The sequence below is a fragment of the Alnus glutinosa genome, chromosome 2 (genome assembly GCF_958979055.1).
Source record: "Alnus glutinosa chromosome 2, dhAlnGlut1.1, whole genome shotgun sequence".
NCBI classification, from domain to species: Eukaryota; Viridiplantae; Streptophyta; class Magnoliopsida; order Fagales; family Betulaceae; genus Alnus; species Alnus glutinosa.
The window spans coordinates 32,727,776-32,871,954 of record NC_084887.1 but is presented as its reverse complement, the minus strand read 5'-3'; the positions used below and the strand labels follow the sequence as shown (position 1 = coordinate 32,871,954).

General features: G+C 38.8%; 6 protein-coding genes and 1 long non-coding RNA gene across 11 annotated transcripts; 6 read left to right on the top strand and 1 right to left on the bottom strand.

The window, feature by feature from the left end:
- The first annotated feature begins 36,644 nt into the window (after positions 1 to 36,644).
- LOC133860526 (uncharacterized) lies at positions 36,645 to 39,281 on the top strand. Its single transcript, XM_062296113.1, has 4 exons — positions 36,645 to 36,705; positions 36,800 to 37,280; positions 37,389 to 37,507; positions 39,270 to 39,281. The coding sequence occupies exons 2-4, from the start codon at positions 36,806 to 36,808 to the stop codon at positions 39,279 to 39,281; spliced, it is 606 nt and encodes a 201-aa protein (XP_062152097.1). The 5' UTR covers positions 36,645 to 36,705; positions 36,800 to 36,805.
- A 5,099-nt stretch (positions 39,282 to 44,380) lies between these two features.
- LOC133860525 (receptor-like protein kinase FERONIA) lies at positions 44,381 to 55,466 on the top strand. Its single transcript, XM_062296112.1, has 3 exons — positions 44,381 to 46,055; positions 51,127 to 51,252; positions 52,593 to 55,466. Exons 1-3 carry the CDS (start codon positions 44,429 to 44,431, stop codon positions 55,322 to 55,324), a joined length of 4,485 nt encoding a protein of 1,494 aa, XP_062152096.1. The 5' UTR covers positions 44,381 to 44,428; the 3' UTR covers positions 55,325 to 55,466.
- Positions 55,467 to 97,851: 42,385 nt separating this feature from the next.
- On the top strand, positions 97,852 to 100,772 carry LOC133859599 (uncharacterized). The gene is made up of 2 exons (XR_009898778.1): positions 97,852 to 98,346; positions 100,588 to 100,772. It is a non-coding gene; the product is annotated as an uncharacterized LOC133859599 (long non-coding RNA).
- Positions 100,773 to 102,369: 1,597 nt separating this feature from the next.
- On the top strand, positions 102,370 to 105,371 carry LOC133859560 (receptor-like protein kinase FERONIA). Its single transcript, XM_062294992.1, has one exon. The coding sequence runs from the start codon at positions 102,521 to 102,523 to the stop codon at positions 105,128 to 105,130; it is 2,610 nt and encodes an 869-aa protein (XP_062150976.1). The 5' UTR covers positions 102,370 to 102,520; the 3' UTR covers positions 105,131 to 105,371.
- A 7,218-nt stretch (positions 105,372 to 112,589) lies between these two features.
- On the top strand, positions 112,590 to 117,599 carry LOC133859559 (putative disease resistance protein At1g50180). 2 transcript variants are annotated; one of them, XM_062294991.1, is made up of 3 exons: positions 112,590 to 113,924; positions 115,044 to 116,822; positions 117,141 to 117,599. In XM_062294991.1, the coding sequence occupies exons 1-2, from the start codon at positions 112,886 to 112,888 to the stop codon at positions 116,786 to 116,788; spliced, it is 2,784 nt and encodes a 927-aa protein (XP_062150975.1). In that variant the 5' UTR covers positions 112,590 to 112,885; the 3' UTR covers positions 116,789 to 116,822; positions 117,141 to 117,599. The 2 variants fall into 2 exon arrangements, 1 of the variants encoding a protein (XP_062150975.1); XR_009898772.1 differs by having other exon boundaries at positions 112,591 to 113,924; positions 115,044 to 116,838.
- Positions 117,600 to 118,882: 1,283 nt separating this feature from the next.
- Positions 118,883 to 121,575, top strand: LOC133860833 (uncharacterized). The gene is made up of 7 exons (XM_062296458.1): positions 118,883 to 119,041; positions 119,144 to 119,265; positions 119,388 to 119,440; positions 119,624 to 119,687; positions 119,764 to 119,806; positions 119,914 to 119,961; positions 121,219 to 121,575. Exons 1-7 carry the CDS (start codon positions 118,961 to 118,963, stop codon positions 121,399 to 121,401), a joined length of 594 nt encoding a protein of 197 aa, XP_062152442.1. The 5' UTR covers positions 118,883 to 118,960; the 3' UTR covers positions 121,402 to 121,575.
- A 1,236-nt stretch (positions 121,576 to 122,811) lies between these two features.
- On the bottom strand, positions 122,812 to 134,296 carry LOC133859557 (uncharacterized). 4 transcript variants are annotated; one of them, XM_062294988.1, is made up of 6 exons: positions 133,886 to 134,296; positions 132,772 to 133,153; positions 132,333 to 132,529; positions 127,121 to 127,265; positions 124,740 to 124,953; positions 122,812 to 123,152 (listed from the first exon to the last, which is right to left on the bottom strand). In XM_062294988.1, the coding sequence occupies exons 1-5, from the start codon at positions 133,942 to 133,944 to the stop codon at positions 124,756 to 124,758; spliced, it is 981 nt and encodes a 326-aa protein (XP_062150972.1). In that variant the 5' UTR covers positions 133,945 to 134,296; the 3' UTR covers positions 122,812 to 123,152; positions 124,740 to 124,755. The 4 variants fall into 4 exon arrangements, with proteins under 4 accessions (XP_062150972.1, XP_062150974.1, XP_062150971.1 ...); XM_062294990.1 differs by having other exon boundaries at positions 124,800 to 124,953; positions 133,886 to 134,292; XM_062294987.1 differs by having other exon boundaries at positions 127,121 to 127,268; positions 133,886 to 134,291.
- Between the last annotated feature and the right edge of the window lie 9,883 nt (positions 134,297 to 144,179).

Below are 144,179 nucleotides of genomic sequence, written 5' to 3'. Positions count from 1 at the left end.
GAGGACTGCTTTTTGGCTTCTGATTGGGCGTTTTGGCGCGCTCTGCAAAAGCAGTTTCTGGGAAATTTCGATCGATCGACTTTTATTTCGATCGATCGACTTCGGGCAAAGTTTCGATCGATCGAATTTTAAGTTCGATTGATCGACTTTTCAGGCTCTCCGAATTTCCAGTCATTTCCTTATGAAATTTGCCATTCTTCTCTTATTGTCCTACAGAAACAGAAAACACAAAAACTAACCAAAACATTAGAAAATAACAAGGCTAAAGGTCTAACTAGTGTAAATCAAGGGGTCCAAATATACAATATTTGGCACTCATCAACATCCGCTTCATGAGATGTGGTCGCAGCCGATTGAGCTACCCCTTAAGGACATTCAATGTCCATTTAAATATATCGTCATAGCAACTTATTTTCATATACTAGTGCAGAGAATGATGGAAGAGGATATCAAGTATAGGTGTACAAGCGATGTGGTTATTAACTGGAAATAACCGACTACAATGGCTAACCGGAAAATTGAAAAATCAAAAAATTGAAAATAACCACAACCGGATAACTGGGTGTCTGATTGCGGTTATCGGTTATTGTATTCTAAAAAACCAGTTAATAACTGGGTAACCGGTTTTTATTATTATATATAATTATAATTTTATATATGTATTGCAAAAAGTGGAACTTCTATGTAACCCGTAGTGTTTTTTAAGATTATAAAGGAGGATGGCATCATGTCAATTTCCCATAAGATGACTGGTATTTTATATTTTGAAAACAGGCTTACGGCTTATCCAACTAACTTTACCTGTTTTGGTACATTGATTAGGTCTCTTGTGATAAGCAGGCTTACGGTTATTGAAATAGGAATAACCGGAGATCCCAATTGTGGTTGCGGTTATGAGCAAATAACTACAACCGTAACTAGTTGTCCGAAGATCCCAATTGTGGTTGCGGTTATAAGCAAATAACTACAACCGTAATCAGTTGTACACCTCTAATATCAAGAGATAGCACCAACAATAGATAATGATGAAACAACCAAGTCAGCAACATTCTTCAACTCAAAGCCTTGCAAACAGCGGCTAAGGGTGGACAAATTATCCGCTTACTGCCTACCGACCACTTACCGAACCGAACCGCCTACCAACTAATTTTGGTTCGGTAGTCGGTATAAAATTTTGTTCCAAAAGCCGGAACGACAACCAAACCGAACTGCATTTTAAGCGGCAACTGAATCGAACCAACATAAAATGAAACGATGTCGTTTTAATAAGAACGAAACGTTTGATCCTTTTTCTTTTTTTTTTTTCTTTTCTTTTCTTTTCTTTTTCTTTTCCTTTAAAAAATTCAAAACGACGTCGTTTCATTACCCATTTTTACCGAATGTTAATCGATTTAACCGACCGCCTATTAACCGCTTTACCGACTAAACTGATCGCCTATTACCGCTTAGCCGACTTAATCGAAATAAATTCACCGATTGCATTCTGACAAAAGTCGGTTAACCGACTACTGAACTAACGCCCACCCCTAACAGAGGTGAGGCCAGGATTTCAGTTCAGGAGGGTCAAGATTAAAAAAAAAAAAAAAATTGAATAAAAATTGATTTTTTTTTTTTTTTTTTTTTTTTTTTAAAAAAAAAAAAAAAAGAAGGAATGAAATAAATAAACAATTCAATAAAATTTAATTATTTTTTAAAATATATAAATGTAACTTAATTTTTTTTTGTCATGCTTAGCGTTAATTTATTCAGTTGTTCTCGACTAATTTTCATATTTTGAAATTGCTGTAAAATTTATTTATTCTTGATAGTCTTGAATATATAATTCACAATGTACGTAATCATACAATCATTCATCTATTGATTTTTATTTTTTGGATGAATTCTATTGATTTTTCATTCGGTTAAGTAAACAATTTTTAACAATTTTCATTGCTAAAATCAATCCATTTTCATCTTTATCATCTTTTCAGTACCCTATTCAATCCCTTTGAGTGTTGTGAATTATTTGAATATTGAATTAGCGATAATGTAAAAAAAAATTATTTATAAATCCATTTACTTCAATCGTTTATTCACTTGATATTTTTTCAATCTATCTATCATATATGAATTTATCTCACTAAAATAAAAATAAAGTTAATTTTGTCTTTATAAATGACTAAATGAGAACATTTTATGGCATTAATAACAGATGTTATGGTAATAATAACAAATTGAGTAGGAATAAAGCAAAAGATGAAGAGTTGTATAAAAAAACTTCTACAAAGAATTCTTTCAGCAGAAATGTGAATCTTGGTTGTCCGTTATTATATATGTTGCGAATTTTCAAAATTTTAACTACAGATATATATGCTGGTTTGGATTCTTTCAAGCTTTTCCAAATTGATTCACTTTTCGATATTAAAAATATACTGATTAATATGTGGATCAATAGTCAAATTGTCAAACAAAAAGTCCTGTTTTCTTCTCTCTTTGTCTATAGGTGCACTTCACACATGACGCTCACGCACTTACGAAGCATTTTGTCTTAAAAAAAAACGTAACTGACGAGTTTAATTGAAACGGGGAGTTTTGTATGTATCATAAAGACTAATGTTCAAACGACACCGTTTTCAACTATGTATTGTCTTCTAGGGTTGGCAATTTTTGACACGATCTGGGAACCCGACACGAACACGACACGGGAAAATAGGGTTAGGGTTTACTGTAATCGGGTTCGGGTCATAATCGGGTCAACCCGATTATGACCCGATTATAATCGTGTCTGGCGGGTCAACCCGCGGGTTGACCCGCCAGACACGAATGTGACCCGATTAGGTTTATAAAAATTAAAAAAAAAATAGTCTAACGGTAAGTTGTATAACCCGGCTAACCCGACTAACCCGAAAGAGCAAAAAGTGAGAAAATCTCAAAATCAGATGATATTCTGATTTCTGAAATGAGTGAAATCTGAAGTCAGTGAAGTGAGAATCAGAAACTAGAAAGTTCGAAACCGACGAAACGGTGGAACTGGAACCCTAGCCGGCCCGCACTCCGCACGCCCGACCGGCGCGACTGCCAAGTGCCAACCATCCGGCCTTTTCCGTTTTCCCCCTGTTTGGCTCTTTCTAGTTTCTACGCCAAACTTTTCACTGTTTTCAGTTCCAGAGTTCCTCAACTTCCTCCTCAAGGTATGGCCGTATGGGTGTTAGTTTGGTTTCGCTTAATTTATCCTGTGGATCTGATTTGTTCTTATTCTCTTTAACTTGAATTTCGTGGCATACTACACTGTAATGGATTCAAAAAATTTCACAGATACTTTTTGGATCTGGCAGCTGCTTATATGTTATTTATTGTTGCCGGAAATGCATAGTGTAATCTGGCCAAGACACCTGCTTTAGTACATTCATTGTAAATTTGTAATATTAAAAATAACCCCAACTTTTTTAGAGTAGCAGTGCTAAAAACTTTCAGAATTTGATGGAGCATGTGACTTGATTGTTAAAATGATATTATGTGTCTATCTGTCTGAGACTCTGAGTACACAGTACACACACATCTAGATCATTGCCATAGTTCTTCTTTATGTAGGGAAAGAAGCTCATGTATGTAGCTGCATGCAGCTCCTGCAAGTTTGAAAACAAAAAATAACATAAATTTATCTGGTTTTTTCTATAATGCAAAATTTAGCCTCAGAAACCCCCCAACACATACATAACTCAACAATGGAAACTGGAAAGAGAATTAAAATATATATATATGGAGAAAAAAAAATGTACGTTTAGGAGCCACTGCACAATGATTAGCCTTTTAAGTGTACGTTATTAGGGCAGCTTTCCTAACTCACTCCTTCTTTGTTAGGATTTTGACAAATTTTTATAAGATTTACAAATTTAATATGAAATAAATAAATAAAAAATAAAAAATATCAGGTAGACTAGATGGTATGCACTCTTCACATAGATATATGAGTCTGTGGCGCACTAACTATGACCTTGGTATTTGATGAAATTTTTGGCAGGTTTCAAGTCTCTTTGTACTTCTTTCGATCGCTAGCTTATAGACGGTCATCTATTGTATGACTTGTGTCCAATCATGAATCAAGATCAAGAGCAGCCTGAGCAGGTAAAATTATTAGCCTTTTAAGTTTCAAGTTGTCTTTGTGAGCTAGATTTTATATACTATCTAATTTGGATTGAAGAACTAATTTACTAATAATGATATTTGCAGATGAGTAATGAAGTACTTGGTGATGATGATATTGTTGGAGACTTTGAAGATGATGTGATTGAATTGACTACGAGAGAAAAAGAAAACGACTCTGTTTGTGTGGAGAAGGAGAAAGGGAAAAATTTGAAAAAAGGCCAGAAGCGTAGAAAGACTTCAGCCGTTTGGGATCATTTTGATGCCATTCATGGTAAGGAGGGTGAGAAGTTAAAGGCAAAATGCAAGTTGTGTGGTGCTGTGTACTTGGCTCCAAGTACTTATGGAACTGGAAATTTGAAGCGCCACATAGAAAATTGTCCGAGGAGAAGCACTCGTGATGTTGGGCAGATGCTCTTATCTAAAAGTCAGGGATCTCTGTCTGTAAGTAACTCTAAATTTTGTCCCAAAAAATTTAGAGAACTGTTGGTTGCTTTGGTTATTAAGCATGATTTTCCTTTTCGATTTGTTGAGTATGATGGTTGGAGAGAGATGATAAAATACTTGCATCCTGATGCACCTCTTATCTCTAGGAATACCCTTAAGGCTGATTTGAAAAATTTGCATATGAGGGAGAAGCAAAAAGTTAAAGTTATGTTGAATGGTTGTCCTGGTAGGATTTGTTTAACATCTGATTTGTGGACTTCTTTGACTACTGATGGATATATGTGTCTCACAGCACATTTTATTGACAAGAATTGGGTTTTAACTAAAAGGGTGTTAAACTTTTCATTCATGCCCCCACCACATAATGGTATATCTTTGTGTGAAAAGACGTATAATTTGTTAGAAGAGTGGGGGATTGAGACCAAGGTTTTCAGTATAACATTGGATAATGCTTCTTCTAATGATGTTTGTGTTGGTTTATTAAGAAATCAATTGAACATAAAAAAAGCCCTTGTTTGTGAAGGCGGGTTTTTTCACATTCGTTGTTGTGCACACATTCTTAATTGATAGTTCAAGATGGTTTGAAAGAGATTAATAGTGCACTTTAAAAGATCCGTGACAGTGTGAAGTATGTTAGAGGATCACAAATGAGAAAACAAAATTTCCTTTTGGATGTGAATAAAATGTCATTGGATAGTAGAAAGGGGCTAAAACAAGATGTGCCAACCAGATGGAATTCTACATATCTTATGCTTGAGACTGCTATTCATTATCGGAGTGCTTTTAGTTATTTAGAGATGATTTATTCAAACTATCAGCATTGCCCTACTGCACCTGAGTGGGAACAAGCTACTCATATATGTTGTTTTTTGGCTCATTTTTACCATGCTACATGTGAGTTTTCTGGTACCAAGTATCCCACAGCCAACCTCTACTTTTCTGTGATCTTTGACATTTATGTAACCTTGAAGGAAGAAGTTGAGAGCGAAGATGAATATAAGAGATTAATGTCAGCACAAATGCTCTCTAAATTTGAGAAATATTGGTCAGAATTTAGTGTAGTATTGGCTATTGCAGTTGCGTTGGATCCTCGTTACAAGCTTGAACTTGTAAATTTCTGTTATACGAGGCTTTATGGAGTTAATAATTGTAGAGAGTATTGTCATGTTCGTGACAAAATGATCTATCTTTTTTTGGAGTACGGTGGTTCCTCATCTACATCTTCAAGCGCCATATCTCTTGATACAAGAAATGTTAATTCCCAAGCATCCCAACCACAAGTCAAGGCTGTCAAGCGGACTTCCGCAACGATGAAGGTAAAATTATATGTTTATGTTGTGATTTATGTGTTATTGTTAGTAACTTAGAATATAATATATATACTTTTAACTACTTAGTAAATTATATTCACGTTATCTTTTTAATTGTAGGCGTTTTTTAATTCTGGCGGGAATAATGCTCATGCAAATAAGAGTCAATTAGAAATTTATTTCGATGAACCCAGACTGATAATTGCTGAGGATGGAGATTTTGACATTCTTTCCTATTGGAAAGGAAATGAATGTCGTTATCCTATTGTAGCTGCAATGGCTCGTGATATTTTGAGCATTCCTATTTCCATGGTTGCTTCAGAATCTACATTTAGTGTTGGTGGACGTGTAATTGATCAATATAGGAGTTTGCTCAAACCTGATATTGTTGAGGCACTAATATGCACTCGGGATTGGTTATTTGAAGAGGAAGGTAATATTTGTTATTTGTATATTTATTGTTTTCATTAACTTATATTATTATTTTTTATTACACTAATTCCTCTTATCTTTTGATGTAGAATTGACACAAATGAATGTTGAAGAGCTTGAAGAAGATATTTTGACTTTGAATCTCAATTCCAATGATGTTTCGGTTCCAAGTTCATCAGGAACAGCTTCTATTAATATTCCTTGACATGGGTTTTGTTTTGCCCTTACGAACTGAAACTGAATTATGTAACTTATGTCTTGCCCTTAGTAGTTAGTAGTTGTAAAAATTTTAGTTATGTTTAGTTAACTTAAGTTTAACTTGAGAGGAATAGCTTAACATTTTTCTTTTTGTATTCCTCTTAAATTTTAACAGAATATAGATAATTAAATATTAAATATTTGATAAAGAAGCTTAAATATGGTTGATGAACTTGATGGGGATATAACCGATTATTAACTCAGAATTGGCCCCCCTAGTTGGTAGATTCACTACCTAATATTAGTAAAAGAAAATGCAATTAAGTAGAGTAGGTTTCAAATTTTTTTCATTTTTTGGTAGTTGGTCACTTTCACAAGGCATGCAGAAATTTGGTAAGATAAATAAATATGACAACTTATGCGTTATAACTTATATTTTGTGTAAACCATATACTACAATTCTCGTAATACTCTAACACTATGGGTTGCTTGAAAAAAATTAATTAATTTGTTGGACAATTGAAGTAATGGAAATAATGTTGATTTAATTTGCACTTACCAAGAGCCAATGTAATTGTCAAAAATTACTGCAATTTAACCAACAAGATGAATTTACAAAAAAAAAAAAAAGAAAAAAAAAGAAGAAGAAATAAGATGGGACCAGTACGCCAATAAGTTGGTAACAAAGATGAGGAAAAGGTAAGAAGACTATTAAATCAATTAGAAAGATATGAAGAGGCGCCATATCAATTTCCAAATCTGATTATAATAGACTATTAATTAAAAAGTTTTGTTTTACACTTTTACTAGTTCTAAATTCTAATACCTTAAGAGTTGTGTTATTATTAATTAACCAACAGTTTTGCGATTTGCCGAATTTAATTGTTTAGCACTTTAGCTACCTCGGTTTTTATTTTTTATTTTTTATTTTTTGTTTTGTACCTTTTTGCTAACCAAATTTCAATTTAGGAAATTTTTAATCGGGTCGTGTCGGGTAAACGGGTGACACGTTTATTAGTCGTGTTTGTCGGGTCGTGTTTGGGTCGCGTGTCACAACCCGATTAATAATCGGGTCGGGTTCGGGTTGACACGTTTATATAATCGGGTCAGTCGGGTCGACCCGAACCCGACCCGTGAACCCGAATTGCCAACCCTATTGTCTTCTTCGTGATTGACCTAATTTCAAAAACTCTAAAACAGGAAAACTGAAATTTTTAGAGTTTGAGGATCGTTTGCTGCTTGCCATTGCCGGTAATGTCGATGCCCTCATGCCTCTGATGATGAGTGGTTGAGGGTGGGCATTTAGGATATCCAAATAAATATTGTTGGGAGTAAGGAAAGTATTTGGGGGTTGAGAGGGGTCACCCACTCTCTTTGAAATTTCAGGAAGGTGGGGATGAAGGTGGGCGCGCACGTTTTTCTATCAATATTCCCAATACTTTTAACATTGTTTTGTTCCAAACGTTGGTAAATTTCAAAATTATACCGGCGTTTTCTCAACAAATATTAAGAAAGCTCACAATGATATCTGTTGCAGCGTTTTGGGTTGGCCACTGCTAACAAAAACGCCGAAAAATCCTGTATTTTTTGTAGTGTAATGAAACCTGACGCATAACCTTATAATAAAATCATGTAACACTTTTAACCAGCATAAGCCAATTTTTTTAATAATTAGGAACTAATTAGTAACTAATTATACAAACAATATAATAAATTGGCATCCTTTCATAGTTCCATATGCTTAATTAATACAAGATTTTGTTGAAAAAAAAAATGTAATACTATTTTATAAAATCTCTTTTTTCAAAATAAGTGAAGTCACTAGTTTCCTCATTTTTATAAAAAATAAAAAATAACTAAAGTCACGACTAATTTTAAAAGTTTCTTGTGTGATTTTTTCGTGGCTCTCCAAATTAAAATGAAATAACTTTTAAAATTATTACTTGATCAAAATTTAATAATAATCGACCATAAATTTAATAAGAGAAATGGTAAAAAACATCCATTCATCCCCCTTTCATGCCCCCATTTTCATTAAAATCAATTTGTTTAATGAAAAGGGAGGAAGAGAGGGGGATGAAGGGTGCATGTGTAGCACCCCTCATTTAATAATAATTTTAAAATTCACGTATTTTTAAAGAATAAAAGAAAAACTTAATAGTCGCATCTAGCATTAATCCCAAAGCTGCATTAGAAAATGACTACAACCATTTAATGATTACAAAAAAGAAGTGCCATCAGGCTCTCCACGTACAGGAAAACAAAGTGAAGGCCCTTTACTTTTTGAGTCATCGATATGGGACCGAAATTGGCAATCTGTGAGTCCCGCATCACTAGATCATGGCCCCGTTAAAAATTTCTCTTCCCCTCCCTATCTTTTATTTTCACTTTTTTTTTTTTTTTTTAAAAAAAAAAAAAAAAAAAAAAAAATCAAATTAAAAACATTTCTATTTTTTTTTTTTTTTTTTTATATTATATCAACACTTTTTTCTTTTTTTTTTTTTTAATTTTTTTTTATTTCAATCACATATTTCAATCATTCAAAAAAAAAAATTTAAAAGGAGAGGAGGAAGATTTTCAAACGGGGCCATATATCTCCGGGGAGAGATCGAGATGGGTCCCAAATTGGCGATCCCAAAAAATGATTAGTTAGCCATGCTTTTGTTATGTAAAAGATACATGATCAAACTTTAATCATATAGTGGTATTAATTGGCTTTGTGTGTTGTGTATAGTTTTCATGTTTAATGTTTAGTAATTTTTGTAGCTATATATTTGATTAATCTCTAATGAGTTATACTCATATTGTGAATTGCCCAATATTAATGTTTGGTTCATGACATGTTGTCATGCACTGCGATGATCCATTATATATATATATATATAAAATTTGGAACGTCACACCTTGCACTCCAAACTAAAACATCATACTCTCTTGCGGCTTCTCCGCGCGCAACTCGATCGATCTATTCCATCACCAGATAGTCGAATTTGGATTGGAGACATCAAACAATTACAGAACAACGCATCAGTGACCTCCACAACCGCTCAACCACCACCCTCCATCACTGTAACCTTACCTCACAGCACGCCTCTCTTGCTCCGAGTTCACCTAATTATATGTATCCCCACGGGTCACTACTGGTAAAAAATTCATCTGGCTATACTTCTATGGTTCTACCTAGCTACATACCAAAACTTTGGGCGCTCTAAAGCCCTCTTCTCAAACCTGGAAATTTTATAAGAAATGTATTCATGCCGTATACACCGGGCATCACAACCTTGTGATTTTCAAACCTTGAAATTATTTTTGTTGTGCAATTAATTTGAATGTTGAAACTCTTAACATGGATTATTAAAGAGGGTGTTCATAAACAATGTGTGGAAATCAAATTTCAACAACATTAAAGTTTGGGTTTTGTTTTTTACTATATTGATGCTGATGAGTGATGGGCAACTGAATGATTGGTTCTCCCTTTCTGTCTCTCCTCTATCTGTGCGTGTGTGCATGCATGTCTCAGATGTTTGTGTTACTGCCTATACATAATCGTTCTTTTCCTTTACTGTTCTTCCCATTCTGTTTTCTTATTTGGTATAACAGATATGACTACTAGCTTTGAAGACTTCTATTCCACTTAGTCCTAGTAAGCAATTGGTTGGCCTGTAACAGACTGTTATTGGTTTGTTCAAGTTGAAAATCTGCAATGTCAGGCTTTTGAGTTCTATATCTAGTGTCAATGGAATTTGTCTTGGAAGTATTGGTACTAGTAATCTGTTTATGGCCTTCTATTCCCATTTTTTTTTTTTTTTTTTTTTTTTTTTTTTTTTTTTTTTAAATCAACATATATGGAAGTATTTCGTGGAACTTATCAATTATTTGATTACTGCAAGAATAGATGAAGTTTCGCACAAATTTGTTGAGAATGCTCCACTTTTCCGCAAACCGGGCCAATTATTGGCCCGTTTATTCGCAACCTCTGCCGTCAACTTTGGGTATAATAATATGCTTTTCTTCCATTATTATTTTTTAGTAGATTTGTGCATCTCTTATACACAAGGAGATGGGTAAAAGAATAAAAAATAAATATTTATCTTACTATTTTTATCCTCATATCATGAAGAAGATATTAGGAGTAGATCCAATTAATCTTTGGGTATAATAACAGACCAAAGCCAATCTTACACGTGCGCCATATAGTCTTGTCAGTTTTACCACATATTAAGGGTGAAGCATACCCACTTGATCTATCGATCCATCTTATGGATGACTACGAAAAAATTAAAGGGATAACTTCACAAAAGGGTATCGAATTATACCGCGTTTTGATAGAAGGGTATTGAATTATTATTTCTCTCGAACTCGAGGTTTTAACTATCAAAATGAGTTTCAGAAGGGCATTCCGTCTGGTTTCGGCGTTAAATCCTCATGGAAGTGGAGTCACATGACTTAATGTCATTGTTCCATTTTGCCCCTCACTTTCATGCATGTAAACTTGCCATGTGATATCTCCACCCGGTGCCAATGATCCCCTTTCTTCTCCTCTTCCCTCTCCACTTACTCTCGGTACCCTGTTCTCCACTTCAATCTTTAGCTCCTCCTCTTTCAACCTCGACACGTCCAGCATGATAACGTGACCTTCTGGTGTCTCCTTCCAGTCAAACTTGTTGCCCCTGTGGAGCCAAAATGGGATATTTTCCAACACTCGGAACAGGTCTGCCCAGAATTTAGCCAACATACTCCCTACACAATCTATGAGTGGCAGCAAAGACCTGTTTGAGAACCCAATATTAAGAAAGAGTAGGAGAAACAAAGTGAGGACAGCTTCTTGTGCTTGTTCTCTCATTTCTCTCTCTTTTTTGTATTAGAGGTTTCGGTAAGTGGAAGAAAGCTGATATTGCGGTGTTGAGCTTGAGCGTTGTAGGCTTGTAGCGTGCTCTGTGATTCTCACTTGTGAAGAGCGAGGGGGTGCTACGCTAGCTGTTTATATAGGGAAAGGGAAAAGTAAAAGTCGTGGTGGAATTTGGAGAGCTCCAACCAAAAAGGCTTCTTGGGGTACAAAACCATGTCAAATTGGAAACTCAGAATTTGGAAGCCACATCTGGTGAGGATTACCAGTAATATCACATTGATTGCTCAACATTGAATGACTTTTTAATTAGCTTTGATCTGAAATTTGAAGTTCATGTATTCTTACAGGAAACTGTTTGAGTGGGTCACATGCAAAGTGGAAGTCACGTGACTCATGAAACAATTTCCTATGTTTTAGCTTCACAAAACAGAGTGTTTAAGCCAATGGGGTTCTGCTCATGAAAAAGCCACTTAATCAGAGGCATGGGCTTCGCATTCGGGGAAGAAGAAGATTTACAATGCTTCTTGCAAGAGATATTTTGGATTTGGCCGTGAGATTGACTAGGAAACCTCTAACAAGCTTAGGCTTGTCCTATCAAGCTTGAAGGCCTGTCTTCACATTCTCTATCCCACAGCACTCCTCCAGGCTCGCCTTCCATGTGTCGGCTATTTCCTTGGCTCACTCCTTCACGCTCGGCGTCACCAGCAGCCTCGACTTCCCGATCATCAAATCCACCACCACCGGTATCAGCGACTTCAACACCAGAACGCAGGCCCAGCCCAAATCATTCACTCTATCACTCTTCTCCACCCTCTTGTCCACCGGAAACACCTCCAATATCGATTCAAGCACGAACCTTCATGGATCCACGCACTCGGCCAGAGCCAGAGGCATCTAAGCCGTCAATACGTCTAACTCTTTCTTCTTCCCAATGATGAACCTCTAAAACCCAAGAGCGTCCATTTTCAAGCAAAACGAATTCAGACTCAGCAGTAAGCCCTCGCCGTTGTCGACCTCTCCGTTCTCATCCTCTTGGGATGCCCTACGGAGAGCCGTGAGTGCAGCCTCCGTTTTTGCCTCCACTTTCTCCAGTACGATCTCGACGCTGCATTGGATGGTGACCTCGCACTTCTCTAGATCGTTGAGGAAGGCCTTGGTCTGGTGGTCTAGGGTTTGGATTTTGTTCCTGAGGGCCTCGGACTTCTTCAGGATGTTTTGCTGCAAAGACAAGAAGTGGTCCGAGAGCTCCCTCCAGAGGAGCGAGCATGTAGCTTGTCATCGGCACCACGCGGCATTGTCCCTTCACAAAACCAGTTTCATCTGCCGGTCTCCTCCTAGCTGGTTCGTCTCTCTTCCACTCCTCAAAGGACTGTTCAGAGCTTCTCTCCGAGTTGATGATGACGACTACAATCTGCATGTGTGAGTGGGAGTGGTCCAGCTTGAGGAGTTGTGTTTACATGCATGAAAGTGAGGGGAAAAACGGACAAATGACATTAAAAAAGTCATGTGACTCCACTTCTGTGAGGATTTAACGCTGAAACCAGACGGAATGCCCTTCTGGGACTCATTTTGATAGTTAAAACCCAGAGTTCAAGAGAAATGATAATTTAGTACGCTTATGTCAAAATGCGGTATAGTTTAATATCTTTTTGTGAAGTTATTTCAAAATTAAAATTATGTTGCTATCGGACAAGAAGTACGTATGGCATGGCATTGGTAAACTGTGTTTTTTATTTCCATTGACTGATGGGACAGGAGAGTACATGCCAGCAATTTATCTGTATCTTAATTACCCCAATGACCATCTGTCCATGGGATTAATTCTCTACCTCGAGTGGCTTAAGATTATGGGAATTATGGGAATTCAGCAATTAGAAGCTAGGTGCATATATATTGTTAGGGAAATATTTGTCCCCACTTTGGAGTGGGCCAGGTTGGCCTCATTCATGGGATTTCAAACCCCGGAAATGTTTAGTCCCCGGACAGTAACCTTGGTCGCAGGAAGCCTTCAATATTTATGAGACCAGTCAAATCAAGTCAGAGAAGATATCAGACGTCTCCATTGGGCCTTGTGCTTGACAGGGGCAAAATGGACATATAGCACGTAGGGATATAAAAGGGAGTACAAAAAATCATTTGGGCAGAATATATTATTCTCTCGAGCCCTCACTCCCTCTCTTTCTCTCTTCTCCTTACAAACACTTGACTGACTTGATCGTTGGAGGAGGCTCCGCCGGCCAACCCCCGACGGGTCTTTCCTGTTTTGCAGGTCAAGGTGCGGTTGAAAGGACGTCTCTGATGATGCCACGTCACCGAACCAAAAATGTCATCAACAATTATTGGCGCCGTCTGTGGGAACGACGTGGTCATTTATACAAAGACAAAAACTCAGAATGGTGACTGATGGTAAGAGACCTCCTTCATTAAGAGAGGGCGAGTGGAGCAGATCTGGATTCACATGTGATAGATCTGAACTCAAGAGCAACGTATCTGTACTTGCATGTTGTGGTTTTATGAAAATCTAAGCTAGTGTGGCCTCCTGTTAGCAACCATACCCAAAGCAAAGTCGACTTTCGCCAAGTATAAGTATGTGTAGCCACGGGCTTGAAAACCTAGATTTTTTAGCATCAGCTGACGATCGACCACATATGATGAAAGATGAGTCTTCTATTTTTCATTATGGTTTGGATGTAGAAATTTATATTTGAATTTTTGATAACCTTTGTAGAAAGAAACAACTTCTGGGAAAGGGATGAGAAACTCTCTTTAATTCACATGAATTTTGTACCGGGTGCCATTGATGTTTAGCTCCGCATGTGTAAAAGGAAAAACACTTTGTATTTTATTTATTTGTCTTAAAACTGACCTGGTCAGGAAACATAAGGTTGAGAAATTGAAAGAAAGTCGTGAGAAGCATGTAGGCTTGACTTTATTGGCTTTTCTGACATTACAATTAATTGTGATTAGAAACTAATGAGGATGAAATTCCTGTATTACCCTTGTTGTTACTTGATTTCATGGGTTTTGCTGTTCAGTATTACTGAGAAAGGAAAAATCGTGGAGAAGAGTGGGTCTTGCTTTATTGGTTTTTATGGGAGATGATGTTTTTTTGACAAACATCATTTATTGCGACTGAAAGGAGATGGGCTATGAGGCAACGTTTCACTCCGGACATTTCAAATAGGACTGAGCACTTTCCACAGTAGCAAGGAGCGGGCTGTCAGAAATTGTACGTTTCCTTTGACCAAAGAGCTTGTTGCATCATACTAGAAAACAGTTTATGCCTCCCGATGGCTTAGATTAATCGGGGAACCAAGGGCCATCCATCAAGCGGTCTAGAAAGGTTGAGGAGAGACCGTGTTTCGGAGAAAGAAGTGTCCCTCATGTCAAGATCGAACAAGCAGTCTCTGCCCAAACTCACACGAGCGAAAATAACGACCTCCTCGGTGAAGTTGGGGAAGAGAAAGATCTTTGAGACCCCGGACTCCAAAGATAGTTACGTATGAGCAGCTGTTAAAGGCTTGGGGTTGAGTATCCAAAAGGAATTAGCCAAAGCTGTGCACTCTGCTGCCTTTGGCCGAGGAGGTCACTGAACGAGCCAAGCACCGATACAGCGTATGCGGATTGGTAGGTACTGTTGGCGGTGAAAGTCGTGTGTTTGGGCAAACATGGTAGAGGTAAGTTGCAGCAGCTTTGGTTTGGGTTCAGCCAAGCAAGGTGGGTCGATCTGGATTGAGATTAAGGCCAACCACCTCTAGAATGAACAAGTTGCATGAACATGCAGAGGTCAAGATAATATGTGGTTCATGAAAGAAAAACAAAGCACAAAGTGAGTGTTAGATAGTCCGAGATCGTGTCCGAGATCGTGTCCGGGGTCCGAAGGCCATAATTATTATAATACTCTCCGAACCTGTATCAGATTGATGATTTTGTATGAGCCTGTCTAGATGTGGCTTTCATGAAAATTATTAAAGAAGAATAAAAGGCTGAGAAGTGGCCGTGTTTTAGATTAAGAGAAAAATATTTCCTCTTTAGAACTACCGATGACGGAAGTACGATGATAGAAAGGTGGGACCTTGATGACCTTGACGAGAATAAAGAGCAAGAATTGGAGAGCCGAGGCCTCCTTCCCCGACGTTATCCAGAAAGGTTTTCAAGTATGGAGAGATTAGCTCAGCTCGATGTACTCCATGACAGTAGAGCCTGAAGTTTGGATTTCTATCCCTCAAGCTTTGGGATCTTCAGATAGAGACGTCACCTCCATGCACAATCGGAATTGCCGAAGATTTGAGTCGTGGTGTACAGTCAAAGTATGCCCCCGGCATGGGTTGGAAGACGACGACCTGAGGGAGTTTTCGGGAACGTTTCCGAGATTACGTCTGGGGTTCGAGGCCACAGTTATTATAAAATTTTCAGGATTTGTATCAGGTTGAGGTCGAGATTATCCTAGGTTGTGGCAACTCACCATAGAGTGATACAGAGTAACGCTGAACGTGGACAGCCTAGTCGGAGGCAGCCTGGACTTAAAGACAACACTGGGCCCACTCCCGTGAACAAGGATTTACCTAGGGGCTTCAGTCGAGTGGACTCTTGTTCAGTCCGAAGACGTTAATAGCTGTGACAGATCTGGTTAGGGTAAGTCCGAAAATGAGAGATTATCATGAGGAGGTCGGATTACAGGATGCTATTTGTGGGTCTATGTTAAGGGCATTGCCCAAGGAAGGGAGAGTACAAAGCTCTTTGTAAGGAAGATCAGTCCGAGGGGGGTTGTGAATTGACGAGGGATGTCATAAGAAGGGGAAGCAGTCCATGCACATCAGAATTGTCTGAGTTCACAGTATCACAGTGCGGGAAAGGTAGATGGAGAGATGAGCTACGAAGCAATATTTCCCCCGAACACGTTCCGGGGATCAGTAGAGCAGCAGATGGCTGACCTGCGAAGGTTCGAGTGATAGAGCTCCGATACAGGTCCCATGCACGAGAGAAAAGATTAAATTTCAGAAGAAAGGAGGGTGCATCGGCACTTCAATCTCATATACAAAGAAGGTGAACTGGCTAGAGTCCCCGGACTTGTGGAGGTATCGTCAGATTCCGGTGAAGGGCTTGCATGCAGAAGTTCGGGCCATGCAGAAACGAGCCATGCAGTGGAAACTCGTGTCTACAACAGATTGTGCACGTTCTTCATCTGCTGCATGATGAGAGTTAGGAAGGAAAGGCAGAACAGTAGCCATGCTAGTGGTCCCCGAACAGGTTAGACCGCAAAATGGAAGGAGACTAAAGTTTGCGAGGACGCAATAGCATACGTGCGCAACTGGTTTCAGAGGATCGGCGGTTTCGGGCACAAAGAGGCTAGGTCTGGGGAGAACGGACCTGTCAGGCATTTTTGGGCCTTGGCAAGGTTGACGACAGAGCTCAACTGTTTGTTCCGAGGTCTAGGATCCCCTACAAAGTTTAGAGGTAATTATGGGGCAAGCCGGGAGTCCCATCTGAGCTCACTTTCGAATTTCATTGAAAAGGAGAAATAGTTATGGAGCTATTTTCCATCCCGAACACATACAGTAGCAGGATGGCAACCTATCAGAGTTCGGGCTCAAAGATCCAAATGGATGGGAGGCTAAGTGCGCTCTTCAGAGGCCGGAAAGGCCGAGATAAGTCCACTTTTCTCCTCTCATTTCATTTTATTAAATATTTAAAATCGAAATGGTTTCTCTGACGGTTAACAATGGCCAATGAATAATTGTGCCCTTTTACCTAGTGCTTCAAAGCACAAATGTGGAGAATTTTAATAATTTTGTAATTCCAGTAAAAAGGGTTAGATATGCTCCTTTACAAATAACCTAGAATTTATTTGCAAAAAATAAAGAGCTATGGTAGCTCCAAACTTTGAGCAACAGAGGCTACTTCCCTGGAACCGAATGTAAGGAGCAGGTCTTTGAGCTCATGCTATTTTGTCTCCTGCTTGGATTTATTAATCTTTTTCTATAGCCTTTTTGCAGAAGCTTTGTTTTTATTGTACAAACAAATAAAGTGAAAATGAAAGCTCTCGATGTTACATTCCGAGAGCATTGTTTGAGGGCAAGAGCTGGATTAATTTCTGATGACATTCCCGGAGTATAATAAATGAAGAATCATAAGAGGAGTAAGAACCTCGTTAAAAATCAGGAGCCCGCCCTTAATAGGGGACTAACGGGAGAACGTCCGACCTCGGACTTGGCCCCCTCCTGGTTTTGGACAGGAGGGTGGAAATGAGCCCGCCCTTAATAGGGGACTAACGGGAGAACGTCCGACCTCGGACTTGGCCCCCTCCTGGTTTTGGACAGGTGGGTGGAAAGGAGCCCGCCCTTAATAGGGGACTAACGGGAGAACGTCCGACCTCGGACTTGGCCCCCTCCTGGTTTTGGACAGGAGGGTGGAAAGGAGCCCGCCTTTAATAGGGGACTAACGGGAGAACGTCCGACCTCGGACTTGGCCCCTTCTTGGTTTTGGACAGGAGGGTGGAAAGGAGCCCGCCCTTAATAGGGGACTAACGGGAGAACGTCCGACTTCTGACTTGGCCCCCTCCTGGTTTTGGACAGGAGGGTGGAAAGGAGCCCGCCCTTAATAGGGGACTAACGGGAGAATGTCCGACCTCGGACTTGGCCCCCTTCTGGTTTCGGACAGGGGGTGACTTGGAGACCGCCCTTAAGAACGGATTCACGGGAGAATCTCTGACCCCGGTGCATCCTTGAGGCCCTAGCAACATCGGCATTTGGTTTTTTTGGCATTCATTCATTTTCACAGGCTTTATGCTCCCAGGACAAATCACTCCGACTAGCTTTACTCAGACCGGAGTGCTTTGAGGGGGTAAGCTCGGGAGATTGGTTATCGAATATTTGATATGTAAAATCCCATTAACATTTCTGATGACATTAACTTCCGAGAACATCACCGGATTAATTTAAGGGGTGAGGAGAAACAACCTCAGTAAAAAATCTGGCAAGGTGAAGTAACCTCGGTAAAAATCTGGCGAGGAGGAATAATCTCGGAATGTCGGTAAAAATCTGGATTAATTCGAGGGGATAGGGATGGACCCCTCCCCTCAGATTTTGACAGGGGAATGGGATGAACCCCTCCTCTCGGATTTGGACAGAGGGAAAAACATCCGATCTCGGACAAGGAAAGAAATTCTGGGGCAGACCGAAAATTGAGAAAGAAATTCTGACAGATAGAAATTTTCTCTAAAATTGCAATTGCAAGAAGATTATATCACGGATTATATCACAGGGAATACAACCTCCTCAAAAAATCAAGATAAGGAATATAACCCCTATGGCAAATCATCAAGGGAAGACAGCTCATCTCCGCTAGCGGGACTCCCTCAGATTTATTAATCTCGGGAAATTTCAATGGGCTAATGGAAGAGATAGCTTAGTCCCGATGATGGCCTGCGTTGCCGGGTCTATACGCATATATGCATAAAAGGAGGATGCCGGGATGAGGACATTTTTTATTGGATGAGGCCGGAATGCCTACATCCCGGCCTTCGGATGGCTCTAACGGGACCGGGAACTTAGACAGAAGCAAATCGGTCCACGGATGACACCAGAATGATTGTTTCTCCATTTTCCCTTGTGAAATCCCACTCATCACCGAAGCACATCGGAATGATTGTTGGGAATGCCGGAAAAGCTGATCTACTGAGTGCCGTAGATTGACAATAACAGATTCGGCGTGGGAAATTATGATTTCCCATCTTCAAGACCATTTGTTGCTCGGAAACCCTCGAGGACGGGGAGTGAACCCCTTTAACAAATCGAGCTAGGGAAACGTCCCCTACAGCAGACTTTGCTCCCAGGATGCCATTGATATTCGAACTCCTATGGTAGGATAACACGAAAAGGGAATGGGATGTTTCGTGGACTGTTCCTCCTTGGATAAGGGGGTCCTCCTCGGATGAGGAAACTAAAAAACCCTTCTCAGACAAAACGTCCCCTGTTGGATAAAGGGATAAACCGAACATCGGCTCCTTGGAGACTGGATCCATTAAGTTGGAGACGAAGTAGCGAGTAAACCTCATCTTTGGTTGGAGTGGAGACTCACCTCGGACAAGGAGACCGGTGTAATCCCCGGAAAACATATGATGAAATAAGAATAATTATGATGGCTGACCTCATTCAGGCGAAAAGCTATGTTTTCGGACTTGGACGATCACCCTCTCTCGGATAGAGGAGCAACTCAGGGACTATTTTTCTTGATAGATGAGGGTGGCTCGGGGACAACCTCGGGCACCATTCCTCTCCGGATACGGAGTAGAAGGAAAACCTGCAAAATCCGCATAGACTTTGTCGATTTGAGCGGGCAGACTCCAAATTGTGAATCGAGGTACCCTTCTTGGGTCTCGATTACCCTACCTACCAGAAACGGACTCCTCGAGCACCTCTGACATAGAGATCACGACTGCACAATTGACCAGGCTCCGGTGGGCTCGGCGGTGTGGACATGCTTGCATGTTTGTAGCATGAATTTGGGAAAAGTAGAGAACCCGAGCCGAGAGTAATAAAAATATTTGCAGCATCTATAGGGCCGAGAAACGGCTATGGGTCTGACCAACCTTCCGAACGTAGAGGGCACTCACTAAGGGAGGTCGTTCCCGGAGTCTCGACCTTTTATCTCACTGTTATCTCTCGTCGCAGTACCAGGGAAATGCTTGAAAGAAAGGAGGGTGGAGACCCCGGAACTGCCGTCTGTGTTCGAAATATATCTCAGACAAGCAGAAGGATTGATGGGCTAAGCCCATGATTTAGGTAGAGAAACCCCGCACAACGCTCAAGATCTATGATAGCGTTCCAACTCTTCAGTGGCTGATTACCCCTATGCTAGACCATCGTGGTCGGGGACTGTGCCACTCAGTCACACGGCTTAGCCGGCACCGGATAAAAACGGGACGAGAATGTCCGAGATGTCTCAGACAGTGACACCCTCCTGGTTGAGGACAGGGGGGTGATGAGGAACATGAGGCCTTAGCAAAGTCGACCTCGGGTAAGGAAGTCAAAGGAGACCGTCCTGAAAGTAAAGCTGCCGGCGTCAGGCCGAAATCGACTTCCCAGAAATTATTTGAGTTGGGGGTTATGCCAAAGATATGGGATTTTTGGTCTAACAATCTAGAAGTCGAGTAAAGAAATCGGAGTGATTGCCTCTTCTTTGAAGAAACAGAAAGGGACACAGTGCCCCCAGTAGTCCCGGACTTCAGAAATGCCGGCCAGCGGACATCCATCTACCGGAGGAAGTTGACGGTCCGGCGATGGATTTATGACTATTGAGAGCGATGGATATGTTAAAAGTGCTATCAGAATTACTGTCTGGGGTAGCACGATGCAAATACTCGACACAATGTTGTGCAGACATAATTTTATGATTTATGAGACGTCCATTTCGGTGGTAGTCCGAAGAGATTATTGAAGATTGATTTGAAATTCATGTTGCCAAGAAGATTTTATTAGATTTACTCATAGTACACACATCCATGAAGACAAGAAGAACGAACAACCCCGAAGGAACACTGTGAAGGGTAGTCATCTGGCTGCAAAGATGAATTGTCTGAAAATTTTGAAGGGTTCACCCGCGCAAAGTTCAAGTACAGCTTGAATGGTTGAGCTCTCGTGAGCAGTCAGGGCGAAATTGGGGTGTTACACAATTCCTGCAAGCTGGACAGGAACAGGTTGGCGTGAGGCCGGAGGTCACACACCCTTGTGTGTCTAAAGCCGGAGATCGCACATTCAGTGAAACCGTCGTGAAGAGTGAATACTCCAGGGCCATCCATGACGAATTGGTGAATATGCTCAGTCGTGAGGACCGCACCAGGAACGAGGAGTATTGTGAGAAGATCTGGAGAATTCAAAAAGAATGAAAGGGAAAATCCGATCTCAGGGAAAGGAATAAAAAGAAAGGAAGATCTATTCAAATGGGCAATATGAAGACCAATGGCATTCTAGCGAAGGAAAGTGCGAATATATAGAAAAACAATAATGATCACTGCATGCACGATTTACGGGGTGTTAGGTGCGCCTAACTGATGGTGAATTTATGTCGGAAATAAATTCTTGATTGCCTGCCATAAATGGCTTGGAGCCGCGTAATGTGGCAATAGAAGAAACACTTGAGTTTTCCCGAGATCCGAGGAGAGCACTACGTGAATTGGATGAAGAATGGCCGGCGGGATTGTTCGGATTATAGAGGGTCCATTGGGTAAATTCTCTCTACCTTTATAATAAAGATAGGAGAATTGGAGGGTAATTGTTACTAAAATGTTAGGGAAATATTTGTCCCCACTTTGGAGTGGGCCAGGTTGGCCTCATTCATGGGATTTCAGACCCCGGAAATGTTTAGTCCCCGGACAGTAACCTTGGTCGCAGGAAGCCTTCAATATTTATGAGACCAGTCAAATCAAGTCAGAGAAGATATCAGACGTCTCCATTGGGCCTTGTGCTTGACAGGGGCAAAATGGACATATAGCACGTAGGGATATAAAAGGGAGTACAAAAAATCATTTGGGCAGAATCTATTATTCTCTTGAGCCCTCACTCCCTCTCTTTCTGTCTTCTCCTTACAAACACTTGACTAACTTGATCGTCGTCGGAGGCTCCGCCGGCCAACCCCCGACGGGTCTTTCCTGTTTTGTAAGTCAGGGTGCGGTTGAAAGGACGTCTCTGATGATGCCACGTCACCGAACCAAAAATGTCATCAACATATATATATATATATATATCCGAGCATAGAAGCCCAGAATATTCAATGCTCCTCTCTGATTGGAAAAAAACTAAGAAAAGAGACGGGGACTTCGACCTAAAAAACAAATTTGGAAAATATGGCTTTGGAACAGTCTACAAGGGATTGTTGACAAATGACAAATAATATCGCTTTTGAACTGTCTACAGGAACTTAACACAAAGCATCTTCAACGTAATGGTTATTTTGACTACTCAAAATAAACTTTTTTTTTTTTAATTTCTTATTTTAGTCATAATTTTTTTAATACATATTTCAACTAATTATCTATTCCATCCTCTACTTTTTTAAAAATATGATTTTTCAAAATATTTTTACTGTGGGACGTGAGGGAGAGGGGAAAAAAAACGAGAGAGAACTAAAAAAAATTAAAAAGGACTAAAATGTACTATAGTAGAAATTGATAATAAAACAAACCTATATCTACACGTTACATCCTTATAGGTTATATCTTTTCTTTATATTTGATTTGAGTATAAGGCTCTATTTATAAAGCTTTACATGTGATTTGAATAATTTTAAATACAAATATATTTCATGGATTAAGGTTAACAAATTCCTTAATCTATGATGGTCAAATTATCAAAATCTACTGATTTATGTGATACAAATCAACATTTATCTTAAATGATTTCTATCCTTTAACAAGCCCAAATGGCTAATTTTTGCTCTTATTTCTTGGATGATATTTATAAAAAATATGTGTTTTGTGTCATTATCTTACCAATCTCATGCACACCTCCTTCACAAATTTATGAAACTCACGTGTACAAATTCTTTCGTGGATTTACACATCTCTTGTACGGTAATGAAAATAAATGTAAAATAAAATAAAATCAAACAATTTTTTTTTACAATATTACATTTTCCTATTATAGGAAAAATAAAATAGATGAAAAAAAAAATGCAAATAAACTTTAACTACGTACAACTTGGTATAGCACTCTTAAACTGTATGTAGATATGTACGTGATGGTCACTTCAACTATAACTAGTTGAAGATTTTCTTTATAGCTTTGATCCTTCAACTCCATAATATATATATATTCTCTGTCAATACGAAGTCAATTAAATACTCTCCCTTTAGCCTTCCCATGATCGAAATATCCTAAAAACTTTGTTACAGCCACAAAAGAGATAACAAGCTTTTTCTCTTTCTTTTTCTTCTGTCATTTTCCATCAATTTCTTTTCCCCACCACTGATTGACCACGGGCTGCCTTCACTTGCTTGGAAATGGTTGTGATGATCTCTTTCTCTCCTGCATTATTGGTCTGAGTATGTCTCGTTGGAGAGATCGAGATGGGATCGAAATTGACGAGACGAAATGGCCCAACATTCTGAGTTCTGACTGACATGGACAAGTGGGTTAATTATAAATAATAAAAACTTTTTTTTTTTTTTTTTTTTTTTTTTTATTTTTTATTTTTTTTTTTTTATTTAGGTTGATGTATCTTGATCGTACTGGGTGTTACAGTAACGTTATTGATGATTAGCTTTCAATGACGAATTTTTTTTTTTTTTTTTTAACAAATAGCATGTACTATTATAACATCTAAAAGCTCAAAGACTACATTGTGAGAAATGAGGGACATACCCCCCACACTCTTAAGTTAGAAAAATCTGATTTAAAAAACAATTACATATGTAGAATCTCAAATTTTACTAAAATTACAATCAGCCCCCTAACAAAGAAAATTCTAGTAAAACTTGAGCTACACATAAGCAACTGTACATAGAAACAAGAGAATACATAAACACATCTAGCAGAAAATTCAATCCAAGTCGTCGGAGGAGAACACTGTCTTGGCCAGAGACCGGCGGGTGTACAACACGTGCCTCCCCCGAAACCGCCAGCCATCATATCAGCCACCCAATGCCCGGCCACCGCCTTTGCACAGCAAAAAAACGTCGGAGCGAGACCTCTACGCGTTGGTCGAAGAGAAAACTTCACTGGCGCGTGACGATCACGCGTTGGTCACCGATGATCCCGATGGCTAGAACAAACAGCGGCGGAACAAGAAGACGCCGGTGAACCCATCTGAGCGGTGCATGTCTCTAGAAAGCCGGTGGATAAGCAATGACGATCTTATTAGATAATTGAATATAGTAGAAAATAATATGAGATTGTACAGTTTAATTGTAATTTGATTACAATCAAATCAAACTGAATATATTTAATTTTGATTTAATCTTTTTTTTTTTTTTTTTTATATATATTTTTGTATTTTTTTTTTTTACCTCTTTAGAGCATTCCTAATAGCCTCATCAAAATAACTTTTTTGATGAAAACACTAAAAAACCACTCCTAGCAGTCTTACCATTTTAACCAAAAAGTTTTGATGAGTAAAATTACTCACAAATTCTGATGAGTAATATCCACTCACCAACCCACTTATCAATTTTGTTTCACCTTTCTCTCTCACATGATCAACACATTTTTTTTTTTTTTTTAATTTTTCTCTTATTTTCTTCTCCCATCTTCCATCTCACACACACGATAATGTCCTTATTTCATGTACATTGAGGATTATTTGTAAAAAGATTAAAAATATTAAATAGAAAAGGAATAAAGAAATGTGAAATTTTTTTTTTATTTAAATAGAATAGTGATAGCAAATAGTTAAAATGTTGAGGCTGCTGGGAGAATTTTAAAAAAGTGGCTCACCATAATAGAAAGAAATAATTTTTAACTATTTTGATAAGTAAAATTTGATGAGGCTATTAGAAATACTCTTACAAATATCATAATTTGTATTGTAAATTCGTTAGAAAAATAAAAATATAATATAACTTCTTTAAACTTTCTCTTTTCGTATTGTAAATTCGTTAGAAAAATAAAAATATAATATAACTTCTTTAAACTTTCTCTTTTCTAGCGAGATGAACAGAGAGAGAGAGAGTCTCCGTTGAATTTTTTTTTTTTTTTTTTTAAACTTTTGCTGCCCATTTCGTTTAAATGCATTGTTGGTTTGTTTTTTTAACAAACAAAATAAGAGAACAAATGCTATCTGGTTTGTTTTTGTTAACAGATAAAATAAGAGAAAAAAATGCTGTAAACGTAGGACCGGTAGAATAGGACAGCGATAGAAGTTTACAGCATAGCGTTCACAGTAGCCAAGAAACATACATTTGTACCAGAGAAATGAGAAAATTACACCCTTCCGACTCATAGGATAGACTCACATATTAATGAGATAATTAGTCTCATATTTATGGGATAATTATGCAATATAGGTTGTGTATCAATCACTTTTTTTTTTTTGGACTAATAACACAATAATAGGAAATAAGAGAGAGAAAAAAAGAAGTAACAACGCCACCAAAAAAAAAAAAACGCATATAACCAGACTTTATTTAAGCAGAACTGGACATAGACCTTACATGGTAGATATAAATATTTATTTATGTATAGTAATTGCGTTTGCAGGGATCACAGTTCATTTGGGTACACTGTTTTTCTGGGGAAGGAAGCTGTAATACCGTGGATTAAGAAAACGTACATTTGAACTAATGATACAATAAAAAGAAACATGAGAGAGACGCAAAGTAAAAATGAAAAAAAAAAAAAAAACGCATATTTAGACATTATTTGAGCAGAGCTGGACATAAATCTTACGTAGTAGATAAAAATATTTATGTCTTGCAGTTGCGTTTGTAGGTGGCGCAAGGATCTGGTGGGGGGTTTTTTGTTTGCCTGGTCAAGGTAGCTTGCATACTTGCAGGGGCGGAGCCGGAGGAGTTGAGAGGGGGCACTTGTCCCCTCTCAACCCTCAAAATTTTTGAAAGGGATTCTCTCCATTTCTAATGGAGAGGATTCTCTCTAGTTAGTGTATTTTTGGGGCATAGTTGTCATCATAAAATCTGAAGATAACAACTATGCCCCAAAAATACACTAACGGGAGAGAATCCTTTCCATTTCGGATTCAAATTCTAAAATTTTCTCTTACCTCTAGCAATTTTTTTCCTAATACCTTAGTTGCCCACCCTCAACCACTAGCTAGGGACATCTATATTATGTGGGCAAAGCATTTCCAAAATTAGGAGGACTGAAATTCGGTCTTCAAGCTTTTACCATTTTAGATTTTTAAGTTTTTGAAACCTTTAGGTTAATATTTGACTCTTCCAAGAATGAAGATGAACAAAACGCACGGTTTCATTAACTTTTTTTAACAAAACGTGTTGGGTCGTTGGCGTATTGTTGCTTTGGGACCTGTTGCGTTTTAAGTTTTTTACTTTTAAAAGTGATGTTGTGTTGGCGACGTGGCGTGATTAAAAGCCGGCGTGTTTAAATGACATACTTGGGAATTGGGAACCTATCTAAACTCTAGTATCTAGAACTTGTAAGTAAACAAAAAAAAATGAGAAATGATTTTTGCACTCTTTTAACACAACACCCGCACAACAGGCTGACGTGGAAATTGTGTTTTTAAATTTTAAATTTTTTATTTTTTTATTTTTCTCTTTTTTGGTTGAAAACCAGTTGGAGGGGCAAATGAAATTTCATTTCCCCTCCAACCCAGCCCCCTCTCTCTCTCTCTCTCTCTCTCTCTCTCTCTCTGTGCATCGTCCGTATAATGCTGCCTCCTCAGTCTTCCTGTCGTCTCCTTGCCAGCGCCGCTTCATCGGAGTTCTCCTCCTCCGTCGAAACCGCTGCCCCCCCTCTCTCTCTCCCGCTCGCTCACTCATCAGTAGTCCCCGTCCCTCTCGGCGGCTTCTCTGTCGGCGGTCAACCACCCTCCACAGGGCCATCCTTCACCGGCGTTCCGTCTCCGGCAGATTTGGCGGCCGAATCTGTCTCCGGCAACGCTAAAAAAAAGGTTCTCTCTCTCTCTATCTCTCTCTCTCTCTCTGTGTGTGGCCGGATCTGCTGTAATCCACCCTCATATTATTTATTTTGTGGAGTTTAGCTGGATTACAAAGTCACTTAGACTTTCGGTATAAGGTTCTGCATCTTTGGTTATTTGCTTCATGAAAAGATTTTGTTGTTTAGTTATAATTGGTACACGGTATAGGATTTTGTTAAAATTGGTATTGATTTATGGGGAGTACGTTATTAATGTTTTTTGCTTCCATGCATTCACAAACTTGGTATTGATTTAGGGGGTTTAGGTATGCATTAAACATTTTCATTTAGACATCATAATTTTGCCGTTGTGCTTGTTTTATGACTTTCTCTTTATCATTTAGGGACAAGAAAGGGAGGAGAAGTGAAATAGGGGGAGTGCAGCTATTTTTATTGTGTTTTTTTTAGTCATGTTTGAGTTTATTTTGATAGTCATATAGTTATGTTGATTATTTCCTTATCTTAATTATTCATAGTCTATATTTATTTTTTACTGTTTTCTATACATTTAATGTGTGTATGCATGTTTAAAGAAGACGAGTGTTTAAATTCTGAATTCAACCTAGTCCTAGTTTAGGATTAGTTTGTAATTCTATGGGTTTTTGCTTTGAGTTGTATGTAATGATGAGTTTTGTTACATAATTGCCAAATGTGGAGTTTGTTAGGTTTTATATTGGCAAATTTAGCGTCGAAACTACGTTGGTTCAAAGTCTAGGTTTAGTGGTTAAGTTGGTTCTTGATTTGGTGTTCAAAAACTTGGTTCATAATGAAGGTAAGAATAGCTGGTTTGCAAACTCGGTCAAAGAGAATTTGAACGAGACAGTTTTACAAAGGATCAACATTTCAAGGAAGAATGTTTGGGTCGCAAGCCCATTTGAAAGGCATTCAAAAGAAATCCTTTGCTCTAGTTTAATTCCTTACTTTAATTAAAATCTTTTGCTCCAGTTAATAGGTGGAATTTGCAGCCTTTGTTGCAGTACATTTTCGTTGAAGATGGGATTGATAGTAGATTTCTATCAAATGGACTCTTGTTTTATAATATGTATATGTTTTCTTGCAGAGGTAAAATGGATATTTTGTGTGGGAGTTGTAATAGAGCTGATTTTCAAATGGACTCCTGAATGTATTGGAAAAGATTGAATGAGCAGGGATGCAACTTTAGTTAACTCAATTCTTTTTTTCTTTTTCGTTTGTGGTTCTTATATAAGAGTGATATTTTGGATGGTATTCTGATCTCCCTTCACATGTAGAGTGTATTTTGAGGTTGTATATATTCAGATGTCCATATATATATATAAGCTTGTAATGTATGATCATCTCTTTTTAAGGGAACATCAAATGTAATTTTGGATCACATAATAGGTGAAATAATGAGTTTCAATGGAAATAGTCAAGTTCCAATGGACATGTCCCCAAGCCACATTCTGAATGGACAGGCTCGGGGAAGCTTATGGAAGCCTTGTAAAGGTCAGTTGCTGACCTACCAAGTCAGAAAGGTGTTATTATTTTGTTTTGATAGATTGTTTCCTTGTTTGTTTTCTTTTGTAGAGAGAGTTGGCATTACAATTGTGCTTGGCGTTGGGTCTAAATGTGTGAAAACCTTTCATATAGGTATAAATTAGAATAACCTTTGCTCTTTGCTTTTCTATGTTGGCTACTTGTTACTGACTATGCCTCCTTTGTTCCCTCTGGAAGTCTTCCAGGTCTAAGGCAGAAGCCAAAACATGGATTCGGGATGAAAGTTTTCAAAAGGGTTATGCATGTGATTTATTCACTTAATATACCATGACCTTCCTTCTCAGTACATGTTAAATTCAGTGCTATCAATTCCATAGAATGTGTTTTGTTAGATAAATGTGCCATAGAAGCATCAAGTTTTTTTTTTTAATGAGATAAATAGCTTTCTTTATCTTGTGCATTGACCGTGGGTAATTTTTTGAAAACACACATACACTCTCTCTCTCTCTCTCTCTCTCTCTCTCTCTCTCTCTCTCTCTCTCTCTCTCTCTCTCTCTCTCTCTCCCTGTTGAGCTAACATTTTTATTTTATGGGTATAATGTTTCTCTATGTTCATAGATTTCACTGTCGTTAGCTGTCTCTCACTACAAAAAACAGTGTAAATCGCCGCGTGTCTACAGTAACCGTTACTGTAGACACGCGGCCATTTGGCAGCGTGTGTGGAAGGCCACGTGGCAAGATGGGGCGTAGAAACAATTGGCCGCGTGTAATTTATACACGCTGCCATCTGGCCGCATGTATAAATTACACGTGTCAAACAGAATGCCACGTGTATAAAAATACACGTGGCTAACTGGTGTATTCCAGAAAATTATTTTTAGAATTCCTTTTTTTTTAAAAAAAAAAAAAAAACAATCAAATAGTATGTACATGATAATATTACTATGTACCCTATACCAACTTAGAGTTTATAAACTAATTAGTTTTGTACAGTACTTGTAGTTAAATATTTTTGAATTTATTTATATAAAAAATTCTTATTATATACCCCAACAATAAATTTGTGCTATATTTAGTATGTATTGTACTTATAGTTATGTTTTAGGGTTTACATGCAGGTTGAGTTTCTTGAATATGGTTTATGCGTTAGGACTTAATTTATTGTATGTGTAGTACATACTCTCAGGGTTAGGGTTCGTAGAACATCCATTTGAATGTGTTCGCCTTGTGGTCCCGATCATTATAGCATACCTTACACAAGTATAAAATTGCATGCCTCTATCATTTGATCTAGTTCAATGTTCAAAACTTGGTCGAACTATCATTTGATCCTAGAGTTAGGGTTTATCACTATATATATAGTATATATATTTAGGGTTAGGGTTAGGGTTAGGGTTTATGGCTTATACATATAGTACATACACTTAATATTAGGATTAAGGTTAGGGTTTATGGCTTACATATAGTACATACACTTAATATTAGGGTTAAGGTTAGGCTTTATGGCTTACATATATATGGTACATACACTTAAGATTAGGGTTAAGATTATGGGTTTTAGGGTTCAATTTTATGGTCAGGGTTTAGTATAGTATATATATATATATATATATATACTTAGGGTTAGGATTTAGTTTTAATTTATAGTTTACGGTTTAGTTTTATGGCTTAGGGTTTAGCAATTTCTACAGTTCATACACTTAGGGTTTAACAATTTGTACAGTACATACACTTAGGGTTGCATGTGTTTGTGTTTGTATTTGTATTTGTATTTCAAATCTATCTTGTCATATTATGTATATACATATATATAATATATGCATGCATGTAAACGGCGTGCCGAAACTATATACCTTTATAGTTACTTGTATATACCATAACATTGGTGTTTATGGCTATATATATATATATATATATATATATATATATATATATATATAGTATACTTATATAGCTATATACAGTATAGCTATATATAGTATATATATACACTTAGGGTTAGGGTTCGAGATCTCTCTATTTTTTTTTTTCTTTTTACTATTTTATTTTAGTTAAACCCTAAACCCTAAAACCCTACACCCTAAAAAACCCAAAACCCTACAAATATTTTTACCTAAACCCTAAACCCTAACCCTAAAAACTAAACCCTTAAAAACCTAAACCCTAACCTTAAAATCTAAAAAGAAAAAACCCTAACCCCTAAAAAAAGTATGAAAAAATGATACTTTGAGTTAACTGTTTAAAACAAACATTAAACAAACAAGCACTTTATTTGCTGTAATCAAATAACATATTTCGTTTCAGACTGTTAACTCTCGTACAGAGGAATATGGACAAGTCGTGGATGTCAGCACCTAGAGGTACGACACAGTATAACGACGGGTGTAGAGCGTTCGTGGCATTCGCCGTTCGTAACTATAGGTCTGTTGATGGCAAAATTTACTGCCCATGTAAGTACTGCCGGAATAACCAGCGGCACCCCCCAGATTACATTCTTGCCCACCTGACAGGGGGGAGGGGAATGTGCACGGGATACGGTTTCTGGTATATGCACGGTGAGACAACCCTAAACCCTGCTGTTCCTGTTCGGGGTCACGACCATCCCAGTGTCACAGATATGGCTGCATGTGGCATTGAACATGTAGAAGTCACAGAACAAGGCAGAGACCTGGAACAAGGTGGTGACATGCACGCCATGTTGCATGACGCCTTCGGCGTGCACGATGCATCAGATACCGATCATGTTGGGCAGCCCGGAGAAGTAAATGAAGGAACCTCTGCAAGGGACACATTGAAGTACCTTGAGTTGTTGAAGACTGCCGACAAGCCACTTCACCCCGGGACAAAGCACAGTAAATTGAGTGCTACTGTACATTTCTACAACTTGAAGTGCATTGGAGGTATTAGTAACAAGATTTTTTCTGATATTCTTGAGCTTGTCAGTCAGTTATTGCCTAATTGCGATGAGGCATTGCCGGTGAATACGTACGAGGTGAAGAAATTCCTCAGTTCCATGGGTCTCGGGTATGAGAAGATTCCGGCGTGCCGTAATGACTGTATGCTATTCTGGAAAGACAATAAAGATCTAGATACCTGCACAGTATGTGGAGAATCTAAGTGGATGGCTGATATACATTTCGATCAGGATGGTGAGGTAATATCGTCGAGGAAAAAACGTCCAGTGAAGGTGTTGAGATGGTTTCCACTCATCCCACGGTTACAGAGGTTATTCATGTCGGAGCACACGGCGCACAATATGAGATGGCATGCAGATGGCCGCACTAGGGACGGCGTATTGAGGCACCCCGCGGACGGTGAGGCATGGAGATCGTTCGACTCTCTACATCCGGATTTTATGGCTGACAGTAGGAACGTGCGGCTTGGACTGACAGCAGATGGATTCAATCCATTTGGGAACATGAGTACATCCCACAGCACATGGCCCGTATTGCTTGTACCGTACAATTTGCCTCCTTGGATGTGCATGAAACAGACGTCGTTCATCCTGTCACTGGTTATCCCCGGACCGAGCTCACTTGGTATGGATATCGACGTCTACCTTCAGCCACTGATTGATGAGCTGTTGGAGCTGTGGGATGTAGGGGTACGAACACTAGATGCTGCGAAGATGGAGAATTTCAATATGCGTGCTCAGTTGATGTGGACAATAAACGACTTCCCGGCGTATGCAGATTTATCCGGTTGGCCTAACAAAGGTGTGAAGGCATGTCCTTGTTGCATGCATTCGACACGTTCTAAACATCTGAAGAACGGTTGTAAATTTTGTTACATGGGACACAGGAGGTACTTGCCAACCGAACATCTGTGGCGGCTGAACAGAAGAACGTTTGATGGGACTGAGGAGTTAGAATGTGCTCCTGATGTGCCTTGCGGGGTCGAGATCCTCCAACAGTTGGACGGAGTTGCGTTTGGGGATGAGACCGCGGGTAAGACAAGACGGAAGAAGCGGAAGACGGGTGCACGGGGTGCTGATGATGTTGTGTGGAAGAAGAAAAGTATTTTCTTCAGATTGCCGTACTGGAAGGACAATTTGCTTAGACACAATCTTGATGTCATGCACATAGAGAAAAATGTCATGGACAATATACCTGGCACTATTTTGGACATCAAAGGGAAAACGAAGGACAACTTGGCAGCTCGGCTGGATTTGCAGGAGATGGGGTTGAGACCTAAATTGCATCCGTTCACCGCCGCAAATGGTAAAACATTTATACCCGCGGCTTGTCACACGATGTCCAGGGAGGATAAAGAAAGCTTTTTAAAGGTGCTTCGAAATGTGAGAGTTCCAGACGGATATGCGTCTAACATTTCACGGTGTGTTCGGATGAAGGACCGTACAATTTCAGGGTTAAAAAGTCATGACAGCCACATACTGATGCAGCAGCTTCTACCAATTGCATTGCGTCAGTCATTGCCAGACAAAGTGGTCAGACCTATAGTTGAGATGTCAGCATTTTTCAGAGGCATATGCTCAACCAAGCTAACCCAAGCTGAGATGGACCGACTACAGGGTGACGTCTGTATCACACTGTGCAAGCTGGAACAGGTTTTTCCTCCTGGGTTTTTTACTAGCATGGTCCACTTGGTCGTGCATCTTGTGCGCGAGTGTAGACTCGGCGGACCCGTGCAATATAGGTGGATGTACCCGGCAGAGAGGTAAAATACAGCAGAATATATATATATATATATATATATATATATATATATATATATATATATATATATATATATATATATATATATATATATATATATATATATATATATATATATATATATATATATATATATATATTTTATTTTTTTTTTTATTTTTTTTTCATGTCACTCGTGGCATTAAACGGGGACAAGCCATTAATGTTTGTGTGTGCACCAGGAGTCTTGGAGGTTTCAAGTCGAATGTGCGCAACAAAGCGGCTCCTGAGGGGTGCATTGCGGAAGGTTACATAGCGACCGAACTAGTAACGTTCTGTTCGAGATATCTAGAAAATGCACCAACCTTCCACAACAGACCTTTGAGAAACCCTGATGGTTCCAAGGGGGCGGGAACACGAGTTAGTTTGAACCGGTTGACGATGCATCAGATTCATCGTTATATTGTGTTCAACTCTGAAGAGTTTCTCAATTTGCGGATGTAAGTAGTGTTTACATATTGAACCGGATTCAAATGATATAATTGATAATAACTAGTTTTTTAATTATATCCGCTGAATGTAGGATGCACAAAGACGCTATTAGGCGATCATGTGTTAGGGGTCGCATCACAGACGCTCTGATTGAAGCCCAACATCACGAGCAGTTCTGCGAGTGGTACCGCGCATATGTAAGGAAATAATGGTATTTTCGTATATAGTATTTACCTATTTTCAATGTCAATTTAAGATAGGGTTCGACAATATGCCGGTATTAACCGATGTATTCTTGTAATATATGAAATGATAAAATAGGTTGATGGCCTTGACGATCAAGGTAGGGAGGAATTGGGGCTGCAATTGGTTATGCGCAGTAGAGGGTTGAAGGAGACAGCAGTGAAGTATAACAGGTACGTGGTAAACAGGAAACTGTTCCGCACGCTAGCCCATGATGTGGGAAGGAGGACTCAGAACAGCGGCGTATGTGTGCCAACCGTTGAAGGCGAAACCTACTACGGGCAGTTAACCGATGTGGTTGAGGTCGAGTACTACGATAGGACTACGTACGTCCTATTTAAGTGCAATTGGGCGGACCCCACGATGGACAGAGGATTTAGAGTCGACCAGTATGGTCTAGCGTTTGTCAACTTCACTCACCTCGTCCACAGGGGAGAACTGCTAACTGACGAGCCTTACGTGCTTACATCTCAGGTAGACCAAGTGTTTTATGTCGAGGATGAAAGGAACCCAAACTGGGTTTGTACCGTGAGGACTAAACCGCGCAACGTGTACGATGTTGGTCAGGGGGAAGGGAGTAGTGATGCAGATAATGCATATCACGAGTGTGTACCGATCATATTACCCACTGATGACCTGCATGATATGAATGATGAATTCGATCACGACAGGCCCGACATTGATCCGATTGAAGCTCCTGTTATACAATGATTGCTATATTTATTATTGGTACAATTTCCTTAAACTCAAAGTACTTTCTTAGTTTGCATAGAGCTCATTGTATATTATGCATATTCTTTTGTAATATTAAAATTAAAACGAATTTCAAATATTTTGTCTCACATTTGTTCGCAGGTTTCGATGGACCAGAGACCCCCTACTTGCGCACATCGTGCACCACGCCTACCCGCACCTTGCACGACTACATCCACACCGGCGATGTCAGCGGCACTACATACCACACCGTGGCCACACGGCCCTGATGCCTTTTACAAACCATTGCTCCCGGGTACGGCGGGGATGAGCAGGTCAGATCCCGGGCAGACGAGCACAGCTAGATATTCTCCTTCTCTATACCCGCTTACGTCCACACCGGCGATGTCAGCGGCACTACATACCACACCGTGGCCACACGGCCCGGATGCCTTTTACAGACCATTGCCCCCGAGTACGGCGGGGATGAGCAGGTCAGATCCCGGCCAGACGAGCTCAGGTGGATATTCTCCTTCTCCATACACGACGTTCTCGCAGTTGGGGCTGACCTCACCGGGTCATATTGATCGATGGTGGGCGCCAGAGTTTCATGATCTGAGCAGATTTCCGTTGTACTATCCACACCCCCTTACACCACCTATGCCAGTCAACCCTGATAGTGAGAATCAGGATGACAGATTTCCGTTGCCACAGCGGGGGGGGATGCCTATGCCGGGTATGCGGTCGGGACAGCTGTCGGCACCGGCGGGGGGCCAGGGCCCGGCACCTGGGGAGAGCCAGATGCCTGTTTATGGACAGAGCCAGTTGCCGCTTCCTGGGGAGAGTCAGGACCCAGATGTGGGGGAGAGCCAGCTGCCCCGCGAGGGGGACGATGTGATGTTGGGTCTTGATTAGTTAGCCCATGATGTCCCTCAGGATATGCCTTCGGATGACGATCATGATGATGAGCATCACCCAGAGGATGAGTTAGGCGAGGAGCATGCTGGTGACCCAGCGACCGAGCACATAGCATTCGACCATATTCGGCTGATGGGTAAGTACATTTTTATACATCATTATATCTTAATTTAGTAAGTTCGTATAATATTTAAATTGAATTCTTAATTTATTAATATAATTAAGTTATTTAGTGTTACTATATTAATGTTTTATATTTATTGACTAGGGTATAACCCAGACGGGAGCATCTATTTTGAGGTAATTAAGGACCCGGAGAGAAATTGGGTGCTCCCGAGGGGTAAGAAAGTTGTGTTGCAGTACAATGCTGCAACACAACCCGTGGGACGAGCATGCAATCGTTATAGACGGGCTGCGGGCAAGATGTTACGGAGCGGGTCCCACATTCACTTGCGGGACAAATGGGCGAAGGTAGATAAACAGATTAAGCAGGCGATGTGGGATGCCATAATGGTATGTGTATGAAACTAATATATGTATTTTGTGAAATTAAAGTTAAGATGATTTTTTTATTGAACGGCTAAAATTAATTATTAGATTGAATGTGCAGCAAGAATTTTATGTACCCGTATCCGTCGACCAGCGCCTGGCACAGAATGAATTATGGGGTGATATGGGCCGTAAGCACCGTTCGTGGAAGTGGAAGTCGAAGTTGAGGACCCAGCTAAATATTCGAGACGGTGACACGCCATTGACAATACGTGCGAGAATGCCAGATACGTTTTTTGATAAGTATGATCGAACGGATGTGGAGGACGTACTGCACGAGTGGTGCACAAAAATAAATGTGGTATGTAGGTCTTTCAATGTATTACTAAAATGTTGTGTTTTTTTAATAAACAGTTCATTCAATCATAGCACATAAGTAATTAAGTGTATCAATTCTTAAATTTTTTTGCAAATGTTCAATGTAAAGGAGAGGTCTGAACGAATGAAGCAGCTGCGGGAGCAGAATGACATCCCCCATAGTCTGGGGTCCAAAAGTTATGCCAGATTTAATCACGATGAGGTATGGAACAATATGTAAAAACCCTAATTCTTATTTGGACATAATTGTTCTTTCTTAACATTAAATGAATATCCAATGTTTGTTATATATTTATACTGTATGGCGACAGGCATCTATATCTGGCACGCCCCCCACTCGCGTCGAGTCGTTTGTGAAGACGCACACAAGGAAAGACGGCACTTACCTGAACGAGCGGACACGGGACCTATGCGTATGCTATTGTTAAATGTTATCGATTATTATTAGTTATGCGTGTGATAAAGTATTTATTAATTACCAGTGTTTTGTATGTTGACGACGTACAGGAGCGGATGACACAGAGTTTGTCCACTGATCCTGCTGCCTCGGACCCCGTCTCATCAGATACGGTGCGTTGGGCACCTGGCGACGCGTACGAGCAAGCGGTTGGGCGACCCGAGTATGCGGGTAGGGTTCGGCAGGTTGGGCCGAACGTTACTCCTGTTCGCGGGACTTGTTTCTCGTATAGGGACCGCACACGGGGGGGACCGGCCGAGGGCACGTCTCAGGATTGGGCTGCTCATAAAATTGCGGAGTTGGAGGGCATAGTGCAGGCCGAGAGAGAGCGGGCTGACAGCATGGAGCAGCGCATACGACAGTTTGATGCTATGGAGCAGCGCATGCGACATTTTGATGCTATGGAGCAGCGCATGCGACATTTTGAGGCCTTCATGTCCTCTACAGGATTATCGTTCGTATGCCCTGGTGCTCAGCAGTCTTCACCCGCACACGTAGGTAGTACGTCATCTGTTAGTAGTGCGCCTGCAGGTATGGTTCATATTATGTATACATTTGGGTTTATTTTTAATTTGTTCTCATTATTTGTTTAAATTTGCATATAATATTATGTAGGTTAATTATTTTTATTACTTGCAGGTAATGCGACAACGGTTGGTTCGTTGTCGCCTTCTGGACAATTGCTGAGCCAACAATCCCCTCTCGGGACTCCATCGCCCGTTACACCATCTCTTGCGGGACAATCGACAATTGGCGAGGTCACGCCCGGGACTGCACCTCGTGATCCACAGCGACGTCCTCCAGATTTGTAGATATTTTGTATATATTTTTTTTTTGTTAGTCACGAATAACTTTATTAAATCAAGATTTAAAAATTTGTTGATATTGTTGTGTAAGTAGTTATTGTTAGTAATGAATATGTTTATTAGTACATGGTATTCGAAATTTTAAATATTGTTGTTTTGATTAATTAGTGCAATTTGATTTTGTGATATTTTTGGATGAAATAAATTTGGAGAATTTTAGTAAAATATATATATATATATATATATATATATATATATATATATATATATATATATATATATATATATATATATTTTATAATGCGGCCAGTTGGCCGCGTGTACAATAATACACGCGGCCAACTGTTGGCCGCGTGTTCATTAATACGCGCGGCCAACTGGCCGCGTGTATTATTGTACACGCGGCCAGATGGCCGCGTGTATTAATGTACACGCGGCCAATTGTGCATTTAGCGCTACCAAGTCCACCGCGTGTATGTACGCGGCTACTTACACGCGGCTAACAGTTCGCCACGTGTACAGTGACCGTACACGCGGCGAACTGCAAGTGGCGAAAAGTAATTTTTTTTTTTGTAGTGTCTCTTCGCCATCGTTCTTCTCCACTGGTGCCGTCTCCACCGCTAGTGACTCTCTTTTTGGTGATTGGCCGTTTTGCTTTCTGGGTGTTTGATATTTTTGGTATTCTTTGTTTGGTTGCTGATAAAGAGCGAACGAAGATTATGTTTATGTTGTTTGGATTCGAAAAGATGATAGTCTTTATATTTGAGTGGTGGTTTAATGATTTTTGTTTCCTTGGGTTTCAATTATGGGGAATTTTATCTTCCAAAAATTTGAATTCCCTTATCTTTTCCACGTTTTCTTTACAACCAAACAGAGGCGTACGGGTTGTGAGTGCTATGTTGGACATGCCTTTAGAATCGTTATTCCTATGCTCTTGGGCTACTGTTTTATTAGCATTTGATTTCAACTCTTAACCTTAATTTATGGGTAGCAAATAATTTTGATAGCTTTTTGTGTTTTGGTTTGAATGAAACCCTTTTATTAATGTCTAAGCATTGACATATTATTTTGGCTGATGCCATGATTTCGTGTATAACCGACTTAAATTCAGGTAATTTGGTGTTTCTGCCATTGCAAATTTTGTGCACGACTTCTATTTGTTCGTTGGTTTGAGAGTCAATTTTATGTATATTTATTTACCTATTCTCTTGGTTTCTAGCTACGGTTGGTATTTCACCTTCGTGCAAGGATTTGTCTACTTGATATTCATGTAGAACAACCGAGCCACACCACAATCAATCTACAGAGGTAAGGTTTTCTCTTTTTTTTTTCTTCTTTTCCTCTTTGGTTTCCTTTTGATTTGATTGTTTTTTGGGTTTATGCATTCTTAACTTTGTCTTATATTCTCTCGTTTTTCCCTACAACTTGTAACGGCTTCATATTTTCCTTTTTTTGTTATACTTCATGGATTGTTTGTCTGATTTGTGTGCTTTGGAGATTGTTATTGTGGGTTGTTTTTGGGTTTGCTTTTCTAGTGTACCTTTTGGTTACCAAGAAAATAGAAGGAAACCATAAGCTTTAAAATTTTGCTTTTTGAGTTTTTTTTTTTTGTTTTTTTGTTGAAGATTTAAAATTGTTCTCTATGCGTGTTTGTTTTGGTGTTCTATAGACTGTTTTGTTGTCTAATAGATTGTTATTGATTTTCTATTGCCAGGGTGTAGAATAAACAAGCATTAAGGCTAGCTACCAATGCAGGTTGCGATTCACGTTTGTAGTGGGAGAACCTGGCGAGATGCAAGACTAGGCACCAGAAGACGTCTTTCTATTTGCATATCATTCTCATCAAATACCTGATATATTTGAATTTTAGCTAATGTATACAACTTGTTTTATTACTAATATTCTCTGGTGAATACGTGGTGCTATTGATCATTTGGCACATAGTATAAAAATCAATTAATCATTTGTCACACTGTCCAATCCATTATGCACCTATATTCTCTCCATGTTGAGGGATATACGTGGTGCTATTGGTTATTTGATACTTTTTTTTTTCCCTAAGCAAACAAAAGGGGAAAAGGGAAAGAGGAGATCATTTTGTGCACATTGTAACATGAACGACAATAGCTTGAAGCAGAGTTTTCATTGAGGAGTAGGTTTATACGTCTATTATTCAACTACTACTTTAAGGTTTGACTAGACGTTAAACCATTCTATTTGGGGTTAGTGCAGTCATGTAAAATAGGACAAAGTGTAATCTCCTACCTCTTAAGTAACAAAATATGTTATGAGATAGTATTACACTAGATATAACTGAAAAACATTTGATAATAATATTGATATCAACAAATTTTTGGTATCCTAGTAGTTTTGACATGTACCCAATAAAGAACTGCTTTCAAATGTTAATGAAACTCCAAATCATGGAGGAGAATTTAACATTACAACATGTACCCCAATAGCAACATTCTGCTATTAGCATAATCATAAGTGATGTGAAAATAAAAATAACTGAAAAACAACAAAGCCTTCCAAGCAACTTGGGAAAAAATTCTACCTTCAATTCATACACCAGAGCTCAAAAAATGTAAAGATATCAAAATGCCCATCAAATATACATTCCGCAATTCCGCACCTTAACTGTACAAATATATATACATTCAGCATCAAATACACATTCACATCAAATATATATCAAAATGCCCATCAAAATGTACATCAAATATACATCAATATACACCAATCTTCAATAACAACAAAAATGTACATCAAATACTATTAACTATTATATTGGTCTCAACGTGGAAGTAATGACTTCATCGGAAGACGGATAATTGACCGCACAACACAGTAATTGGTTTCTTTGTTCTTGGGGCTAGGTTTTTTCACTGCGCGCTGCTCAGAGACTGAAAACCTGAAAAATGAAATTGGTTTAGTACTACCTCTTTCAAAGCTAATTTGAGCAGGAATTAAAACAGGGCGGTAGAAATAAAGACACTAACCCTCCTAATGTATCGGGCTCTTTAGGGAAGATGTCAATTCCATTTGGCCAAACGCCCATCTAAAAACAAATTCAAACTCATATTAAATAATATTACACGAAATTTACGTAAATGAAAGATTAACTTGTGTTCCTAAAAAGTGTATACATTTTGGAAGGGAAGTAAGAAAGGTGGAGCCCAAAGATCAATAAGGTGGCACAACAGGTCATATACACCCTTTCTAGAGATTAATGCTTATACCAAAATTACTTACAATCCCTTGCAAATGGCATTTCTTAGATTGTACAAAATTTCTCTTTCACTACATCACACAATTCAATTTGAGGTTTAAATCATATCTACAATAAATAGAGTGAACTGTGAACAACCATGTCCTTACTTTAAAGTTAACACTATGTATCTTTAAAGATAAAGGAAAATGTTGTCATGAATGCACACATAAAATGATAATGGATGCACACCATTTTGGCTTCTAACAAGTTCCAAAAACCGACCATTTGCTTTGCGGAAACACTTGTACAATAACATGTATGTCGTTTCCCTCAATAAAACCCTATTCAATTTGACAGTCATTTCCATACATATTCACAACGGAAATGTTGGCTGGTTTAAGGAAAAAAAAAAAGATAACAAGTAGCAAATCCTCTCTACTAGTCTATACTCCCCACATGATGAGGATGGTTAGCCTAATAAATGCAGCTAGATCAGAAATATGTATGGTAAGAGAATGTTGTTAGATAACACTAAGAATAAGGATTATTAGCTTTGTACATGTACACAAGAATCATTCTTTCACACATATGACATCCCCCTGCAAGGAGAATAGGATGGAATAGAACATATCACAGTGTGAAAAAGGAGGAGCAGTCACAAAATTGAGTCTGAGAAATTGGAAATCAATCATGAATTAAACAATGATTTTTTGCCTAACCTATGCTGAGGCTGAAACCAAGTTACTCCCTGTGTTCCACTTAGAGCTAAAAACCAAGTTATCAAACCACATAAATGAAAAATAAATACAGTAGCATAAGATCACCTATCAAGAGGTAAACCAAATGGGTGTAAACACCTATGCCAGCCAATTATAATATTTAAACATTAAATTAAATCATACATATGTTTAAGGTTTGAAATTAATTGACAACATCAAGGCTAATGCCCGAACCACAGCTACAAAATTGAAGTTGATTTACTCATATCAGTTCTCATTTGAACCCAATGAGACCAAAAAAAAAAAAAAAAAAAAAATATTGAGATTCAAGGACGAATTTTTTCTTATTCTCCAAGTCCCACTAAAAGTCTCAGACAATAATTCTTAAGAAACTTGCAAGCAACAATTTCAACACAACGTTCAAATACAAAAGGACAATTTCCTATTATACAAACACTCCCTGTCCTGAAAAACAAAATGCAACATGACCAATCTCTTAGCTTTGGATAACAATTAACAGGTATAATTCACAATAAAAATCCCATCTTTCTTACAATCAAATAATTATAGCGAGAGAAAGAGAGTCACCAGCGGTGGAGACAACACCGGTAGATAAGAACGATAGCAGAGAGAGACAGAGAACGGCAGTGAGATCTGTAAACATGGAGAAACATTATACCCATAAAATAAAAATGTTAGCTCAATGCGGAGAGAGAGAGAGAGAGAGAGAGAGAGAGAGAGCGTCATCGAAGACAGATCCGGCCGCCAAATCTGTCGGAGAAGGATGGCTGAGTGGAGGGTGGCTGACCGCCGAGAGGGACAGGGACTATCGGCGAGTGAGCGAGCGAGAGAGTGAGAGAGGGGGGCGGCGATTTTGACGAAGGAGGAGAACTCCAGTGAAGCGGCGCCAACAAGGAGACGACCGGACGACAAACTGTACGAAGATGAAATTTCAGAGAGAGAAAGAGGGGGGGGGGGGGCTGGGTTGGAGGAGAAATGAAATTTCATTTGCCCCTGCAACTGGTTTTCAACCAAAATGAAAAAAATTAAATTAAAAGCGCCCTTTCCACGTCAGCCTATTGTGCGGGTATTGTGTTAAAAGAGTGCAAGAATCATTTCTCATTTACTGAGTTGATTTAATGAAATTACAGATCCACTTCAAAAAAAAAAAAAATGAGTCACAACACATGGAGATTCGAAATAAATATCAACTAATTCTGCTATGTAACATATATTATACAAATTCCCCAACAGAAGAATACTATGCATTTACAAGTAATTAGTAATATGGGAAACAAAGATGTTATAGATGAGGCTGCCAAAAACCCACTAGCCAACGTGCCCAACACCTATAGCTTTTGCTTAAAGCTATAGTACCCGAAAAATGTCTGGTTTATCGAGTCTAGTTGTACCTAAGCTTGAGGACTCATTGAGCCTCCGGATGATAAATTTTTGTAACTACTAACACCAGCCTATTAAACCAAGGCTTGTTTGATTTTATGGGATTTATTTTTATTTTAATATGGAGGTTTATTTTATCATGTGATTATTTATTTTAAAAAATTGTAATAGTGTAATAATTTATGGCTAAAAAAATGTGTTTTGTTTTGTTTTTTTTTTTTTGTTTTTTTTTTTGTTTTTTTTTTTTTAAAAAAAAGCCACTGGTTAATAACATGCCTTCAGTAATCGCATAACTACCAATTGCAGTTGTAGTTATGTAAAAATAAATAACCTCTTAAGTCGGTTGAGGTTGCAGTTGCTCCTAACTCCAATTGGTTGTATACCCCTAGTGGTGGGATGAGAGTATACTATATCGGTTAATTATTTATTTAAAAATAACTGAAATAGGTAGCAATTTATGGCTAAAACAATGTGTTTTCAATTTTTATGAAAAGAGGTTACCCATTGATAACAGGCCTTCAATAATCGTATAGCCGTCAGTTGTGGTTAAATCGCCTAACGATTGCAGTTGTAGTTATTTAGAAATGAATAATTGTCTAAATTGATTGCGATTGCTCCTAATCGCAACCAGCTGTTCACTCATAAGTTGGATAGAAGTATGCTACATAGCATTACTCTTGATTCAAACAAAGATAAATTTTATTTTAATATTTTATATAGGATACTTTCATCCCACCACCATCTTATACGTTAACATGTCATTGTTAATCAACTCTTAGATCAATCTTAATTAAAATAAAAAATAAAAATTCAAAGCATAATAAGATGGTGGTGAATGAGCGTACATTATTTAGACTTTCTCCTCGAATAATAGAAGGTAGATTTGGATTCTATGGATAATTACAATCTCACCTTATTCGTGAGTATTGTCTAAAATATTGTTCAAAGTCCTTTGGGATTTCTTTCTAGTCTTCGATCCACTGCAATTTTAAAAAAAAATTTGAAATTCTCAAATTTCTTTAAAATCAAGCCGTTTTTTACAGCAAAATGATGTGAAAAATGTTGCATATTATAGATATAACATGTTAACAATGAAATTAAAAAAAAAAAAATAAATAATGAAAAGGATTTTTTTTTTTTTCACTTTTAAAAAGACATTTCTTTTTTCTTAAATCAAAAGACAGTTATTTGTTCAAAACTTTTATACAATATAAAGTGTAAAAAAAAATATTTTTGAATGATTTTTTTTTTTTTCATTGTTAACATGTTTTATCTTTAATATGCAGTTATTATTATTTTTTTATGTTATTTTAATATATATATATATATAAAGCTTTATTTCAAAGTAATTTCTTTGAAATACACACCCTGATTCCTACTCATCATGGTTATGGGTTCCCGACCCTGACTTTTTCTCACGAACGTGTCAAACTTTGTTGCAATTGACCCCTTGTTTGATACCCCCAACCAGCGTGACAGCGTCTCCAAACCTTTCAATCTACTCCCCCGATATCCCTCGCTTGAGTCTCTCTATTCAACATGTGGAACCGAAGCAAAACACGTCTTTGGACCACCCACTTACCCCGTTTTACAACTCTTTACCTAGCCTTCTTTCTGTACCGCCTGACCAGCACCGTCGCCGGTGGCTCGCCGTCTCCTTACACCGCGGTTGATAATATTCTCCTCAACTGTGGCTCTTCCGGAAATTCAACTGCTTTAGACGGTCGGACCTGGGTTGGAGACGTAAATTCAAAGTTCTCCCCCCTTGAACAGTCACAAAACCAGGCATCTTTAACGGCCAGCGCAGTCCAACAATCCCCCTCTGCCGTCCAAGTACCCTATGCCACTGCCCGGCTCTCTCTCTCCGCATTCACCTACATGTTCCCGGTCACTGCCGGCCAAAAATTCATTCGACTATACTTCTACCCGGCTTCGTACCCAAATTTTGATCGCTCTAAAGCCCTCTTCTCTGTCAAAGCTGGTCGCTTTACTCTTCTCAGTAACTTTAACGCTTCACTCACAGCAGATGCCGATGGTGATCCCGGGGACATCATATTCAGAGAATACTGTGTCAACATCGAGGAGGATCAGAGGTTGAGCATAGCCTTCACTCCGAGCGTTTCTAATTCATATGCTTTCATCTGCGGAATTGAAATCCTGTCGATGCCTTCCAATCTCTATTACCCTCCGTCTGACAATGAAGGGCTTTTTTTTATTGGCCAGCAGAATCTGTACCACATTGATAACGACACTGCTCTGGAGATGGTATACAGAGTAAATGTTGGAGGCCGCTCCATCTCACCCGCTGAAGACACTGGCATGTTCCGAGGCTGGAGTCAGGACGACAATTACTTGACACAATATAAACAGCTTGTTCTACCTTTTAACGATACTATTCAACTAAAGTTTACCAAGGTACCTGCGTACACTGCACCAGAAGAAGTCTATCAGACTGCCCGGACTATGGGGACGAACAAAACTATCAACAAGAGCTACAATCTCACCTGGGAATTCCCCGTAGATTGTGGCTTTTATTACCTCATTAGGCTACACTTTTGTGAGTTTCAACCTGAGATCATTCAGCAACACGACAGAGAGTTCCTGATTTTCATAGCAAATCAAACCGCGGAGGAAGCAGCCGACGTGATAAAATGGAGTGGTGGAAATCGTGTTCCGGTATATAGAGACTACGTAGTTGCTATGTTCGGCAAAGAAGGCGTGAAGAAAATGAAGGTCTCTATCGCATTACAAGCAAACCGGCAAGACTGGAAGACTTCTTACAATGATGCAATCTTGAACGGTGTCGAAATCTTTAAAGTAAGCGTCTTTAATGGCAATCTCGCCGGACCCAATCCAGATCCACTTCCGTTGACCTCTCGAAATGCTGCGCCACCAGCACCACCAACGAAGTCGAAGAATAACAGAAGAGCAATAATTGCCGTTGTTGGCGGTGGAGTTTTCGGCTTTGTTGTGCTGTCGAGTCTCGGGTTCTTGATTTTACGGCGGCGCCAGAGAGCTCGCGATGGTGGTACTACATGGTGGGGTCCATTTTCTTTCCCTATGACCAAGTCAACGAAAACCCACAGGTCATCTCTATCGTCCGCTCTGAGTGTCGTTTACGTCTCATTACCTGAGAAGATTAGAGCAGCCACCAACAACTTGGACGAATGAATCCGAAATTACAAAAATCATTCGGCAGACTGATGCACTCCTTGAGCTTTTAATATGTATTTTCTTTTTTTTTAGATAAGATTTTAATATGTTTTATTCAGTCATACTGTGGACTAGACGAGGTTTGGAAAAAGCGAGATGATAATGTTAATATATATTCCTGTATATGCATTTTAAGAGTTTTTCTCTTTCCTCATTTTTTTTTTTGCTAAGGTTACTGAGGAGCGAAAGTAAATAAGACGAAGGATGGCCTAGTGAATGATGTTGTATTGAGCTTAATTTATCCGGTTAACAAATTATGTCACTAGCGCCGGCCACTACATGAAAAAGGCTCTTTCGTGTAGCTTTTTATTGGCGCGAAAAAAGGAAAAGAAAAATATTTTTTACACTAAGATAGGTGTCACTTCTACAAATTTAATAATTAATTTCAAAATAAAAGAATGATAAAAAAAATTAAGTTCACTAAATAACATGTCTAATATATATATATATATATATAGAGGTAGTAATAAATGCACTACAAGTACATTATAAGTACACAATTTTAAGGCATATTGAGATGAGCCCACATGTAGTGCACAACTCCAAGATACATAAGGGTGTGACCCAAACATGTGAGTCCCTCCAATGCACAAAGAAATTGTGCACTTGTTATAATTCTAGCATTTTCCTATATATGTATATATATATATTAGAAGAAAGATTCTTGTCATTCTCATGTTGTTTTAAATGTTATATACCTTTTAAAATTATTGTTAAATTCGAGACGATCATGATTGTATTTTACTTTAATAATAATTTTAAAAATTACGTAGCATTTGATATGACATAAAAAGTTCAATTTCACTTGGAATTTCACTAAAAAAAAATGGAAAGAAATAACATGACATATGAAAGGAAACAAGAAAATAGTCATTCTTCTAGCATTTCTCTCTCTATATATATATATATAAAATGTGAGAATCTCAACCCATTTCAAGAAGAGGGAAAATGGTTACCTGCAACCATATGTATTCAACAGTCAACACCCCATTAACAAGGTTTTTAAAACCTTATTAACTTAATTATCCATTTTAAAAGAAAAATTACTTCGAAAAAGCATCTATCCGAGAAAGAGAAAATCTAAATTATCTAATGCAAGCCCGGAAGTGGATGATAATATATCTGAACAACTATGTAATATATATGGTCATCATAGTTGATTTCAATTAGCTCGTACGTGATTGATTAAAATTTGTCATTTAATTAAAATGAAAGAGGTTTACTTATAATTCAAAACTTTATTTTTGGGTTATTTAGAAAGAAAAGCAGAAATAAAATCGAAATCGTTACAAAAATCGAAGAAAGATCGAGCAAATTAAGGTGCCAATCTGTCTACTTGATCGAGGATGATAGCAATGCAATACGCAGAAAGAAGATAGCCACAGCACAAGACTGCATTTCTTTCCAACCATTACAGGACACAAATTAATCGCTTTTCTACCAGCTCCCAGAGACATCCTGCGGTGCAATTTGATTGGGTGCACTGTGCACGGTCTACATATGAACATTACACGTCAGCAATGAGATTTTTCTTCTCCAGACTTTTCTGGCTGAAGAAAACTCCTTTTTATTAAGTTATTGTTTTCTTATCTTGTTGGGCAAGTTACGTGTGGATAGAATACACACCGACAATGAACATCCATCACGTGACTTGACAGTAAACAAAAAGAAAATAATTACTCTTTAAAATATTTAATATTCTTTTTAAAGTAAAAAAATTAAAAAAGACCTACAAAAAAAAAAGCAGAAAGAAAAAGAGCACTTAACAAAGATAATTTATATTTTATACTTACATCACACCAAAATATTTTTTCAGGAAAAAAATTTCCAACTCAGTAACAAACCCCCTAATTATATTTTTTAGCCCCCCTTAATAAAGCAGATTCTCGTCTTAAATTTAGTATCTCCGTCTCTCCGTCTCTCTATGCTACAAATGTGCTGACCACTCTATATGGACAACCCCTCACCACGTTTGATACCACTCTATTTAGCCTTCTTGCTAAACCACCTGATGGTCCTGACCACTGCAGTAGCCGGTGGCTCACCATCTCCTTACACACCGATCGATAATATACTCCTCAACTGTGGGCTCCTCTGAGAATTCAACAAAATTAGACATATGGTTAGATAAGGATTGGAGACGTGAATTCATAATTATTTCCTAACAATCACAAAACTAGGCCTCTCTAAATGGCAACGTAGTACTAGTTATTTGTCACAATCCTAAATTATAAGGACTAAAAATGTATTTAACTCTTTATTTTATTAAAAGATTGCAAGCCTGAAAGGCCTAAGTTACTAGGGTTTGAGTTAATTTGAAGACTAAAAGGGTTACGGATATTAGGGTTAGGTCTCTTGTATTATTTCTCTATAATTTACAATACATCAATAAAAATTGGAGAAAGTTCTCGAATCAACTTTCTTATATGAAAATTATAGGAGATCTAATTTCCTTGGTCCAACTGCATACGTGCTATCCTTAAAAAAATACAACCGCTTCTAGGAAGGTAAGAGTAGTTTACATGTTAAAAACATAGGAAAAGTTTAAATATCACCTCAAATTAATATCTAATTAACAATGTCTCTCTTAAATTTTTAATTGGAACAATGTTCCTTCTCCAATTTATCAAAAAAATTGTCAATGTCATCCTATGTCTAAAAAAAGACAAAAACGACAATTATTTTTTTAATGAAACAAAAATATCCATATAAATGTTTTTTTTTTTCTAAGAAAAAAAGAAGACGAAAAAACCAAGTAAGTCCCTTAGCCAAATGGGGTTGGCTCAATCACACTCTCTGGCTTGCCAGGGTGGTTCCGAACCACCCCCTAACCATTTGGGTTTTTTAAGATGACTTTCTTTTCTGAATTGTAAATTAAAATTGTAGTTTAAGGGTACTTTAAGAATTTAATTCTAATATAATTCTATTCACTTGTGTATTCCGGGTAATAACAATTTATTTTGTCAGCAGAATAGTCATTTCACATACCTTTAGTTAATTCATTGTGTGCCCTAAGTGATAAATATTTATGTACCAATTAAAATTGAAATAATTTAATATAAACATAATGAGTAAGATTTTAAAAGTTCCACATTAATCCTACTGTGGCGATAAAGTAAAACAAAATCAAGAGAAAATAAGCGGTGGTGAGAAGGTTTTCGTAGGAAGATGTCTGAATTTTTTCAGCGTTTTGAAGGGTAGTAATTAAAAGAGCCAAGTGGCGGAGAGTGAGACGGTCTTGAAAGAAGTCGAATTTTGCTTACAATTTTTTGGGGAAACTTCACAAAAGGGTACTTAATTATAGCGTTTTTTTCACTTAAGGATACTAATGTAGCAAAACGTTCAATCGAGTGTATGAATTTATCAAAACCGTTCAATGTAGGGTATTCCGTCACCCTCCGTTCTAAATCGATGACGGAAGTGGAGTCACGTGACTTCCACGTGATTTTTAAGGGCAAAGTACCCGTTTTGCCCCTCATCTAAAACCCAATACACAACACATAAAACGCAACAAATAGCATCACATAAAATGCAACAAACAGCTCTACACCCTTGATAAGAGAAGCCTGTTTTCACATATTAGAGGTGAAATAAGCTTGAAGCTTTATCTTTCTGTGAAAGAAGAGGTTAAAGATTTAGAGCCTAATGGAATAGTACCATTTGTTTCTTCTTCTACTACTCCTTCTGGGTTTTCTAAGAAGACGAAGAAGTTGCAATGACCAAGCTCAACCATGGCGGCATTGGCGTACAGCAGCAACTTAAGGATACTAATGTAGCAAAACGTTCAATCGAGTGTATGAATTTATCAAAACCGTTCAATGTAGGGTATTCCGTCACCCTCCGTTCTAAATCGATGACGGAAGTGGAGTCACGTGACTTCCACGTGATTTTTAAGGGCAAAGTACCCGTTTTGCCCCTCATCTAAAACCCAATACACAACACATAAAACGCAACAAATAGCATCACATAAAATGCAACAAACAGCTCTACACCCTTGATAAGAGAAGCCTGTTTTCACATATTAGAGGTGAAATAAGCTTGAAGCTTTATCTTTCTGTGAAAGAAGAGGTTAAAGATTTAGAGCCTAATGGAATAGTACCATTTGTTTCTTCTTCTACTACTCCTTCTGGGTTTTCTAAGAAGACGAAGAAGTTGCAATGACCAAGCTCAACCATGGCGGCATTGGCGTACAGCAGCAACTTAAGGATACTAATGTAGCAAAACGTTCAATCGAGTGTATGAATTTATCAAAACCGTTCAATGTAGGGTATTCCGTCACCCTCCGTTCTAAATCGATGACGGAAGTGGAGTCACGTGACTTCCACGTGATTTTTAAGGGCAAAGTACCCGTTTTGCCCCTCATCTAAAACCCAATACACAACACATAAAACGCAACAAATAGCATCACATAAAATGCAACAAACAGCTCTACACCCTTGATAAGAGAAGCCTGTTTTCACATATTAGAGGTGAAATAAGCTTGAAGCTTTATCTTTCTGTGAAAGAAGAGGTTAAAGATTTAGAGCCTAATGGAATAGTACCATTTGTTTCTTCTTCTACTACTCCTTCTGGGTTTTCTAAGAAGACGAAGAAGTTGCAATGACCAAGCTCAACCATGGCGGCATTGGCGTACAGCAGCAACTTAAGGATACTAATGTAGCAAAACGTTCAATCGAGTGTATGAATTTATCAAAACCGTTCAATGTAGGGTATTCCGTCACCCTCCGTTCTAAATCGATGACGGAAGTGGAGTCACGTGACTTCCACGTGATTTTTAAGGGCAAAGTACCCGTTTTGCCCCTCATCTAAAACCCAATACACAACACATAAAACGCAACAAATAGCATCACATAAAATGCAACAAACAGCTCTACACCCTTGATAAGAGAAGCCTGTTTTCACATATTAGAGGTGAAATAAGCTTGAAGCTTTATCTTTCTGTGAAAGAAGAGGTTAAAGATTTAGAGCCTAATGGAATAGTACCATTTGTTTCTTCTTCTACTACTCCTTCTGGGTTTTCTAAGAAGACGAAGAAGTTGCAATGACCAAGCTCAACCATGGCGGCATTGGCGTACAGCAGCAACTGGCTCAAGAAAACAAGCAAACACAGCAAACGCAGAACCATTCAAAGCCTTTCGAAGCAAATCCAGGTGAGATCAAACTCGTTGTGGTGATGATGAAGATCCCCATGTGGCAGTGGACCACCCCCTTTGGGGAAGAGGTTGTACAGGAGGTGGAGCTCGTACATGGCAGGGATGTTGGGGGCCACAACGGAAACAACGTGGCCCCTTTTGATACCGAGTGATGCTATCGAAGAGGCCACTTGGAGGCATCGACTGTGGGAGAATGGCCTTAAGTATGAATTAGTTTTTGGTAATAGTAACACGTGACTTTTATTCATTTATTTTTTTTATAATTTTTTTTTGACAATTAATATGAGCCTGCACGAGAACATAATTTGAGAAGGTGATTCTGTCATTGTAATTTTGGCCATTTAGTAAGAGTGAAATAACTACCATCTAATAACAACCTGCTAACCGCCTTTTATATATATATATATATATATATATATATATATTCAACTCGGGAACAACAGCCTGGTGGACTGCTCCCTCCCATTGCTAGCTATAGTGGAAAAACATGGCAAAAAAGCCTTTGGAGATCATGGTAGCAGAACTGCTCTCACCCTATCAAAACATAGAAAAAGCTTCTTTCTTTCTTTTTTATCTTTTTTTTTTGGTCAAAAAAAAAAGAAGAAGCTTTTTTTGGAGTTAATTTGGTGTTCGATGTTACTTGGATAACTCAATCATTTATTGATTCTAAGAAAGTTCAATAATTTGGTGTACGTTTCTCCTAAAAAATAAGGCAATTAGTCAATTAGGGAATGGTTAGTGTTTTTTACACAATTTTTATATAATTTTTGTTTAATTCTAATAATTTTTTTTTTAAAATTAATCATTAAATATTTTGAACCCACGTATAGAAAAATTAATATAATAATTGATCATAAAAAAAGAAAAAAAAAGTAATTTCAGTTGTAAAAAATTTGTATAAAAATTATGCAAGAAATATTAGTAGTCAAGAAATAGTATTGGCCAGTTTGGCAAATAATTATTATTCTCTCTCTATTTTTTTTCACTTCTTTTAAAAATATCAAATCAAAAACATTCTAATTTTTTTACACTTTTTATATCACATTAATAATTTTATTATTATTATTCAAATAAAAAAATCCACTACAAAACAAAACTTTTTCACTTTTCTATAAAACATTCTCAAATTTTATATCACATCAATCACTTTTTACTATACAATACACAAATATTTCCCTACCCAATTACTTACCAAACAGGCCCTATAATTGCCTAAGAGTCAAACCTGCTTAAATGGGCCAATAATTGCCAAAGGTTCAAATAAAATGAGCGTTTTGTGAAAATGTTATGTAAATTGTTTTGTGTAAAGATTACTTTCCGTGTATATATATATATAGTATACTACGCAGCCCTAAGAGAATTCATCTTCGACACTATGCACTGGCTTGCCCTCTACCTCTCCTTCCTCCATCTCCACCTAACCCAGGCTGTCACAGAAACCCCGCCACCCTACGCTGCCAACGACTATTTACTCCTCGATTGTGGCTCGTCCTCCAAGTCAACGTCGCTCGATGGCCGTAACTGGGACGACGATTTCAACTCAAAGTTCTCACCCCCAAATATACAAACCACATCAATTGCATCTACCCCCTCCCAACACCACGACCCTTCTGTTAACCAAGTCCCCTACATGACTGCACGCATCTTTCACCACAAGTTCACCTACTCCTTCCCTGTCTCGCCTGGCCTGAAGTTCGTCCGTCTCTACTTCTTCCCGGCCACCTACTCCGGACTCGACAAATCCAAGTCCTTCTCCTTCGTCACCGCCAATAACTTCACCCTCTTAAGCAACTTCAGTGCCTTCCTTACCGTCTCTTCGTTAAATCCTCCCGTAGCCTCCTTTATCAAAGAATTCATAATCCCTGTGTTATACACTCAGTTTCTCAACATAACCTTTATTCCATCTCCTAGCTCTTACGCCTTCATTAATGGTATAGAGATTGTTTCTATGCCAAACAATCTCTATATGTACAATAGAGATTATGTAATCACCTTGGTAGATTACAACAGTCGTTCATTCTATTTCAACGAAACCACTGCTCTTGAGACTATGTATAGACTAAACGTGGGGGGCAAGGATGTCTCGGGCGTAGAGGATACTGGGATGTTCCGGACTTGGAGTCAGGACTCACAGTATCTGTTTGGCCAGATGATTGGGCTGACGCCGTACCGGTCTAAAGCCACGATACAGTATACGACGGACACACCGGCCTACACAGCGCCGAAGATTGTGTATCAAACTTCTCGCACAATGAGTCAGAATCCTACGGTTAACTTGAATTCCAACCTCACGTGGATCTTCACGGTTGATGGCGGGTTTAACTATCTTTTTAGGCTTCACTTTTGCGAAACTCAGGAGGAGGTGGAAACGAACCTAAGGGTTTTTTACATATTCATCAATAATCAGACGGCACAGGTACAAGCGGATGTGATTGAATGGAGCGGCGGTACCGGAATTCCTGTATACAGAGAGTATGTTGTGGTCCCAAGTATAAACAAGGGGAAACAAGATTTGTGGCTTGCGCTACACCCTGACTTGGATATGTCACCACGTCCCAGATTCGACAATGCCATCTTGAACGGTGTGGAAATATTTAAGTTGAACCGATCAGACGGTAGTCTTGCTGGCCTCAACCCGGAAATGGAGGGGGTTACCATACCCCATGCCCCGAAACCCGAAACAAAACTAACGGCGAGGAGAAAGAGGTTGTTGCCATTGATAGCCATTATTATTGGTGGTCCAATTTCTGTTGTTGCTCTAGTATGTATTCTTGGTTTAGTGGCTTTCCGGCTGAGTAAAAGAGGCAAGGACATGGGCTCCACCGGTGTAGCTTCATGGCGGGGTCTATTTCCTTTCACCAAGACCAAGTCAAGTAAGACGCAGGGCTCATCTCTACCGTCTGAATTATGTCGTAAGTTTTCGTTTGCTGAAATCAAAGCCGCCACGAACGATTTCAATAACGTTTTAATCATAGGGGTTGGAGGGTTTGGCAACGTGTATAAAGGCTACATTGATGACGGGACCACCCCAGTTGCAATCAAACGGCTGAAATCCAGTTCAAAGCAAGGGGCTCACGAGTTCCACACCGAGATTGCGATGCTCTCCCAGCTTCGCTACCTCCATCTCGTTTCTCTGATCGGATATTGTAAGGATGGCGATGAGATGATCCTCGTCTATGATTATATGGCCCGTAGGACCCTCCGTGATCATCTGTACAATACCGATAATCCTCGTCTGCCGTGGAAGCAACGGCTCGAGATTTGTATTGGTGCTGCGCGTGCATTGAATTACCTTCATACAGGCGCGAAGCAAATGATCATTCATCGTGACGTGAAGACAACAAATATCTTATTGGATGAGAAATGGGTGGCCAAGGTGTCCGATTTTGGATTGTCCAAAGTAGGCCCTATTAGCATGTCCAAACCCCACATCAGCACTGTAGTCAAGGGTAGTTTTGGGTATTTGGACCCGGAGTATTGCAGACGTCAACAGTTGACTGAGAAGTCTGACGTGTACTCGTTTGGTGTGGTTTTGTGTGAAGTAGTGTGTGGAAGGCCACCCATAATGCATAATGCAGAGACAGCAGTGGGCCTAGCAAGGTGGGCGCAAGAAAGCTATTGCAATGGAAAGGTAGAGGAGATGGTTGATCCATCAATGAAGGGTGAAATAGGGACTCGATGCCTGAAGAAATTTGTTGAAATCGCGATGAATTGTTTGCTTGACAACGGAATCGAACGGCCATCAATGAATGATGTGGTGTGGGGCCTTGAGTTCACATTGCAATTGCAAGAGAGTGCAGATGAAGATGTAGGGCTTGATGTGGCTCAAACTGAGGTAATATTGGGTGATGAGAAAGCTCTCTTCCCCAAGTCCACACTTGATGATAGTGATGACATGTCTAGTAGCAGCAGTGGACAGGTGTCAAGTAGTAATTATAGCAACAGCAGGGTGACCATAATGAGCAACAGAGAGCAAAGTTTTGCAAGTACCAGTCAGGATTCGGGCAAACTGATGTCCTCTGAGACAGAGTTCTCTGAGATTATGAATCTTAGAACTAGCCGTCGGTGAAAAAAGATAGTAGCTGAATTTTTATGATGTCTTATTTGGAGTCATATTGCGGACCGCGACTGGGTTTGTAAGCAAGTCATTCTATTTCACGTACGAGTGGAGAAAGATGATACATGGTAGTGCATGTATCTGATTGAATCACTCTAAAGGCATAAAATAAATTATGGGATTATTTAAAATATTGCCACTTATATCTTAAAATCTTGAAAGCAGTCCATTTTGAGAAAAAAAAAAAAAAAGAAAAAAAAAAAGGAAGCTGCGGATGGATATCGAAAATAATAGGAGTACACGACTAGTCATTGAACAGATAACCTTTGTTGATGGCCAAGACAGTGAGCAGGGAGTTCCCTAATAAATAAGGGGCTAGCTGCATGTGTTGAATGGCCAGACGAATTGCCAACATAGCTGCTTGGGCTTCCCAAATAAAGCTTTCCATAGGTGGCAATGTTTTGGTACAAGCAGCCAAAATGCATGTTACCGGTATGGTGATTAAGGACGTACAGCCGCAGGCAACATCAAAATTAACTTTGAAACAACCAATGGGAGGGGGAATCCAATCCTCCAGGAAAGGGCTAGAATCCCTCCAAGCTTCACCGCAGCTTTGTGGTGAAGCTATATTTGCATATATATCAAAGAAACGTGATTAGCTGTTTAATTAATTAGAAAAGAACAAACACAAAGTAATATATTCTTGAAGCAAAAAAACAAAACAAATTAACTTACAAACGGTTGGCGTCTTACCAGAGAACAGAGTTGTGTCAACTCATGGATCTTAATTACTTAAAGAGAAATTTTTTGATCCTCCCTCCAACTTTGATTTAAAGAGAAGTTTTCAAAGAATGTAAAGTATGAGAATCGAATTCGTTCAATGACTAACAAACAAAAGAGAAAGTAATTTTAAAGTAACGAGGGGTTCATTTTACATACACAATAGTTCGATGTTTTTGCTTAATGCATATTCATTATTTTCACTTATGAAATTGTTTAATTTTACAGATATAACTGCAACGAGCCAGAAAGACCCGACAATCATTTAGACAAATATCCTTAGGATTTGGGGAAGGTTTAGTTTTTGAGGTGTACGCTATTTTGTGGAGCACCGATCAGGCTCAGGCCTAATGTGTTTATAAACTTTAATTTGATGATATATATTGTAGGGAATCATGACTAATATAGATATGTACTACCTAATGAAGTCTTCTTTTAATTAGTTAGTGTTCTAGTGTTTATAATATGAGTTTGCGGTTTTTTTTTTTTAAAAAAATATATATGTGGCAATTTTCAATACGTTAATGCATAAAGCAATAGTAATAGTGTCGTATGAATAATGCAAATTAAAATAACGCATTTATCGGATGGAGTGTTACACCTTACCTATAATATCTTGTTTACATTATTTATTTTGTAGTCAGACGTAAGAGAGAAAAGTCCTAAAAACACTATAGATCGAGAGAAAAAGTCTATACCCTTATTGAGCTTAATATATAGTACTTCCTAGCCTCTCCCCTTATTACCAAAGTAATTACCAAACTATTATGATCGAATCTTTAATCCTCTTTTAAGTGTTGGTGTTTGGCTGATGAGTTCATATATCAGAGCTGGATTCTATAGAATGAACGAGTTCGATCTTGGCAAATTACTGTATTAAAAAGATAGAGTTCCTCGTGGGATTACAAGCCTTGCTTTGAGTCTTCAAAAGTTTTTAAGTACCTACTTAAATAAGTTGTAGTACTTTTTTCTATAATGGAATTTGCTTGTGGCTGAGTTCCCTATACATGAGTGGCTTTTCTTTTGAAGATCTCTTCATAAGTTTTTCATTTCTTAAACAAAAACTCTTGTGAATTATCTTTTATTTACTGCACTTATATTTTGAATTTGTTTTGATTTATATTATGTGAATTGTGTTTTCTTAGGCTCTATTTGTTTTGACGTAAAATATTTTTTTTCGAAAAATATTTTTAGGAAAATTATCTTTTAGGAAAATGTTTTTCGCTGAAAATGTTTTCTGCCGAAAATATTTTTTTGTGTTTAACTCGTATGGAAAATCACAAATATTTTTTATATTTTCATTCAATCATATTAATCTATAAAAATCAATTTTTATTCACAACATAAAAATATTAATATAAAAAAAAAAAAAAAAAACTAATAATTTGAGTTTCAGTAGTGGTCTGGTGGAGACCCGTTGGTGGTCTGGCGTTGCCCGGTGATGGTCGGACGGTGGCCTGGTGCTGGCTTGGTGGTAGTCCGGCGGTGGTCCAGTAGTTTAAAAATAAGAAACTCAATCTCGAAAAATAATTTACTAACTTCGAAAATGGAAATTGTTTTCCGAAACTTAAGAAGCACAATTTGAAAATGAAAAACTCAATCTCAAAAAATAATCTACAAAATTTAAAAATGAAAATTATTTTCCAAAACTCAATAAGTTTTTTTGGTCAAACCAAAAATATTTTCAATCGCCCCAAATGCCGAAAAGTATGAAAAATATTTTTCAAAAATTATTTTACGTCGAAATAAATACAGCTATAGTTTTAGTTGGTAAAGTTAGTGTTAAAACACCTATTTTACCCTCCTTTGAGTGTTTTATTTGGCAGGTTTAAACCGTTTTTCATTGAAAAGGAGAGGAGACAAGAAATGTAAGTGGTTTGACTTCAGAGTTTTACGTCTATTGTTAAAAAGGGCAATAGGACTATATATTTTTATCATTATTGAATTTCTTGATTGGATTGTATCACAATCAGAATTAAGTATTTATAGGAAGCACAACACGGTTAATAAGGTGAGACAACGTGCCCTTCCCCTTTCTTTGTATTGCTCCGAAAAAAAAAGGTGAGACAATGTGATAAGCGAGGTGTTCCAAACAAGACTGATATATATAATTAGCATACAATTTGTATTATATTGCCTTTTGAAGTAAAGCACAGGACAAATTCGGTGGACAATTTGTATTATAAAATAGAATTTGAGTCTCTCTCTTTTTCCTTTTTTAAAGATTAATGTTAGGGAAAATATTAGTTTACCAAAGCCCATACAAATCATTTGGGCCTAACCGGTTCACCCGACCCGACCACCCGAGTCCGACCACCCGAACCGGGTACCTCGTAACACCCGAGTCTGCGAATATCTCGGAATTACCCGGGATTTAAGGGACACGACACACTATACATAACTAGATTGTGCGCCCGAAGTCTCTCCAAAAAACATGTCACCCATAAAGGATCGTGCGCCCGAGATACGCGGTCGTGGAACCCGAAGTGTCCGTGCGCCCGAGGCGACGTCTTCCTCAACTGCCGATCCCTGCACAAACCGGGAACAATCCTAAACTGCTCATCAATCTCTATAAATGCCAGAATCTCTTCTAATATTAAGGTACATGCTATTCTATGCTTCTAAAAATTACTCTGCTCATATTCAAACTATCATCTTACTTAAGCATCGGAGGGGGATCGTCGGCACCCCCCCGACGCAGTGTTTATTATTTTGCAGATCATAAAGAACAAGGCGAATCATCACCCGACACGTCACCATGCTGGAAACTGTATCAACAGTTTGGCGCCGTCTGTGGGAAACGACAAATCGTTTCTCGCAAAAATAAATAAATTCAGAATGGTGACTTACGATCAGATCACGTCTCTCATCAACAAAAGCGGATTCGCATGGATCTGGGCTTACATGCAGAATCTGACAGATTTATTCTCAGTTGGCACCGAATTGATGCTCACCCCATAAAAAATGAGATAAGTTTATTCTAATGCGTTTTCGGTCGATTTGTTAATTTGTAGCATTCAACAATTGATTCAGTAGCCTCTTGTTTGACTAATATTCAAGAAGATGACATACACAATCTCAAGAATAATTGTTAGACACGCTACTCCGATCTATACAAGAAGCCTTTCGGCCATACTTTGAGTTTTAATTGGAAGTGTGCTTCTCTCCTAATACTTGCTGATTTTTGATATTTTTTATTGGCATTACAAAAAAATAATTGAGTTTATAAAAGAAGAGTGATGGTTTGAACGTTTTAAGCCTTGATTTCATGAAAAGGTTCTTAGCCCAGGCTTTTCCTCATATTAGAAAGAGATTTTTGAGTCAATAAAAGTATATCTCTAGATCTTGTTTTTTAGCATCAAAATTAATTGTTGACAACAAGGTAGGTGCTCATCTATATAGTACCGACAAGGTGCTTTGATAACCTTCTTGGCAGAGACGATGAAAAAGAAAGGAAAGCATTTAGACACTTTCTCATAACCGCATGGCCATTTGACAATCTTTCAGCTAAATGAGTCCCATCTCAATTGTTCATAGGCCATCATCAGTCACAAGGCTAAGTGGACGACTCTTGTGATGAAGGCATAGAATCACGTCATTGTCAGAGATCGCATAATGGTGCGGTTTGTGCCATAAGCATGTGTTTTATTAATTTCCTACAGTACAGGGAAAAAGAAAAAGGCAGTGACAGTGCACCATCCTCTTGAGCAATCTTCATCAAGCACAATTTGCTAGATCTACAACATTCAGAACTCTATGGAGATGAGCGTTGATCTCTTCCATAATGACACACTTCGTCTTCATCAGGAGTCGAGATAAGTTTTTACTTTTCACCACATTTTGAAGTAGTTGTTAACTTATATTATCACGCATCTAAAGAAAGATATAGCTGCTTTATGTGATTCTTCTTTTCTGTCGCTCGGTTCCTCTATCCTATTGCATATTTATGCAACTTATAAAAGCTATACATGGAAGCCTCTTATTAATGAGGGAACTCGTTGAACAGAAGGTTTGGTCATTAATGAGTAATTAGGAGATGCATGACATTCCCTTCTCTCAACTGACGCAAATAAAAGGGAATATACAATATTATTTCATATAAGCTCACTGCTCATATTAATATTACTGTGCAAAAATTGACCATGGAACTGACACTTCAATTTATGGGCAAAATTTGGTCCACATAATGTTACTAGCGATGTTGTTCCAACTTCGAGAAATACATGGCAATACTCAGCATCAGAATTCAAGGCATCTTGTTGCAGGAAATTCTTCAATTGCTCAAAAGTCGAAACAGAGATCTACGATCAAGCGATCCAGTGATGTCCAATCCCCAATAACACACATCAGATCCACGATTCTTCAAAAGGAAAAGTATCTCAGAGGTTGAGATCACGCACAAACGGTTTCAGACGTTCTACAGAGAGTCGACAGAATAGCTACAGGTAACACAGGTCGGTGCTTTTAGCTAGTTTTGGAAGGAAGTCTTGCTCGATGCCCAGCAGCCTAGGTTGGAAAAAGAATATAAGTTCCAAAACTTTGCCTCCCGCTTGCCCGTATTTGTGCTGCACTTTCTCCTAAAAAAAAAAAAAAAAAATTCGAGCTGCGGATCATCCCGATCCGAGGGTGCATCCGAGACGAAGACTCTATCCGAGTCTAGGATGTCATCCAAGCCATCGATCATCTCGGTCCGAGGGTGCATCATCCAAGCCGCCGATCATCCCGGTCCGAGGGTGCATCCGAGCCAAGGATGTCATCCGAGTCGAGGATGTCATCCGAGTCGAGGATGTCATCCGAGCCATCGATCATCCCGAGCCGATGATCCATTCCGAGCCAAGGAATCCATCCGAGTCGAGGATGTCATCCGAGCCATCGATCATCCCAAGCCGATGATCCATTACGAGCCAAAGAATCTATCCAAGTCTAGGATGTCATCCAAGCCATCGATCATCTCGGTCCGAGGGTGCATCCTCCAAGCCGCCGATCATCCCGGTCCGAGGATGCATCCGAGCCAAGGATTCCATCCGAGTCGAGGATGTCATCCGAGCCATCGATCATCCCGAGACGATGATCCATTCCGAGCCAAGGAATCCATCCGAGTCGAGGATGTCATCCGAGCCATCGATCATCCCAAGCCGATGATCCATTCCGAGCCAAGGATTCCATCCCGGTCTAGGATGTCATCCAAGCCATCGATCATCTCGGTCCGAGGGTGCATCCGAGCCGAGCCATCGATCATCCCGGTCCGAGGGTGCATCCGAGCAGAAGACTCCATCCAAGTCTGGGATGTCATTCGAGCCGCGGATCATCCCGAGCTGAGGGTCCAATCCGAGGACTCATTTCAAGGATCCCATCCGAACCGCGGATCATCCCGGTCCGAGGATGCATCCGAGCCATCGATCATCCCGAGCCGATAATCCATTCCGAGCAAAGGATCATCCTGGGCTGAGGGTCCAATCCAAGGACTCATTTCGAGGGTCTCTTCCGAGGAGCCCAAGTGCACAACCTCATCAAAATATTGAGATAAGTTCGCTCTTCGCATTTTTGTTTATGCTAGCCTACTTATAATTTTTTAGACAGTCGAATATATATCTTATGCATTGATCAGAGAAATTTAAAATTAGCTTCCCACCTCAAAAATGATTACACATCAAGTCTAAAAAGTGGGGGTACCCACAAACTTTTCCTCCGGTAGTACACAACAAATATCCTAAACTTTCAAACTTAGCTAAAAATCAGCCAAGTATAAAAGTTGGGGGGTGCCTACCCGGTGAAATAGAAAAGTGAAACAGAAGACTATATCAAGTCGCATGATTGAATCTCAGTGCTATTTTGCATACTTTGCATTAATAAATTATTAGTTGCTAAACTCTGCTACATATATGCATACATATGTGCCGCTTAGACACAGGCGAGGATAATATTTCAAGCCAGAAATTTTTATCAAAAATTAAAAAAAAAAAAAAGAAGAAAAAAAAAAAAAAGAAGCCATGCTACCCTCAGTTTGCGCAACATGAAAAGGAGCTTTAACGCCGCCTCTCTCGGTGACAGATAGAAGCCTCACAAGAATCGATGGTCACTCAAAGCATCTCTTTAAAACTCATGTTTTTGATCTATTCGTCTCCTTGTGCCGTGTTAATACAGGGATCCACTGAAAAGCTCAAGAGGAGAAAAAGGCAAAAGTCTCGTCATGCCTCGAGTTGACTCGGCATGCATCTAGCACAAAAGCCTTGGCAATCCCAAGCAAAAGCCTCGGTACGTCCGAGCACGAAGCCGAGCCACTGTAAGCCTCGGGCCACCATAGGCCCAGAGCCGCTATAAGCCTCGAACCAGATCAAATCAACTCAAACCAGATCAAATCAACTCAAACCAGATCAACTCAAAGTGTTGTCTCCCTCGGTTTGAAACACAACCGGCGCGGAACACACACCCGGTCATGTCCCTCGGTAGCACGGGGGGTGACCCGGTTCAACTCAGACCAGATCAAATCAACTTAAACCAGATCAAATCAACTCAAACCAGATCAACTCAAAGTGTTGTCTCCCTCGGTTTGAAACACAACCGGCGCGGAACACACACCCGGTCATGTCCCTCGGTAGCACGGGGGGTGACCCGGTTCAACTCAGACCAGATCAAATCAACTTAAACCAGATCAACTCAACTCAAACCAGATCAACTCAAAGTGTTGTCTCCCTCGGTTTGAAACACAACCGGGGCGGAACACACACCCGGTCATGTCCCTCGGTAGCACGGGGGGTGACCCGGTTCAACTCAAACCAGATCAACTCAAAGTGTTGTCTCCCTCGGTTTGAAACACAACCGGCTCGGAACACACACCCGGTCATGTCCCTCGGTAGCACGGGGAGTGACCCGGTTCAACTTAGATCAAATCAACAACAATTGTGCTTTCAAAGTGCTATTTCTGTGTTGCAACGCCAACAACCACAGATATTTGGAAGTCAGTCTATCAACTCAGGTATGCAAACTAATCATTATTCAATATATATACATCTGTTCTAACAAATTTCAGGGGTCCAACTCCGGCACATACCATACAGGGAGGCTCAACTCAAAGTGTTGTCTCCCTCGGTTTGAAACACAACCGGCTCGGAACACACACCCGGTCATGTCCCTCGGTAGCACGGGGGGTGGCCCGGTTCAACTCAGATCAAATCAACAACAATTGTGCTTTCAAAGTGCTATTTTTGTGTTGCAACGCCAACAACCACAGATATTTGGAAGTCAGTCTATCAACTCAGGTATGCAAACTAATCATTATTCAATATATATACATCTGTTCTAACAAATTTCAGGGGTCCAGCTCCGGCACATACCATACAGGGAGGCAACCCCTACAACAAACCTTACGGGGAGTTAACCCCTACAACACACCCGGTCATGTCCCTCGGTAGTACGGGGGGTGACCTGGTTCAACTCAAACCAGATCAACTCAAAGTGGTGTCTCCCTCGGTTTGAAACACAACCGGCTCGGAACACACACCCGGTCATGTCCCTCGGTAGCACGGGGGGTGATCCAGTTCAACTCAAACCAGATCAACTCAAAGTGTTGTCTCCCTCGATTTGAAATAAAATCAAGTCACTCCGATTATCCCCTTCGGTAATAATTCACATACAACCGGTTTGAAAGGCCGGACACATGCACGAGCCACCTTCTCGGGATTGGAAAGTAACTCGGTCAAATCAAATAATGAACATCCTCAAGAATAACTCAGACAACTCAATCAAATGCTGGCCTTGCAATTCTTCTCGTTGTTTTCAGCTAACCTCGAGCTCCCGATCCCAAGTCTCTCAATCAATCTGGAACACTCAATTCTTGATCCCCAGCCTGGACATCCTCCTTCAGCACTCTATTGCAACTTGATTATAGCTTGCTTCCCGGTCACAGTTTGTTCCTTCTCAGCCTTAGTGGCATACAGTTATGCAGCCAACACTATCTTCCAAGCCTGAGATACATTAAGCTCCGTAAAAGATGCTCTTTGTCTTTCTGGGAATCAATCAGTTTAGTCAACACCCATCAAGTCACCTGGTGTCGACATGCACCCGAGATTGTGCAGGCCTGTGGCCGAACCGGAAGCTCAATTGGGTCAAATGAAACCAGAGAACCCGACCGGTCGTCAGAATCTTATGAGTATCCCGACCCCTAGGTCTGGAACATACTTCATCTCAGGAAGCTCCGCTCCATGAAATACAAGAAGAGCATACGCAGATCCGGCATCTAGTTGGTCCCAAAAGCAGACATGGGCAAGATATACAGGGATCTCTATCCCAATATTGTCGCTTGTATTCACGGGATTGAGATTCTTCCTACTTGGCAGTTATCCTCCCCGGTTGGGGTAGCTCAGAAAACTGAACAGCTTCCTTCCTCAGTTTGAGAGGCATCAAGCTCGGCGGCAGCTGGGCTTTATCTCCATTAGCTGCAGTTAAGTCATTCAAAACTCGATCTAATGTTACCACTGATTCGCACACCCGGGACTCAAAAGCTGAACCGACGTCGAATCGCATTAAATGCACCTTATTGCATACGTCAGCCAATCCCGAAACCCGAGATTTTGAAGGTGAGCAAATTTGAAATTTAGAATTTGAAAAAGTGTGAGATTTTTCCAAAGATGACTTCCAAAGGCCTCTGGACTGACACTCTTCGGGTGAAGCAAGACTGAAAAATCAAAACCTCCCCGATAACATACACCCGACTCAACTTCCGAATCCGTGATAAGTTAAGGCCACTTGATTATTCCTAAATTCCCTTACGCACAAAATTTGCATAAAAGAATTGGGGGGTAACTGTTAGGGAAAATATTAGTTTACCAAAGCCCATACAAATCATTTGGGCCTAACCGGTTCACCCGACCCGACCACCCGAGTTCGACCACCCGAGTCCGGCCACCTGAGTCCGACCACCCGAGTCCGACCACCCGACCCGGGTAGCCGACCCGGGTACCTCGTAACACCCGAGTCCGCGAATATATCAGAATTACCCGGGATTTAAGGGACACGACACACTATACATAACTAGATCGTGCGCCCGAAGTCTCTCCAAAAAACATGTCACCCATAAAGGATCGTGAGCCCGAGATACGCGGTCGTGGAACCCGAAGTGTCCGTGCGCCCGAGGCGACGTCTTCCTCAACTGCCGATCCCTGCACAAACCAGGAACAATCCTAAACTGCTCATCAATCTCTATAAATACCAGAATCTCTTCTAATATTAAGGTACATGCTATTCTATGCTTCTAAAAATTACTCTGCTCATATTCAAACTATCATCTTACTTAAGCATCGGAGGGGGATCGTCGGCACCCCCCCGACGCAGTGTTTATTATTTTGCAGATCATAAAGAACAAGGCGAATCATCACCCGACACGTCACCATGCTGGAAACTGTATCAACAATTAAAAAAAAAAAAAAAAAAAAAAAAAAAACGCTATACATCATTCCATGATCCTTCTTCCATCCTTCTACTTTTCAAAATTATTACTGAATCTGTGTGGTCATGTGCACCTTAAATATATATGAATTTTACAGATTTAATGATAATTTTTTTAACAAATAAATAAAAAAATAACCGTAGGAGGAAATGAAGCATTCCTCTGAAAAATATAAAAATATCCGTGGACAACCCATTGTTTCTATTATGAAATAGAATTTAGTCTTTTTGTTTTATTTTTTAAAGTAAGATAAATAAATTAAAAAAGAAAATCATTTTATTGGACAACGCATTATTTGTATTATCAAATAGAATTTTTTTTTTTTTTTTTTTTTTTTTTTTTTCTAAATATTATCAAATAGAATTTGAGTACTCTTTCTTTAGATTTCGGTGGATAACGTATCATTCGGTCGACAAAGACACCCTCCATTGCCAAAAAGCGATGGCCCACGCGTTTTGAAACTTAGTACCTTCTCTAGGTAGACACCAGCTGTCTTCCGGAGGCAATCAATCGGCTTTTCTTGTTGAAGCATCGATTTCACTTTTTAGTGGTAGAAGAAGACGAAAGTCAAGAGGACGAAAGTCAATTGAAGGGCAACTCAAGTATAGCTATTCATTGATTATCCGGAGTTCTAGCTTTCAGAAATGGAGTCGCATTAAAACAGTCCTCAGAACATAGAAATTAACCAACTCAAGGAATCAAGAGATCGATCAGAGAGATGACGACGACAGAGTCAAACATATCATTGCTTGGCCTCTCTTATGCCGCCGTACTGATTTTTTTACTGTTCACAAGCAACGCTGGAGCTGTCCCTCTTTATAGCAATACAAGTGGTGGGGAAAGAGAGCAAATCAAGGAGTCCGATCAAACTTGTCCAGAGCCACTTGTAAAGAATTCCCAAGCTACTTATATAGCTTACAGAGCTCTCGGGAGGGAGCCAATTTGTAATGCAAACATTTATGGTAACTGCATAAGTCGTTCTCGTAACCGGGAGCGACCTTGCAGCTACTACAATCGATGCCACCGTTGATAGCCAATATATTAAAGGTAGCCAAAATTTGAAGCACCCAGTGATTTCTATTGTACTTCGTTGTTGTTAAGGTTAGCGCGCAAGACTGATATATATATCATATGATGTTATTTACCCTTTCTCTTTATTTATAATGATAATTTGTATGCCCTTCAAAGACTGAAGTTAGCTTCTTGTACTCTATTATATATATATATATATATATATATATATATATATATATATATCTTATCCCAAAGGCTACAAACCTTCATAGAGCAAGATTGCTGGCCGGATAGGTGAGACACCATGGTGATCGACGGACATAAGTTAAGATTCGTGAGATAAGTGAGACCATATATAGTGGTCGCGCGGCAAGGGTCTGCAATGAGAAGTATGTCGGATCGGCAAGGATACTCATGATAAAATGGCATAAAGTTAGTCTTGGAATATATGATTGTAATCATAATTAATTTCAGATCTGATTGTAATTTCATACTTTTAGGTAATCGGATTTGATTGTATTTAACTCTGATTTGATATTCCACATATTATACTTGTATTATCTTTCGGTACTACTCCAATTCTTTTATATTTATATTTATAAATATAAGTTTTTTGTATTGAAAATATCATTAAGGAACAAGAAAATATAGTGTAGTCCTTTTGCTATTCCCTAATAGTGGAAGTACATATCTAACATTAAACCACCAAAAAATTTTATTTCTATTTTTTCTTCTTTCGTTATTGTCTTTACTTTTTCATTTCATTATGAGTTTCTTCAATAGACAAGCTTGGTTTGAATTGTTGTGATAAGGCATGCAGGACTCTTTGCTAGCCAGCTGAATAATGTCTTGCTCTGTTTATAAAATTTTATGGGATTAATCACTGCTGATTATGGGGAAGTGATTGCTAGTTTCCAAAATAATGGGAAGGTGGTTGATATATATATATGGAAAGTCATTGCCGTAACGCCCTGCCATTTACAAAAAGGCTTAAGTGGTTATATCTAGTAAGCCACATGACATTACTATATCAAAGACGATAAAATCTTGCAACGGAATATTTTTTTTTTAAATCCTTAGGAATTAATAACATATCAGAGCTGACTGAATTACCTCAAAATAAATAACTATGAACAATGTGTTTTTACATAATAAATACATACCAAGCATGCAGTAACATATGTGCCACATACGACACTAGTACTACGTTACCATAGTTTTAACATAGTACAAACCATATTATAAAATATTACATATTAAAAGAAACACATAAAAAATGAGTCTAGCATATATATATATATATATATATATATATATATATATAACATAGACTAAACAGGGTAGTCTATTATGCAAAAGAGGCAATAGGTAGCATCATCCATATGTATCAGTATAAAGATCCTAACTGTCATGGTCCTCCACTTATTCCATTCTTGCATAATCATCTACAAGATTGTGAATAGCTCCACAATCTCATATTGCAATTGTGTGAGTCAATTGTTTTAATAATATAATGGTTACTGATCTATTTATAAGTACATAATGCAATGATATGATGACAGTTTTATATGCAAAGTTTTAATTCTTTTCTTCTTGCACTCCTCTCTTATAGCCTTAGCTCGATTAACGGTTTGTAGGAGCTGTAGCTCTCCTTGCCATTTGTCTTAGGATTTAATTTCCCATTCTTTTTAATAAAGCTTATTTGTTTGGCGGCACAGGCAGCGACGACTTTCCCATGTCGTTGACAACGACGACTTTTCAACTTTTATTTATTATTGTTTTTGGCATAGGCAGTGACGACTTTCTCATGCCGTTGGCAGCAATTATTTTGCTATTATGATTAATTGGCAGCAATGATTTTTCAACTTGTTATTAATACATTTATTAATCACAATAGCAAAATATGCAAAGTTCCATTCACACGCATATAATTAAACAAATCTACAATCATTAGATTATGGAAATCAGTATCACGCTCAGTATGCTTCAGAAAATATTCACACGAGTGATCACTGCAATACAATTTTATACATGTGATATCGTATTAGTACAAATTGTCAAAAACCTATTTTAATACTTTTGTCATCTGACTTCTAAACAACTTAACATAGCTTCATAATATCGCTTGGATATTATAACGGCATATAAAAATAGGCCGGTTGCATGACCACATATTTTCATATGGACATTATTATGGCATTTATTAATTAATGCCTTAAATATCTACAAAGTAAAACAAGCATCACAACAGCATTAGTATGCTAAAAATGTAATATTCTTTGTATAAAAATAGCAATCACATTAATATAAATAACGGGTATAATATTTTTAAAATACATGGGCGGCATAACGGCATAAATATAAATATTTTATATTTTATCCTTTTATAAAGTTTGGCAAAATAACGACATTAGTATGACTAATGCTTAAAAATATTTTTATAATTTTGGGCAGTGCAACAACGCTTTTGTTGGAGAAATAATTAGCACCAAAGACATGTGGGCCTAAGGTAGTATCGGGGGCCGAGCCCATCGGGTTGGCCCGGCCAGGCCAGACCAGACCTAAGTACAAGACCATTCGTTATCTCCAAAAAGACGGATATTTAGAATATATCAAAATAGGCTTCTATCCCATCAAATATGTGATAAGGTACCTAATAGAATGACATTAGCTAAAGAGAGTGTCATGTCCAGTTTGGACTCTGCTACCCAATTTGAATTCTATGAAGATAAGATTAAAGACTATATGATCTAGGACTCAGACTCCTAATTAGATTATGCTCCAAGCACTTAAGTAGTTTTATAACTGCGAACTGTGAGTCTATAAATAAGACTACTGCGTTAGGTATTTTGAACGAGCAGATTCTCTGAGCTTTTGAGATTACAAATATTCTCCAGAAAATTAGTTTGAACTGACTTAGGCATCGGAGTAGGGGTCCGGTCGGCACCCCCATAGTCCGACGAGCCGTTTATTATTTTGCAGATTACGAGGAGAGTGAAGATTAAGGAAGGCAACGAATCACAAGGCAACACGTCACCGTACTAGAAACTGTACCAACAGTTTGGCGCCGTCTGTGGGAACGACATAGTTCCTTCAAAAAAAAAAATCCGCAACGGTGACCGGAAATTAGATCACACCTTTGTCAAGAGAAGCAGATTTACGCAAATCTGGGCTTACATGCAATAGATCTGAGTCCAAACACAACAGATCTATAATCATCACAATATCGAAATTATGTTCACAACTCCAACGTGCGTTTCTTGGGAAGTACAATGGTAGATCCAAATCCACAGCAACCCGGCCCAAATCATGAAAAAGTCAATTCATGGGTTTGCTTGGTTCTCAAGTTGTTTCTCTTCTCCACTAGTCAGAGACCATCGTCGCCGTCAGTGTTCCTGCCAGACGATCTGCGGGACCTTGAGGTCTAGACGACCTGATTCGCCAGTCGAATCTCCCATACAACCCTAAAAGCTGTGGGTCATGACCACAAGAACGGGGCTCCAAACAACACTGAGTTCAAACCCACGGATTTCTCGAAGCTGATCCAGACCAAACCAGATTCGGTTGTTCCAACAGATTTCAAGTCTGTCTCCTTAACCACCGAGTTCAAAGGGGCCAGTCCATCGTCCAAACTTCGTCTAGGCGGTTCGGCCAACGCCCAGAACAAAGAGAAAGATGCAGTCAGGACCCCCAGGCTCTAGTTTTCGCAGCTCAGAAACCATGAACCTCTGAGACTCACCCAGAAGGTCCTGGACCTCCGAGGCAGACCTAGACTTCTAAGGCTTCTGGAACTCAGTCCGAGCTCCAAAGGAAGATCCACACCGACTCACCTCGGTTCAAGATAAAATCCACACCTGAGTCAAGTGGCTGAGGATCCACCACCACGAAGGTCTAGCTTTGGATCCTCCTCTTTGACTCCGAGACCATCGACCAGCGTCGTGACCACCAGATTTGTTGCGAATAGACTGCACATCGGATCTCCCCTAACAGGTGATATTGAGAGCCCCAATGATGCGATCCACAGGACATCAAAACAGAAATCCCGGGGCTCTGTTTTTCGTAGCTTAGATACCGTGAACTTTCGAGGCTCCCAGAGTTCTGAGGCAACGGCGAAGAAGAGATTCGAGCCTTTGTGATGGAGGGCCATCGTTAGATATGGTTCCCTCTCTGTCAGTTTCAGATATGGTTCTCTCTCTGTCAGTTTCAATTAGAGTTTCGGAGCTCGGCAGTACAATCATCTACTGTGGCTGTTGAGCAAGCACACAGGGAAGAGGACGCTTCGGGTTTTGCCTAGTGAGACGTCGGAGCCCCGAGCGGAGAGGCTGTCTTTTTCAAGAACTGGAACACCGAGGCGCCACCGAAACTGCATTCCACCCAGAACCTTCCGAGAATCTGTAAACAAGAAAAACAAATCGACAGGTATGTCCAACCCGGTCCGGTTCTGATTTCTTCCCCGAAGAACGTATTGAAGAACCCTCGGCTAGTCGGCTCCAGAAGTGCTACCCGATCTGGATTCAACATGATGCACTGCAGATAAGAGGGCTTTGTAGAGGTCTTCACAGTGCGCATTGGGCAGTTTGATCCTCACTAAAAGATGCAGACCCACTATCATCTCGTGACCCACCAAAGATCTAGAACCCTTGACGGCTCTAGATCACAGCCCAAGCGTCCCTTATCTACCTATTCGTGGTTCTGGACTTCCGAGGCAGCGACGACACAGTGTTATCTAAGACTCCACTCAGAATCCTCCGAGTCGTGGTTTCCATGGGTGAATATCAGAAAAATTTACAAGGGACACAATCAAAGTCGCCCAAAGCTCACACCACCGCAGGATCATGCCGCTGCTGGCCGACGCCCGTAACGCATCCATCAGGCACGTGCTGCTCCTCTGGATCGACCCAATCACTTCCAGCGAGACACGGCCGCTCATTGATATCAACACCATCTCGCATGAGGTCCCGTTGCCGGTTCGGATCATCCACCCAACCACCACCGGATCACGCTGGAGTCTGAGGACATCTCGACAGTGGACCAGATTGTCCAAGCCTCTAAACCATTGTTGCGGTGACCACTAATATTTGGTAGCCACCATGTAATTAACAGCCACGTGCCATTCAAGTTAAGGAGGGATTGTTGGGTTTGGTATGGTGGCATTGGTGGGCCTTATGGTTAGTATGGCTTTGCTGAAGTGCTATGTTTAGGCAGATTTCATGTGATAGGCCTGATGCTTCATGCAAATGCAAAACAATTAATCAAAAGGGAGAATTCCAGAGAGGCTTCATAGCTACAGCAAGAAAAGGAAGAAGATAGAGACATGGTGCTGTTGACACAAACAGAATTTCAAAGTGTGGATTGTGGGCACAAGGCGCTGTACAAGGAATGGTTTTGGCCAAAATCTTGAACCAGAACCCCTCATGAGAAATTCCAACGGGTCAGATAGAGAAAAAAGATTGACACAGGAGCGTGAAAGGCTCGGTCGATGGCTAGTAGACCCGGAACTCCACCACCGTTTCGTGACCCATCGAAGATCTGGAATCTGTGGCAGCACCAGATCGCAACCCAGACTTTCCTCATTCACCTTGACGTCAGGAGGCTGCAACAATTCAAAAGAAAGAAGAAGAGGCAACCACGTTGCTCTTCCCCTGAAGCTAGATCGAAAAGAAGGCAACTGGCCAAAAAGCTAAAAGAAATAAGACACTGGCTCTAGGCTGGGTCTGGGTAGGATTTTTTAACCCAAGAAGGCCTAATCCAGTTAGCCCAAACAGGTTGGCAAAAAAAGAAAGGGGGGGGGGTACTCTGAGGGGTGAGTGCAGTGTAAACTCCGAGAAGTTAGATCCGAGGGTGTTTCACCGAGAAGTTAAATCCGAGGTGTTCTACCGAGGAGAAAAGTTAGATCCGATGTGATTTACCGAGGAGGAAAGTTAGATCCGAGGTGTTTTACCGAGGAGGAAAGTTAGACCCGAGGGTGTTCTACCAAGGAGAAAAGATAGATCCGAGGGTGTCCTAACCAAGTGAAAAGATAGATCCGAGGGTGTTCTACCAAGGTGAAAAGATAGACCCGAGAGTGTCATACCGAGAAGAAAGTATAATCCGAGAAGTTTGATCCGAGGGTGTTCTACCGAGGCGAAAAGTATGTACCGAGATGACACATACCGAGAGTATTATTTCGAGGGTACTATCCCGAGGAGACTATGCCCTAGCTCCTAGTTCCAAATGGCACACTTTAAGGACCCCTCTAGATTTGCCATCCTCCTAAGTGCACAGTCACGTGCCAAGGGACAAATCCGAGCCGAGGGTCCAGTTTGAGGAACTCTCCCAAAGAGCACCATATCGAGTGGCGTGCAGGATAAGGAGCTCCAAGTAAGACGATCCATCTTCATTGAATTCACCAGATAAGTTCATACTCTTCTTTTACAACTATGATTTATGTTAAAGTGAGGATAAATGTCGGTTTTTATTTTATCAACCAGGAAAATATATATATATATATATATATATATATATATATATATATATATATATATATATATATATATATATATATATATATATATATATATATATGTATGTATGTATGCATGCACTTGTACGCTTTGCCGAAAAAAAAAATATATATATATATATATATTTTGATAAAATAGACTCATGTGTTGAGGCCTCACTCCTGTCGTGAGTGAAAGGATCACAAAATCATCCCGACGGATGAAAAGGATATATAGTGCTACTGTGCATTCTGCTATTTTGTTTTAGTATATGCAGTGCTTTGTTAACCCTTTTCGCAGAAAAGATATGGGGAGACAACCCCTACAACAAATTATACAAGGAAAGTCTCTCGGTCAGTCCAACACCGAGAGCTAGGGAGACAACCCTGCAGAGAAAACAAGGAAAGTCTCTCGGTCAGTCCAACACTGAGAGCCAGGGAGACAACCCTGCAGAGAAAACAAGGAAAGTCTCTCGGTTAGTCCAACACCGAGAGCCAAGGAGACAACCTTGCAGAGAAAACAAGGAAAGTCTCTCGGTTAGTCCAACACCGAGAGCCAGGGAGACAACCCTGCAGAAAAAAACAAGGAAAGTCTCTCGGTTAGTCTAACACCGAGAGCCAGGGAGACAACCCTGCAGAAAAAACAAGGAAAGTCTCTCAGTTAGTCCAACACCGAGAGCAAGGAAGAACAGACAGTCCCCAGGTATTGATTGATCTCTGCTAAGAATAAAGCAGCAGTCCGAGACAGAATGGAAGCACTTCTTCATCAAACTTCTCCAAAGATGATCAAGCTACATCAGCGTCCATCTGACTCCTCCCCTCGAACGACTCGAAAGAGTTATGGTGGGGATGCTCAGGAAATAAATCCGCCCGAATCCTTTCCTCAAACAACCCGAAAGGGTCATGGAAAGGATACAAAGGGTTGAAACCCCTCGGTTGGGGGTTTCCGAAGGATGAGGACTAGGATCCGCCCGATTCCTTTCCTCGAACAACCCGCAAAGGTCATGGAAAGGATACAAAGGGTTGAAACCCCTCAGTTGGGGGTTTCCGAAGGATAAGGCTAAGGATATCTAGAAAAGAATCCGCCCGGATCCTTTCCTCGGACAACCCGAAAGGGTCATGGAAAGGGCACAGAGGGTTGAAACCTCCCGGTTGGAGGTTTTCGAAGGATAAGATTATGGATATCCCGATTAGAATCCGCCTGAATCCTTTCCTCGAACAACCCGAAAGGGTCATGGAAAGGATTCATTGGGAAGAAACCCCTCAGTTGGGGGTTTCCGAAGGGATAAGATTAAGAATTGGCCCGAGTCCTTTCCTCGAACGACCCAAAAGGGTTATGGAAAGGATACCAAGGCGAGATTGGAGATCTTCAGGAAGATAAAGCTTCAAAAAGGTAAATGATGTGAATTTTAATTGTACTCGCAAGTGCACGAATCGTTTGCAATAAAGGGTTTTGCAAGTGCGAGGTCGATCCCACAAGGAATTGTGTTTTTGAAAACAAATTTATGACTAAATTAATCAAATCCTAACCTAGTTCCAAAAATTAAGAGATTTTGATTTTTGATAAATAAAAAAAAAACATAAACTAAATAAAGTAAAATAAAACAAAAGAAAAGGTACTAAGGTTTTGGAATCCACACCCACCAAATCATAGCAACATATTATCATGTTCATCAATACACATCCGAAGTTCTCACCATACAAATCTTATGTATGCTTTACTATGCTTAAAAAAATCATTAAATCATTCAATGAATCCGTTCTTTGCACAAATCACAAAAGATATCCGGTTTAAACCAAATCATCAAATGTATCCGTAGAACGAAACACAATGAATATCCAACGTTTTGATAAATAAAACCCAAGCAATCAATTATGTGAAACTATCTCAAATCATCACATGTATCCGTAAATCACAATAGATATCCAAGAATCATTCCACAAATTGAAAAGAAGTAAAACATTGGAAAAATTAAACCAAATAAAATCGGATAGTATAAACTTACATGAAAATATTGTTGCTCTTCAATGGTGAGGCTTCATCCTCAACCTTAGTTGAAAAATTAACTACACATGACTATGAAAAATAAATTCTAAACTAAAGAAAAACTAAACTAAAAAGAAAAGAATATATGTGGTCTCTAGCTTCTCCTCTTTTTTCTCTTGAGGCTTAGAGGTCTATTTATAGGGAGAAAACAAATCCTAGAAGCCCTAGAATTCCTAGAAAAATCGGTGGTTAGTCTCCTAGTTTAGGTAGGAAACTCAAAACACAATCCAAGAAGGAAAAGGACTCCAAATTCGTCCAGATTTGTGGCCTTTTATTGCGGGGCACTTTTGGCATAGCAGACGTCCGAATTAGGAAAATCCTATTTCATAATGATTTGTAGAAAATTGAGTTAGATCTCCAACTCCACTTGATTCACCTTAATCGGATATTTGAGCTGAAAGTTATGGCCAAAATACTATAACATGTGCAGAATCTGAATTCTAATCCGATTTTGACTCCAATTAGAGAAATTCCGATTTAGTCATCTCCTTGATTTGGTTGAACATAACCACATCATCTAGGTCTTCTCAAAGTGTGATTTCTTTCACCATAAAGCTATTGTTTTCTCTCAATGACCTGCAAAATACTAAAATACCAAAACTAACAAAAAACATTAGAAAATAACAAAACTAAAGGTTTAGTAAATGCAAATTAAGGGGTCTACATATGCAATATTTGGCACTCATCAAATACCCCTAAGCTTACATTTTGCTAGTCCCTTAGCAAAACAAAACAAAACAAAACATAAAATTAAAGCTTAAAACATAAATCCTCTTTCGTTGGAGAAACGATTGCATTTAGCATATGCAACAAGCCTTTTAAACCCCTAGGACTCCCTAGTGGACGAGTGAAGTCTCGTGAGGGTTTGCCAGGAATGATACCCACAAACATTTTAAAGCACAATGTTGTTGATAAACAAGAATCCACACAAACACATGGTTTAGACATCATGAGTAAGTTTAACAAACTGAACAACATACTCACATCATCAGGACATCAAAAATCATTTAACTCATAGTTGGAAAATTGAGACCACTCATGCTCAAATAAGTGTAAAGTGAGATTAACATAGATTCATGAGGTTTCAATTTTCTCAAAGTTTGTATACCCCAAAATTCATAGGAATCTTATCAGATGAAACAACCAAGGCTTAAATCATTTTTTTTTTTTTATAGGCTGTGCAATGTCTGACTCCCTCAAGCTTTCTAATTGACCTATGTAACGAGTGTTGGGCCAGTGACTCCCAAACCAGATGGTCTTAGGGCACTAGATGTAGAAACATCCCTAAGGGCTTAATTACTCAAGTCAAAAAGGCTACGAAGTCAAACTAGTCATTCAATCAACCAAATTGAATTACTCATCTTTTGACGCGAACACTCAATGCTTAATGAGGCAAGAGGCCCGGTTACTCAATGAGAACCCAAACTGATGATATTATTTTTTTTTTTTCTTCTTCTTATTCTTATTTTTTTATTTTTTTTTTTTTTTTTTTTTTTTTTTTTTTTTTTAATTTAAGCCAAGGTTTCATCAACAAATCATCCTACAAATCTCAAGACACACATTCCTCAATTCAAATCTCATACCTCACAGAACCAATGCTAATGTGCTTGTGAGAAATTATTCAAACAAGTGAAGTCTCTCTAATCCAACATGTGAGTTAAAAGATTCAGATTTCTAATGACATACAGTGTTCAACATGTTAAACAAACCAATGATATGTAAACCACAGTTGTGATGTAATCATGCTCAAACAACAACATAACACAATTTTTTTTTTTTTTTTTGAAAAGATTTTAGAACAAAAAGACAAATAAACATTTTTTTTTTTTTTTAGATCAAAAAGACAAATAAACAAACAAACAAATAGATAGAGTGTTTTTCCATACCCCCAAACTTGAATTATACATTGCCCTTGATGTGTAGTTTAGAAATACATTACCAGAAGTAAGGAAACATCAAGGTGTGAACAAGGTCAGGGCGTCCCCCAAACTTAAACACTAAAACACCTGTCAACAAAACTAACAACAATATTTTCTAATAGAAACAAACATCAAAAGGTTAAATGCTGTCAGAAACAAAAATAAACTAATAAGAAATTAAATGAAAAAGGAAAAAGAACTCAAAAATTAAATGCAAAAAAAAAAAAAAAAAAAAAAAAAAAAAAAAATTACCATACCTGCCCCGATCATGTGGGTGTCCAACCAATCCCTTCCACCCTTTCTTCTTTAAAATTTGATAGCACTCTGGGAGGATATTTCGCCATCGTAGGTAGCCAACTTGCTTGCTTGGAAATATTTTCTTGGGCCGATGATTCCTAGATTTGTGTGCTTGTCTGCATAAATCCTTGAGCATCTTGGCATATGATGGCTCTTTGAGACATTGAAGAATTAAAACTTTGGATTCATGATGTGTCTCAAGAGGGACAATGATGAAGGAATGAGCTTCAGTACTCACTTCCTTGTCATTCGACAGACTTGTATCTGCTGGGGGCTCAATTTTCTCTTTATGCTCAATTTTCTCCATGTGCTCAATTTGGTCTATGTGTTCAATTTGCTCATCTTTCTCTTCTTGTTCCTCTTTGTTATCAATTTCATTACTCTCGAGTATGATGGTGTCAGGGATATTCTCATGACAAGAATGGCTAGCATCATCCTCATCAATCATGTAATGCCCTTCAGCCATCAACTGAATTTGAAGCTCTTCTTCCTCCATTCTGTTGAATTCAGCAACCAGATAATCAATATGTCCTTCTATCTTGGCAAGATTCTGTATATTCTCGTTATCGCTTATAGAGGCGGTCTTAAGCTCTTGCATAGCCTGGTTATTGCTCATGGTGACCTTCTTAAGCTCTTGTATATTTCGGTTGCTTGTCTGAATGAATGCTTGGAGTGTTTCTTCCAATGATAATCTTTGAGGAAGGCGATCATATGATGAAGGATGGAGGACTTGGTTTTTGAACTGCGAATATTCAGGATGATGCAGTTCATTGTGTGGGGAAGCATAATTTCCTGTGGCTTCATCTTGCCATGAGAAATGAGAATGATTGCTCCAGTCCGGGTTGCAAAAATTAGAATTTGAATCGAACCCTGAGTTGGAGAAATTGGCTTGGACACTTCTAAGCTCTTGTATATTCTGTTTCATCTTTTGTGTATATGCTTTGATTGTGTCTTCCAATGATGATTTTTGTGCTGGATAATTGTAGGATGACGGAGGAGAATGGTTGCTCCAGTCCGGGTTGTAAAAATTAGAATTTGAATCGAATCTCGGACTGGAGAAATTTGTGTTCATCTGCTCATAAGAAGGATTGCAAAATTGTCCCCATGATGGACAATTACTAGAACTATGATAATGATTGGAGCAATATGAATATGGTTTATGTGGGTAAAAATTGTGAGTGTAGTTGATAGAAGCATGTGTCCTACCACTAGGGGAAGCATGTTGGGCAGAAAAATTGTTATAATTATCATAAGAAAAATCCATGCTTCACTCTCACTTTTTAACATGCAAATGTCCCACATAAAACATCAACCAAATTTTTATTTTTATTTTTTTAAAAAAAATAACAATAAAAGAAAATAAAAACAAACAAAACAAAGAAAAGATATTTTTTTTTTTTTTTTTTTTTAGAAATAGGAATAACAAAAATAAATTGCAAATAAATAAATAAATCCTAATTATAACTAGTAGAAAGATAAAATCAATTTAGAAATAAACAGTTTTCAAAAATTCAAACAATTCCCCGGCAACGGCGCCAAAAACTTGATGTGAATTTTAATTGTACTCGCAAGTGCACGAATCGTTTGCAATAAAGGGTTTAGCAAGTGCGAGGTCGATCCCACAAGGAATTGTGTTTTTGAAAACAAATTTATGACTAAATTAATCAAATCCTAACCTAGTTCCAAAAATTAAGAGATTTTGATTTTTGATAAATAAAAAAAAAAACATAAACTAAATAAAGTAAAATAAAACAAAAGAAAAGGTACTAAGGTTTTGGAATCCACACCCACCAAATCATAGCAACATATTATCATGTTCATCAATACACATCCGAAGTTCTCACCATACAAATCTTATGTATGCTTTACTATGCTTAAAAAAATCATTAAATCATTCAATGAATCCGTTCTTTGCACAAATCACAAAAGATATCCGGTTTAAACCAAATCATCAAATGTATCCGTAGAACGAAACACAATGAATATCCAACGTTTTGATAAATAAAAACCCAAGCAATCAATTATGTGAAACTATCTCAAATCATCACATGTATCCGTAAATCGCAATAGATATCCAAGAATCATTCCACAAATTGAAAAGAAGTAAAACATTGGAAAAATTAAACCAAATAAAATCGGATAGTATAAACTTACATGAAAATATTGTTGCTCTTCAATGGTGAGGCTTCATCCTCAACCTTAGTTGAAAAATTAACTACACATGACTATGAAAAATAAATTCTAAACTAAAGAAAAACTAAACTAAAAAGAAAAGAATATATGTGGTCTCTAGCTTCTCCTCTTTTTTCTCTTGAGGCTTAGAGGTCTATTTATAGGGAGAAAACAAATCCTAGAAGCCCTAGAATTCCTAGAAAAATCGGTGGTTAGTCTCCTAGTTTGGGTAGGAAACTCAAAACACAATCCAAGAAGGAAAAGGACTCCAAATTCGTCCAGATTTGTGGCCTTTTATTGCGGGGCACTTTTGGCATAGCAGACGTCCTAATTAAGAAAATCCTATTTCATAATGATTTGTAGAAAATTGAGTTAGATCTCCAACTCCACTTGATTCACCTTAATCGGATATTTGAGCTGAAAGTTATGGCCAAAATACTATAACATGTGCAGAATCTGAATTCTAATCCGATTTTGACTCCAATTAGAGAAATTCCGATTTAGTCCTCTCCTTGATTTGGTTGAACATAACCACATCATCTAGGTCTTCTCAAAGTGTGATTTCTTTCACCATAAAGCTATTGTTTTCTCTCAATGACCTGCAAAATACTAAAATACCAAAACTAACAAAAAACATTAGAAAATAACAAAACTAAAGGTTTAGTAAATGCAAATTAAGGGGTCTACATATGCAATATTTGGCACTCATCAGTAAACAGAATGATAAAGCTTCAGGAAGATAAAGCTGCTGCAAAGGAAGGTAAAGCTCAGCGACCTGACTACCCACCTCGAAAAGGTAAAGCTTCAGTATGACAGAGCTTCAGGAAAGATTCAGAAAAGTAAAGCTTCAGAAAGATAAAGCTTCTGGAAGATAAAGCTTTAGGATGACAGAACTTCAGGAAAGATTCAAAAAGATAAAGAGGATGTAAAGCTTCAGGAAGGTATGAGGATAAAACCTCTTTAAAAAATCATCAAGTAAGACTCAACACTTTGATGCAAATAGTTTTTTTATTCTCCTCTGTAAAAATTTTCAACAAACCGATTGTTTGTTCAAAATTTTTTGGGGTAGCTTAAATTTCAAAAAATTAGACCAGGTCTTCCCTCGAAAAAAAAAAAAAAATTGACACAAACCGATTGTTTGTTCAAGTTTTGGGGGTAACTATAGTATAAAAAGTAAGATTTATAAGAAACCGAGATATGTCTCGGAAGAAGTTTTTGAGTGAGATACTTTAAACTTTTTTCCAGGTAAAGATGTTCAATTCAATTTGAAAAATAATGATATTCTACGGCTAATAAGATAAGGAAAGTGAAAGTCAAAATGTCCAAGACTTCCATTCATTAACATTGATATTTTGTTCATTACAAAAAAAAATTTTTACATAAAAAGAAAAGATACATTTGAAAAGGAAAGTTCAAGTATTTACAGGCTGAAGCCCCGAGACTCACTCCGAACTCCAAGATCTCTTTTACAACATCGTCCAGGATACCAAGAGGACTTGACTATCCGCCTCGAACGACTTAGCCCGCGGTTGCGTACTAAAGTTATGGGGGGTAGCTCGACAAATTTAAAGCTTCTACAAAGAGAAAATTACCGAAGCTACACCAAGCTCTCAGATCAAGATCTCTCAGGAGCAGCTCGGACAAAGATACGGGGAGACAACCCCTATAACAAACCAAATGGGGATATCACCTCTACAAAAAATAACCAAGTAAGTTCATCGCTTCTAAAAGATTTTTTCCTATCATCCTCGGTCATAACTTACGCAAACCGATTGTTTGTTCAAGTTAAGGTGGATAACTCACAGAAAGATTTTTTCCCTCCTAGTCCCAGAGGTTGAAACAAAAAGATTTTTCACTCCTAGTCACGGAGTTCAAAACAAAAGTTTTTCCCTCCTAGTCCCGGAGGTTGAAACAATAAGATTTTTCACTCCTAGTCACGCAGTTCAAAACAAAAGATTTTTCCCTCCTAGTCCCGGAGGTTGAAACAAAAAGATTTTTTCCCTCCTCGGCTCAGGAGGTTGAACAAAAGATTTATTTTTTTTTCTCCCTCCTAGTCCCGGAGGTCGAAACAAAAAGATTTTTGAAACAAAAGATTTTTCTTAGCCTCCTCGGAGTTAACTTACGCAAACCGATTGTTTGTTCAAGTTATTAGAGGATAAGTGAGAATTGATTTGTTATGGAAAGTTTTTCCATAACAAAGAATTCAAACATTACAAAGTTCAAAAATAAAGATATTCATAGGTGAGACCAAGCTAGATGATGTTCAGATTAAAAGATTCGGTACGCCAAGCACAAAACCTCGGGCCAGCAGAAGCCCCTAGTCGTTATAAGTCTCGGACAACCAAAGCCTCAGCGCTAGTCTGGGCCTCCGAAGCCCTCAAGAGAGATTTTTGTAGAAGCGGTCTACGAAGCGCTACCGATGAAGAAGCTTCGGGTATGTTAAGCCTTTTCTTCAACGGTTTACCATTTTTTGTCAGACAGAACCTTGATCTCAGGAAAGTTGTACGCAAAGTGTTCTCTCAGAGTGGCATTTCACCACAATCTTGGTGAAATCAACTACATCAGACCGATCCATCTCCTACCGAGAGTAGGAAATCATTTTTACAACTTTGGTCCGACCGACAATATTATGTAGAGGCATTTATGAAGAAGATATCTATGAGAAGTTGCTATTAGTACTATGACAGATCACAAGTTGGATCCACTCAACCCGATCCAAGGAGGAGATAAACATTTAGCAACTACTTCAGGGAAATCAGGTATCAATTATCCTTGGTAGAATTGGGATAGGACTTATGGCCCAATCAGATAAGAAGAATGATCTGATCAGAAGTCTAAGAAGATATCAGATTAGAAGTCTAATAAAAGATCAGACTCCAATTAGAACTCTGACATCAATTCTAGATCTCGATTAGAACTCTAACAGCAGTTCTAGATCGACAAGGAGTAGGAATTCTAATCCTTCCAGAGATTCGAGGCATTATTCGTCATAATTACTTTGAAAGAGGCGGCAATTGTCAGATACAGATTATGGAAGATCCAGATTCAGAAATTGAGGTACTTAATTCTCTTACATTCTAAATTCAAATAAGAGAATTAGGGGGGTAACTGTTGGAGAAATAATTAGCACCAAAGACATGTGGGCCTAAGGTAGTTGTTGGGGAATTATTATTCCCCACTCGGGAAGGTACGTTTGGTCGGGATTATGTGGTCTGTCGGGAATGACCACTCGGATTATATGCTTGGTCAGGAGTGACCAAGGTCTCGGGAATATATGCTTGGTCGGGAGTGACCAAGGTCTCGGGAACATATTGTCGGTCGGGAGTGACCAAGGTCTCGGGAATATATGCTTGGTCGGGAGTCACCAGGATCCCTAGCATTTATTAGGATCTTAGTACTTGTCAAATCAGGTAAGAAATCAGCATGTAGCACCATGCCCAATATCTTCACACCTTATTGGTCACTGTTCACACTGTACAATAACAGGACTTTTGCTATGCATCAACAGTAAAAAAGAGTCTATATATATGCTATCCTATCATCTAAGAGGTATGAATCTAAGATATATGAGCAACACTCTCTCTCACTCTCTCTCTCACTCTTTCAACTGACTTGGGCATCGGAGGAGGTTCCGCCGGCCAACCCCCGGCGGGCCTTTGTTTTGTTTCAGGTTACAGGCGGAGAGACGAATCAAAAGCTGCCATGTCATCAAGCAAAAAATAGCATCAACAGTTTGGCGCCGTCTGTGGGAACGATTCAATCGTTCTTGCAAAAGAAAAATCTAGAAATGGTGACTGGCAGGATGTGTCTTTTTTTTCAACCATGGATCTTCACAGATCTGTGTATATTTATGGGCGATCCGTGTTTATTTTCATTAAGAACTTTCTATATATGTTCTCTTCGGCTACAAAAATCAAGAGCTCAAGATGGGGTTTTGATCGAGGTTGCGGTGGTGGAGTGATTTTTCTAAAATTGGGGGGTTTCCTGCGTAGCTTTTCCCTTTCTGTCATGACTAAATATGCTGGAGATACAGGTGAACACCCTTGTGAGCCGATCTCGCCAATTGCTTCATTTGCAGTTGGAAGTGGGAATCCAAGTGAGTCGGCGTTGGAAGGAAGAAGAAGAGAGTTCTTGAACCTCGACAAATTCGATTAAAATAAAAAGAGAAGAGCTGGGCCCACCTTTCCTCAGCAAATGAGGCCACAACTGGCCGCTAGTGTCGCCAAGTCTCATGCAACTGTCAGTTCTTTGCCGCTCAAAGCTGTCCCGACACCACGTGGGAGCCGTCCCTACATCTCTATGCAACACTTCCCCAGTCTTGCGAATAGTCAATCTCTGTCCAAACGTGCTTTCAAATGCGGCTATCATTAAAAAAAAAAAAAAAAAAAAAAAAAAAACTAAAAAAGAAAGAGAGGTGCTGAGGGCCAAGGTATTCTTCTCTGTTGTGTGTTCACATATTTCACTGAGCGAGCAAGCAATGGGAGCTGGTACGGACGTCGGGTTCTCGAGGGATCGGCATGTATTGAAGCACCTCCACAACAAACGACCACCGTCTTTCCTATCCATGACCGATCGGTACTACTACGGACTCCCCAGTTACTAAAGGAGTACAGGTTGGGCCCATTTTCTGTCGTCCTGCGGTGCTAAGCGCCATTGCCTTGTCCGTCGGATGTTGGAAAAATCTTGGCAAGTATGAATGAGATGGACATTTCGGATATGTTGGTTAAATTATCCAGGCAAAGAGTTCATAGATGGATTGTCATGTCTTATATCTATTGGGAGGAAGGTTGTCCAGCGCAATTTTGATATCCTTTTTCCCCTCAGGTTACTATTTGTTGTTTGCGTAGTGCTTTTGCAGCAGCCTCTCTGCAATAGCAAGCCTCTCGGTGACTTCCTCCGTAGCATTGATAGTCACCAGTGTGACCGAGACGTACGCTCAGGGCTCAGTGTTCCGAGTAGTACGGTGGATCAAATTTTCACGTCAAGCTCGGAAACAACTCACATATTGTTTAAGCCCAACGTGGACCCTACGAATGCTCTAGGAGGATGTTTGGATTTGTCTCGAAGTGACAACTCCAGTTGTGTCTTTACAGCGCAACATTTTTAACTAGCCATTCGGCTGGTCTGCGCCTCATACGGACTTCGGCCAGATGGTTAAACAGCATGGCCTAGCCAGCCTCCGAGGATCGTGCACGCGCTGCTGTTTGGTTCCAACTAAAACACCGGTGGTCCGGAAGAACAAGTGAGTTGGGTTCACACTAAAGTGGAGTATTAAACTCCACGAGTCTTCAGAGTAGTGATCGAAGATTTGCATGGCATCGAACCATCATTGTTCCCGACCGGAGTAAGACATCTTCGGACTGCTAGAGGTAGTCGGTCAGAAGAGAATCGATCTCGGAGGGTAAGAAAGTTACAGTCGACCTCAAGAACTCGTGTTGCTGGATTCTGCGTCCAAAACCGTATTCGGGACCCGAGGGTCCGATCCCGCTGCTGGGGATATCAATCTCTAAGCGGTAAGTCCCCTTTCCACCAGGTCGGCGATGACTGGCTCGGCAAGTTGGCCTCGCATCACGCTTAGTTAACTCGGGTGTAAAAAAAAAAAGAAAAAATTTTGCTCGGCGAGAGTGATAGAGGGGACAAAAGAAATGAGACTTTGGGTCATAACTCAAGCACCTGACGTTGTTAAGTGCATCTCACCTGGCGAGATACGATTCATCAAGGGCGGTTATTCCCCCATTACAACGTAATTGGTTCTCGCTACGTACCTCTCTCTCGGCGGATTGTTCACTGCATGTCCGTTGCTTAAGAAAAATGCCTCAGTAATGGGTTGCACAAGGGAGGCCTACCTTCCACAAGCTGTCGACATTGCTGAACGATCGGACCATGGTTCGCAGCCAGAGGCTCTTTCTAAAATGCTACCAAAGATGGTGAAGGCCACGAGCACAATGATCTGATCAGCTGGACCCTGCTAGACCTCAAGGAACTCGTGAGAAGATAGTGCGAGGTGATTCATGCTTTCTACAACCCGCTCAGTAGTCATTTGACAGGCTAATGAATCACCGATCAAATGGCGAATTTTGGGAACAAAGGCTCGCCGGGGATTCCTAATTGTCAGAAAGTTATTACCGAAACTGGGTCGATCTTCTTTGGTTATAAGGCTAGGGTGAACATTACGTAATGAGAGTACCAAACAACCAGAACTCACACAGTGGGCTCTAGTGGATCCCGAGCGGTTTGCATGGGGCGTTCACGCAGAACCATCGAGGTTCTCGGCAAATAGAGGCTACAAGTGGGCAAAGCTGATCGGGAACTCCAGTGGGTCTTCAAAACCGTCATTACCTGGACTTGATTTGGTGACCCAGCGTATGAATAGGCATGGGGTGCAAGGGGCATCTGGAACTATGAAAAGGAAGGGTTCTACATCAATTCCTCAGCTCTCAAAAATCTCAACTCAGTCACTCCTTGTGAGGCATGATTCATACTACCGTCATTAAGACCCCCCAGTTCAAGGGGCTCGGTCTCGGTTCCGTTCACCAACTAGGTCGGTTTCAACACGCGGCTCTGGATTTCGGTCAAGGTTATGCGCATATACATGCCAAGGCTCACAATCAGAACGTGGGGTCTTCTAAGCTATTTGCATGGCCCATGCAGGCCCACGGTGCTTCTCGACAGACCCGACCAGCAGTTCAGTCACGGACTCTCCCTCTTGGCTCGTCCCTCTTTGGTTTCTTATGTCTCCATTTGCAAGTTCTACAAACAATGGGTCATGATGTCGGTGAGCAAACCCTGCAGAGTGTCAGTCAAGTCCACATTCTCTGTGAGTAAACTCTGCAGCGTGTTGATCGGTCTAGTCCATATTCAACCGAGACAGCGCCCAATAAACTCTATGCATATTCATCTCTATTGTGAACCCAACGCAAGTTCGACTTTTCGGAAATCGCCGAATCCACAACGGCTTGACACGCATGAAGACATGTAGATCTGCACATGGGAATGATAGCAATAGATCATTGAGCCAGGAATATTATATATGGTTGAAAGCAGAGTCTTCGGGGCGTGAGAACACAAGTTCTGGCCATGAAGAGGACCAAGTTGGTAAACTGGGTTAGCCGTGAAAAGGTTACGAGAGGCTCAATCGGTGTGGACGCAGCCTCGGTGTGATCGATGGGTACAGGTTTTCTTCTTTGGCTATTGGGGTCGCTCTATCGTCCCAAATTAGCCGATAGCTTTACCAGTTCAGAGATAGAGAGATGGTGAACGCCACCAAGCACTCGGCCTAGGAGATTGGTCCCGGGCCCAGGGTAATACTCAAGTCGGTGTGAGCTGGTGGAGGCATCAATAGTTTTCAGTTGAGCTGTTTTCTCGGCTGCGCGTTTTGGGGAAGGTGAAATGATATTCCTTGAGTCCACCGTAGGCGGGTCCAACAATGTCCAAAACTCTCACCTGGACTGTCGAAGCCCATGTTGGTAAGGAGTGATCCCGAGCCAATCGGGTGACATATGCAATCCCACGTACCTACGCTGTCCAGAGGGTGTTCCAACTGAAATCGTGATCGAACGATGACTGGGCTCTAGGCACTGGTTGTCGCTTCAAAGGATAGTTGCTCGGCAAGTGCTTTGCCGGCAGGATTTGGAAGTGGTAGCAGTGAAGCATTCGTACCAAAGAAGTACCGATATTTTAGGCTCCTGCATCTCCCTGAAAGTTGATGATTGCAGTGTCAACCTGAGCACATCCGAGTGCGTCACCTACCGAGCTTGTTCTACATACCGAGTTTACTATGTACCGAGTTTTCTAACATACCGAGTTTGCTATGCTATGCTGCCTGAGTCTACATTTTATGCTATCAGTGCAAGGTGGAGGATTTGGACACCTGGGGAATACCCGCTTCGGTTGGCACAAATCATAGACCCACAAGTTTGGACCAGATGTAAAACGGAGCACAGCCAGCAGATCCAGACTCTAAGACAGCTGACAGGCCCGGGGCCTATGTGGAGTTTAATCAGGATTCAATGATGAACCGGGTTTCCGGTTGTCTCTGACTTAAGCTGGACACTGTTATAAAATCAACTGGGGAGATGGCGTTCACCATCTCGGTGTGATTGTCAAGTCCGAGTTCAACTCAACTTACTCTAGTAGCAGAATTGAAGTTGGAAGTGCTCGATTACGCTGCCAGTAGTCACGTTCCTCTGATAGCGTCAGAAGGAAAATTCGCCTACTTGCTCGGCAAAGGAAGCTCTGGTTGTTATGCAGGAATCTGTGACTATACTCTCCAGAACCTTGTTTACAAAAGAAAAAATAGGGCTAAAGGTGAAACTTTTCTCCTTTGAGAAGTCAAAGGGCATGGCATGATCTTTGGTGGGCCAAAAATGGGGAAAAGAAATGCAAAATCCTGTATACCAAGTTCTATATGTCAAATGTGCAATGTGCCGAGTTAGCAACCCGAGCAAGCAGCCTGAGCAAGCAACCCGAGCAAGCATCCCGAGCAAGCAGCCCGAGCGAGCAACCCGAGCAAGCAGCCCGAGCGAGCATCCCGAGCGAGCATTCTGAGCAGGCAATGAGATAAGTCTATTCCTGGCATTTTTTATTTATGATTAGCCTATTCAATATGTGATAATTTATAAAAAATTTCTTATCCTCCTTCGGTTAAGGGGGGTAAGTTAAAGCTTTTTCGGTTACCCTCACTCGGATAGGGGGGTAACTCGGCAAAAAACTTTTTCGGTTACCCTCACTCGGATAGGAGGGTAACTCGGCAAAAAACTTTTTCGGTTACCCTCACTCGGATAGGGGGGTAACTCGGCATAAAACTTTTCCGGTTACCCTCACTCAGATAGGGGTAACTCGGCAAAAAATTTCTTATCCTCCTTCAGTTAAGGGGGGTAAGTTAAAGCATTTTCGGTTACCCTCGCTCGGATAGGGGGGTAACTCGGCAAAAAACTTTTTCGGTTACCCTCACTCGGATAGGGGGGTAACTCGGTAAAAAATTTCTTATCCTCCTTCGGTTAAGGGGGGTAAGTTAAAGCTTTTTCGGTTACCCTCACTCGGATAGGGGGTAATTCGGCAAAAAACTTTTTCGGTTACCCTCACTCGGATATGGGGGTAACTCGGCATAAAACTTTTTCGGTTACCCTCACTCGGATAGGGGGTAACTCGGCAAAAAATTTCTTATCCTCCTTCGGTTAAGGGGGGTAAGTTAAAGCATTTTCGGTTACCCTCGCTCGGATAGGGGGTAACTCGGCAAAAAACTTTTTCGGTTACCCTCACTCGGATAGGGGGGTAACTCGGCAAAAAATTTCTTATCCTCTTTCAGTTAAGGGGAGTAAGTTAAAGCTTTTTCGGTTACCCTCACTCGGATAGGGGGGTAACTCGGCAAAAAACTTTTTCGGTTACCCTCACTTGGATAGGGGGGTAACTCAGCAAAAAATTTCTTATCCTCCTTCGGGCAAAGGGGGGTAAGTTAAAGCATTTTCGGTTACCCTCACTCGGATAGGGGAATAACTCGGCAAAAAATTTCTTATCCTCCTTCGGTTAAAGGGGGGTAAGTTAAAACTTTTTCGGTTACCCTCACTCGGATAGGGGGGTAACTCGGCAAAAAATTTCTTATCCTCCTTCGGTTAAGGGGGGTAAGTTAAAGCTTTTTCGGTTACCCTCACTCGGATAGGGGGGTAACTCGGCAAAAAATTTCTTATCCTCCTTCAGTTAAGGGGGGTAAGTTAAAGTATTTTCGGTGACCCTCGCTCGGATAGGGGGGTAACTCGGCATAAAACTTTTTCGGTTACCCTCACTTGGATAGGGGGGTAACTCGGCAAAAAATTTTCTTATCCTCCTTCAATTAAGGGGGCTAAGTTAAGGCATTTTCGGTTTTTAAATTTTAAGTTATCCTCCTTCGGAAAAGGGGGGTAACTCGGTTTTTACATTTAGGTTATCCTCCTTCGGATAAGGGGGGTAACTCGGTTTTTACATTTAGGTTATCCTCCTTAGGATAAGGGGGGTAACTCAGTTTAGCATGAATATTGCAGAGAAAGACTTGTGATGCTTGTTATAGTCTTCCTTGTTCTCAGCAATCTCTAGGAGGTGTTAAGTCATCTTTGAAGCAAAATTCAGTTGTCTGAAACAAGAAATTTAGATTTATTGATGCACCCTTGATAAATAACTTAGACAATTTTCTACAAATTGCCACAGTTATTTAGGGGGGTATATTAGCTAAAGACCTGCTTATCTCATGCTAACTTGCTATTTTTCCCTTTGGAAAGAGCACATGTATATATATATATATATATATATATATATATATATGCATTATTAGCAATTTGCAGATTCTACGAAGATTTATTCGCCGATATTTCAGCTCCTCCGGTGCCGAAGCAAATTTGCTCAAGAAGTAAAGCTCCATTCAAGAACACCACCTTCTGTGGCTAGGAGATGGCATAAAAGCGCCTATCCCGAGGATCGGGATAGTCGTAAAATTCCTCCCTCTCTAATAACAGGGGGGTCCTCCTCGGATAGGAGGTGGCATAAAAAGCATCTATCCCGCGGATCGAGATACTCGTAAAATTCCTCCTCGGATAAGGGGGTCCTCCTCCAGATAAAGAGGTGGCACTAGAGTTGCAGAGGGGACTGATTGCCCCTGCGAAGTGTTGCACAAGCTACCAGTTATGGGACTACTTACAGACATTTCGGCAATTTCTGCTCGGATAGTCACTACGCACACAACAGGTTGTTCTCTCTATCGGGTAGAAGCTGAACAGTCATCCAGCTTTGTGATATTCTTGGGAACCTCACAGGAACCAAAATCAATCACCCTCCCTTGGACCAGGACAATTTCATCCGGTGACAGCCCCAGACGACTGTTGGTTATACACTCCCCCAGAAGTAAGTTAGCTAAATTTTCATTTACTAACATATTCTATTTGCAGGAAACCTTATTCTCAAGGCATAAAAAATCAATAAGGAGCATAACCTCGGTAAAAAATCAATGAGGAGCATCACCTCGGTAAAAAATCACAATGAGGAACACAACCTCTATGACAAATCATCATGGAAAGATGTCCCCTACGGTAAAATTCGAAGACAAGGCACCATTGACATTTAGGCTTTATTGTGGAAAAAGCGGCAAAAGGGAATCTCCCTTAGATAAGGAGGCGGAAAACTTCTCCTCGAGTGAGGAGATCTTTGTTGGATAAGAAAATTGACATGGTCTCCAAGAGACACTTCATGAGGAGATTAATGGACTTGTTTGTCCTTGAGAATCTATCACCTCGCTTTGGTACTTCGAATTTTTCTCTCGGATAGAAAGGTAACCTCGGGAACTATCCCCTTTTGGGTAGAAAGGGGGGTGGTTTTGGATCTGGACAATTATTTACTCACGGAAAAATAAATAATTTAAATACTTTCCCCCCCTCGAATATGGGGGGTAGAAAGGAGATCCACACGACATTTCGAGAGCACAACAACACTTCGAATTTCTAGTGGCACAGATGACAGGCTGCCCTTGGCCTAAACTAGTGCAGACGGAATAAGCTTTGCTTGATTGTCTCCTTCGGATAAGGGACGGCTTGGATAGGCTGGTCAGCCTCTCCCTCGAATCTCAACTCGCTGAAACCTTTGTTGATGACACATCACGATTTTTCGGCAAATGAAGCAAATGTTTTATTAAACAACAATTCCTATTGCAGGAAGTCTAAAAGACGCAAACATTCTCGGAATAAGCAACTTTGGTGTCAGTCGAAAGTCCACAAGACGAGAGATGTGAAGGAGGACGCACCTTTCCTGATGATAGAAAAACTCTGCGTACTCCCTTAATCATATCAGGACCAAGGGCTGGAGATCACATGTACATTGGATCCCCAACGCACTAAAGGATCGCATTAGCACACGCCATTAGGGCGGCTCCTTGAGCCTAGCATTCCCGAGAGGTTCTCTTTACCCGAGGTTATAGGGGAGGTTGAGAGCAATCGAGTAGGTTTGTCGGCCAGGAAACACACCCCTTGTCTAAGGGGAGATAGTTAACATAAAGTTTTCGAGTTTTCATAAAGACTGCAATAAGCTCTATGCGTTCAGCACCCGTGAATCGGTGGAATTATCATGAGAGATCTTGAAGAGTTTGTAGAAACTAGGGAAACTCGACCAAAGCTCAAGAAAAGTCACTTTATCACAAGAGGTTCAAGAAGCGTGAAAGTTTGAAACTCTAGAATTTTGAAGCATCGGTTTCCATAATTTCCTTGCTTAATTCTCTTTATCTCAAATGAGAGATAAAAGAATTGGGGGGTAACTGTTGGGGAATTATTATTCCCCACTCGGGAAGGTACGTTTGGTCGGGATTATGTGGTCTGTCGGGAATGACCACTCGGATTATATGCTTGGTCGGGAGTGACCAAGGTCTCGGGAATATATGCTTGGTCGGGAGTGACCAAGGTCTCGGGAACATATGGTCGGTCAGGAGTGACCAAGGTCTCGGGAATATATGCTTGGTCGGGAGTCACCAGGATCCCTAGCATTTATTAGGATCTTAGTACTTGTCAAATCAGGTCAGAAATCAGCATGTAGCACCATGCCTAATATCTTCACACCTTATTGGTCACTGTTCACACTGTACAATAACAGGACTTTTGCTATGCATCAACAGTAAAAAGGAGTCTATATATATGCCTATCCTATCATCTAAGAGGTATGAATCTAAGATATATGAGCAACACTCTCTCTCACTCTCTCTCTCTCACTCTTTCAACTGACTTGGGCGTCGGAGGAGGTTCCGCCGGCCAACCCCCGGCGAGCCTTTGTTTTGTTTCAGGTTACAGGCGGAGAGACGAATCAAAAGCTGCCATGTCATCAAGCAAAAAATAGCATCAACAGTAGTATCGAGGGCCGAGCCCATCGGGTTGGCCCGGCCAGACCAGACCTAAGTACAAGACCATTCGTTATCTCCAAAAAGACGGATATTCAGAATATATCAAAATAGGCTTCTATCCCATCAAATATGTGATAAGGTACCTAATAGAATGACATTAGCTAAAGAGAGTGTCATGTCCAGTTTGGACTCTGCTACCCAATTTGAATTCTATGAAGATAAGATTAAAGACTATATGATCTAGGACTCAGACTCCAAATTAGATTATGCTCCAAGCACTCCAGTAGTTTTATAACTGCGAACTGTGAGTCTATAAATAAGACTACTGTGTCAGGTATTTTGAACGAGCAGATTCTCTGAGCTTTTGAGATTACAAATATTCTCCAGAAAATTAGTTTGAACTGACTTAGGCATCGGAGTGGGGGTCCGGTCGGCACCCCCATAGTCCGACGAGCCGTTTATTATTTTGCAGATTACGAGGAGAGCGAAGATTAAGGAAGACAACGAATCACAAGGCAACACGTCACCATACCGGAAACTGTACCAACAGCTTTCATAATATATCCAATTTTACTTAAGCATTATAACGATGTATTTGTAAATAAGTGCACCTCTTTTAAAAATATCATTTTGGGCACAACATTAAACTTTAAAGAATAAGCTTTAAAATCATAGAACTAATAACAAAGCTTTTTAAACCTTACCAAAATATCCCCAAATGGTATTGAGATATTTTTGCAAGAGACTCCAAGCTTAAGACTAGGTTTGGCCGAAGCAGAAAGAAGGAGAGTTGAGAGGTCTCAGCCGCAACCGAATGGAAAACCAGAGAAATGAGAGATGCTGCTGAGAGGGAGTAGAAGAGCTTCTGCAGTTTTCTTTCTTTTTGTTTATACACAAACCTTCTGTTGTTGTGAGAAAGAGAAAAGGATGAGAGTCTTGCTGCTGCTCCTTCAAGGGATCGTGAGAAGGAGAGAAAAAGAGGATTTCTACTTTGTTTGGCTAAGAGAAACAGAGAGAAGAGAAGAGAGCTTTGATAGCTATTTTTCTGTTGTTTAAGTGTTGTCCAAGAGAAAGAGGCAGTGGATGTTTGAGAGCTTAGCCGTGGGTTTCACTACTGGCCGAAAGAAAAAGAAACAGAAAAGGGAGAGAGAGAAACTTTTGTTTTTTTTTTTTTTTTTTTTGTTGTGATCGAGATATAGAAGAGAATCGAGAGAGTGTTTTAGCGAAAGAGAAACAGAGAAAAGCGAGAGGGAAGGCTTTTATGCATGGAAATGAACATGAGGGGTGCTTTCCTTTTATAGTTGTTTGGATGGCTAGGATTCGCTTGGGTAAAGTTGATCTAACGACTGGGAATCCCGACATGGCCAGCAAGCTAGGCGTGTTGTCACGCCCCCGTTTAGGAAAATAAGGGAAACGCGAACTAAAAGATAAATAAATAAGTAAATAAAGACAGAGAGTTTCAAAACACAAGTAGTATTACTATTTATACCAACTATGATAGCAGTATCAAAATTTTACACTGGGGCTCGAGGTTATTTACAGCTCAAAAGTGAAGTGGTAAAGCAAAAGCTAGCAATCAACATTGCTAGAAAAACCACCACATAAGTTAAAAGACTGAAATGAGTACAGTTTCCATCAACAAAATATGACTGTACTATCATGATCTATCAGCTCTACAGTCTATGTCCACGACGGAGTCCCCAGGTACTATAACTGCTACTATTTACAAATATCTACATCTTCTTCTAGTCCACTGTACAGTAAGTCCAAGTTGCCCACGGATGGGGCCAGATCTGGGAGTCACTGACTACCAGGAGTCCTACAGGCACTCCTCCCCTCAAGACTATGATATACACCTTCATCTGAAAATGGTTATAAGGGAAAGGGGTGAGTTCGACAACTCAGTAAGGAAATATCAACACCAGGAAAATAAAACATGCTATAAAATCATTAATTATGCATAATGACAAAAATATCAAAATGAGCAATTAAGACAGAATTTATAAGTATAATTAACAGAACTTAAAAATAGATGAACAAGAAACATGAATAATGGCATGAATAATCAAATCAATTCTTTTTATTTTCTCTTTTATCCTTTAACTGTGGTTTAACCCTTTATAGACTCTAAACCGCTGTTACCCGTGAGCGGACTACGTTGGCTTTTGTCACACAGACCTATGGACTCAGCCTGTCGTCACAGGGGAGAGCCGGTTCCGAGTTGGGGATCTTCCCTAGGTGAAGGCCAACATCGGCTGGTAGCACACACCAACACATGGTATGCTTGCCATGCTACCCTATGGGTACCAATCCTAGCTGTAATAGTGCCTCAGGGTTAAACAGTTACTGCACATGAACGATTTTCTGTAATACTGTAGGCTCTGCTTTATCTGTATACTTTATTTCAAAACTGTAAGAGCCGTTTTCATAACTGTAGTCATGTGCAGAATTTAACTTTAGAATCTCTTTTCTTTCAAAACTGTATTCATAATTAGAGTCATATACTTTGAAATTCTCTGTAATCATATCTTTGAAATGCTCTTTATCATAACTTTGTAATTACTCTTATGCATAATCCATATCTTAAAAGTGCTCTTAATCATAATTATAAAAATGCATAAAATAGCATGAACGAAACATATTAGAAATAACAGCTTGGCATTTAAAATTTCACATAATAATGCTTTGTAAAATTCCCCAACACTTTTTCAAAAGATTTATAGTAAAATCTTGTTGGGGGATTTTTAGGTGTTGTATCCCCTTACCTTGATAGCCCTTTACGTCAGAGTTGTTTTTACCTAAATAAAACACAAAAGTAAATTTTATTTAGAGGATATTCCGAAGTTTAGGTAGCCGTTTATAACAGTTAACAATAAACTTTAAAATCTAAATTAGAGCTTATAATTACACTATCATTTTATTTATACTAATTTTAAAGCCCACTGATCCAGCTAGTTAAAATAACCATTTTAAAACATATTAGTCCTCAATTAATATACCCAACTATTAATCCAAAATCCATAATAAAGACCAATCAAACTAGCCTACTCAATTTTAGTCAACAGAGAAAATGACTAAAACAGGGGAAAATCTTGTTTCTAAATTACATGGATTCGGTCATACAGCATCACACCCAAGCTCATACTCAAAATCAGAATATCACAAATCCAACAGAGGGAAGAATATCACGAATCAATCAACACACGACTGAATTGCAACCCAAATCAGTACACTAGCAAGGCCACTCTCTCTACTGAGAGTCACAAAAACCCACAGCCAACCTCCTTCCAACCAACCGAAACCCACAAAGCCAACCCAAAAAAAATAGACAGAGAAGAGTCTTCGCAGGTTATACCCATCTGAAAAAAAAAAAAAAAAAAAAAAAAAAAAAAAAAAAAAAAAACAATTCTGTTCAAAACCCATTCAGCATACCCAACGAATCTTGCTCTAAATTCTTCTCAAAACTCATCTAAAAATTGATAAAGACTAAGATTGAGCTTTTACCCAAGAAATCAACTCCCAAAATTGAACCAAAATCAACCCAAAAATGTATAAGTACAAGGATTAAACTTACCCATGGAGAAAAATGCGTTTTCTAAGATATGGGTACCGGAAAACATCACCGGAAAAGTTCTCCGGTGACGTTGCCGACGCAGGGCCGTGGCCTTCCGGCCCAGCTGCGCCGACCGCCCAGTCCGGTGGCCAACCCACCGACTGGGTCTCCTACTTTCCTCCTCTCTCTCTCTCAGTCAACGCCCATACCTCCCTCATCTCCACTCTCGGTTGGTGCAAGGAAAAGAAATGAAGAAGAACAAGCAGAGAAGAAAGAAGAAAAGAGGAAGGAGAAGAAGAAGAAAGGAAAGAAGAAGAGAGAAAAAAAAATAATCAAGTGCTGCAGGGACCGCACGTTTATAGAAAGAAGAGAAAGGAAACATAAAAAAATAAAGAATAAAAATACAAGAAGTAATATACATATGCCAAGATTATTAAAGGACTAAAGAGCAAAACGAAATGCACTAAAACTGAAGATAATACCTGCTGGTTTTGCTCTGGTTTTGCAAGCTTTCTCAGTTCAGTGAAGAGGTGATGAAAATGAAGTAAGAGTCAAGGGTATATATAATTTAGATAAGTTGCGAACGTGGGAGATAAGGCTTAATCAGAAAAAGAACTTGCAGATCCCGGCATTCACGGACAACCATAAAAAAATCAGAAAATCTCATGCTAATATATCTCATGCTAAACAAAAATTACACACGTCCATCTGTACTGCTCTCTCTCTTCTTTTTTTTTTTTTTTTTTTATAACCTATTATCTCATCTTAAAAAAAGAAATGCTTTAATTATTATTATTATTATTATTAGGGTGTTATACGTGTAGTGAGGTGTTGCCATGAGTCATGGAGGAAATGATTATTTGCACAAATATCTCTCATCCTTATGTAACTAGATGTTGGCTTCTAACTAATAAGTTGCTTGACCAATTTATTAAAGGTTCTTTGTTTAATTAGTTTGCATTAGCTTTCATAACATTTAGGAGTTAGATACTGATGACATGGGTTCATGCACGAAGAGAAAATCATCAAATGGGTAATGATGGATTGACAACTTGTTCGAGAAAGTTCTGTTCTCTGCAATTATATGGCGATCGATCGTCAGGCATTAGTGATCGAGTACGCCAGCTAGATCGATCGTCGGGAATCAAGGATCGATCGTCGTGTGGATCGATAGCCAGAACGTGTAGATTGATCGTTTTCTCGTCAAACTGGTTTCTTTTTTTTTTCTATTGTATTTTAAGATTTAAGGTTTGTTAAACTTATCTAATAAATTTGGAACCGTTGACGTGCCTTAAATGCGAATGAATATTTAATCATATAAGTATTCATATTTTTGAATTTACCACTTATATTATTGTTATTTAGTCTTAAATTCTTATTTAAGACATTATATTCAGGATTTAAAATTTGGGGCTCTACAATTGCTGATTATTTTTTGGAAAATGGCTAAGGTACTACAACTCTTACTATAAAGTCATTTACTATTGATGTGGTAATTCATAACTAGTAAATGATTAAGAGTGTATGGTTGATATATAATACCCCGTATTTTTTAAATATGAATATTTATGAAAATAAATATCCATTAGCTTTATAAACTTCGATTTAATAAAATATGAAATATTATTGGACTCTATAAACTCAATTGTTATTGTATTAATGTTATATTATTAATTGGTATTTATTGTGCTATAGAGATATTATTTGAGATGATAAATAATATTAACAATGAAATAATATTAATCAATTAAATTAACCGGTTTCAAAATGGCCTTAGATTGATATTCTAATCAATTAAATTAAAATAGTAAAAAATTTGAGATTAAAAAAAAATATCTGCCTTAAAAAGCTAATCAGTAAATTTTGAATATTATATCTACGGATTAACTCCAGTTAATCTAATAAGATAAAACTTAACTTGGGTTAAGTGAATATTTTGTTTTAAATCAAGTTAATAAACTTAACTTGCTGAGCAAGTTTAGTAACCTTTTAAATTAGCCCCTCCTTCACGCAGAAACGGGCACCTCAGTTTATTACTGAGCTTCTTTCTCCCTCTCTTCTTGATCTTTTATTCCTTCTTCTTTTATCCTCCTCTTCTTTTTCTTCTTGTTCACTAGAGTAACAGAGAGAGGGAGAGGCAGAGAACAAGAGAGATCAGGGAGAGGAGAGATTGAGTGAGATTGAGAGGCATCACAGAGAGAGATTGAGAGGGAGATCAAAGAGAGAGAGTTGAGAACAGAGAGTGAGATCGAGAGAGATACGGACAGAGAGGGAGAGCCGGAGGCCGATCCTCTATGGATTGACGCCGGCGACTCGAGTTCCGGCCGGTGCTACTGGTGGGTCAACTCCGGTAGAAACCAGGAGCTTGGACCCGTGACCGTGAGACCCATGACCCAGACCGAACCGAGAGAGAGATCCGGTGGCTTCCAGTGGCGATTTCCGGCAATATTTTCCGGTGGGTTCGACGGAAGGACGAATTCCGGTGAGATTCCGGTAAACCTTGTAATTTTTAGGAAGAAATTAATTAATTTATTGTGATTACTACTGATTTAGTTCTAAATTACTTTGGATTGGATTTCTACTGATTTTGTTGGGTGATTTGTGGATTTGGGGTTGTGAGTTAATTGAAGAACTGATTGGGTATTTTGGTGTGCTGTTTGGCTAAACCGTGTGGTGTATCCCTCTGTTTGCTTGTATCCCCGATTTTGGGTTGTGGTTTAGAGAGTTGGCTGTGTTATTGTTCGACCGTGTACTGTGATTTGGAGTGAGGGTTTTGGATTGAGTACCCGTGTTGGTCAAACAGTGTTAAGTGTGTTTAGATTTCAAATTGTGATATTTTGTTGGACGGTTTAGTATGTTGAATGTTCTTTTGATGGCCGAATAGAGTATGAAGCCTATAGATTTTATGGGTTTGTTTTTGTATGAAGATTTTGATGGATTTCTGTTTGAAAATTCTGAGGTTGATGTTATAAGCTTGGTTGGGATTGTTAATGCTAAAAGGTGGGATTAGTAAGCAATTTTGACTTCCTGATTAGTTTATGGAGTTTAAATTATGGAGAGTAATTTGAGAGTTGTTTTGATTATAATTTTGGGGTCTATTTTTGTTGAAGAATTCTCGGTTTTGTGGGTATATAAATCGGTGTTGATATATTAATGGGAAGAAGGGTAATGATATGGTTTAAGAATTTTGGATTACATGATATGTTGTCTCTTTCTTTTCATGACGCTATGTCCTTGTATGTATATATATATATATCAATGATTTTGTTGTAAATCGGTGACTGAGAATTATTATGGTGATAATTTTCTAAATGATCTTGCTGGGAATTTTTATGAAAAACTTTTGGTTAGTGGCTGATTAGGTTGAAATCTCGTTTATGGAAAATTCTGTTGGATTTCAATATATTGAAAATTATTGATCCATTGGTTAATTTGAGAATAAATTCTGAGTTTGCCTGAGAATGTTGGTTTTCTATTTACGATTTATTGTTGGATGATTTTTAGTGCATTGAGTTCCTGTTTAAAGGCTTGATGATTTATCATGTTTTGGACAAATTAATGAGAACTGAGTTCTCTCTTGATGATCGGATGGAGTTTATGTTATAGATAAGGTTCTACTATGTTGCCATAAACTTTAATGAGTTCAACTTAGTATTGGTTTGTTTGGATATGAAGTTTCGGACTAAGGATTAGTTAATTCAAAGGAGTTGTTGTTTTTAGGGAGTTTCTGTGGTTAGGCCAGATGATTTTATATTAAAATTCCTAGAGTACTGATGATTTAATTTAGTCACTAAGTAGTAATGTGGACTTACGAATATTGTTGGGTAGTACAATTTGGAGACCTCTTGTTACGTGTTATGTTTACTTTAATTAGGTTGTAGGCTTCAAATCTCAGAATATTTCTTCAAAGCTTCTTTTTTCAATTTATTTAGGTAAAAGCTCGACCCCGACGCTAATGGTTAGTCTAGGTAAGGGAATACAACCTAAAAGTCCCGGTGAAATTTTAATAAAATTTTTCAAAAGAAAAAATCGGAGATTTTCCTAAAAACTCCTTCATTTCTCTATATTGATTGTCACTTTAAATTTTGTCATGATATTACTCTTATTATCAAATGTGATTGGGAAATCATGTGATTATATGATTATAGCTTTCAAAGTATGAATTGTAAATTAAGATAATGAAATTATGGTTCTCAAAATGTATATGTGCCATATGATGATTTCATGAGATTCTGTATAATTGTATTTGTGCATTATATCGTATATGTTGCATGTGCATATATTACACATAGTTTTACCCCACGGCTACATCGTGTTTTGATCCGGATCCATATGGGTAGCATGGCAACCACACCAAAAGTGTGGGCTATCGGTCAGGAGGGCTCATCTAGAGAAGTTCCTAACCCGTCAGCTCTCCCCTGTAACGACAGGATGAGCGTTTTGGTCCTTCGGGATCGGTCATCGTGGATGTGCCAAAGGTAATGTGCGCCGCTCACGGCTAAATAGCAGAGATGGGCCGGTGGAGGGTAAAAACTTAACGCTGCATAAATGATTCATGCACCATTCATTCTACATTAATCCAATTATATGTCATTTAACTGTTTCTTTACTTGCTAAATTACTTGAACTCTATTTAGAATTTTTGAAAAATATCATACTCTTATTTCTTCTGATTTTCTTACTGAGTTGTTGAATTTACCCCTTTTCCCCCATATCTTTTCAGATGACACAGTAAGGCGGAGTCATTTATTTGTAATGGCGTAGACCTCGCTAAGAGCAATAGATCGTTGTGGACTGACCAAATCTTTATATTGTATAGTATGTCTCTTTTTGGAGTTTATAACTTTGTAAATAATTATTAATAGGCATGAATAATAAAATAAGAAGTTACTATTTATATGTTGTAAAGGCACGCTTTCATTTAAATGTTTTTAGCACTCAAGTTCGCGTTTCTCCTTATATCCCAAAATGGGGGCGTTACATGATAAGTTAGCCACTATAATTATTTCACCAATTATATAGACTTCCCCCATAGTTTGTGATAGGGCTATAAGCACCACCCCCTACGGGTGGAAATCAACCTTATAAATCTGCCACTGTATCTACCCCCATCAAGGGCAAATTTCACATATAACTGCCCCTCAACAGGAGGTGGAGTTCGCTCATATCCACATACGAGTGAACACATAGGTTTTTAGGATTAATGTGTTTTACCCGTTTAAAAAACTATAAAATCAAAACACAACAAAAAATAGATCCATAGCAACAAAATCAAACTCAAAACGTAAAAGAAATATATCTACAACCACAAAATCAAAAAAAAAAAAAAATTAGAATTGAAAAATAGATCCACAACCACAAAATCAAAACAACAACAAAATCAAACATAGAGTTGAAGCCCTTAACGATGTAGAGAGAGGAGAATGAGAAAGCTGTTGAGAGAGAAAGAAAATATGATATTCAAGGAAATACAAAAAAATAGGGGTGTACGTGTTTGATAACCAACACAACAATTCCTCCCCTTATTTTCACTTTTTCAAAAAAAAAAAAAAAAAAAAAAATTAACTTCAAAACATTCTAATTTTTTTTTTTTTTCACTTTTTTTATCACATCAATAATTTTGTATTACTATTCAAATAAAAAAATTCACTACAAAACAAAACATTTTCACTTTTACATATAATTATTTCTACTTTATATTATATCAATCACTTTTTACTACTACTAAAAAAAGAAAAATTATCACAACAATCTTTACCAAACACACTCAAATCTACATGCTATCTATAAGAAGGTGCCAAAATTAATATCCATTTTTAATGGTCTTAAATGCTATTCAATTATTAAGCCCTTCTTGTGTTAGCCATAAGGGTGTAAAGTCGACTGGTTATAACCGGCTGGTAACCAGCAAACCGGTTTTGGAAACCGATTGGAAATAACTAGTAACCGGCTCTATTGTAGCGGTTACTAGTTTTAAAAAATATTTAACTCGGTAACCTGATATATATAAAATAAAATATATATTTAAATGTATTTTTTATTTAAAAAATTAAAATAATAAAATTTTACCGGGCATTTTATTTATTTTATACATAAAATATATATTTAAATGTAGATGTAATTTAGTCTCATGTAAGCTTTTAAAATGAATTTCTAGGTCATTTTTAAACATTGGGTTTTCAAGGAAAAAAAAAATCATAATTTTAGATGAATTATCACTGAGTTTTGAATTTAAACAATAATTTTTATTACCACATTAAATAAATAGTACACTTAAGAGTGCATATAGCATTTAACGTCACCCTTGCTAGCTGTTTGAGATTTCTAACTAGTAAACCGTCATATGTTAGAAATGTATTTAAATTTTTCTTTTTCTTTTTTCTTCTTTTTTTTTTTTTTGGAGACATTAGCAAATTTTTATGTGCACGCGCGTACAACCCAACTCCGTCGCGGAAATATTTGTACAAATTGATTGCAAAATGCTCGCAAAGTTCCCAGCATGACCAATATTGTTCAAAAGCGTTTATGTAGAACAATTCGCATAATTCCAATTTCCAAAGACCTAACTTTCTCACCATTGCTCACGTATTTTCTATCGATCAGATAAGCAGCATATGGTATAGCACGCAGCTGTAGGAGAATCCATCTTCGACACTATGCACCGGCTGGCCCTCTACCTCTCCTTCCTTCATCTCCTCCTCACCCAGCAGGCCGTCACCGAAACCCCGCCACCCTACGCTGCCACCGACTATTTACTCCTTGATTGTGGCTCGTCCTCCAAGTCAACCTCGCTCGATGGCCGTAACTGGGACGGCGATTTCAACTCAAAGTTCTCACCCCCAAATATGCAAACCATATCAATTGCATCTACCCCCTCCCAACACGACGACCCTTCTGCTACCCAAGTCCCCTACATGACTGCACGCATCTTTCACAACAAGTTCACCTACTCCTTCCCCGTCTCGCCTGGCCTAAAGTTCCTCCGTCTCTACTTCCTCCCGGCCACCTACTCCGGACTCGACAAATCCAAGTCCTTCTCCTTCGTCACCGCCAATAACTTCACCCTCTTAAGCAACTTCAGTGCCTTCCTTACCGTCTCTTCGTTAAATCCTCCCGTAGCCTCCTTTATCAAAGAATTCATAATCCCTGTGTTGCACACTCAGTTTCTCAACATAACCTTTATTCCATCAAAAAGCTCTTACGCCTTCATTAATGGTATAGAGATTGTTTCTATGCCAAAGAATCTCTATATGTACAATAGAGATTATGTAATCACCTTGGTAGATTACAACAGTCGTTCCTTCTATTTCGACGACACCACTGCTCTTGAGACTATGTATAGACTAAACGTGGGGGGCAACGATGTCCCGGGCGTAGAGGATACTGGGATGTTCCGGACTTGGAGTCAGGACTCGCAGTATCTGTTTGGCCAGATTGTTGGGCAGACGCCTTACCGGTCTAAAGCCACGATACAGTATACGACGGACACACCAGCCTACACAGCGCCGAAGATTGTGTATCAAACTTCTCGCACAATGAATAACAATACTACGGTTAACTTGAATTCCAACCTCACGTGGATCTTCACTGTTGATGGCGGGTTTAACTATCTTTTTAGGCTTCACTTCTGCGAAACTCAGGAGGAAGTAGTGGAAACGAACCAAAGAGTTTTTTACATATTCATCAATAATCAGACGGCACAGGCACAAACGGATGTGATTGAATGGAGCGGTGGTACCGGAATTCCTGTATACAGAGAGTATGTTGTGTTGGTCCCAAGTGGAAACAAGGGGAAACAAGATTTGTGGCTTGCGCTACACCCTGACTTGGATATGTCACCACGTCCCGCATTCGACAATGCCATCTTGAACGGTGTGGAAATATTTAAGTTGAACCGATCAGACGGTAGTCTTGCTGGGCTCAACCCGGAAATGGAAGGCCCGGAACCCAAAACAAAACAAACGGAGAGGAGAAAGAGGTTGTCGCCGATGATAGCCATTCTCATAGGAGGTGTTGTTGGCGGCCTACCAGCCATTTTTGCTATTTATTTCTTCGTTTACCGGCGAAATACAAGGGTGAAGGACTCAGGTTCTACTACTAGCAAGCCCAGGTCCTCGTGGGTCCCATTCTCCAAGAGATCATGTTCCACAAACACCAACGCTTCATCGCTACCGTCCGATCATTGCCGTCACTTCTTGCTCGCTGATATGAAAGCGGCCACGCGCGATTTTGATGATCATTTGGTCATTGGAGCCGGAGGATTTGGTAACGTCTACAAAGGATACATCGACGGCGGGTTTACTAGAGTTGCCATCAAACGGTTGAACCGGTCTTCGAAGCAGGGGGTCCGCGAGTTCTGGACCGAAATCGAGCTGCTCTCCCAGCTTCGGCACGTTAATCTTGTGCCGTTGATTGGATATTGCGATGACCAAGGTGAGATGATCCTCGTGTATGATTTCATGGCCCGTGGGACCCTCCGGGACCATCTATACAACACGATGAACCCTCCTCTTCCGTGGAAGCGACGCCTGGAAATCTGCTTGGGCGCAGCTCGTGGGTTGCACTATCTCCATTGCAGTGCAAAGCACACGATTATTCACCGTGACGTAAAGTCAACAAACGTGCTGTTGGACGAGAAATGGGTGGCCAAGATTTCGGATTTCGGACTGTCCAGAAAGGGTCCCATTAGTATGTTCCAGACCCACGTAAGCACCGTGGTGAAGGGTAGTTTCGGGTACGTAGACCCAGAATACTTCCGAAGGCAACAACTAACGGTGAAGTCTGACGTGTATTCATTTGGCGTGGTGTTATTTGAGGTCCTATGTGCTAGGCCAGCTTTGGTTCCGGGTCTACCAAAGGAGCAAGTGAGCCTGGCTGAGTGGGGCCGGAGATGCTACCAGTGTGGGAACCTAGGTGACATCGTGGACCCACATTTGAGGGCGGAGATTGCACCCGAGTGTTTGAACAAGTTTGGGGAGATTGCGGAAAGTTGCTTGCGTGGTCAAGGAATCGAACGGCCAGAAATGAGCGATGTGGTGTGGGGCCTTGAGTTCGCATTGCAGCTTCAAGTTGCTGCCGACAGGAAGATCAACGGTATATATGAGGAGGTGAATGGGAGCCAAATTAAAGTTGATGCAGGTGGGGCTGGGCCGAGCTCGTATAATTCGGGTGGAGAGGTATCTACCGCTGATGAGGATGACCTGTTCTCTAGTTCGGGTGCGCTTGTGTCTCACAATGTGTCCTCACAATATAGCCATGAAAATTGAGAAATAGGGGTAGCTTGTTTGAGAAAATTGTAATTAAAACAAGAAGGAAGGTCGATATAGTGACGTAGGATACTCTGTAGTTTCTGGGCACTGCTTCCCAATCAAAGCCAAGTTTATTTATTTTTATTTTTTTTAAGTAATCAAAGCCAAGTTGTAAATGCAATACACAACTCAAGTGAACCTTGTACTCTACTTTCCTAATTACTATATATATAGTGATGTAAGAAACTTCGGCCATGTCTTTTTAATGCCCCCTCTTTTTTTTTTCTTTTTTTAAATTTTCAAATTTTAAAGACATCAACAAACAATTCAAAATATAAATCATTTTTCTAAACATAAATATAATTTTTATTTTTATATTACATTATAACGCTTTGTCAAACTAAAAACAGAAAACATCCCCTAAAACACATTAAATATCATTCCATTATAAAAAATAATCCCCCCCACCCCTTTAATTTCTCTTCACCCAGCCAATTCACATTTATTTAAATGTTGTTAGAGAATATATTCTTCATATACTTGTGATTGTATATGGTAGGAGAATATATGAGATTGCACGGTTTAATTGTAATTGATTATAATTAAATCAGAATTGAATATATTTAATTCTGATTTGATGGGATCATTTGTATTGTAATGTCATCAAGAGAAATATGAGGCAGCATTTTAAACTTTATTATGTGAACATAAGTTATAAACTGAACCACATAAAATTTCTTATCTCTATTTTATTTTATTTTATTTCTGTTTTTATTTTTACTTCATTATTGTCTTCTTCCCGATACATTACAGAGCAATTGCAAATAATAGTACCACTCTTTCTAACGTCAATGGTTGAAAAGGAAAGAAGAATGCTCCAATAAACCCATCTTCCCAATGAATGAAGAGAGACTTCCATTAATTCTTAGCAGTAGTCCACACTCCAGAGGTCTATTGTTTACCAATGTATTAGGTTGGTCAATGGTCATGATATATAGTAAGCATGTATTTCTGGATTAATAACGTAAATGAGCCTTTTATCACTTTGGGATTTGAGACCTATGATTTTTTGAATCCAGAGATTCTTCCAAATGTCAAGGGCCCACCCGTCATTTCCATGAAAAACTATAATCCCACTAGCTAGGAAATGAGTGCTCTGAACGTGAATCATGGGAATCAAGAAGACAAAACGTGAACCAATTATCATTTTAATTTTCTTATCCACCACAATCCATTTGGTTTTCATATATTGATCGAGTCAGATAGCAAAAAATCGTATTAGATTTTTTTTTTTTTTTTTAAATTCAACATTGTAAAATAAAAATATAATATATATAACATTATTTTTAAAAAATTATAAAATAAATAAGGAGATGGAATTTTTGTCGGCTGCAATTTCACAACCGGTTTAAAATTCCACGAGATAATCCACTTCAACTTGGACAGGGAGAGGAGAGGATCCAATTATCCAAATGCCTCTTCAACTTGAGGTAGGTCGGAATTCCAAACAAGTGGGGCCGGGGCATCAGCGGATGGGCCACCTTACACATGGAATGGGGCAGATACGTTTCCACTTGATTTCGGAATTATGGAGGCAGATCTCTCATAATATCTCTAAAACCCAATAATTGAAGTAAGCGATTGGAAAAACAATAGTGGAAGAATAGACTGACTAGTATTACTAGTAGACTTTTTTGGTCCCTGGGAGGAATAACTTTTTAAAAAGGAAACAAGCCCCCTGTCTTTTTCTTTAACAAAAGTAAACCTCACTTTTCAAAAAAGCATATGGCTGCTTTTGAAAGGATTGCTCAGAAAATTAAAAAATTGCTCACTACAGCAGCTCTTTGATTATCTTTCCTTTCATCTTGTCCCCTCTCTCTCTCTCTCTCTCTCTCTCTCTCTTTCTTTTTCTTTTTTTATGAGCAAATGGTTCAGTAAAATAAAAAAAGAAAAGATTGCATGACAATTAGGCTTTGCCAAGAGTTAAATTAAACGGCATGCATGGCTTTATGATATTAGAAAATCACTCTCAAATGCGCACCAGGCCTTAGCAATAGAAAATTAAAATTGTGACCATTAAGTTGCTAAAAAAAAAAAGAAAAAAAAAAGAGTTTCAAGTTTTAACTACATCGAAGAAGTCACATTTTAAAATAGTTTTAGAGAAAATTATAATTACACTAATCTTGTGAACATAAACATAATTTGATGAATAATGTTACACACATTCACTTTTTCACTCTTAAGTAACTTTTAAAACCACTATTTAATTAAAATCTAATAAAAATTTATATCAAAACTAATAATAATTTTAAAAATTACCTAAAAAAAAAAAGAGTGTAAAGAAGTAAAATTGTGTATATCATTACTCTAATTTTATTGTGGTAGGTAGTAGTTTGTTGAGATCATATACGCTAGCTCCCCCTGTCATCTTTGGACATTCACAATCCCTTTGGTTTATCTCACTGTTGAAAAAGTTTTGAGTCTAGATAATTAATAATTTTTCCTAAACACGAAGCCTTGATTATGACACTATAATTATCCAAAATATGAACCAATACACGGAATAGAAAATCAGACTCATTATTGTAGATATCAAAAGCTCACTTTTATGGACTACTCGCGCGCGTGCAATAGTACTGACAAGTGCCAACACTTATGACCCCCATGAAGGCTGCCATCGCCCATGAGAGTGGGTGGAGGTGGTTGGATAACCCCTTTGAGGTAGCCAACCACCACTCTTCAAGGTGGTGGCTGACCACTTTAAGGGGTTGTCCGGTCACCTATTTATTTAGTTTTACTATTATTTTTTTAAAAAAAGAAGCTTGCGTGGTAAGATTTAGTGATACAGAAAAAAATTAGGCATAAAATTTAAAGATTATTTTTTGAATAAGATCAACCCAAAAATGAAAAGAGTCATAAAAAAATATTTGAAGAGATTAGTTTTAGAATAATATATTTTACTTTTTGTACAAATATTTTGTTTTGTCTCAAAAGTTACAGTTATTTTTGTATTTTTATTTCTTTCTTTTTCTCCAAGTATTTAGTTTGGAAAATACTCAAATTTTGCCTATATAAAGGCAGGTTTGTATTATTTTGGAATTAGGTTTTGAAGTATCAATTAAATTTTAAGTCTTTCAGAGTTTTTCTCTATTTGCTTATTTGGGAAAATTATGAGTTATCTCTTCCCTATTTGTTATTTTCTCTCTTCTTGAATTTCATTTTTTATCTTCAATTCATAGTTTCTACTGCTATCATACGCTATCAAAACAATCTTCGTTCTGCTTAGCGTCAGTTAGTATCAGAGCTGAGCGCCTTCTTGGGGTGAATTTCTTGACTAGCGGTCGTGGTTGGCGTGGACAGGTTCCGAATGAGAAAGTTCCCTACCATGAATGCAATGTACAAGACATAAAGATTGAAGACTTGCAAAAGCAAGTTGTGGAGTTAATACAGCATCTAGCGGCACAAAACATGGAGATGTATCGTGATATTGACGATTGCAATTCAGAATCCAATTTCGAGAACCTGTATCACAATCCTGTTCTGGTTCAAGAACAGCGTGGTCGGGGTGAAGAGTTTGTTGATGAAGAGTTTCAATATGAAGAAGACGTTGAAGATCTTTATTAATGTTTTGTAGATTGGAATTCTCTACCAATTTATGACATCTATCATAATGAAGAGGATTTATTGAAAGATGTAAGTTTTGTGGTTAATGCAATAAAATTTATTGAAGAAAATAATGACTACCATGTGTTTGATGAAAGTCTAAATAATGAGAGATTTCAGTTGAGTAATGAAGAAATTAGTAATGTTGATTTTTTTGGGATTGAAAATTTTCTATCAAATTCTCCTAATAATAGTTTGGTTGTTGGTTTTGGCATGCTGGATGACAATTTTAATTTTTGTGGTCAATAAAGAATTGATAATTCTTTGAAAACTTTTATGGAGCATGAATTGGAGAAAATAAATGAAAGACTTGAGAATATTGATTTATTTCAAGTTGGTGTGAGAAAATCCATATCTATTATTCAAAATCAAGTTGTGATGGGTTGCAACTTGTTTATCTTCTGGTTTCAAGTTATTTTTGGCATGAAGAAATATGGGATGGAATGAATTGATCGAACATCCAAAAGATCGAAGCAAAGATGATTCCAACACGGTGAGACTAATGCAAGAGAAAATCAAGCATAAGATTTGAAGATTATTTATTGAATAAGATTAGCCCGAGAATGGAAAGAATCATACAAAATATTTGAAGATTATTTTTAGAATAATAGATTTCACTTTCTGTACAAATATTTTGTTTTGTCTTAAATGTTAAAGTTATTTTGTATTTTTATTTATTTATTTTTCTCTAATTATCTTGCTTGTAAAGTATTTAAACTTTGCATATATAAAAGCAGGTCTGTATTATTTTGGAATCAAGTTTTGAAGTATCAATTAAATTTGAAGTCTTTTAGAGTTATTTCTCTGTTTACTTATTTGGGGCAATTAGAGGTTATCTCTTCCCTATTTATTATTTTCTTTCTTTCTGAATTCTCTTTTTTATATTCAATTCATAATTTCTGCTACTATCATATGCTATCAGAACAATCTTAGTTCTGCCTGGCGTCATTACTCCTACCCTTAATGATACAATATTGTTCTCTTTTGACTCAATCGAACCAGACTTTCCAGGATGTCACATATCCCGATACTACTCTCGCAGAAGCATGCTTAACTGCAAAGTTCTGATAGGTTCATGGTTATCACGGTTTTAAAACGTGTTGTTTCAAGAATGGTGCGTTTATATATATAAGTACATCTCCATACACAGGCGACGTGGAACATCACAATTACAATTCATTTTAATTGGACGGTCTGGAAATTAAGATTTGCAGACAGCCCTAAAATTGCAGGATACCTTAATTATATGCATACTCACAATTCACACTAAATAAGGCATTCACCTTAATTCCTATTATGTTTTCGTGAACAATTTAAATTACTTTTTGAAGCTCTCCTCACCATTTCCACCGCAAAAAAAAAAATGGTCTTTAGTGACGACAATTGAGTTGTCGTTATCAATCACCTATCAGCGATGACAATTTTTAGTTGTAACTAATGCCACCAAAAATATATATATATATATATCAAGGATGACTAAGTGTAGTTAATTAATACTGACACCGAATTTTTTTTCACGCATCGAAAGCCACGCAAAAGTATTTGTGACAAGATCTTTGCTTGTTTGGCAAAAAAAAAAAAAAAAAAAAAAAAATTAAAGAATAGTGGGTTGTTAATTTTAAAATTTATAAAAAGTGATGATGTGATATAAAATAAAAAGAATTTGTATAAAAAAGTAAAAAAAATTTGTATTGTAGTGAATTTTTTTATTTGAATAGTAATAAAAAATTATTGATATGATATAAAAAATAAAAAAAAGTGTGAATATTTTGATGTTGATTGTTATTGAAAAATGTAAAATATATATATATATATATATATATATATATATATATATATATATATATATATATATATAAACAGTAACCAATCACTATTATGTAATGTTTCGGAGCTTAACAAACAAGCCCACTCCAAGGGCTTATTTGCAATGACAATAGAGTCAATCATCGAAATAGGTAGGGATGCCCCTACAAAAATTTGAAAATAATTTACTACATGTATGGTTTACTCAAAAAATTGGGAAGTTAAGTCTTGGAAAACCTAACATTTATCTTGTTTTGAATATCAAAAGCTCACTTAATTTTATGGTCTACTCAAAAAGTGTGCAATATTCTTAAAAAAGAAAAAACGAAAAAAGTGTGCAATAGTGCCAAGACCGTGGCTATCCCCCAAGCCATCAAGGGTGGTCGATCGGTTAACCCATGAGAGTGGGTGGGGTTCTTGGACAATCCTCTTGGAGTAGCCGACCACAACTTCCCGAAGAAGTGTCCAACCATCCATTTACTTTTCCTTCTTTTTTTCAATTTTTTTTTTTTCAATTTTTTTTTTTTTCTAAAAGGTTACGTGACAAGATTCAAACGTTGGTTTTAAATAAATGGTCTAGATCTTAAGATTTGTAGACACCTTTAAAAGTGGAGGAGACCTCCGTCAGGTATGCTTACTCACAATTCACACTAAATCAGGCGTTCACCTGAATTTCTCCTATGCTCTCCACACCGTTACATATATACTTACATCCGTGCATGCTATAGCTTGTTATGTTAGAATTATATAATTTAAATGATTAAAATCAATGTACCTTAATAATCATTTCTCAAATTAGTTCAAAACATTTGGCATTTTTGCCCCCAAAAAAAATATATATAGATTTTTTTTTTTTTTTTTTTGCCTATTTTTTAGCTGGAGGTGCAAATGTCTATTATTTTCCTATTGGAAACTCGGGCAGCCTTTTTCTCTTTTAATGACTTTTCAACAGAATAGATGGAGGGAAGCATTTTCCACAAAAAGTTGTGGTTATATCATTATATGTCTTGTGCTATTGGCACAAAAAAGTGGTGTGAATCAAATAATTTATGTTTTGATGGGTGGAGATGAGTAGGAAATGAGAGAGAAAAGGGTAGGGGGTTTACTCTAGTCTTGGTCCACGCTTATTCATTTATTTATTTTTCAATTAAAGGGGAGGGGAATTTAGAGGGATTAGAAGGAATTTGGATTCAGAGGCCGGTTCTTTTAAATGGAAAGACAAAATTATATATATATATATAAAAAAAAAAAAAAAAAAAAAAAGAAAAGAAACAGAAAATAAAATAAAAGTGAAATGATAATTGTATCCTTATTTTTAAAAGAATCGACTTCTTTTCGGTTCATTTTCCGGTTCGGATTAGAATGGGTGCAGTACCCCCTCGATCAACAACCCCCGGTTTTCTTTAACCTTCGTGACCTGCTTAGTAACCCCTCCCCTCCCCCTCCCATCCCCATTTTCCTGTCAGTAAAGAAGCCAACCATTTTATTCTATTTCCATTTTAGTCCCAACATTTTAGTCTACTCTTTTTTTTTTTTCTTCATATTGAAAGGTTTGGAGTAAAATGAGAATAGAATAAAATGTTGGCTTCTTTTTGAGACTATTCTTATTTTACCCCAACATTTCAGTCTATTCCCATTGTTTTTTGCTTTTTCATGTTGAAATGTTAGGGTAAAATGGAAATAGACTGAAATGTGGGCTTCTTTTTCAGACTTTTTTTGCTTATCCGTACTGAGCAAACAGAAGGAAAGGAGTAGGAGTGGGGAGGGGAGGAATTTACTAAACAGGGCCTAATTAATAATTTATAGACATGTCCTCATCACCTGTCTCAATGTCTCATAAATAATTTATGATTTATAAAGTGTATGTATAGCTCATCAATCATCATCTGATGCGAATATTATATTAAATAATACGTGGATGAGAATTTTATAATCAATGTATACGAGTATATACATATTTCCACGAATGGTATTGGGTTCTGCACTTACGATGTGTACGTAGCGCCAGAAAAAAGAAAGAACTTTCCAGCTAATGGGGGTTTACCTTTTTATTCCGAAAAAGCATACTTTTGTTGATCATAATGAAGTTTTGCAAGTAAATTACAGAAGAAGAAAAAAACTATCCTTAATTGCAAAAATTCCCGGTGGTGTTAAGTAGGAAGGCCACCATGACAATAACTGGTAGATCAGCAAAGTGATCGAAGATCATAAACTTGGTTTGTCTTCGGTGGATGCAAGAAGAAGAGCTTTTGTTTTTTCTTGTTTAATTTGGTACAAGGATCGAAGAAGAAGAAGGCAGACAGAATGGCCGAGGGCGTTGTGTCGTTTGTTGTGGAAAGGCTTGCGGACCTTATAATTAGAGATGCAATACTTATAGTAGGGGCGAGCGATCAAATCAAGCTGATGCACTCCGAATTAAAGCGCATGCAGTGCTTCTTAGAAGACGCAGATAAAAGGCAAAACGAAGACGAGAGCGTTCAAAATTGGGTTTCTGAGATTCGGGATGCCGCATACGATGCTCAGGATATAATAGAAAGTTTCGCCCTTGAAATTCTGTCCAAGAACAGAGAAAATCTGCTCAAGAGGTACGCTTCTTTTCTCAGCGACACCATCAAACTTCACAAAGTGGCGTACGAGATTGAGGCCATTAAAGCTAGAATCTCCGACCTCTCCAGAAGCTTACAGACTTATGGTGTGAATTCTGCAAGAGAAGAAGGCTCCACTTCAGCGTCGATCCTGCATAGGCAAAGGCAAAGGCAATTGAGATGGTCTTATTCCCATAATCTTGAAGAGTACATCGTGGGGTTGGACGAAAACATAAGAGAAGTAGTTGCACAGCTCGTGAGTGAGAAAAATGGCTGTCAATCTGTGTCTATTTGCGGGATGGGTGGTCTAGGCAAGACCACTCTTGCCAAAAAAGTTTATCATTACAGTGACGTTAGGCGTCATTTTGAAGGCTTTGCTTGGGCTTATGTGTCTCAAGATTGCAAAAGAAGAGATGTTTGGGAAGGAATTTTGCTCAATCTTACCTCTCCGTCCAAAGACGATAGGGATCAGGTTTTGAAAATGAGAGAGGATGAGCTGGCAAAGAAGCTTAATCAAGTTCTGCAAGACAAAAGATGTTTGGTGATCCTCGACGATATTTGGGACTCCGAGGCATGGGATATACTCTTGCCTGCCTTCCCATCAGGAATGGTGAGCAGCAAAATTCTACTAACAACTCGCAATAGAGAAGTAGCCAAGCATGTAGATCCAGGAGGATTTATACATGAACCGACGTGTTTGAATGAGGAAGATAGTTGGGACTTGTTTCAGAAGAAGGCATTTCCGAGAAAAACTCCAGGTTTTTTCTCGTCCTCCTTTAATTTCTTTCTTTTTTTCAAAGAGGCTCATGCACGCAGAATTATCATAAAAATTCCCATAGAATTTTTTGGATGAAGTGTACGTAGAAGTTGAGGGAAAATAGGAAGACACAGCTTGTGATCGATCGACAACATCAGGACTTTTTTTTTTTTTTTTTTTTTTTTAGATGTTTTAGGGTATTTCTGTAATATTTTTTATTTTAAAAAAAAAATCTTAATTGTTTAATTAAATTAAATGATTTAGATTTTACGATCTCAACATATAACTTAATAAGATCGAGAGTTGTTAAAAAAATTACTATCCTTTAAATGTTGTAAACGTTGAGGTGGAATTTTTTCTTTCATATATAATTTAATTAAAAAGATTCGCTACGGTTTTTAGCAGGGACACTATCAAACAATTATACAGTATATTGGTCCATTTCCAAATAATAACTTGGATATTCAAGTTTATCAATCAATTTCTTGAACTTTTTTTTTTTCCCAAATTTTCAATCAAATCCTTATGTGACCATGTCCTTTCTCCTTTAATTTTTTTTCAATATAAAAAACCTTCTACAATTCTAATTATGTATGAAAGAAGAAATTTTGTAAAAAATAAAAGAAAAGAAAAGGAAAAGTCTGATTGAAAAGGGGAAAAATTGTGACGTCCCACGTATATCGTTTGGGTATGGGAATGAGAATGTGCTTATATACATATTTACATCATTCTTGACATAACACATTTTAAAGCCGTGATGGTCATGAACCTATCAAAATTCCGCGGTTAAGCGTACTTCTGCGATAGTAGTACTGAAATTAGTGGGATAGATGATCTCCTAGGAAGTCTAATTTGGGAGAGCAAAAAATGGACAATATTATTTCGTTGGGGTGGGTCGTTAATTACAACAATCACAAAGCTCCGGTGTTAGTATTAGCCAATGAATAACACAATTAAGTTACTACTGTTCGTAGCCTTCAATTGTTCAACAGACTGAATTGAAAACATTTTTTCAATCCATTTTGGAATAAAACTTTGTCCCTCAAATATTTGTCCTTTTTTTTTTTTTTTTTTTTCATTATTATCGTCGTCACTGCATATATATATTGTTATGATGCAGACTCCAGAATTTGCGAAAGCATGGAGAAGTTAGGGAGGGAAATGGTGGCGAGGTGTGCTGGTTTACCATTGGCTATCAATGTGCTTGGAGGGCTTTTGGCAACCAAAGAAACATTGAGTGAGTGGGACATGGTGCACAGAAATATAAAATCTTACTTAAGGAGAGGCCCCGCCCAAGGACAACCATCAACAGTTCAGGATGTATTGGCTTTGAGTTACCATGAATTGCCTTACCAATTAAAACCCTGTTTCCTCTATCTCAGCCAGTTTCCAGAGGACTACGATATTCCAAAAAAGAAATTGGTTCGACTGTGGGTGGCGGAAGGCTTTGTGTCTCCGAAATACGAGCATATCGACGGCGATGAAGCGCTGGAAGATGTTGCAGAAAGCTACCTGGTTGAGTTGATAAATAGATGCATGGCTCAAGTGGGTGTGGTTGGGGCAAGCGGAAGGATCAAGTCTTGCCGCCTCCATGATCTTATGCGCGACCTATGCTTGTCAAAGGCAAAACAGGAAAATTTCCTCCACATTGTAGGCCATTCGCCTGGAAATGATCAGACAACGGATGCTTTTCCTTCACACAGCGTGACATCAACTGGTAGAATTCGCAGACTTGCCATATTTTCTGACACTTTTGTCCCAGAAAAATACAAAGATCAGCATCCGCAGATCAGGTCCCTCTTATACTTCATTAAAGATAACCATTCCATCGTCTCTGTGTTTAAGTACTTCAGATTGCTTAGAGTTTTGGATCTGGAAGGAAGCAAGATCCCGGATGGGGAGTTACCCGAGAAAATAGGAACATTAACGATTCATTTGAGGTTCTTGAGCTTGAAGAAAACTGGTATACGGGTTTTGCCTTCATCCATAAGCAATTTGATGTGCTTGGAGACCCTGAATCTGGAAACCATTGACGAAATGAGTTGGGAATCGACTGTAGTAATTCCGAACGAGATATGGACGATGGAACAGTTGAGACATCTATATCTTCCCAAGTGGTGTGATTATTCTTCTGATGGTAAGCTTCAACTGACAAGTATGACCAAACTTCAGACACTAGTAAACTTCCCTGCAAACAAATGTGATGTAAGCGATCTTCTCAGTTTGACAAGTCTTAGAAAATTGGTGCTAAATGAGCCAAGACACTTCCAAGAGTTTGGGGAAATCTTCAGACGGCCGACCGACAAATTAAACAGCCTTCGATCCTTGTCCATGAAGACTGAAATGCTTTCATTCCCTGATAAGGTTGTAAACCTGCGGCAAGTAGTGCAAGGTTGTCCTCGTCTCTACAAGCTACACGTGGAAGGGCGGATAGAGAAGCTGCCGGAATACCACCATCCGTACCTCGCCAAGTTAATTCTGTGGGGATCCAGACTTGAGGAAGACCCGATGCCTATACTGGAGAAGCTGCCGAACTTGAGGTTCCTAAACGGATGGGATGCTTTCGTTGGGAAGAAAATGGTTTGCTCTAAAGGAGGTTTTCCTAAACTGAAAACGTTACGCTTACGCGGCTTGCCTAAGTTAGAGGAGTGGACGGTGGAGGCAGGTGCCATGCCCTGTCTTTCCCGTTTGGAGATTTTAGGTTGCAGCAAGCTGAAGTCGGTTCCAGATGGACTAGAGTTTGTCAGTACACTCCAGGAACTGGAGTTACGATGGATGCCAATAGCATTCAAACACAGGCTTGAAAAAAAAGGAGAGGATTTCAGCAAAGTCAAGCACGTCCCTTCCATTGTTTTTCTGAATTAATTGAGCTTGGAATACCAAGTTTGATGATCATCAGGTGAAACGCACTCAAGGTTTGTAAAGACATTTTGTTGACTTGTTAAGTTATTATCTAATCTTACTTTAGTAATATTGTTATTTAGTAGATTGTTATACGATTACCATACAACTTAATGATATAATAGTGAAAACCAATCATTGAATCAATACTTGTAAGAATCAAAATGGCCTTTTTGTTCAATGAAGCTATACTATATATCCATTAGATTATATATATGACAATAATTCTTCTGTCATCGAAGTCCAGAGAGCCAATGTGCCTCATTCTTGTACTTTTAAGTCTATATGATATCAAAGGTAATTCCCTTCTCTGCAGGATCGTTGAATTGATGCTAGCTGTCATGGTCTACATCATTTGGAAGGAAAGAAATTCAAGACATTTTGCTGGAAATGTAGAGATTTGGCTAGCTATTGTTTGTATGGACGTACATTGTTCTGCTTGTTAGGCTTCAGATCAACTGATCACTCTCCTTTGAGGCTAATTATGCCAATAGAAGGTTGGGCAGAGTTCTGATGATGTTTTCCTAATCAACAAATTACCCTGCTTTTATATTTGTCTGTGCTGGTCTAGTGGTGTAAATTGAACTGGTTTTGGCTTCTTTGCGGTTCCCAAGCTGTGCAGGTTTGGGGTATTGGTGATTTGTTGTCTTTCATAGTTGCTGGTTTTGGGGACTAATCTTCCCCTTGTAAATTTTAATTTTGTTTTAATAAATTAGTTATTCATCTAAAAAAAAAAAAAAAAAATCCAAATGATATAGAAACTTCAATTCTCTCATTGTTAGCATCACACTGTATCCAAGGTCGCTAAGGCCTTTGTAGTGCTTGGCTTTCTCTCCGTGATTTATAAAAGTCTGTTTGGAATTGTGTTAAGGAGTTTAAAAAGTACTTTAGTACTTAGAAGGTTGTGCCAAACAAAACACTAATATGTTTGGTAAAAAATTCAAAAACACTTCTTTGACTTTTTTTACTCTGTATATAGAGAGGGCCAAAACACACTTCAAAAGAAAGTTTAAAAATGAAGTTTTTCTTAAAAAATTCTTTTTGGCTTTAAAAGGCTTTATTTCTCAACCCAATTTCAAACATGCTCGCTCTTTTTATTTTTTGGGTCAAATTTCAAACATGCTCTCTTATGATATCCGAACTTAGGTTAATTGTTAACTAGGTAAGTCCAATTAGGTGGGCCTCAGAAGGTCCAGACTCATTAGCCATGCCAATGTAAGCTTAATTAAATATATCATAAAGCCCAATAAGCATAAACAATATTTTTTTTATTTTAAAATGTAATTTTGAATTATATGTTTAGCTTAATGGTTTGTATGGTATGATTTTATAAAAAGGGTATGTGTTTGACTTTTCATATAAGCAAAATTTTATTTTTCACATAATTTTAATTTGTGGAAATTTTCTAAAATAAACCCTAATTACAAAACCCTAGCCGCCTATATGTAGTACTATAGAGTAATGTTAAAAACCGCATTTTTATCTCACAATTATCACACAATATTAACGTGGTAGTTCCAACCAACTCACACTTCCTTTAACAATGATTGATCTAAAGACTGGTTAAGACTGCTACATCATCATTGTATGACAAAAATGTGATATCTAGCATTACTTAGTACTAATGCTGATAACTACATTTTTATCCCACAAATATCCCATAATAAAGTGGTAGTCTCCAACCAACTATTGTAATTTTTTTATTTTTTTTTTAACAATGACAAATTTAGGGATTGATTGAAACTGGTACATCAATATTGTATGTAGTATCTTCTGTGTATATATAACTATGGAATTGCATGTTTCTCTTAAAAAAAAAAAAAAGGGTTGATATAAAAGATAAATCAATCAACTTATTTTCATTATCAATCTAGTTTGCTAAAAATGCCATAAAAAGTAGCAATATAACAATTGAAATTTCTCACTACCCCTCTCTAGGTGATTTCGAGTTTTCAAACACAAATATAGATAGTGTTTAAAGCATCCAATACGAATTGTCGTTTAATTTACACTCTGCCACATGTCGTTTAGGTCATCCTCCAACATAAAACCCAGAACAACACCTCCACAGCAACCCATCTGTTTGTAGAGCTGAAAGTGCTACAATAACAAAACAGTGGCCGCGGCAAACCAAAGATGAGCAGCAGGCACGGCCCGCCCAAGCACCAAAACAGTTTCGCTTGGAAACCCAACGCCGGCGTCAAGATCAACGAAACGGTATTACAAAACAGTCGCTTTTCTCTAGAAAGAAGAAACGGATTTTACTTATTCAATAAGTGCTTTTCAAAAGCAGTAGCTGAAGATAAATAGTTGTAACAGGAAGTTGGGGGAAAGCTCAGGCCGTACTCCGAGATAACGGGGGTGTGCCCTCGCTGTAAAGAACAGATCGATTGGAAACGCCGTTACGGAAAGTACAAGGCCCTCGCCGAGCCTGCCAAATGGTTTTTTTTTTTTTTTTTTCTTTTTCTTTTTAATTTTGTGATTTTCTGTTTCTCAATTTTGTTTAGGACCAATTCAATTTCAATGGCACTTGTTGTTTTTGTTGTTGGATTGAACGTTACAGTCAGCGATGTTCGAAACGCGCCGTTCGTCAGGCGTACCATAATCTCTGTTCCGGTACTTGGTTTCGCTCTTTGAATTCTTTGTGGTTCTGTTTCGTTTCTTTGAAACCGTTTTCCCACGAAACAGCAATGGATTTTGGGTCGAAAGGCATATTTGAGAAACTATTTTCTGTGAAACTAACAAATGTCGTACCTTTTTTCTTATTTGGATGTTGGGTTTATGTTGATTTGGACGTAGGTTGTGCTAAGGAGCAGGGTGTATGCGCAAAGTGTCGTTGCCGTGTAGAACGTATAGTCGGAAGGTTTGTGTTTGAGAAGTTTATTTCTTGAATTTATGTATGAAAATCTTGTTTGAGAGTTTTGGTTTTTTTGTTGTAGAGATTCTTCGGAAGTAGAGGCTGAGCAAAAGTTGCTTGAGGAGGTAACTTTCTTTTCTCTATGTTATAATTTGTATGCGTTTCTGAAAAAGAAGGCTTGGATTTTTGCATTTTGGAAGCTAATTGGTGGGTTTGTGTGATTTTGTTCTAGGCAGTTAGGAATGCTCGAGAAAGGGAGCGAAGGTCTCTGCTACGTGCAGTAAGTTCTTTAAAGCAATGCTTTTCAGCTTTTTTTCATATTTTTGTTGCTTATGAGTATATAAAGATTTTATTTTTCCCATCAGCTCTTTGTTATTAATTTCATGTCTGATATATAGGGTAAGAACAGAAACTTTATCTCAAATTTATGAAGAATCTACCTTTTAGTTATTCATGAAGTCCTTATATCACCAACCTTTTAATAATTAACAATTTTGTAGCTCCTAATTTAGATCATATGCCTTAGTGTTTTCCAAGAGATTGTAATTGTTACCATACTAAAAGCTTAAATTGAACAATGTCTCTTTCTGTATGAAACTTCTAGATTCAAAATTTTCTTTGCAGTTGTGATAATTATATGCTTGTCTTGCTTGTAACCTGTTGAGAAATTAAGTTTGGAATTTTCAACCGTTTTTTTTGTTAACTTACCAATGCCATCCTCTTGCCTGGTACCCAAGATTCACTTCCAGGAGATGGACAGCACATCATACACATCTTTGGGTACTTCACACTAACTCTAATGGAATATAAACAACAAGAGCACATGCATTGCGGTTTGAATTTTATTGAAGGCCTAAAAATGTAAGCAATGAAGTGTGATTTCTACTATAAAAAACAGTGTTCTTCTTAGTTCAATTAGTTGAAGACCGCACCTCATAGAGAGGATATCACTAGTTAGAATCTCCTCTTCCCCTTCCCTTGGAGCCAAGTGTTCTTCTTGCTTTTTAGAGGGAAAACGAAAAACTAGTTGTAAACATTCTTATCATCCAAAACTGAATGGCAGAGTCAAGAATTAATTCGTAAGCCAGAAACCAACTGATTATGTATGGCCCTTCAATATGAATCAGTTATATCTTTCATAGTCAATTACATTACCTGTTATAAGCTCGACTACCAGCAAGTTTTGAATTTTATTGTGCAAATTGCATTATGAATCCCACGTTGATAAGGTGTTTGCCCTTATATAACGTATAGCTCTTCTCTATGCATTTTATTCAGTTTCTATCGGTATCTCAGGTTGTGTAATCTTTCTCGGTAATTGTTCTATTAATGTGTATTTCTAGTTTTTACCAAATTGAGCATGTTTTGATGTGTACAGTTGGTGAACATATTATAGACTAAATCCTTTATCATGTCTTGACACTTAGTTGCAGGGTGAAACTAATCCAATAATAGTGCTTTTTGTACTTTATTGTTCCTTTTCGCCCTTTTTCTTTGGTAACACGCGTTGAATTATTTTTCTTTTATGTTGCACCAGATGAACAAAGATAAATCTAAAAGTTCGGCGAAAACACCAACCAACGAAGAAGGCAAGGCTGGGGAGTTATTTCCCGCTGCATCACTTGAGGAATATGCTGAGCAAACCAGGAATGATGACGGTGATGAGAATGACGATGAGGAGGATGAGGATGAGGACCTAATTTTGAAGCGAGGGATATGAACAGTGTGTCAACAGATGCTTATAGCTTGTGGGATCTCTTCCATGTTCCAACATGTACTACGAAGATACTCATTACATTACATTTCTTTTTTGAAGATGCGCTGATATATCACATTTGCTAGAAATGGAGTCATTTTTTGTTGAGATTAAGAAGAATTGGTGACCTCTATTTTCTGTTTTTGCTCGTTGATCATTCTGTACAGGTGCTCATATATATATATATATATATATATGCGCGCGCGCGACGCTGATCATTCTCTATTGATTGTATTAATTATGGAAATCGAATTCTTAGCTCTTGAAAGACATTTTGAGTGATCCAAAAAAAGAATCCACCAATAGCGCCCTATAATGGATTGAGTTTCATGGTGCCACGACAGCTCAACAAGGGCTTCCGCTTCTCGCTCCTCCTAGAAGACAAGAACTAGAAGCTAGTTGCACATATGACTTGGTTTTATTTCCAAATTAATTTGGTTTTTAGTAGTATAAATTTTAGCGAGAACTTCATTTATAACATTTAATCTTTCGTCACTTTTGAAAAATGTACTCAAACTCAATTTAAGATATTCATCTTTTAATTTTTTTTTTTCAATTTTAACCTTCCGTTAGAATTTTTTTATAAAATTTTGTCAAAATTCTTAAAATACTTTTTTTTTTTTTTTTTTTTAGGAAAAAAATTATAGAATTTAGGTGTTAGTCAGAATTTAACGAAATTTGCAAAAATACTCATGCTTGAATCTTTGAATTTTTTTTGTTAAAAAGATAAAAATGGGTATTTTGAAAATTTTAATAGGATTTAACGAAAAATTATAACTAGGGGTTGAAATTAAAAAAATTTGAATACCCTGAATTGACGTTTTAAAATTTATGTACCTTTTTAAAAGTGATGAAATATCATAGATTATAGGTGGAACTTTCATAAATTTTATTTCTGAATGATGATTGTTGGGAAATGATTGAGTTAAATACAAAATAATAGCTTTGACAAAAACTCACTCATCCGAGAAAAAAAAATAAAAATGATAGATAGTAGATGTGGCTTTGCATAACCAAAAGCAATCGCGGAATTTTCGAGTGAAGAAAGCGACGAAATTAAAAACTAATACTGGTTAAAAATTATTGAAGATCAAGAAGCTTGCCATAGGAGTTTTACACGTACGGCAACATAGCAACGAACTATGAATTAAAAACGCACCAAATTCAAGCTTATAGCCAGTGGCTCCGACCCATTGCCAAGAAGATGCCTCACAGAAACACCTTTACATTACTGTAAGCCACTTTCTAGAAACTCCTCTGTTTGGGCCTCAACCTAGTGACGCTAACAGTATGTAAGTGCAAAGAACTCCATAATATTGTGAATACGTGGAAGGCTACGTTTAAAAAAAGAAAAAGGGCAGGAAGATAACTACATCTCAAAAAAATCAAAATTATTTGCATTTACTATGCCAAAGAATACACTTGTTAGTTGCCAGAGCCTCGTATTGATTCAATTTTATCGCAAAAATAAGAGAGCAAATATCTAGCTGTTCTGGTAACCACAATGTTGGCTCCTTAATCAAAATAGCCCCAAAAGCTTCAATATCCAGCTATTCTGTTTCTGGAACTCAAGAGCTATCCAAAACAGCCACTGTCAACAAAATGATGAATCTCAGCCAGTTTTTGACCAAAAATAACTACCTCTCATGCCAAGAAGAAGGAAGGTTGTGGACCAGCAGTAAATCACATCAAGTCATCTTTTGCACACAAGCGCTCTGAACCAAAAAAAAAAAAACAATACGTTACTCTTAGACAAGGCATAATACACATGTAAAATATGTTGTGTGTGAATACACTTTCACACGCACACACCACAGTACCACACACTTCCATAGAAACATAGAACGCAATGACTTTTTTTTTTTTTTTTTTTTTTCTCGTTTTTTGCTGTCTACAATTCAATTTACAGACATTACGACAAAAAGGTCTGAAAAGCCTAGACAAAAAATAAATAAATAGAGGAAAATTATTTGGACAATGCTGTGCAGATATGCAATCACATGAAAAATGGATTCCAAAAGAATACAATAAACAAAATAATATAAACATCTTGAGGCATAGATACATCACAGTACAAGGATGACCGAATTGCGGTGCTAAAATATTCTCATACCCGAGAGTAAAGACCCCACCGGACTTTCTTCATACAAAGGTGATTTGGACACGAAAATAAGACAGAGAGAGGGTCTGAAACCATGAATTACAACAGAAATTTTCATTTTGAGGAATTGATATCACATTATAAGGACAACTGAAACAGTGTGCTAAACTATTCTCGAAGTAAAGGCCATATCTGTAGGGGGAACGATCAATATATTTCAAAGAGGACCAACTAAAATCTCCAGTAGAGAGAGACGGGGACCCGCGGGGGGGTAACATATCTGTAGGTTCCTGATTCCTATAATAGTTCCTCAGAGAAGACCAACTAAAAATCTCCAGTATTATGATGAGCATTGACAAATATATACCTAGTCGTACCACAGCGAGAGAGGGGGGGGAGGGGGGGCTGAAAAACGATGATTAAAGTTCGTTTTTCACCATTGAAGTTAAACCACTTCTCCATCTATATACAGTTTCTTAGAGATAAAAAGAAGAAAATGTCATGGGTATCCGTAGGTTCCTACTTCCTATAATAGTTCCCCAGATAAGACAAACTAAAAATCTCAAGTATTATAATGAGCATCCTGGACAAATAATGATGACAAATATATACATAGTTTGTACCCTAACATTCACAATTTTTTTAAGCCACATAAAGTAACGACACACACAAACACAAACAGATTTGGCATACTTAGTTAACCACAAAATAATTTAAAGGAGGTAAGATTTCATCATAGAAATTAGATATGCATTTTCTTTGTTCATTCCCTAGAATACTGCGATATATTTTGAAGATAACCTGAAACTAAATGTTCACATATAAAAAAGAACTTATCAATTTCCTACAGATGACAATATCAAAAGCAGATGAGAATACATGAGCAGAACAGCAAATATAAAGCAATAGATCCGATTGCTGTAATCCAGTTGAAGCAGCATGACTGTGGAAAAAATAGCACAGCACGTGGCCACACAAGTTCCAACAACATGGACCTTCAGAATTTAGATCCAAGGTGAACATATTTATATGGTAGCTCAAGCGCTACTGGACTAATGGAGAAAGAATAATTTGGAGTAGAATTAGAAAGTCATGGTCTACCGTGTGAGTTCAAGCACCAAATCCACTAATTACTGATGATTGAGATCCATTTAATAAGCAGAAAAATGACAAATATGATAGGGTCCTTTAGCCTATTTACTTTGTCATCTCAATATTCATGTACTCCAGAATAATGATTTTTTGGAGGGAGGAGTCATACTCAGATATTCATAAGCCAATATCATTGAGGTTCCCCAAGCTGACATGCTGAAAAATCTTGGACCCAATCCTCTGTAGAAACCTTTCCAACCATCATCTTTAATCAAGCCTTTAACAACTTCTCTTGCAGTGGTTCTCTTTTCATGTCCCATCACCTATTATAGTGCAGAAAAAAACTAATTAAAAGAAAACATCAGAAGTAAATCGGTCAAATGAAGATGAACACAAAGCCCATAGCATACTCATTTTAGCTTTAGCTTTTTTTGAGAAGATGAGGTCTCTAGACCTATATATTGAGTGTTCCACACATCAGGAACTCCCAAAACAAGGTTGTGGAGTAATTCTGAACTTTTTTGTATTTGTATGGTTACAGACCAACTTACGAAGGCATTTATTTGCCCAGGAAAAAATAGCAGAAAAAAGAATTCAAAGATTGAACCATAAACACACAAAAAAAAAAAAAAAAAAAAAAAAAAAAAAAAAAAAGAGCGGGGGAAAAGGAAAAAATGAGTGTGGGCATAAATTGGTTTTATTGTTGGTTTTATAATGTACAAGTATTATAAATTACGGATCTACCGCGCTTTTGACGAAGTCAAAAGATTCTACATAGTAATTAAAATTATTTTTTCTAATATGCCATGTCAATACCATGTCTTATACTAAAATTGCAGGGGCAAAAATATCAACTGCGGGTGGAAAGTTTGGGTAAATTGACAACCATGGAACTATTGCAAACAGTTGGAGCCCCTCCAGTTTCAGACAACCGACAACTAAAGACTCCCATTTAGTTTTGCATGGATACTAAAATAAATCTCAAGCCCTATCTTAATCTTTTGGGCCAAAGGGTGTTAAGTTACATGAAGACATACCATAGAAGTTGTGGAACAAATCGTGGAACAAAAAAGTTGTCTGTCCTGGTAGGTAACCCTATGTCTTAGTGGTCAAAACACTTACCTACCAAGTTGACTAAACACTGATGGACACTATACCAATAGCTTACCATATTTTTGTGGGAAAAAAGAAAAAGAAATACTGCACAACATGCAATTAAAGTGAAACCATTCAAGTGCACTGATAAACTTGGCATGTACATACAAAACACAATAACATAAGCATGCTCATGCATGTAGGGCTGTATTCGAACCAAGTCGAGTCAAGTATTGAATGTTCAAGCTCGGCTCATTTAATTTTATTTCGAATACGAGTCGAACTTGAATTTATCATCGAACAAAATATTTTGTTCAAGCTTGGCTCGTTTAATTTTATTTCGAATACGAGTCGAGCTCGATCTTATCACGAGCTGCTCAATTAACTTATTCATTTATTATATAAAGTAAATATCATGATTGTTTATATTTTCATAAATCCATATTAATCATTAATTAATTAGGTCTTGTTAAAATTTTATCATCTGAGTTCATTAAAGAAATTAACTTGAATCTTAAATAATATAATCTCGAGTTTATATGTATGTATATAAATTTATTATGCACATACACAAATTACATGTGTGCACACAAACACATATAACCACACATACTCACAAACACACTTATGTACACACAAATCTATAAAATTAAACTCACAACAATAATTCAAGCTATATTTATCATATTAGGAAGATGATTCATTTTACTTAAGATGTTTTTATTACAAAATTAAAATAATACTAAGAAAAAATTGTAAAAATGAAGTTATACGAGTTTATACAAGCTTATCCGAGTCGAGTCGAGCCGAATTTATACGAGTATGTCTCGTTTAATATTCGAACATATTATTGTGTTCACGAACGGCTCATTTATTATTCAAACCGAGACCGAATCGAGTTTAACCGAACCGAATCAAGCCAAGCTGACGAGTGGCCGAGCTCATCTTACACCCCTACATGCATGTATACGCACACACACATGAACACAAAAGACGGGGTAAATTCTAAATTTTCCTATGACTAATCACTTGTCTAGGGAAATAGAGGAGAATGCCCTTGATTTACTTTGTCACTATATGAATACAATGTGAATTGCCTTTAAGATGGTCAAACTTCAGAATCCCTCGCACCAGAAAGCAAGCAGCAACTAAGGGAACAGGGAATAGGGAGCTTCAGGCCACCATTTTTTTCAGGGAAAAGTAGGTAGAATGTTATCAACAATTCATGAATTACATTTTTCATGGCAAATAGAATAGACCAAGCATGTTTTTTCTGGAGAAATTTATAGAGCATTTTCAATTGCAACCAGCCAAAAGCTTGTCCGGCAGTCAGGGTTCAATGGAACTGATGAAGGAAGAAGAAGATAGTTTGATGTGATCTAGGTTAATGAATACCTGTAAGCGTGTCTTAATGGTGTCCAATGGGGTTGTGATGCAGGACGCTGTTGCTCCTGCAATAATTCCTCCAGTAGCTTGGACTAACACTATTTTTGACTGGCTAGGAGCAGCTTCCTCATGATCAGTGCCGTGGCCTAAGAGACTGCTGAATAAATGAAATGGTAATGGAATAGTTAGAAATTAAATAAATCATTAATAAGTGGAGAACCCAGAACACAACTTTAAAACAACAATAATAAACAATGATGATAATGATAAAAATTCGGGGGTTTCTCCCATAGATCCGGTTGTTTGTGCCAATGTTATTAGGGATTCAGATGATGTGTTGTCTATGTGGGTTGATTCGGGTCCTCCAGACCCCCTGATTTCTTCGGGAATTACTTCTTCTGTTCCTATGCTGAACCACAACTCAGGCTTGGAAGAAAGGAATGGGCTGGAAATTGCTTTACTCCCAGAGGAAGAGCCTGTACCTGTGTCTTTTATTGACAAAGTCAGGAACTATTCTGGTGAGAAGACCCCAGAGGGCTTTTTGAAAGCAATTCTAGCATATAGCCATTGGGTGGGGATTACTTGCGATGGCTTTGAAGGTAAGCTTTCGGCTGTGTTTGAGGCTATAATCGACAGTAATGTTAAGAAGGCAACGGGTTTTAGCTCGAGCTTGAGCATCAAAGGTACGAGGGAATTAAACAGATTATCTTGTTCGGTTAATTATGATGCACATAGTGGAAGCACCTCTCGTGGTAGGTGCAAAGGCAGGGCTTTTGGTGGTTTTTAATGAAGCCCAAAATTCTCTCTTGAAATGTTAGAGGGTTAAACGAGGGTGACAAGCGGTTGAAAGTCAGAAACTTATTAAGGCAGTGGAAGGCTGATATTATTTGCTTGCAAGAAACTAAACTGGATTTTGTGTCCAATAGTTTAGTGAGAAGTCTATGGGGTTGTCACTTTGTTGATTGGTGTTATTTAGCTTCTCGCGGAGCCTCTGGTGGTATTTTGATCATGTGTGATAGAAGGATCGTAGAGAAGATTGATGTGTATGCGGGCGAGTTCGTTGTTGCTTGTTCTTTCAGAAGTATTGCTGACAACTTCTCTTGGGCTTTTGCTGGGGTCTACGGTCCTAACTTGGACTCTCTAAGAAGTTCTCTCTGGGATGAGTTGGCTGGCCTTTCTTCTTGGTGGGAGCTGCCTTGGTGCATCGGGGGTGACTTCAATGTCACACGCTTTCCTGCTGAAAGATCTAGAGACGTTCGTATTAATGCGGCTATGATGGAGTTTTCGGATTTTATTTTTGAGCAGAATCTTATGGATCTACCTCTTTCAGGAGGGCCATTTACGTGGTCTAATAATCAGGAGAGTCCCTCTTGGTCTCGCCTCGATAGATTTCTTGTTTCCCCAGATTGGGAAGTCAAGTTTCCAAGTTCTCTTCAGAAAAGGCTTCCAAGATTGTGTTCTGATCATTTTCCTATTCTTCTTGATTGTGGTGGGGTCCATTGGGGTCCCAGACCATTCAGGTTTGAGAATATGTGGTTAAAGGCAGAAGGGTTTGTGGATAGGGTGCGGCTTTGGTGGGAGTCTTATAGCTTCCAAGGCTCGCCCAGCTTCATCTTCTCTCAAAAGCTTAAGGCTTTGAAGATTGATCTCAAAAGATGGAATGATCAGGAGTTTGGTAATGTGGAGTTCCACAAGAAAATGCATTTGGAAGATTTGAGTGCTCTTGATAGATTGGAGGAACAACAGGGTTTAACTCCTGAAGAAAAGACGAGGAAATGTGGGGTCATCAGAGATCTGGAGAACTCTATTTTACAGGAGGAGATTAGCTGGAGACAGAAGTCTAGGGCTCTTTGGCTTAAGGAGGATGATAAATGCACTAAATTCTTTCATCGGGTAACCAATTCGAACAAGAGATCCAATTCCATTGAGTCTCTCTCTATCAATGGCTCTATCTCTTCAGATCAGCAGGTTATTAAGGATCATGTTGCTCAATTTTACAAATCTCTTTTTACAGAATCTTTCTGTTGGAGGCCTAGGATGGATAACATGGTTTTTGACAATTTGGATGCGGGTGAAGCCGATTCCTTAGAACTTCCTTTTGAGGAAAGGGAGGTCTTAAAGGTGGTCAAAGGTTTGAATCATGATAAGGATCTAGGCCCTGATGGGTTCACTCTTGCGTTTTTCCAAGATTGTTGGGAGGTGATCAAGACTGACCTCATGGGAGTTTTCCAGGACTTTCACACTCATAGCAAGTTTGTCAAAAGTATTAATGCCACTTTCTTAGCCTTAATTCCGAAGAAGTTCGGGACTGTGGATCTTAAAGATTTTTGGCCTATTAGTCTTGTAAGTGGTGTGTACAAGATCATTGCCAAAGTTCTTGCTAATAGGCTCAGAAAGGTTGTGGAGAAGATTATTTCGAATCCGCAAAATGCTTTTGTGAAAGGAAGGCAAATTCTTGATTCTGTTCTTATAGCTAATGAGTGCCTGGATAGTCGCATCAAATCAGGTGAACCAGGGTTGCTATGCAAACTGGATATCGAGAAGGCTTATGATCATGTTAATTGGGATTTCTTATTGTATATGTTGAGAAGATGTGGTTTCGGGGAGAGATGGTATTCTTGGATAGCGCATTGTATTTCTTCAGTGCGCTTCTCGGTTTTGGTGAGTGGCACCCCTGCTGGTTTTTTTGGCAGCTCTCGTGGTCTTAGACAGGGTGATCCTCTGTCGCCTCTTTTGTTTGTTATTGTGATGGAGGCCTTCAGCAAGTTGTTCTCTGTTACTGTTCAAAGGGGCTTTCTCTCTGGGTTCTCTGTGGGCTCTAGTAGCAATGAAGTGATTCATATTTCTCATTTGCTTTTTGCAGACGATACTTTAGTTTTTTGCGGAGCTAGTCCTGAACATCTTCTCTATCTTCGTATGTTATTACTGTCCTTTGAAGCTGTTTCAGGATTGAAGATTAATTTGGATAAGTCAGTTTTGGTTCCTGTGGGTCTTGTGGATAACATGGATGAACTTGCTGGCATTTTGGGCTGTGGAATTTCTTCTCTTCCGTTAAAGTACCTTGGTCTTCCGTTGGGGGCCCCTTTTAAGAATAAGTCTAGTTGGGATGAGGTAGTTGACAAGATTGAGAGGTGGTTGGCTAGCTGGAAGCGGTTGTATTTGTTGAAGGGTGGCAGAGTAACCCTTATAAAAAGCACTCTCTCTAATCTTTCAACGTACTTTCTATCCCTTTTCCCTATTCCTTCAAGTGTTGCTAATCGTATTGAGAAGTTGCATAGGGATTTCTTGTGGGGTGGCATAGGCGAAGAATTTAAGTTTCATTTGGTTAATTGGGCCAAGGTTTGCTCTCCTATTTCTAGTGGTGGTCTGGGCATTAGAAATTTGAGGATTTTCAATATGGCTCTGTTAGGGAAGTGGCTATGACGCTATGCCCATGAGAGAGAGGCTTGGTGGAAATCTGTTGTGGATGCAAAGTTCGGATCTACTTGGGATGGTTGGTGTTCTTTAGACCCCCCTGGGTCTCATGGAGTGGGGTTATGGAAGAATATTAGGAAGGGGTGGAGGTTGTTTTGCAGCTATACTAGACTTATTCTGGGAAATGGATCTAGGATCCGTTTTTGGGATGATGTGTGGTGTGGTGAGGCGCCTCTTAAGGAAGTTTTTCCAGTTTTGTACGACATTGCGTGTGACAAGGACGCACATGTTGCAGACCATTTGGTTGTGGTGAGTGGGTCCTATCAGTGGGATGTTAGCTTCTTCCGAGCGGCCCACGACTGGGAGGTAGATGTTTTGGCTTCTTTCTTCTCTTTGTTGTACTCAACCAGAGGGAATTGTGATGGGGAAGATCAGCTCTGGTGGTCTCCTTCTCACAAAGGGAAATTTTATGTTAGATCTTTCTATAAGGCTCTTGTTTGCAAAGAGGCTATTCATGTTCCCTGAAAAAGTATTTGGCGGACCAAGGTTCCCTTGAAAGTGGCTTTCTTTGCCTGGACGGCAGCGCAAGGGAAGATCCTCACCTTGGATAACCTCAGAAAGAAGCGTGTCATTGTGATTGATAGATGTTGCATGTGCAAAATGAATGGGGAGTCGGTGGATCACCTTCTTCTCCATTGCGAGGTTGCACGCGCTCTTTGGAATGCCATCTTTAGTCGCTTTAGTCTGTCTTGGGTTATGCCTCTTCGGGTGGTAGATTTATTCGATTGCTGGTGGACGGGTGGTCGTTCTCAGAGTGCAGCTGTGTGGAAGATGGTCCCTTGTTGCCTTTTGTGGTGTTTGTGGAGGGAACGCAATGATAGGCAGTTTGAGGACAAAGAAAGATCTATTGAGGAACTCATTTCTTTTTTCTTTCATTCTTTGTACTCTTGGGCGGCGGCATTCCTCGCACCTTTATCGTTTAGTTTTAATGATTTCCTTGTATTGTTCTCTTTTTCTTCTTAGATGCCTTTCTTGTATACTTCCAGTGTACTTGATTACGCTTTGCGCTTTTTAATGATATCTCTCTTACTTATCAAAAATAAAAAATAAAATGACACACCCGAAGTCCATAAATGTGAAGGAATGTTCAAATCTCTTACAACCTGCTAGCTTATCTTTTTGAATGGTCTAAGCATGGCATGGCCTCTTAGACTAAAGGCCAAAAAGTAAGTGTCAAGTCATCAGAACCATCATTTTCAGGCTCCCAACCTCCTAATCATATCTCTATATTTGAACTTACATATATTCCTGACCTTTTCAATGTCATTACCCTGTTTAATAAGAAACTGGAATTTGAAGCCTACTAAGTCCAATTTAGAGCAAAGCACGTCTGATTTTGGTTTGCCCCTTGTGAAGTAGGATCAGAATCATCTTCATTTCACTTAAAATGGTTCTTCCATTTTATGATCCAGATTTTATTTTGTTGCATCTAACGGTATACATGTCGTCATGTCATTTAAAATTCACTATGTAACAACATATACACCATTAGATCTGTAACATCTAATCTAGACCACGAAATGGGGAACCATTTCATCTAAAATTGATAGATCCTATTCATGTGAAGTACATAAGATATAGTAATATATGAAGGATCATTTCTAAGATATGAACAACCTAAAATCTAAAGGTACACAACATTCCATGTCCCCTTATATGATAGAAAAATTATTACTGGACTGATTCTTAAGGCAAACAAGCACTTTCAACAATTAACATTAATTGAAAACAAATTACCATGTCTCACCTCCAGAGGAAGCGTTGGCTTGAACCATAACTTGCCCACCATACAGCACTTGATGGAGAATAAGTCATAACAGATAGACCAAACCCTCTGTATAATCCTCGAATGCCATCAGACTTTATAACCTTACGAGCAACATCTAAACCCCCACTGTACTTTGCGTGGCCTGAGTATCCTTGGACCATCAACTTTTGGCTAATCTGAAGAGCCCAATATTGAGGAAATTAGCATCTAATAATTTCCTCTTTTTCTCTTCTTTTCTTTTCTTTTTTTCGCTTTATATGACTGTGACCTTTAGGCTAAACTTAAATTATCATTTCAAACCCAGAAATCTTATAAACCAATAATCAGATGATAATATGCCAACCCTTTAAATAAGTTTTTACAATTTCAAGTATAAAGACAAAATGCTCGTCCAAAATATGACCTAGAGCCTCCATACCACATCAATTGGAACAAACACAGCCTGAGAAAAAACCGATGCTATCATGCCAGCTATTCCATTTGCTATGGCTGCCTCTGTAGGCTCAGATAATTTAAATGGTTCAGCCATCCTGAAGGCAGCCACTTTTGTGGTCTCTAAAGCAGTAAGAAAAATGACCCTGGCAGGAACTGCACCAGTTATGACTGTACCGAACCCTCTGTATAGACCAGGAACCCCATCAGTTCTCAGTATCCCTTTGATGACAGAAATTGCATTTCTCTCGGCAACATCCTTTGATGCAACCTGCAGCCTGGTTTTTACCACAGAGACTGGGTACAGTGCCACGGTAACTCCTGTAAAGAGGCCAGCCCCTACGACATAAAACTTGGTCTTGTCAAGCCTGCAGGTAGAACCAGTGAGTTCAAAAGCTGATAAATTTAAAATTATTAGTAAATCAAGAAGAAAGATTAATCAATCCATAAGATTATGAGCGTAAAACTTTTGTGACACCTATGAACCTGGTTCCTATTGTCTATTGAAGAAGACTTAGTTGGGTTGGGTCTGCACACACACACATACATATATACTGTAAAAGGAAGAGGCTACAATCAAGGTAAGGGAGTTTCTTCAGGACTTTTGGTATGTTGAAAAACTCAAAGAGACTGAAACCCTTGTGAGTTGAATTGAATTGATTTAGTTCAAGTACATCAATAAGTAGACATTCTTCACTAGTTTTGAATGATTACCCTCAACCGTGAGATTAACATTTTGCTTAATGCCCTTAAGAAGTACAAAACCAAACACAGTTATACGAATACCTTACCGCAATACGCATCAATTCTTTTCTTCGAAATAACAATCTTATAACTCCGTGGAATTTCAAACTCCATGTTTTTCAGAAATTCGAGGCCTAAGATTGCACAACCACTTGGCTTAGATAACCGAATCAAACGGAAAGTATGGAATTCAATTTTTCCTTTTCTTTCTTTTTCCCTCCCCTTTCCTCAGCTACCAAACAAAACCACATATATTTCATAACGAAATTAAAAGAAAAGGCTAATTACGAGCATAAAGAACTCAACGAAAGGAAAGTACACTAAAAAGAGAGATTAAACCAGAAATTGAGACGTACTTGTCCCAGTTAATCTCGGTTTGACCAAACGACTGAGCTCGAGAGCTAGGCGCAGCCATGGACTCGTCTCGGAAGTCGGATCGAACAGACTCGAAGAAAACAAATCTCGAATGGACGCGAATTCAAGAACGCATTTCTCTTCAGAGGCCCATCGTCTTTGAAAAATCTCTCAAAGGCTTCTACTATACCAAATGAATGTTTGGAATTTGGTCAAACACGAAATGGCCAAGAACGACTCTTTCTCTTCTTTTTTTTCGCAATTCGGTCTCCTTGGAGCGAAAACAACTCTCTACGTCCCAAGAAAAAAAGAAGGAAAAAATAAACAGTAGAAAATCGTTTTTTTTATAGTGAGCTACGCGGCCTCTTGATGGTCATTTCTGCGGCGCGATCTCCTACGGCTGAGTTTCTCTTCCATAATTTATTGCACTTACCAAACACGCCGCTACAAGGTCATCATAAACCCCTTTTTTTTTCTTTTTCTTTTTTTCTTTCTTTTTCTGAGGTTGTTTTCCTTTCATAATTTATTGGATTATTATATTTTTAAATTATTTGTTCGAATTTGAGAGATTTCTAGCAGGTAGTTGTAAAAGACTACTTATGAGACCCAACTTAAGTAACTCAATTTTTATTTAGTTAAGTGAGTTTCATAAGTGGTCTCTCTCTCATCAAGAATAAAAACTTGATTGGCCAAGAAACGGCGGCTACTGATCAAAATTTTTAAAAAAATTAGTCTTTTCTTTTTCTTTTTCTTTTTGTCCCCTCCTATTTTTTGTTCTTTTGATTCTTTCACTGCATGCCAATCAAAATGCTAGGTGCATCCAGCCACAAAGGATACTATTAAAGAACAATTGCTTTGTTGTCACTGGGAATACACATATTTACAGACAGGAAAAGGTCCAGGCAACTATGTGAAGAGATCAGAATTTGTGCAATGATTATGCCCACGTCCTACATTATACTGCATTTATACACAACTGAGCAACATGGTTCCTAATCAGTTGTGGCAATTGCATCAAGACAAGAAACCAAATAACAAAGTTCCTCTCCACTGTAAGCATTTTAAGCAAATAAACTGGAGAACCAAATGGCGTTGACGGCTGAGGCACAGAGGCAGTCAGTGAGGCGGAAAGGAAAAGAAAGAAAATCACATCTGTGTAAAGTAAAAATTAAGGCTAATTTAATAATTTGATATTTTTAAATTTTAATATATTTTTTTATTATTTTATTATTCATATAAATATACCCAATTATCGGTTATAACCGGGTATAAATAATGCTAAAACCGATTACCAGTTATTTTCAACCGATACCAAACCGATTAGCCGGCTATAAATAGGACCAACCATGTACAAAATTCATTCACCGAATACAATTTTCTTTTACCTCTTTCCTTATCTGTCTCTGGATTCTAACATATATAAATGGGAACTGTTGTGATCCATAAGAATTCCACAAACTAAGCCTTGCTCTTCTTTTTCATGTTGTCCATAAATTTCTTTAAATAATTCAGAATCGACGAATTTGCTTGATTCAATATTTCTTTTTAAAATCAACAATTATGTTTAGCTTAAGATCATGTAGAGCATATTGCAAAGCTTTGTAACTAAACATCTCCAAACTTTTTCCTGTAAAGTATCCATGCTTCCCCTCCCAAATCTACAATTCTCAGTTCTCATTCACATCCTTCGCTCCGATCGAACGGTAAGTAAATCAATCTTTCAAAAAGTTTCATTCTATGTTTTATGTCCAAAACCAAAAATCGCCCCCGTAGCACTTATTTGCAGAAAGAGTGAAAAAGAAAGCTTTGGTTGTAGAGGAGGAGGGAAGCCCTTCCCTCCTCCCAGGGTGTTTAAGGGTTTCGTTTCTTTAGTTTATGGTACGTGTTCCTTCTATCTTAAAGCGTCTTTGGCACCTTGGAGGAGAGGGGGGTTTTTATTCTCGTCCTGTTTAGGGGGGTTTTTATGTTTTTTTGTTGTGCTTTCTTCTATTGGTTAGTTGGGACGTATTGACGGAGGATCCCAATTTGATGCATGGAATTCGGTGCCGATGTTGAATCAGAGTGGATCTCCATAAAAAGTCAAGATTTGTGTTTCAATGGAAGGGTCTCCATTAGGGGCAAGAAGATCTGTCTGGAGAGGACGAACGAATCTTGAAGATGGTTTTCACCCATACCGAAATCCTGAAGAGTGAGGATTTCCAAAGATTTGGCGACTTTGCTTGGTTTTGCTAGATCTAAAGTTATTACAGAATGTGGTTGCTAGATTTGTTGGAACCAATGGAGCCGATCAGTGCACAGGTTTTCTCCATGGAAGCCTGCAGCTACGACGGCAAATGGATCTCTAATGGGATGGAGGTTCGGGTGAATGAGCAGTTGCATTTCTTCAGTAACCACTCTCTTGCATAAGGGGCACCAAGCCGAGGATTTCGAATAAGGTACAGTGTTGAAACTGTCCGATTTTTATGGAAATTACTTTGGTGTTTAAGCAATTTGTGCACTCAAACCGTCGAGCAAAAGGGTAAGTGAGGGAATTGGTTTTGGCCCCTCTAACTAGCACAATTGAAGTTGTTCCTGTTTCTTTGTTTGTAGTTTGTTTTTCTTTGCAATCTGTTCTGTTTTTTGAGATCAAAACCTGATCTGTAAAACCTATTTTATAGCTTAGAATGTATGTCCTCTCCTAGATCAAGTAGAGGTTTATGTCCCGTAAAGGCATCTTTTGTTGTTTAGGTTATTTTTTAGCAACTGTGGTTTGTTATAGTCTGAGTTTGACTTTGACTTAGTGGAGGAAACTCTACCCCTTGTGCCTTTGACTAAGTTTATTAGGGAATCTTTATAACCTTGGACATTTGACCGTTTGTTCTCTTTTTATATATCAAAAGGAATGTTTGAATAATAAAAAATAAAGTATCCATGCTTCACCTTCTTCAACCACGACAATATTATGGCCTTCACAATTCAGTCTTTTTTAAAAAATAAATAAATAAAAATTATAATAAAAATAGCGTATACCTGCTAAGAAGAAATTGCAAACAGTGATAGGGCAGGAAACTAACTCATCGGAGGCAAAAATGGGTTTTTCGGCATTCGCCTTCGCCGAAGTCGAAAGAGTTGAAAAACCTTTGACAGAGTGATTTTCAAACCGACTCCACATTCGAAATGTCGGAGCCAAAGTCAAAAGGAAGAGGCAAAAATGGCCTCCTGAGCAAGAATATAAATCTATTCTTTATGTTATGCGCTGAATGCCTCAATGTCTAGAGAATTTAATAGAGGATCAGCATAGTTTACCACTAGACACGTGTGTGAAGCTGGAGTGAAGGATTGGTGAAGTGTTAGACAGTTGGATGCCACTTGCCACCTGTTATGTTTATGTTTTAGTATTTTAATTATTGTAATTCTATTCCCTAAAAACAGCAACGTGTAAATCCCAACATGCGTTAGTTCACAACGTGTGTAAATGGATTAGCTGTGCGCAACAGTAGGCTGGTAGTGGGCTGGGTGGTTATGCACATCAGCAGTTATCTAGGATAGTGGGGTGATTTCAGTTATGTTTCAACCTGTATTTAAGCTAAGCCAGTACCGTGAATAGAACATCAGAAAATTCCAAAAGAAAAGAACATGAGGCTTGACCCCTAGAAGTGTCAGTTATTTTTTTATTTTATTCAGTACATTTTTATACAAAGTAGGCTCATAACAAGTGGTATCAGAGCTGCGTTTCTGCGACCATGGCGGAAGGAACTTGATTTGCTCAACTTTCAGACGCAGTAGCTGTCAACAAAGAAGAAACAGCAGCCAACAAGACCACCCTTTAGCAACACACAGAGATGGTAAAGATCTTAACGGACAAAGTAAGTTCCCTAGCTAGTAGTTTTGCTTCTCTTAGTCAAAACTAGAACCAGGCCAACAAGGATCAAAGGGATCCTAAGGGGGAGAACAGTGGAGAGAAAAGTGGGGAAAATGGGGAGAACAGTGGAGAAAAGAGTGGGGAGAATAGTGGGATGAATGGAGGTAGACTAGGTAGCCATACTGAAACAGAAGGAGGAATTCATACCCGACCTATTAAGCTAGATTTCTCTAGGTTTGATGGCTCCGAACCTATTAACTGGGTCCTTAAAGCCCAGCAGTTCCACTCCTACAACCAAATACCAGAAAGTATCCCTTGCAGCCTTCCACATGGAAGGGAGAGCTCTCACTTGGTACCATTGGTTGATGGATTCAGGCTACATAGGAGGATGGGAGGATTTTATAAGTGCCTTAAAAACTAGGTTTGCCCCCTCAGCTTTTGATGATCCTGTTGGAGCTTTTACTAAGCTTAAACAGTCATCAGCAGTAGAGGATTATCAAACCCAATTCGAGATTCTTTCCAACAAAATTCCAAGTTCGACTGAAGAGTTTAAGGTCAGCACCTTTTTGAGTGGATTGAAGGAGGAGATAAGGATCATTGTCACTATGCTCAAACCCAAAGATTTAACTACTGCTTTTGGGTTAGCTAGGTTGCAGGAAGAGGAGGTTAGATTAAGGAGTAGAGGCCACAAATACCCAACTTGGGGAACCAGTTCACAGGGGTATACCAAGTTAGCATCAAACCATAACCCACCTCGAATTGCAGCCACACCACAACCTGAAACCTGTAACACCAACCCTCCATTTGTACCCAATTTCAACCGAAGATCCAGCATCCCCATCAAGCGGTTGACCCCAGCCCAAATGCAGGAAAAGAGGGAGAAAGGCTTGTGTTATAACTACGATGAGAAGTTTCAGCCGGGCCATCAATGCAACCGGCCAAAGCTTTTCTTGCTAGAAGGTGTAGAGCTGGAGGAACCTGAAGAAATAAGGGTGGAAGAAGTAGTGCAGGGAGAAGAAACCGAAGCTGAAAATCAAGAAGCCGAGCTGCTTAGCATCTCCTTACATGCCTTGGCAGGAGCTGTAGCACCCAGAACCATGCGGGTGAGGGGGAAGATAGGAGAACAACAAGTGGTGATCCTCATAGACACAGGCAGCACCCACAGCTTTATGGATCAGAATTTAGCCAAAAAGATGAAGATTTCAGCAGAGGAAAGGAGCAAGCTAACAGTTATGGTGGCAAATGGGGAAACTATCCCAAATCCGGGCTGCTGTGTGGCAGTAGCATTCAACTTATAAGGGTATGTTTTTCAAGCTAATCTACACCTCCTAACTTTAGGGGGCTGTGATATGGTGCTAGGGGTAGATTGGTTAAGTACATTGGGTCCTGTCTTATGGGATTTCATCAAACTTACCATGAAGTTCACACACCAAACACAAGAGGTTATGTTGCAAGGGTTAATCTGAGCTGCAACGAGCTTGGAAGCTGAGGAGGAGTTTCCCAAGAAAACAGAGGCTGAGTATAAAGGAATTTGGCTACAACTCGTAGGTTCAGAAGCAACCAGACCAAAGAGGCTGCAACATCCAGCCATAATCGAGTTGCTGGATGAATTTAATGTCATTTTTCAGGAACCTTCTGGGCTGCCAATCCCAAGAAGTTTTGACCACAAGATCCCATTGACCGAAGGGGCGCAACCTACTTGATTAAGGCCCTACTGATATCCATATTACCAAAAGGAAGAGATCGAGAAGTAAAGACATGTTGTCCACAGGGATCATAAGGCCAAGCCAGAGTCCATACTCCTCTCCAGTTTTGCTAGTAAGGAAGGCCGATGGTAATTGAAGGTTATGTGTAGACTACTGGGCGCTCAACAAAAATACCATTAAAGATAAGTACCCTATCCCCAATATTAATGAACTTTTGGATGAGTTACACAGGTCGGTAATATAATCTAAGCTAGACCTTAGGTCGGGCTATCATCAAATTAGGATGCATGCAGATGATGTCCTAAAAACTGGGTTTAGGACTCATGAAGGCCATTATGAATTCTTGGTAATGCCCTTTGGATTAACTAATTCCCCATCAACATTCCAAGGTTTCATGAATGACATATTCAAACCTTATTTGAGAAAGTTTGTCCTAGTATTTTTTGATGACATCCTGATTTATAGTAAGAACCTCCAAGATCATTTAAAACATTTAAAGGCTATCCTAGGTTTATTACAACAACACCAGCTGTATGCTAAGCCATCCAAATGCCACTTTGCATGTCAAGAGATAGAATACCTAGGCTATGTGATCTCAGAAGAAGGGGTGAAGGCTGATCCGACAAAAATTGAGGCTATGCTCAATTGGCCGGTTCCCCAAAACATAAAAGTCTTGAGGGGATTTCTAGGGCTAACAGGGTACTACAGAAAATTTGTTCAGGGGTATGGAGGCAGAGCAGCACCACTGACCAGCCTCTTAAGGAAAGACTCCTTCCAGTGGAATGATCAAGCAGAACAGGCCTTCACCTTACTCAAAGAAGCTATGGCAACTCCCCCAGTTTTGGGTTTACCTGACTTCTCCAAGCCTTTTGTCATAGAATGCGATGCATCAGGGGACGGGATTGGGGTAGTCCTAATGCAAGCAGGTCAACCATTGGCTTATCTCAGCCAAGGCTTAAAGGGTAAGAGTCTGAATCTATCCACCTGCGAGAAGGAATTATTGGCCCTAGTAATGGCTGTCAGGAAATGGAGGCACTTCCTGTTGGGACAATTTCAAGGTGCAGACTGATCAACAGGCTCTCAAGTACTTACTGGAGCAAAAGATCGGTACTCCAGCTCAGCAAAAGTGGGTTTCCAAGCTCCTAGGCTTTGATTTTACAGTGGAATATAAGAAGGGCAGGGAAAACAGGGTTGTCGATGCACTGTCCAGAAGGGACTGGCCAAGAAATAATGCAAATGATTCTCAAACAGCAAGTAGTAAACATGACTTAAAAGGCATGGAAGCAGACGAATCAACAAGCATGGAAGCAGAAGAAATGGGCAATCAAGCCATCAGTACTATAAAACCTACCTGGACCCGAGAGCTTATCAGCAACTATGCCCAAGATCAGCAGCTCCAACAGTTGATCCAGCAGTTCCAGCAGGGGGACCTTGATTCAGTGCAGTACCAGGTCCACAATGGACTTCTCTTCTTCAAGGGGAGACTTCACTTGGGCGAATTGAAGGAATTCCAGCAGCAAGTCCTACAACAATTCCATAGCAACCCCTTAGCAGGACATTTGGGGGCACAGAAAACTTATTCAAGGCTTAAAAAAGAGTTCTACTGGCGTGGAATGAGGCAAGGGATTCGGCGGTTCATCCGAGAATGCGAGGTTTGCCAACGCAATAAAACCGAGAACACCCATCCTGCAGGGTTGCTACAGCCATTACCAATCCCAAAACAAAATTGGACAGATGTTAGTATTGATTTCATTGAAGGCTTACCTGTTTCACAGGGGAAGGATGTAGTCTTGGTGGTGGTTGACAGGCTGAGCAAATACGCTCATTTCATACCCTTGAGCCATCCCTATACCGCCAGCTCTATAGCCAAGCTCTTTGTTGATCATATCTTCAAATTACACAGGTTACCCAACTCCATAGTCAGTGACCGTGATCCGGTGTTTACAAGCCACTTTTGGAAGGAGCTGTTCCGAGCTACTGGTACAGATTTGCTGATGAGTTCAGCATACCACCCCCAGACCGACGACCAGATGGAGATCATGAACAAGGGGCTGGCAGGGTATTAAGGAGCTTTTCAGGCGACAGGCCTCGTGATTGGATGCTGTGGATTTCCTTGGCTGAATGGGCATACAACACATCCGTGCACACATCAACCAAATTGAGTCCATTCGAAGTAGTGTATGGCTACCCGCCACCTCATTTGATGCCATTTGAACCTGGAACAACCAAGGTGCAGGTGGTGGAGAACGAATTGAAGAGCAGGGAGTTTATTTTGAAACTTCTCCAAAAGAATCTCCAAGATGCCCAGAGCCGAATGAAACACTTTGTTGATCAAAAGCGAACATTTCGAGAATTTGTCGTAGGAGACTAGGTATTTCTCCGCCTGCGACCCTATTGCCAGATGTCAGCCACCCTTCGCCGGAATCCAAATTGTCGCCAAGGTACTACGGGCCTTTTCAAGTAGTTCAGAAAATCGGGAGTGTTGCTTACAAGCTGGACTTGCCATCCAGTTCCCAAATCTATCTTGTTTTTCATGTGTCTCTCCTAAAGAATAAGTTGGGCGATCGCATCACACCGCTGCCAGACCTCCCGATTCTCACATCTGAAGGCACACTTGCTCCTGAGCCTGAAGTCATATTAGCTCGCCGATTGAAGAAAAAGGGGAATAGGGCTGGAGCTGAGGCTCTTGTTCAATGGAAGGGGACGACTGAGCAAGACGCTACCTGGGAGGAGTTGGAGGAGCTTCGTAGTTCTTTCCCTGACCTTGTGGGCAAGGTCTTCTAACAGGGAAGCCGTGTTATGCGATGGATGCCTCAATGTCTAGAGAATTCAGTAGAGGGTCAGCATAGTTTACCACTAGACACGTGTGTGAAGCTGGAGTGAAGGATTGGTGAAGTGTTAGACAGTTGGATGCCACTTGCCACCTGTTATGTTTATGTTTTAGTATTTTAATTATTGTAATTCTATTCCCTAAAAACAGCAACGTATAAATCCCAACATGCGTTAGTTCACAACGTGTGTAAATGGATTAACTGTGCGCAACAGTAGGCTGGTAGTGGGCTGGGTGGTTATGCACATCAACAGTTATCTAGGATAGTGGGGTGATTTCAGTTATGTTTCAACCTATAATTAAGCTAAGCCAGTACCGTGAATAGAACATCAAAAAATTCCAGAAGAAAAGAACAGGAGGCTTGACCCCTCGAAGTGTCAGTTATTTGTTTATTTTATTCAGTACATTTTTATACAAAGTAGGCTCATAACATTTATTTTCGTCTTCCAACGAAAAACATATTTGTTCTTTGTTTTCGTCATTAATTAGCCGAAGACAAATGAAGAACAAATTTAAGTAATAAAATTGAAAAAGGCCTTCAAATAGATCGAAAGGAAGAAAAGAAGTTGAGAGAAGAGAGATTGCAGGTTGGGGCCAAAGTAAATAGATGACAGACCCAGAGAGAAGAAAAGTGAGGGTGTAGGGTTAGGGAAAGAAGAATGTACTCGCTCAAAACGACATAGTATTAAATATATCTAAAAGTTGGGTCGGGTTGAGTCGAAATAGGAAATCCTACCCATATTTTGATACCCACTCCAATTTTTATTATTTTTTTAATTATTATTATTATTTTTTATATTTAAGAAAGTATTAAAATTCTTCCAAAATTCGACCAACGAACCATCAGAAGCCAATACTATATAAGTAATGCTAAAAATCTCTCTCGTGTCTTTCCAATAATAATGTGACTTTTAAAATCATCATTGAAATTGTAATTGATCATTATTGAATTTTGATTAAATTGTGATTTTAAAAGCTACATCCTTATTGAAAGGACACAAAAGAGACTTGTAAAATTATTTATAGAGTGTGGATTGGATTAGTGCCAAATTTCAAAAACTCCCCTTGGTTTAATAAAACTTTTTTCTCTTTCATTTTATTTTCTATTTTTTGAACACAAAATGATAAAGAAAAACCCTATAAAAAACATTAAAAAATAGAGCCAAGGTGAAAGTACTTTTTTGCCCATCCCTAAACAGTGAAATATATATATATATATATATAGACACACACGCACATAAGAAAAAACAAGCAGAAGCTAAAGCTTAATTTAAAAAAGCTAAAATTTAAAGCTAAAGCTAGATCTAAATAAGCCTATGGAGGATCTTTACAGCTAACAATTGGGATAGAGGGGATAGGAGGAGGATAGATGGGAGTACTGCCAGAGTTGAATTTGGTTGCTGCTTGCCACAGAGAGGCTACAAAAGTTTGCACTTCTATTAGCTTTTCAGGTTGACTACGGAGAATCAGCTGGGATAGAGTCAATTATATTATATATAGTAGAGGAGATTCATCAATCTTGGGATATTTTGGGCTTTTGAAGAATTGTGAGTCTCCTTCCAAGATAAACTGTTTGAGATGAAGAGAGGATGCCATCGAAGTGGCCAGACGAGCAACTAAGGCTTCACCATGTTTAGTGAACATCTGGGGCTAATCTAAGAAATCATTCTAATAATATGGCCATTATGATTACGACAAATAGCTGCTTGAGCTGAGAAAAAGTCTCTAATGGATGTATCAAAGTTGATCTTATATCAATTAGACGAAGGTCGAAGCCATTTTTCTACAGAGGGCTAGATAGATGATTCGAAGCTGTAGAATGCTCAAGAAAATTTTAATTTATATTCCACGAGACTTGGAGAGCATCATAGGAGATACCATCATGGAAAGCCTTGTTACAATAGAGCCAAAAAAGATCA

What these genes read in the sequence shown, in the direction of transcription:
- LOC133859559 (XM_062294991.1), top strand. Translation starts at nt 112,886, where the DNA reads ATGGCCGAGGGCGTTGTGTCGTTTGTTGTGGAAAGGCTTGCGGACCTT. An exon ending in ATTTCCGAGAAAAACTCCAG is followed by an intron (nt 113,925 to 115,043) that starts GTTTTTTCTCGT and finishes GTTATGATGCAG; the next exon opens with ACTCCAGAATTTGCGAAAGC.
- LOC133860833 (XM_062296458.1), top strand. Translation starts at nt 118,961, where the DNA reads ATGAGCAGCAGGCACGGCCCGCCCAAGCACCAAAACAGTTTCGCTTGG. An exon ending in GCGTCAAGATCAACGAAACG is followed by an intron (nt 119,042 to 119,143) that starts GTATTACAAAAC and finishes TAGTTGTAACAG; the next exon opens with GAAGTTGGGGGAAAGCTCAG. An exon ending in CTCGCCGAGCCTGCCAAATG is followed by an intron (nt 119,266 to 119,387) that starts GTTTTTTTTTTT and finishes TGAACGTTACAG; the next exon opens with TCAGCGATGTTCGAAACGCG.
- LOC133859560 (XM_062294992.1), top strand. Translation starts at nt 102,521, where the DNA reads ATGCACCGGCTGGCCCTCTACCTCTCCTTCCTTCATCTCCTCCTCACC.
- LOC133860525 (XM_062296112.1), top strand. Translation starts at nt 44,429, where the DNA reads ATGTGGAACCGAAGCAAAACACGTCTTTGGACCACCCACTTACCCCGT. An exon ending in AGCCACCAACAACTTGGACG is followed by an intron (nt 46,056 to 51,126) that starts AATGAATCCGAA and finishes GGGTTTTCTAAG; the next exon opens with AAGACGAAGAAGTTGCAATG. An exon ending in GCCTTTCGAAGCAAATCCAG is followed by an intron (nt 51,253 to 52,592) that starts GTGAGATCAAAC and finishes ATATATATATAG; the next exon opens with TATACTACGCAGCCCTAAGA.
- LOC133859557 (XM_062294987.1), bottom strand. Translation starts at nt 133,944, where the DNA reads ATGGCTGCGCCTAGCTCTCGAGCTCAGTCGTTTGGTCAAACCGAGATT. An exon ending in ACCGAGATTAACTGGGACAA is followed by an intron (nt 133,154 to 133,885) that starts GTACGTCTCAAT and finishes TTCTACCTGCAG; the next exon opens with GCTTGACAAGACCAAGTTTT. An exon ending in CCATTAAGACACGCTTACAG is followed by an intron (nt 124,954 to 127,120) that starts GTATTCATTAAC and finishes GCACTATAATAG; the next exon opens with GTGATGGGACATGAAAAGAG.
- LOC133860526 (XM_062296113.1), top strand. Translation starts at nt 36,806, where the DNA reads ATGACACAGAGTTTGTCCACTGATCCTGCTGCCTCGGACCCCGTCTCA. An exon ending in TGTTAGTAGTGCGCCTGCAG is followed by an intron (nt 37,281 to 37,388) that starts GTATGGTTCATA and finishes TATTACTTGCAG; the next exon opens with GTAATGCGACAACGGTTGGT.